General features: G+C 46.6%; 3 protein-coding genes across 6 annotated transcripts; 1 reads left to right on the top strand and 2 right to left on the bottom strand.

Moving 5' to 3' along the window:
- Positions 1-14032: 14032 nt before the first annotated feature.
- On the bottom strand, positions 14033-28877 carry LOC115933306 (TBC1 domain family member 3G-like). Of its 4 annotated transcripts, none has more exons than XM_055388322.1 (15): positions 28804-28877; positions 28316-28376; positions 23357-23429; positions 23112-23194; positions 21786-21825; positions 21223-21303; positions 20672-20779; positions 20232-20341; positions 18931-18979; positions 18285-18405; positions 17477-17571; positions 17027-17092; positions 16464-16563; positions 15941-16093; positions 14033-14959 (listed from the first exon to the last, which is right to left on the bottom strand). In XM_055388322.1, the coding sequence occupies exons 3-15, from the start codon at positions 23426-23428 to the stop codon at positions 14463-14465; spliced, it is 1575 nt and encodes a 524-aa protein (XP_055244297.1). In that variant the 5' UTR covers position 23429; positions 28316-28376; positions 28804-28877; the 3' UTR covers positions 14033-14462. The 4 variants fall into 4 exon arrangements, with proteins under 4 accessions (XP_055244297.1, XP_055244299.1, XP_055244296.1 ...); XM_055388324.1 differs by lacking the exons at positions 28316-28376; positions 28804-28877 and adding an exon at positions 24872-24996 and having other exon boundaries at positions 14033-14477; positions 14521-14959; XM_055388321.1 differs by lacking the exons at positions 28316-28376; positions 28804-28877 and adding an exon at positions 24872-24996.
- A 61000-nt stretch (positions 28878-89877) lies between these two features.
- Positions 89878-116126, top strand: MRPL45 (mitochondrial ribosomal protein L45). Its single transcript, XM_055388318.2, has 8 exons — positions 89878-90219; positions 91419-91596; positions 92319-92436; positions 99500-99598; positions 111640-111688; positions 113536-113685; positions 115041-115214; positions 115424-116126. Exons 1-8 carry the CDS (start codon positions 90085-90087, stop codon positions 115508-115510), a joined length of 990 nt encoding a protein of 329 aa, XP_055244293.1. The 5' UTR covers positions 89878-90084; the 3' UTR covers positions 115511-116126.
- A 1288-nt stretch (positions 116127-117414) lies between these two features.
- On the bottom strand, positions 117415-136873 carry GPR179 (G protein-coupled receptor 179). Its single transcript, XM_055388319.2, has 11 exons — positions 135913-136873; positions 132334-132442; positions 130549-130636; positions 129894-130129; positions 128994-129062; positions 128504-128613; positions 127939-128177; positions 127610-127748; positions 126839-126944; positions 126157-126303; positions 117415-124437 (listed from the first exon to the last, which is right to left on the bottom strand). The coding sequence occupies exons 1-11, from the start codon at positions 136704-136706 to the stop codon at positions 119371-119373; spliced, it is 7104 nt and encodes a 2367-aa protein (XP_055244294.2). The 5' UTR covers positions 136707-136873; the 3' UTR covers positions 117415-119370.
- Between the last annotated feature and the right edge of the window lie 5531 nt (positions 136874-142404).

Here is a 142404-nt window from a genome sequence, read left to right as displayed (position 1 = left end):
TCCAGTGAGCTGAGAACATACCACTGCACTCTGGCCTGGTGAAAAAGCGAGACTTCGTCTCAAAAAAAAAAAAAAAAAAAAAAAGGAGTATAAAAAAATCTTTAAAGAAGAATGACCATATAGAAAAAATACAGAGAAAATAGAAAAGTCTCCATTTTCTAATCACTATAGTAATATTTGATTTGGGCAAGAAGCAATCCAGGTGAAACCATTAAGTAAAGATTATTATGGGACAGAATATTCACACTGTTTCTATCATGCCATAGATCACTTGTTAATTACAAAAGGAAAAAGAGGCTGAGAATGGACTCTCACGTCTGTAATCCCAACGCTTTGGGAGGCCAAGGAGGGCGGATCACCTTAGTTAGGTCAGGAGTTTGAGACCAGACTGGCCAACATGGCAAAACCCCATCTCTACTATAATTACAAAAATTAGGCAGGCATGGTAGCAGGCACCTGTAATCCCAGCTACTTGGGGGGTGAGGCAGGAGAATCGCTTGAACCCAGGAGGTGGAGGTTGCAGTCAGCCAAGATTGCGCCACTGCACTCCAGCCTGGGTGACAGAGTGACACTCCTCAAAAAAAAAAAAAAAAAAAAAAAAAAAAGCCTTTATTCTTAGGAGATGTATAGAAGAAATTAGGGGTGAAGTGCTATGAAATCTGCAGTTAACTCTCAAATTTTACAGGAAGAAAATTTATTAATGTTAAAAAATGTCAATATTCATAGATACACATATATGTGGGGGCAGGTAGAAAGGGAGGGACACACAGACAAAGAAAATATGGCAAAATGGTAACAACTGGTGATCACTGAACTATTCTTGCAACTCTGAAAAGTTTAAAAAATTTCAAAGGTTTTTGAACTGCTCGGGAGGTTTAAATTTTTGAATTTTTAAAATAGGAAATCAATTGTGAGGAAGTCTGAGAAGCCACAGACTTAAGAGATAAGATGAAAAATAAGGAAAGTAGAATCACAGTAATAAGAGGAACAGAGTTTCAAAATGCTGTGGTCAGTCAGTAGCTCCAATGCAAAAGAAAGTTAAATTAAGGACCAACTCAGTAAAGACAACTGGATTCAGCAACTGGGAAGTCAGTGATGACCTAGGGTACAGGAGCTGCACTGAAGTAGTAGAGTTGGGCCACACGTGGCCCACACCTATAATCCAGCACTTTGGGAGGCCGAGGTAGGTGGACCTCTTGAGGCCAGGAATTCAAGACCAGCCTAGCCAACATGGTGAAACCCCATCTCTACTAAAAATACAAAAATTAACCCGAGACAGTAGCGCACCCCTGTAATCCCAGCTACTCAGGGGCCTGAGGCATGAGAACTGCTTGAACCTGGAAGGCAGAGGCTGCAGTGAGCTGAGATAGGGCCACTGCACTTCAGCCTGGGTGACAGGGGAAGACTCTGTCTAAAAAACAGAAAATAGGCCTGGCGTGGTGGCTCATGCCTGTAATCCCAGCACTTTGGGAGGCCGAGGCAGGTGGATCACGAGGTCAGGAGATCGAGACCATCCTGGCTAACACAGTGAAACCCCGTCTCTACTAAAAATACAAAAACTTAGCTGGGCGTGGTGGCAGGCGCCTGTGGTCCCAGCTCCTCCGGAGGCTGAGGCAGGAGAATAACATGAACCCGGGAGGTGGAGGTTGCAGTGAGCTGACATTACGCCACTGCACTCCAGCCTGGGTGACAAAGCCAGACTCCCTCTCAAAAAAAAAAAAAAAAAAAAAAAAGAAGTAAACTGGGTATGTGCCTTTAGAGGTGGTGCACATTTTTAGCATTATAAATGAATATAAATGAGTGGCAATTGTTACTTTGGTCCACAGATTTTTGGTATCTTAACTAGCTTTTGGTCTCTTTCACTAAAGGGATTGCCTGTTGAACCTTGTTAGGAATGTAAGTACTGAAGGCAAACTGCCTGGGTTTGAATTTTGTTCTGTCCCTTGCACCCTGCCTGGTTTCAAATCCTAGCTCTGCTTATTAAGTTCTTTTAAGGGGATGACCTTTGAGCAAATGTCTTAGCTTCTGTTTTCCCCAGTAAATGGACACAATAGTTGCTACTTTGTGAAAGATTCATGTAATTGACCAGCACTTACCAAGAAGCATCAGTGTTTAGTTTCGGTCATCGGTGATTCTGCAGTTGGACTGTGAGGGGGTATTGGGGTGGGGGGTGGTGTGTGTGTAGCACTTAATTGCAGGCAGGAAGGAAAAGATACTTTTGATAACCGACAGGCAGCTTTTCTCTGCTTTTGTGTCAAAAGGGAGGAAGGCAGTTTGGAGAGGGAAATGAATTCTCTGTAACACTAAGCTCTCTTCCACAAAAACAGAGGTAGATAGAATGTGTAATAATTTACAGAATTTCTAGACTTCAACGATCTGATTTTTTAAAATTTATTTTTATTTCTTCAGGTTGAGACTGAGCTAAAGTTAATCTGTGGCGACGTTCTGGATGTACTGGACAAACACCTCATTCCAGCAGCTACAACTGGCAAGTCCAAGGTTTTCTATCATGAAATGTAGGTTCTATACTAACAATTAACAAGTGTACTTCAATAAATTTAAACATTCTCAGGAATAATTGGCTTTGTTTCTTTTTTTCTTAGACATTTCATATTATTTTCCTTATTAAATATAACCAAAAATCCCACAGAAATTAACTGAGGAGCCTCTAAATATCAACAAAATTATCACTTGATAGACTAGAATTAAACAAGCAAGTGGTTCCAAGAAATGGCACGAGTCTATTAATCATAACATAAAATTTCTACATGACACATTCAGCCATTCTAGACCATTTCTGTCTGTGCAGACTCATCTTTTCCTGTTCTTTGCAAAGCCCAGCTAGAGCAAGCAAGTTCTTCCCAATAGGTTTTTCCCATCTCCGGTTGCTTGGCTGGCTGGGCTTCCTCGACAAACCCCCTTCCTTTCCCCTAAGCAGGGCCCGGTGTCCCCATCCCGCAGAGTTGAGCTCATGAGGGCATCTGACCAGGAGTAGCTATTCCTGGTGCTATTGTCATTGTCCTGTTTCATGTGTGAACATGGCTGGCTCTACAGAGATTTGGCAGGTAGCAAGGACGTTTCTTTTTGAATCTTCTTTTGGAAGTCAGACTTGGTGAGGATCTTATGCCCACTTTTTCCTAGCTCTGTGGTGTCAGGCAAAGTCTCAGTTTCTGCAAATGGGGGTTAAGAATTCCTACCTCACAGCAGTCTTTTGATAAATAAATAAGACCTTCAGTGCAAATTATTCCACTAGAAATTGCACAGTCACTTTGGTCTTCATCCTGGAGGTCCACTGACAAGCCTCATGCAAACCTGTGGCCCTGTTCATAAAGTGTTTTGATCCATACTTTCAAATGGCCTCAGGAAGACCTTTTATAAAGTAAAAATGTTAGGCAGCCACATGATATCCATTGACCCAGTGAGGCTGTTTTACTGGATATAAGAGGTTTGACCCAGCATTTTGGGGGGCCGAGACAGGCAGATCACTTGAGGCCAGGAGCTGGAGACCCGCCTGGCCAACATGGAGAAACCCCATCTCTATTAAAAATACCAAAAAAATTACCTGGGCATGGTGGCACATGCCTGTAATCCCAGCTACTTGGGAGACTGAGGCACAAGAATCGCTTGAACCCAGGAGTCAGAGGTTGCAGTGAGCCAAGCCGAGATGGCGCCACTGCGCTCCAGCCTGGGCAACAGAGTGAGACTCTGTCTCAGGGGGAAAAAAAGGGTGGGGGGAGGGTTTGAAACAATAGTAGCATGTAGTTATGTTTCTACAATATTTGATATATATATAAGGATTTACCAACTTCTTGCATTAGCTGCTATCCCCTACAGCAGTTGCTGTAGGAAAAAAACACCAAGTTCTGAGCTCCTACTGTTTGCCAGGCATATTCTGAGATGATCACGTTTAAATCTCAGAGTTACCCTGCAGAGTAGTCAGGGTATCACTGCCTGACAGGTGAAGAAGCTGAGGCTTACAGCAGTTAAATGATTTACCCCAGGCCACATAGATAATGAGTGGGAGAGCCCAGGTCTGTCTGTGAGGTATAATGAAATTAGCATCAACCCTCCACATTGGCGCCACTCGCATAAATTAACATATATTCTCTCACAGAAAGTATTTTATTGGGCATAACATTTTATATCATTTACCGTTTAACATTAGCCGTGGATCTTCCCACGCCACATGACTATGCCTCATTCTTTTTGGACAATACGATCACTATTGAATGGATTTACTATCATTCATTTAATCATTACTCCTTTTGATGGCCATTTTAATCGTCTATTTTTTCCTTTTGCACAGATTGGTGTAATAAACATGATTTTATAGTAATATTTTTGTCTGCCTGTGAAAATGTTTGCTGGACAATAAATTCCTAGGAGTCAAATAAGGTCAAAGATTATAAATACAGTACTTATTTTCATAAATATTACCAAGTCAGCCACAAATGTTTAAATTACTAATGGTTTCAGATTATTGTATTTAATGAGTAAACACTTTTATAGGGTTTACTTTTATGAACACTTTTATTTGCCAGATATCATTCTAAGTGCTCTACAAAATTAACCTTTTTAATTTTTAATATAACCCTGAGATGTATATTAGGATTATCCCCATTCTACAGATAAGAACACTGAGAAGTTAATTAACTTGCCACATATCTAGGAAGTGACAAGGCTAGTTGCACAGCCAGGCAGTCTGGCTCCTGAGTCCACATTTTAGACAACACTATACCTCCTGGTTCTTTTGAGGCATTACTGCTGGAACTATCCTAATGCTCATAAATAAACATTTCCTTTGGGGAGGGCCAAATAAAATTTCAAACAGAAAAGTTTTCACCAACTGTCAAGCTCATAAAGTTGTACGTTATACACTTTGTTCATGATGCCCACAGATAATTTATTAATGATATCATCTATTTTAAAAGACATATGTAAAACCCAACCCTTAAGAAAGGATTCCTATCACTGTTCCCCACAGGCACCCTCCTCAGTCTTATACCTTTCCATCCCCCAAAACAAATCATTCAGCATATTTATTTCATACTGCAATATAGGAAACAGCTTCTTTTTAGATTTTCTTATATTATTAACATTGATCATACAAACATGCAATAGAAATTCCTTATGTTTTATCTGGATTTAAGGTGCTACATAATAGAATATATTTCTATCAAGCCATACACATTGGAGAGAATGAAATCACTTGTGTTCTAGCTTAAACGTTATGGGAATTTCAGAACTGCAACATAACAGATAATCCTCGGACGAAAACTAAATCTCTCCTCTGGTCAGGCATCTATGTGCATCAGTGAAGAGAAGACGGGGACTGTGGAAGGGAAAACAGTGAGTCAGGAAGGACTGTGGCCACCACATCTGTTCCCCGGACCCTCAAGTAGTTAAATCCTGACCTCCTCTACCCCAGACTGTCCTGGGGAATGGCCAACACTGGCCTTTCACAACTGTGTGTTACCAGAAATGCAACAGAAACCCAGCTGAATCCCCAGGGTTTCCCTTCTGCCCTTCTCAGTGGAAAGATCTGTCCCAGGACCATTTATTCCAACATTTTCAATTATGAGAAATCTGGGAAGATAAAGTTATTTTCACATTTCTCAAGAAATACATACTTATTCATACTCATTACAGGAAAGTCAGAATCTACAGAAAACCAAGAAGATTTTTAAAAATCCATGATACCACCATCAAAAGAGCCACGCTTAGTATATTGGTCCACAGGTTTCCTAGCACCCTTTTCTGTTGGTGTATGCACAAAATACACAATCACATTCTGTCTACATTTTACAATTTGCCATTTTTTGATTAACACTATATATTGAACAATTTTTAAGACCTGCAACATATGTCGACAACATTATTTCAAAATAATATGTTCACACATAAATGCACACACAAACTGTCTGTCTTATATACAACACGTCTTACTTTCTAATTCTCCACTCTTGAAGATTTAGGTTTTCCTAACTTTTTAATATACTCACCAGGAATCAGTAAACTTTTTTTATAAAAGGCCAAAGGGTAGATATTTTAAACTCTGCAGGCCATAGGTTTCTGTTGCAACACTCAACTCTGCTGTTGCAGGGAAAGAAGCCATACACAATTTGTAAATGAATGGGCATGACTGTGTTCTGATAAACTTTACAAAAACAGGTGGTGGACTAGATGCAGCCTGCTCCTCTGGACATGGCTTACCAGCCCCTGACATATACCACTACAGAGGATGCTGTTAGAATGAAATCTCTTTACACATCTCTGATCATCTCCTTAGGACTAATTGCTAGACATGACATCATGGTAGCTGCGGGTCAAAGGGCATGCACGCTCTGGGATGTACATTGCCAGATTGCTCATGATCAGCCTTTCTCAAGTCAAAATGTTTTGTGACCACCAGAAGGCTGGTTCTGCTTTTATTATCCATTGACTGAGGAGCAGAAATGACATGGCATGTATGCAGGATATTTAACAATCGTATAGATAATCCTTGTGCACAAGTGCATTCTATATTCTTTCCCAATAAGTCTACATCTGCCAGAGTTGAAACAAAATAAAACAAAACAAACCTATTTAGCACCTTCTGTGTAGCAGGTCCATTCATGTATGTTGTTGTATTTCATTCTCAGAATTCTTATGGCCTAGGCATTTAAAAAAATTTTTAAAAAATATTGAGTTGACAAGGATTGTGTATATTTAATGCATACAATGTGATGATTTCGTATATGTATATATTGTGTACTAATTATCACAATCAAATTTATTACATCCATTACCACCTATGCCGTACATTAAATCTCTAGAATTTGTTCATCTTATAACTGAAAGTTTACACCCTTTGATTAATAGCTTCCCATTTTCCCCACCCCCAGCCCTTGGCAACCACCATTCTACTATCTGTTTTTATGAGTTTGACTCTCTTAGATCCCACCTATAAGTGAGATCATACAAAACTTGTCTTTCTGTGTCTGGCTTATTTCACTTAGCGTAATGTCCTCCAGGTTTATCCAGGACAGGAGTTTCTTCTTTTGAATGGCTAATAGTCCATTGTTTATATGTATTTTATTTATCCATTCATCTGTTGCTGGACACTTAGGCTGTTTCCGTATCTTGGGTATTGTGAATAGTGTTGTAATAAACATGGGGCGCAGATCTCTCTTCAAGGTTCTAACCTGATTGCTGAATCGTATGGTAGTTCTGCTTCTAATTTTTGGAGGAACCTCCGTACTGTTTTCTGTAAAGGTTATACCACTTTACATTCCAACCAACAGTGCACAAGGGTTCTCTTTCCTCTATGCTTTCACCAACACTTGTTATCTCTTGTCGTTTTTTTATAAGAGCCGTCCTATCCTATGAGGCAATATCTCATTGTGGTTTGGATTTGCATTTCTCTGATGATCAGTGGTGTTGAGCACCTTTTCATATGCTGGCTGGCCATTTGTATATCTTCCTTGGGGAAAAAAGTCCATTGGGGTCCTTTGCTTATTTTTAATTGAGTTATTCATGTATTTATTAATTTTTGCTATTGAGTTGTGTGAATTCCTTACATTTTTTCAAATAACCCCTTATCAAATATATGGGTTGCAAATATTTTCTTCCATTCCGTAGGTTGCCTTTTCATTTTGTCATGGTTTCCTTCGCTGTGTAAAACCTTTTAAGATTGATGTAGTCCCATTTATTTATTTTCACTTTTGTTGCCTGTGCTTTGGTGTTATATCAAAAAAAATATTGCCAATTATGACCAATGTCGAGGAGATTTTTCCCTATGTTTACTTCCAGGATTTACATGGTTTCAGATATTATATTTAAATCTTTAATCCGTTTTGAGCTAATTTTGTGTATATGATGTAAAACAGGTGTGCAATTTCATTCTTTTTCATGCACTTTCCCCAACACCATTCATTGAAGAGCGTTTCCTTTCTACATTGTGCTTTTTTTTTTTTTTTTTTACAGTACAGTGAAAGCAAGTCTATTAAGAAAGTAAAGGAATAAAAGAATCTACATTGTATATCCTTGATGGCCTTGTCAAAGATCTGTTGACCATATATGCACGGGGTTATTTCTGGGTGACCTTGGCATTTTTATCTACCTCATTCTACCGATGAGGAGGCCGAGTCTCAGGGAGTTCACAGACCTGCCTAAGGTCACTCAGCTAGAGGTGATACAACCAGGGTTTGAACTGAGATCTGCCAAGCTTCTGAGTTTATTCTTTTTCCCCCACACCAAGGATCCTCAATTCTGCCTTACTGACATCAGGATCCAGTCAATTCTTTGTGATGGGGGCTGTCCTGCACCTGGCAGGACGTTTAGCAGCTTCTCTGGCCTCCACCCCCTGGATGCCAGGGGAATGCAGAAGAGGCTTGTTCATTCTCCCATTTAATCCTCAGGACAATATCTGACATAAATGTTATGTCTTTTATTTTATAAATGAAGAAAATGAGACTCAGAAAGGTTTAAGTGAGTTACTTAAGAACACACAGACAGCAAGAGGTAGAACTGGAAACCGAACACAGGTGTCCACATGGGACAACAAAAAAGTTCACGTTCCATCTTCTTTTGAGTCTCTCATTTCAATAATTACCATTGTCTGGATATGAGCTGAAGTACAGGAAACCTGGGGCTGAACTCTCCTCCCATCAGGACTAGGAGCCCCAGACCAGAACCCCAGCCCAAGGTCTCCCAGTCAGGCCCGCTGGCGTGAGCTGGCATCTACACTAGCATGGTTTCCCAAAGCTGCAGGGATGCCAGTCTCGCCGCTGATGAAGAAAATGAAGGGCATTTGCTTCTCCTGCAGGCTCTCGGGATTTAACACAGATTCCTTTTCTTGCTGTCTTCTCCCATAGCACAAAACAGGGTGGTCCATCCCCCTCCCAGTGTCCCAAGGCTTTGTTGCATGTTCTCTCTAATTTCTCCCACTCTTGCAGTGTACCCTACCCTCGTCTCCCTGGCAACCTTTCTGCTGTATCCTCTCGACACCTGGATCACAAGAACACTTGTGAGACCCCTTAACAAGCTACATCCCAAATTATCATTCCCCTTTGTCCTCAGCCAGTGCTCAGGTCCAACTTGCTCTCCTGGGGTGACTTTCTTTCCTGCCCAATATGGTTTCATCATCTGTAAATTGGGGATAATTAAAGTCTTGATCCTGATATTTGACTCTCAAAGCAGAAGTAGCAAGCTCAGCCAAGTCGCTTAAACAAGAGGAGACGTTCCTTGTGAACCAAAAGGGCACTGGTCACAAGGGCGACTCCTTCTTCTCTCAGGCCTCTCCAGCATGCCCTTGGCTCAGCCAAAGAAGAGACTCAGGCTGTGCTTCTGCGCTGTTGGGATAACATAGGCCTCTTCCATGTGGTTCCACACCAGGAACATGGGGACAATCAGACCTCTCCCAGTGTGGGCATAAGGATACAAGATCATGTCAATATTGACATTCATAATGGCTGGGCGCAGTGGCACACGCCTGTAATGCCAGCACTTTGGGAGGCTGAGGTGGGCAGATTGCTTGAACCCCAGAGTTCAAAACCAGCCTGGGCGACTTGGCAAAACCAGTCTCTACTGAAAATACAAAAAATTGTCTGGGCTTGGTGGCGCACACCTGTAGTCTCAGCTACTTGGGAGGCTGAGGTGGGAGGATTGCTCGAACCCAGGGAGGTTGAGGCTTCAGTGAGCTATGATGGCACTGCTGTACTCCAACCTGGGCAACAGAGTGAGGCCGTGTCTCAAAACAAAAACAAAGGCAAAACAACATTCATAATAGTAGCAATAGCTACTATGTGCCAAGCCCAGGCACCTCTTCGAGTCTTTGCTGTCACCCTATCAGGTAAGCGTGCTTAGAAGTTACATGGAGCACATGGCTCAGTGTTTGGCCCATGGTAAGGGCCTAAAAAGGGATAGCCCCAGTGGTGGGGATGCTGCTGCTGCTGACCATTAACCCCAGTCTGCTCCACCTTCTTCCAGGCAGTCTGTGAGATGTTTGATGTCCGAGGCAAACAGCACATTCAGATCCCCAAGCTCTACACCTCCAGTGTGACCCGGCACCTGCACCACTTCAGGCTCATGCAGGACTCACAGCCTTTGGACCTCAGCTAAAGGACTTCCTTCTCTTCAGCACACGGGGCTTGTTTGTGTTGGGGTCTGAGCCCTGAGCCCATGGTCAAGGAGACCCCCAGGTCTTTCTGAACAGAGGCAGCTGGCCTGGGGGCCTCCCTCTCACTGCATGCAAGAGGCTGTTAGGGTGCAAGACTCAAGGCGCTGAGGGAGGCTGTTTCAGGAGGGAGCCCCAGGAGGGTGGTGGAGACAGAAGGGGGCAGCATCTGCCGAGGGCCTGCTGTGTGCCTGGCACTGTGCGGGGTTTCTGGCCCATATGGGCTAAGTGACCCTGCACACTCCTCTTAGGAGAAAGGCTCAGATGGAGAAATTGCAGTTCAGGAAGGTGAAGCAAGCTGCTAGCCTGTGGCCATGTTGGGATCCGGGCCTCAGCTTTCCAGCCACGAAGGCAGCCAAGTGTCATGAAGAAGGCATCACAGAGGCAATTCCAGGCTGTAGTGGTGAACTTTCCACTCTGCATCCCCGGGTGCTGTGCCCTGTGCCCTGTCTAAGGTAGTCCTGCGGGTTTCTATATGTTTAAGTTATCCCCAGCATCAATGATGCTCTCCTGTGGATCCCAAGCCATGGAGATGTCCTGGGACTTTTCATTTTTAGGTACCTACATTGAATTTCCCAACACATAGAAGCAAGACAGCCGCCCTAACAGACTCTTGCATGCAGTGAGAGGGAGGCCGCCAGGCCAGCTGTCTCTGTTCAGAAAGACCTGGGGGTCTCCTTGACCATGCGCTCAGGGCTCAGACCCCAACACAAACAAGCCCAGTGTGCTGAAGAGAAGCAGGTCCCTTAGCTGAGGTCCAAACGCTGTGGGTCCTGCATGAGCCTGAAGTGGTGCACGTCCCCGGTCACATTGGAGGTGGAGAGCTTGGGGATCTGAATGTGCTGTTTGCCTTGGATTTTTATTTGTGATTCAGAAACAGTGGAATAAAAGGAAAGGAAAGAAAACCCGAATGGCCACCTCAGCAGGATGCTCCAAGGGTAGTGTCCAGGTGGCACTGACTCAGACATGTGGGGGCTTCCCCCACCCATGCTCAAGAGCCACTTTGCCATTTCACCATCTCTCTGTCCTCCACACCCCTCAGCAGCAAGCACACCAAGAATGTGTTCACCATGAAGCTCAAATCTCAGCAGAATCTAGAGTCTGAAATCCAAGTAAGGGAAAGTGTAGAGCTTCTCGGATGATGCCCTGTCAATTTTATTTTAACGAATGAAAGACCAGAAGAAGTCAGTCTTGAAAGGAGAGGACAGGAGCATCTGTTGGCATTAGCAGCCATGCCATCATAGGACCGGCTCACCTGGACCTGCGGCCACCTGTGCTTTTACATCTAGTCTTGGTTAACCATGGGCCACTTTTCCAGCTTGGAAACTAAGCATATGCTCCACTTCCTCTCCTTCCTCATTGAACTCTTTCACTAAAAGAACAGTGCAAGAGAGACTTAAACTGTTTGCCTCATTCTTAAGAACTTTCAGGAAAAGTGTTGGCAGGGAAGGAAATTTCCCAGCTCTGGAAACTGTCTTGTGGATTATCTGCTGGTTTCATTGATCTGTGCTGTCCTCCCTGCATTCATTAGGAAAACTGGCCTTGGTTCAAATAAGAACAGGATTTGTCCTGGTGACAGAGGAAGGTTTCTTCTGATGTCCGTATATCTCCGAGGGGGATGCTTTCTCCAGGCAGAGGCTGTGGCCAAGTGATCGGGGGGCTCAGATGGCTGCTGGGAAGGGGTGGGCCCCTCTCCCCAGAGGGAAACTCCTGGGGACCTCTCGAGCACCCCTGCCCATCCTTTAAACATAAATTCATAAATACAAACAAGTAGGCCATTCACAGAAATATATAAAATATGTCATAGGACGGGTGGCACTCTCATATGGCAATAATTATGACAGGGGCCGGCAAATGACCTGAGTGACCCGGAGTGACCTGAGCACTGACTCCCAAATGCCCTCCATAGGATGTTCTGCATCCCCGAGACCCTTTCCTGGGTCCTCCTGGGCCCTACCACCCCCTAGACCATCCAGACCTCAGGTCATCCCCCTGTCTGTTGACAGAGTAGTCTCCGTTCCTCAATGTGCTGGTCACCAGCAACAGCAGCTGCTCCTCCTCCAGGAAGCTCAGCCTATACTTCTACATGCAGAGAACCTGGACGGCACCCAGGTGGACCTAAGCCTTCAGCTCCCAGTAGACGCTCTGGGCTTCCTACCCTGCCCAGACACTCTGGGCTTCCCCCCACACCTCCCCTCGGCCGCGGCTCCTGTGCGCATCTGTCTCTCCCAGTGCCCAGCACAGGCGTGGAATGGAAGAGGTGAATGGACAGATTTGAACACATCATCCTGGATTCTCCGTTCCCTCTCAAGCCCTGCAGCTAACCCATCGGCAAGCCCTGGAGGCTCTGCCTCCAAAATCCTGCCTATCCCATGTGCAAACGCCTCTCACCATGTCCACTGCTATTTGCAGTTCTGTGTGTGTGGAAATACTTCCACAAATTTGGAATGAACAGGTCACAGCTGTGCCTGGAGGGAATGGCCAGGGAAATGTGCCCTCGCATTGCTGTTCTATCCAGGCCCACCCAGCTGAGGATGGGGGACCTGCCACCACTCTCCTGGCAGTTCCGGACTCCTGGGAACCGGCAGGTGAGGACCCAAGAGTGTTTTCAGTGACCCGGCTGACCTGGTCATCCGTCAGTCCCACCTTGGCCTAGGCCTCTATGCAGCACAGATCACAGCTCATTCCATCCTGGCATTACACTGGCCTGTGCCCTGTCCTCAGGGTCACATCCCTCTCCCAGAAGCCGTGCAACCCTGGAAAACCCAGGTCTAACAGTCAGGTTCCTCCTCTGTGCATTCACAATGGCGTTGACGCCTGCTTTGCGGGACGCTGGGAGGGGAGAGGGAGGTGTATGCTGGAGAGCTCCCCAGGGGCAAGGCCTGGCTCTGCGTCACTCACTGTCAGATCCTGAGAGCCTGGGGCTGGCCCAGCACGTGGCCACCGTTCCCTAAGAGTTGGATTTCATCCCTCAGTGCTGAAGGCATGGGATAGAGCTTAGACAGACCCCCTGCGTCCTGTCTTCTTTATCTACAGCTTACTCATCCTTGCCCCTTTCACGTGCACCCGGCAGAGCAGGTGTTCACTGAGCTTGAGCAAAATTCAAGCTAGAGCAGCGGATGGATCTTGAGGCCTGGATTCACTGTCAAAGCGTTTCTCAAACGGTGCTCTCCAGAACACCAAGGAAAACTCATTGACTGTATAAGTTTGAAAATCCCTGCCCACCGGTCTACCTTTATGTATGACCAACCAGCTCTCCCATTCAGCCCAGGTGTGTGTTTGCTGGACCATGTGGAGGAAGCTGAAGAGACGTGAGCTGAAGGCAGAGGGTGAGTCCAAGGTGGGATCTTGGAACAGGTATGAGAAGTTAGGCAAAAATGGGATAATTCTAGCCTTCATAACGTTAGATAATAGTTCACATTATTATTGAGTTAATAGAATTGTACCCACATTAAATTTCTTAAATTTTTTTAAGAGATAAAGTCTCACTCCGTCACCCAGGCTGGAGTGCAGTGGTGCAATCATGGCTCACTGCTTCCTGGAACTCATGGGCTCCAGCAATCCTCCTGCCTCAGCCTCCTGACTAGGTGGGAGTATAGGCACACGCCACCATGCCTGGCTAATTTCTTTGACTTTTCTCTAGAGACCGGGTCCACCTAGGTTTCCCAGGCTGGTCTCAGACTTCTAGACTCAAGTGAACCTGAACCTCCCACCTCGACCTCTCAAATTGCTGGGATTACAGGTGTGAGCCACCACACCCGGCCTAAATTTCTTATGTGCCATGGGACTGCAAAACATCATTATTAGGGGCAGCTGGATGGAAGTTATAGGAGGACACTATAGTGCCTTTTCAATATTTCTGTCTAAAATCTAAAATCATTTCAACAGGAAACATTTATTTCAAAACGTGAAGGTGGTTATCCTTCCATGAGTTTAAAGTACAAAGGCAGGCTCACGGTGTCGTCAGAATTCAGAACGATGGTCGTGGGGCTGGGGGTGTTGGGAGGGGCTGGGCATGGTTGGCTTTGTGATCTGGGGTCTGGTGTGTTCCATCTCTGAATGTCTCTCGAGCTGCTCTCTGTCTTAATACACTCTCATAAGTTTAACCAAAAATAAAACGAAGATGCGAAGCTTGCTTGGGTTGTTAAGCCTAGGGAAATTATCCAGCCATGAGCCCTGGCCCAGATGCTTCTAGAAGCCTGGAGGGAACTGAGAACTTTCCAAGTGGAGGCCGCAGAGGCAAGGCCCCGAGGTGGGAGCACACTGCTGTTCGTCCCTAGCTCCGAAGGGGGCGCCCTGGTTGGAATCAGTGCTGGGTGCACTGCAGGGCCGGGAAGTCCATGCCCACGTTGTGGCTCAGTGCAGCGAAAGCCGATCTCACCCGCTCCGCAGGGTGTTCAGCCTGCCAGCAGGGGGCCAGCTGGTCCTCCTGGGATATGGCACGGACCCAGCAGCTCTGTCTGAAATCATAATGGCGGAACCAAGGGCCCTCTACGTCCAGGTCCATTGGGAGGCGGGGCATGGAGTTCCACTGCAGGAATCTCCAGGAACCCTGAGGTCCTCCCTGAGCCAGGGCCGGGCTGGGCACACCCTGAGTGCCCACAGGGTAGGTGTCTTCCTGGACAGCCCCACCAGGACAGGGTGTGGAAGAACGAGGTGCCCGTGGCGGGGAAGCTGACCAAATGGGCCGCGGGAACCGGGCTGGTGGGCCTGGAGGGGCCTGCCTGTCCCCCTTGCAGAGGGTCTTCCCGCCACGTGAAGCCGGCACAGGCCTGGATGCCGACGACCCTTGCTCGGCTTTGGCTGAAAGGAAAACAGACGCGGTCAGCATCTCCAGTGAGCCCACGCAGGCCTTTCCGGGCTGGGCCCCACCTGCCTGCGTCTCTGGAGTCCTCGGGGTCTCTGTGTGGCCCCCGTGGACTGACACTGAGGACACGCCTGTAGTCTGCTGATCCCAGAGGGAGGGGTGCGTGCTGCCTGGCGTGGGGAATCTGTCGTGGCATGGCGGGTGGCTCCTGGGACTGCCCCCAGGGTTCAGACTGGCTGGGGGCTTCCTGCCACACACCTTCGTCCCAGGGCTGTTGGGCCTGGGATACGGCCCCCAGTCAGAACTCAGGTGGGAGGGGCCTTGGATGTCACCCAGCCCCTTGTCACCTCACGTGGGGACCTGTCTCCGCAGTGGGTGATTGGGCCCGGATGCGGGTCACCCTCTGCCCTCCTGGGCTGCCCAGTCCGTGCCAGGACTCAACGTTCCCACTTCTGGCTGAACTCTTGGCTCTGGCTCTGGGGCTGGGGTCCCGCCTGTGCCCTCTCCCTGAATGCTCTGTGGCTCAGGGACACTGATTCCCTTGTCTCCCTGGCTCAAGGCTTGTTGTCCTGGCAACCTTGGAGGAGCGTGCAGGAGTGAGGGGCCTCTGCTGCTCTCTGAGGCTGTGGGTGCTTGCAGGGAGGGGCGGGGTCTCCCATAAATGGGTCTGGGCTCCTGTAGTAACTTGGAGGGCCCTGCGAGGGGGAGAGGGAGACACTGTGGAAAGTGGGAGGGGGCTCGTTGGAGGGTCTTGCCCACATCCCCCTCCTGCGTGCACAGCATGTCCAGTATACACGCACTGAGCGCCTGGCCTGAGGACCGGTGGGCCTCCTGTACTTTCTTAGAGTCCAGGAGGAAGAGGAGGAAGAAAAGGTGAAGAGGAAGGCCCAGGTAGTAGGGTTGCGGGTCCCGGGCACTCCCCTACTATTGACTACCCCAGAGGGTGACATGGGAGGGGACATGGCACTGGAGCCCACCTGGGGGTCGCAGGTCCCCCTGCTTTCTTGTTACTTTCTTCATAGAGGCCCTAAGACGCTTGAGCACGGCGTCATCATCCCTGGCCCAGGTATCAACGAACCGGTGGCAAAAACGTTCCCACAGGCCACAGCTGGACGTCTTCGTGAGGCGCTCTAGGGACAGGGTGGATATCAGGCCAGGGGCGTTACCTGGGAATGGTCACAGCTCATACCCCGTGGCCACTTCAGTCTCCTACTGGGCGGTGCCGGATCCTTTTGTGGCCACCCCAGGCGTCCAGATATACACAGGAGACTGTGGCTGGGGGGCGATCCGGACAGGGAAGTGCTCACCACACTCTCGACTTTCATCTGGGTCATGTGGGGGATGGGCTCGGTGTCACAGTGTCCTGCCCAGCCCACCTGGCCAGACCTCCCTCTGGGCCAGAACAGAGGATCATGAGGACAGTGTGAGGAAGCTGCCCTCGGGCCAGTCGGGGTCTGACCCCAGGGCTCCCCAGGCCCCGCTGGGCACACGTAGACTTACTCTGCTGAACCTTAAAGGCGATTCTTGTTATCGGCATCAACGCCTGTTCGCCTTCTACCAGATACACGTCCCACAGGCGCAGGGTGAGCCCGAGAGAGATCTGTGGGGACAGCAGGTGTGAAAGAACCTGGTCCTTCCAGGCTGGGGCTGGTGGCTCGAGCTGCGCACACTGGGGCTTCAGTCTCCGGAGTCAGTGACCTTCCCCATGAGGGTCGCCTGAGCCCTCCAGGACGCTGGGTCAGACAAGGTCTTGAAGCTCCTCATGGGGGGCACTCATTTGAGTGGGGATGTGGCTCCTGGAGAGAGGGGCTTGCCCAGGGCTTGAGGCTTCCCTGAGCCCTCTCAAGTGGGGTCCTGGCCCAGTCTGCCCATGAGGCTGGGCCTGAGCCCCAGCCATTGCCCTGGGATGACCCCTCTTGGGCAGAGGGTTTTGCTTGTGTGTCCTTTGGGGACCCGCCTGAGCCTCCTGTGGGCTGGGAGTGAGCCAGACCCCCGGGCTGGGGAAGCAGGGCACTGCAGGGCAAGGAGGGTCCCTGAGCCAGGGTCTCCCTATGCCTCCTTACCCCGTCAATCAATAGCCGGATGAGGCAGCCTAACGGGGAACGCTGCCCACGTAGATCTTTCTTGTCCTGATGGAAGCAACAGAGGTGCTCAGGCCACTGGGCTGCCCTAAAAACCTCCCTCTTCCAGGGCCTCTGAAGACCCTTCCCCTAGTGCAGAACACTGGGCGGTGTCCAGAGCTCCCCACAACACTGTCACCTTCCCACACTCCCGGTGGACACACTGCCCTTTGCCCTGCTCTGCGGGAGCTGGGCCCCCATCCCTGTGCCTCTGTCTCCTCCAGGGCAGGAAAGGAAACCAACTCCCAGCCCATGGAGAACCCGACGTCCCAGGTCAGGCCCTGGCTGGGACTCAGCCAGTCACCAGCCCCACGAGGGGCTCCAGCCCCCCTGCTCCTACAGCCCCACGGGAGGCAGGGCCTCTGGGAAGAGCTGAGGGGACCATAAGCTCACCTGATTCCCCATGGTCTTCGGTTGTGACGTGGCTACCTCATGCTCCTGTTGGTCTTGGAGCCCCTGGACGGTCCCGCCATTTGGGCTGTGAAATCCTGAGAAGCCCCCAGCCCATCATGAAATCAGAGCCTTCCCCCAAGATGTGGAGCCATCAGCTGCAAGAGCTGGGCAGCTGGAGAGGCCCCCAAACCCCAAGGCCTCCCACCCTCCCATCTGGTGACCTCAACATGCGGCCTTTACCCTGGGGAGGTGGGGCGGGAACATTCCCTGGAGCCTGGCTGGAGGTTCCCCTGGAGGCCTCCTGGGCCAGGGTGCAAAAAGGGCAAGCCTGACTTTCAGGCCACGACAGGGCGGCCGGAACTGGGTGGGCGCTTGGCTTCCCGGTCACCTCCTGGTAGTTGGGTCGGGCCAGGGAACAGGGGATGGGGAGATGCTGCCACCTGGGCTTGGTCGGCCCATTCGTGGGCACCGATGGCAGCAGGAGCCCGGGCAGCTGGAGGGCAGGAGGACTCTCAGGGAGGGGAGAGTCAGCTGCACACAATCAGAGCCGGAGGGCGTGGCTCCAGGACACAGAGGGTGGCCACGGGGAGGATGAGATGCCCTCTGCTGATGGGGATGAGAGGCGTGTGATTTGGGCTTTGGGGGTCAGCCGTGGACTCCTGTGGGACCCTCAGCAGAGACATCCTAAAGTCTCCCAACAAGCTGGCGACACAAGGAGGGTGCCTTGGCTGAAAGCTGTGATCACCTGGCCAGGGTGGCCATCCCCAGGTCTGGCTGCAGGAGGTCCCCGGGGCAGCTGTTCACTTACCCTGCAGGGAGTGCCTCTCACTGGCCAGCAGCTGCACCAGCGCCCAGAATGCATCCTCCTCAGGAAGATAGAGGAGGAACAAGGCGGCGATGTGGCTCAGGTCCCTGCAGTAGCCCACCTCCTGCAAGAGCCAGAGTCACCATGGAAGGACATCACCTCAGAGAGCTGAGGTCACCTGGGAGGACTCATGTCATTGGAGAGGGCAGAGGTGACTGGAGAGGCTTCCTCTGAAAAAGAGGCTTCCTCAGGATGCGCATTCATTTCATGACAAGAGCCAAGTCCGTCAGGCACTTCAGCACCTTGTCCAAAATGTCTGCTGATAGCACCATCCTGTGTGCGATGCTGCCAAGCTCCTGGGCTTTGGGGCAGCCCCAGGAGGAGGGCGTCATTTCTTGTTCTGAGAAGTGGTGGTCAGGCCCAGGTGACACCAGGAGTCCAGGCCCTGACTCCTTTGTGTCTCAGCTTGACCCCTTGAGACCACCCCCTTCCTTGGAGTTTTATGCCAGCGGTGAGCTGACATCCTACCTCCTATATCCTGGTGGGTCACAAATACTAACTTTAAAAGAAGCAACGACACCCCCACCAGACACCCACTCCTGTCAATATGGAAATATGGCCCGGGAACCTCACTGCCGGGAATACTCACCTGGTTATACTCCTCATACGCCAGCAGGATGTGGAGCAGTTCCCGCTGCCTAGGAAACAGAGAAAGGGGGCTTTGGTTTGTTTTGTGCAGATGTTGTTAATTTCACTTTGTCTATAAAGCCTAACAGCAAATCCCATTTCAGGTTCAGATGATTCACCAGATAAGCAGTGAGCTCTTCAGGGCCTGAGACTCTTGAAGAAATGTTTCAGTAAAATCCACATCTGTGACATGCAAATAGCCCAGTTGTACAGTGACTTGCCTGATCCTTTTCACTCTGAATGATTTTTCTTTTTTTTTCAGTTTGCACACACGCCAGTTCAGTCTGTGGGTGTACAGTTCCTCCACGGTTCCGAACCAATGTGCAGAGTCTCCCGGCCACCGCGCCAGCCCCTCCTGGGGCGACTCCTTCATCCTCCAAGTCTCCAGGGTGGCCCCTATGTACCCAGCCTCTCCCCGATCCGTCAGCCCCTGGCCACCCAGACTGCTTCTATGTCCCTGTGGTTTGGCCTTTTCCAGAATGGCCTAGGAATGGGAATCCTACTGTGGTAGCTTATTGGGTCTGGCTTCTGTCCCTCAGCAAAATGCATCTAGGATCCACCCACGTTCGTGCGGGCATCACCGGCTCGTTCCCTTTTCTCACTGGGTCTTCCGTTTGAAGGGAGGACCAGCCTTGCTCTCCCCATTCCCGTGTTGAAGGCCGTCCCCGAAGGCTCCGTGTGTGAGTGACGAGGAGTCAAGCAGTGAACCTGGCATGCAGGTTTCATGTGGATGGCAGTTTCCAAATCAGTGGGTTCAATATCTGTGACACTTTGGGGATGTGTGGTTCAAGTCCATCGAGCTTTGTGAGCCACTGCCCAACTGGCTGCCAACGTGGCTGTGCCACGTCCTGTTCCCAGCAGACCTGGATGAGAGTTTCCAGGACCCCTAATTCTCCCAGCATTTGGTGCTGTCACTGTTGCCTGGGGGGGCTCATGGGCCCTCTATCCTGCCACCCTCCCGTGGGTCCTACCATGGGTCCCCATGAGTCAGGGAGAGCACCTTTCACCATTGTGCATGATTTTGTTTGCTGCCTTCCATCTCCTCAGGACCCTCCTGGGTTCTGGCCCCACATGTTCCAGTCTGGCCCAGGGCTTGGAACCAGGGAGGTGCTCGGTTCATGGTGCCGGCTGCTCCCTGGGCCGGGAGAGCTCTTGGCAGCTGTGTCATCCCTCCTGGGTGACCCTGGCTTCTGCTCCGGGGAAGCCCCCATCCCTCTCATTCACCCCATCTCTGCTGGGACCCTGTGGCTCCCGTAGGCTTACTTGGTTCCGTATCGATCCTTGAAGAATATATGCTTCCTTAATGTCCCGCTGATGTCCCGGTCGATGCGCTGGATGTGCTCAGATGACCTCTTGCCCTTCTCCTTCATGATCTGTAGGGCAGGGCCAAGAGGAGGAAGCAGTCTCAGGACAGATGGAAGACTCCCTGCCCCCAGTGGCAGTCAGCCCACAGTCAGCACTTCGGGAAGGAAGGACAGAAGGAAGGTTTCCTTCTGCAGAAAGCTGCATTTTGGCTTGTTACTGAAGCCAGGGAGGGTCACCAGAGCTGAGTTTGTCTGTGGTGACTGTGTCACCGTCTGTGCCCAGGGTGTTCATCTGACCTTCACCCCCAGCTCCCCAGGGTGGTCTTGACGTTCCCTCCAGCTGGAGACCTGGGCCCCTGACACGGCCTGTCCTGTTTGTTGTGCTCTGGCTGAGCGTACCTGGTATCTTCCGGGGTTTTTCAACTTCATTTCCTCAATGTTCAGGAGGACTGACCACATCGGGCCCCGGATGTTCATGGGCATTCCCTTGTACGCTCGATCTATGAGCTGTCGGCAGAAAACAATCTGGTGTCACAGGCCACGGGGTGACCCCAGTGAGGACCAGAGCCCGGGGATTCTGGAAATTGTCGGTTTTGGCCCCATGATTCCTCAGTAGAGGTGAGATCAAGCTGGGACAGGGTCTCCCTTCCCAGGACTGAAAGAGTGGATGGACACTCAGAGTCGAAACTCTGATCTGAACCTTTTCCTTCCTTCAGGTCACCAGGGCATCCCTAGCCTTGAGCTCCGGGTAGTCCCAGCCCTAGATTCAGATTCCCTCCCAGCAAGGTGACGCTTGCACGAATAGGCAGGAAATCTGGCGACCAGGCCTGCAGTCCTCTGGGCGAGGACAGTGTGCCACCCACCCTCTGAGAGGCTGACGGTGCCAGGCCACAGCCATGGGTGCCTGTCCCCTGTCTCTGCAGAGAGTGCTTCCTCCCTCCACACATTACCTTCCTGCTGCTTTTGTATTTCTCCCAGTCTCCCAGCATATCCACCCACTTGCTCTTTCGGCCGATCTCCCGCCGAATTTGCTGTCAAATGAGGCATGTTGGAGTTAGCGGAGCTGCCAGGCTTCCCAGAGCCACCCACGGATGCTGGGTATTGGGCTCTGGAGCCCTGGTGGGAGCCAGCTGGAAGGAGCCAGGGAAGGGCAGACCTCAAGGGCTGAGAGCCTTTGAGCAAATGAGCACCAGTGGGCTGGCTTTGGGACCCCGGGATGTACCATCCTCAGGCCACAGACACACCAGTCTTAGGTCCCAGCCTCTAGGTGGGGTCCTGACACAAGCGCGCAGCCACCCCCAAGCCAGGACTGTGGTTCTCCTTTTGGAATTTTATCAAACTGCCAAAGTGAACAGCAACCTGGGGTCAGGTCCAGCAGGGACTGCTGCCCCTCCCAGTGACAGCGTGTTGCCCTCACCAGCCACCGCTCAGGCCAGCTGCTTCCTCTGCCTCACTGACCACCCACCCAGTCCCTACGTCCCTGGACCAGCCCCTCCATGCATCAGGCTCTTACCTTCGCCTCCCGCGCAGTCAGAGGAGGCAGCTCCGTCTCACTGTAAGGCAACCCAGGCAGAGCTGAGGAACTGCACGGGGCCTGGAGCGGCCCCAGCCTGGGTGCCGACCCCCAGAAAGGACTGGCTCTGTCCCTTTCCAGCTCAGGGCTCAGCCCAGGAGAAGGCACAGGGAAGGGAGGACAAGGGCCTTCCTGTGGGGCTGACTCCCAGTGGGGGCAGGATCTGGGAGAAGAAGGAGTGTAGGGACAGCCTGGCCGGGATTACTGGGGCCCCTGGCGTGGGGGGCGGTCAGGCTGCCCAATGGGGCTGCCCGTCCTGGACTCGAGGTGGTGCTTTCTGCTGGAGCTGAGAAAGGTTAGCCCTGAGATGGGATGGGGGCCGCCCAGGGTGGGCGACCGGGCCCTTAGAGGAGTCCCTCAGGGAGTGACCACATCACCCCGCCAGGGTCAAGGGAGCCTGCCCTGAGACCTGCCCAGTGTACTCTGGGTGCACCAGAGGCCCACCCCACTTGACAGCCCCAAGGCCCTTGCAGGTTCTGACCTCCCAGCATCCACCTGCCTCTCCCTGCACCCGAGCCACACACCCTGCGTTTCAGAAGTGGCACGGCTCATCAGCTCCCTCCCACCCTACCTCCCCAGGGATCCTCTGTCTCTCCATCCTGTGATCCCTGAGGGATGGGCTCCTGGCTGGGCTCCTCTTGCCCGGCCCCAGATCCCTTCCCAGCACCAGACCCAGGTCTTTAGCCGCAAGCCCTGCTGCCTCCCTGGCCTCACCGTGAGATGCCCAGAACGGGGCCCTGCCCATCTTCTCCCCCATTCTCCTAGGGCTACAGCCCCCATTATCACCATGCCTTTTCCCCTCACGGGACAGTGAGGGCTGTAGCTCTAGGGGAATGGGGGAGAACAGGGGCAGGTGGGCCCTCAGAGACCTGCTGGACAACAGCCCTGAAGCTGGGCCAGGCGTCCCCTCACCCTGTGGCCATAACCCTTGCATCTCACCGGGGTTGTCTCCAAGTAGACAGGGCCAGACCCTCAGGCTGCCCCGCTCCTCTTGTGCTCACTTGCCGACAGAACTGCTGAGCGCCCAGGGGCCTGACCTAGCCCAGTCTCCATTCCCACCGGCTCCCTAGATGGGTCCCACACCTCTGGCCTAACAACAACCTCGGGCTGGACCTGCAGGGGAGTCAGGGAGGAGTTCTGTCCCTGGAAAGGAGGTTGACCCGACCTGGTGAGACATGTCCTGCATCAGAAAGGCCTTTCTAAAAGCAAACCCATCCCTGAGCTGAGACAGGTGCTTTAGGGGTGAGGGGAGTGCAGAGGACTCACTGTAAAATCCCCAAATGATCGACGTTGTTGTAGCCTCCAAAAGCCTTAGGCCCGTTGTCCTCTGACAGCCCAGGTCGGTGTCCCTGTAGCCCAGAGGGAGCCTTGGTGAGGGGTCCAAGGTAAAGGGTGCAAGGGCCTGGGGGCATTGGCCACCCGTCCCTGCCCTGTGCTCCTAGGGAGCCCAGAACCCTTTGACCAGGGCACACTGGAAGAGGCCTCCCTCCAAGAAGCAGACCGACTTGTACCTTTTCGTATTCCATAATGATGTCCTCTCGCTCTTGTGCCCAGCAACTACCCGCGACCTCTACCACGTCCATCCTGTGAGACAAAATTGTCTAAAGGTTACACTGTACGCGGCGGCTTCGGAGAACACCTGAACCGCTCTCGCCGGGCTCCCAGATGCTGGCTGGCTGCGTAACCCCCATTCCACCGCCGCCCCCAGGTAAAAAGGGGCCAGACCCAGTGGCCCACAGCTGCTCGAGTCTCTGGAGTCTCAAGTCCCAAGCAGGGGTGGGCATCTTCCCAAGGACTTGAGTACAGTGGGACCTAGACAGAGAATCCTGTTGTCCCCCAATGCCATGAAATGGGGACACACCGGCCCCAGCAGGTTGAATGGTTTCCACCTGCCAAGGGTGAAGGGCCCATGATGGGCTATTCCAGGGACGTGGAGGCAGACTGGGGTCAGCGACCAGAGGTCTCTGTGCAATCGGCCTCCTGGGATGCTCAGGGCCTCAGAGATGCCCAGTTTCCTACAGGGAACAAGATCTCTCCTGACTGCTCGGTTCTACTCCGCTCATCACTTTGGCTACTGTGGCTCTTCAGTCTGAACAGTGAAGCCACTTTAGGAATAACGCCTGTTGAGCAGGAGGGTGTTCGGTTTGGGGGATGAGAAAGATCTATTGTACGCATGGAAACCACGTCTCTCGCAGAGGGACTGTGGAGTCCACCATTCTGAGCCGTCCCAACAGGAGGAGGCTTCATTTTCCTGGGTCACTGAGGAAGAACAGTGGGTCCTTGGTCCTGGAGAACACCTGGATGGACCGTCCCTCCTGGGAATACTCGAGGCAAAAGGAGGGCGAGGCCTCAAGAGGACCACACAGAGCAAGAAATACCTGGGGAGAACCCTAGTGTCCGGACCCCTTTGAACACAAGGGAAGATAGTCTCCCCTCAGCCAGCCCTCCAGGGCTCCTTCATTTTCCACAGCTGCCCAAGGGCAGCAGGCTCCCCCGGACAAGGGACCATGTGTGTTCAGTGGGGCCCACAGCGACCATCGGGACCCAGCTTAGGGCACAGAGGTGTTCTGAGGACCGTCAGTGGATCTATGCCAGTGGATCTATACCAGTGGCTCTATAGCAGTGGCTCTGCCAGGACCAAGCTCTGCCCCATCGGGATCAGAAACCTGGGCAGATTTGGGATCTAGGGCAGGGAGGTCACAGGGTTCAGGCCTGAATTCCAGCACAGCACACGGCAGGGCTGAGAGCAAAACTCAGGGTCATGTCCGGATTCCCAGGCCGGTTACTGCCTCTCTGACCCCAGACGTCTCATCTGTCGAATGGGGACATTTGGGAACAGCACCCACTCTACGAAGCCACCATGGAGACAAAAGAGCCAATCGTCTACACGGGCAGTGTAGAACGGGCGCCTGGTGAGTGCTCAGGGATGACCCTCCTCGGTAGCTGCCCCACAGAGGCCAACACTGCCCGCACCGTAGCCACTGTCCCCAAGTCCGCCTGGAGGGAAGAGAGCAGGTCACGCTCACCTGATTCTGATGAATCAGCTGGCCTGGGTCATGCCTCTCAGGGAGAAAACCTTTGAGTCCACAGAGCTGCTCACAGATACCACTGCCTGTGTGTAACTGCTGTAGAACACTGAGGCAGGCCAGAGAGCGGATAGGTGCTAAGCACCAGTGACATTCTGAGGTCATGGCACGCATCACAATGGGGCCTTGTCCGGGTCAGCAGTGCCCAGAGTCAAGGGTCCTCCGCTGCCTGAGGCATCAACATGCCTGCCTGCAATGTGTTTGTGCACGTGCGTGCACACGCGTATGTGGGTAAACACGTCTGTGCACGTGTGTGCTGCTTCTCTGGCCAGGCCCGGCTGCCCCACTCATGTGTGCACCCAGTTCCTCATCACTGTCACCCCCGAGGCCCAGGGCCAGCATCAGAGCATCCATGGCTGCTCCCTAACCTCAGCCCTCCCCGCCCAGGGTGGTCCTGGGATACATATAGGGGTGGACGGAAGTGACTGCTGCTGTTGGATCTCAGAATACAAAAGCTAATACTATTACCTAATGGTCTTTTTAGTGTCTCTAATGGTATCGCTTTTTCATTTCTGATATTTTAACTGGGTATTTCTCTCCATGACCCTTGGATATTCCAGCTAGAGGATCCTGTGGGGAAAGTGCCAGGCACACAGTAGGGGCTCACTCTTCTAGACATGTTATCTAAAACCTGGTTCATCTGTCCTTCCACGCAGGGCCTAGGGGATGCCAAATTCCAGGGGCCAGAAAGAGCTTGGGATAAAAAGAAACTTCAAGGGGACGGCTTTGACCTGGGCTGAGTCTGCCTGTGCCATCCAACTGGAGTCTCAAGTCCTGAGGCAGGACGTCCAGATGCCCCAGTGCAGGGTCTTCCTGATCAACACCTGCTCCCCTGTACTCATTAGCAACCTCACCCACCCTACTGTCAAAGCACACTTGGCTCTCATATCCAGGAGCTCTGCATCTGTAGATTCGGCAACAGCAGATGGAAAATATTCAGAAAATAAATTGGACGGTTATGTTTCCATTGAACATGTGCAGACTTTGTTCTTGTCATTATTCCCTAAAGAATCCAGTATCACGACCATTTATGTAGCATCTGCATTGTATTACACATCATGAATAATCTAGAGATGGTCTAATGTCTATGGGAGGATGTGCATAGCTGATATGTAAATACTAGGCCATGTTATGTCAGAGACTTGAGGATCCATGGATTTTGGCATCCCCAGGGACCCTAGAACTAATCCATGGATACCAAGGGATGACTGTATAAACTCACTCAGGAAGGCTTCTCATTGGAGGAAGGGCCCAGTTCAGGACACACAGGGACATCTCCCTGGACTACTGTCCATTCATCCATCCATTCATCCATTGTCTCCCCCCACCCCCCCATCTCGGACTGTCCCAATGACAGCCCTAGCAAGAAGAGACAAGAAACAAGTTCACGTTGTCCAGTTTTGAGGTATTGGAAGAAGTTGTACCAGTATTAGAATAGTGGGTCAGTTTTCTACAGGATGCAGAAAGCATATCGGGCAGTCTCGGGGTGCGGAAAGGAGCCTGGCCTCTCCAGCAGCCACACAGGCCTGCAGTAGGATGGGGCTGGGGCTGGCCATGTGGATCACTTGGGCCTCATGAGGGGAAAGGAAATACCAGGGGGGCAGAAGAGGAGCATGGGGGCAGCTGGTTGCCTAAGGAGAAGGCACCTCAGGGAAGGGGACTGTATTCATTTGTTTTCACACTGATGTAAAGAAATACCTGAGATTGGGTAATTTATAAAGGAAACAGGCTTAATTGACTTGCAGTTCCGGAAACTTACAATCATGGCAGAAGGGGAAGGGGAAGCAGGCACCTTCTTCACAAGACGGCAGGAGGGAGGGAGTGGAGAACCAGTAAGTGCCACACTTTGAAACTATGATCCTCCTACCTCAGCCTCCCAAGTAGCTGGGACTACAGGCACATGCCACCACACCCAGCTAATTTTTGTACTTTTTATAGAGACGAGGTTTTGGCATGGTGCCCAGGCTGGTCTCAAACTCCTGGACTCAAGCAGTCCACCTGCCCCAGCCTCCCAAAGTGCTGGGATTATAGGCATATCAGCCAGCTGATGGAGCATCTTTAATATCATATTTTTACTGTACCTTTTCTATATTTAGAAACGTTCAGGTATACAAATACTATTGTGTTATAATTGCCTATGGTATTCAGTACAGTAACATGCTGTACAGGTATTTTGTAGCCTAGGAGCAACAGGGTATATACCATGTAGGCTAGGTGTATATAGCCTAGGACATACTGTGTAGGTTTCTGTAAGTACATTCTATGATGTTCACATATTGATGAAATTGCCTGACAACATATTTCTCAGAACATATCCCTGTTGTTAAGCAACACATGACTATTCCCTTGATTTTTTATCTTTTCAGAGACAGGATCTTGTTCTGTTGCCCAGGCTGGAGTGCAGTGGTGCCATGATTGCTCACTGTAACCTCAAACTCCTGGGCTCAAGTGACCCTTCCCACTTCAGCCTCCTGAGTAGCTGGGACTACAGGCACATACCACCACACCCGGCTAATATTTTTGTATTTTTTGTAGAGGTGGGGTCTCACTATGTTGCAAGCTGGTCTTGAACTCCTGGGCTCAATCAGTCCTCACATCCTGGCCTCCCAAAGTGCTAGGATTACAGGCGTGAGCCACCACACCTGACCCAGACTCTTTAAGTTGGCAAAATATTCAGTTATGGAAAGCAGAATGCTGGAGGATGACCAAAGGGATAATGAGTGCTGATTCATGTTGACCCTATGACTTACTGCAGGTTGAGTATCCCTTATCCAAAATGCTTGGGACCAGAAATGTTTTGAATTTCATATTTCTTTTGGATTTTGGAATATTTGCATTATACTTACTAGCTGAGCATCTATAATTGCAATATCCAATATCTAAAATGTTCCAATGAGCATTTCCTTTGAGCATCACGTTGGCACTCAAAAAGTTTCAGATTTTGGGTGGGAATTGAACAATGAGAACACTTGAACACAGGGCGGGGAACATCACACACCAGGGCCTGTCATGGGGTAGGGGGCTGGGGGAGGGATAGCATTAGGAGAAATACCTAATGTAAATGACGAGTTAATGGGTGCAGCAAACCAGCATGGCACATGTATACTGATGTAACAAACCTGCACATTGTGCACATGCACCCTAGAACTTTAATTAAAAAAAAAGAAAGAAAGAAAAGAAAAAGTTTCAGATTCTGGAGCATTTCCAATTTCAGATTTTCAGATTAGAGATATGCAACCTGAACACACCTTCAAATAAGGCTAATTTATTTATTACATGGATCCTGACCTTGAGTTAAGTATTCAGAACAAAAATAAAATGTCCCAGCCTGGATAGAGTGACAATACTTTCTCTCCATTTCTATCTCAAGCTATTAAAGATTACCTGTGGCAGCATTCTTTTGTTGGAGCTTGGTTAAATACATATTCATTCCTTTCTTAAAGTCCTGAGAAAACACAATTTTTAAAATCCAGGGAAGTCAGATCTCAGAATTTATAGTATATTTGTATATTAGTAATCAAAAACAAATTTACTCAAATACTCAAGTATCAGATACACTGAAACACATATATCCTTCTGATGCCTACTGCCTTTTATTTAATAATGCGTACTCTATGCCTTCTATTCTTGCTCTTAAGTTTTATAACAGCCTCCCATTTCCACTCCCAAACACACCTGCACATCACTCATCTAAGAGACCACAGTAGTCAACTTCAAATAATTGAATTCTCATTCTTTTTGGTCATTAAAAAAAATGACAAGCCAGAAACTATTTGGGAACTTAATCCAAATAAAGTGAGACTTTTTTTCATGCAAAACTCTTATGATTTCACCATAAAAGAATGAAATATTTAAAGTTTTTTTTTTTTTACCTTATCCCCAATGTAGTCATGCAGCATTCGGATGACAGATGCACCTTTGCTATATGATATAGCATCAAATATCTCATCAACTTCAGATGGATGGCCCACACTGACCTGGCAGACAGTGTGATTCAGGGTTATGACAGGAAGCAGATAGCCTGTAATACTGAATTACATAAAACTCTTTCTAGGAAAACCCTTCTAACTTACATTTTTCTGCCTTTAACTCACTCATAATGTATAACGATGGTCCTCAAAAAAATGTAGTAACTAATAATAATAAAGTTGAATAGAACATGATTCCTGTCATCCCTTAGAGCCTGGGTTCCAGTCCTGGCTTTGTTCTGCTGAGAAAGAAGCCACTGTGGTTCTGTTTATTTTTGGGGTAGTTGCAGAGGAGTGATGAGGAAGACATGGAGGTGAAGAACATTAGATTTCTTGCACTAATTGTAATGAATTACAATTATATGGGAGCCTAATTAAATATGTTGAAGTAGGATTATAACTCTAGTTCTTTAGATACAAAATTTATATATATAAACTGAAGTAGGGATAGGCTAAGTCAAGAGAATTAAAGTATTCATAAAACAGACCCTGACAATAAAGTATGTCCAGAATTTTCCTTGACATAAACAATGGAACCATAGTGTTACCCAATAGGTATGATTTCTCCCATACTACTCTTTTTCTTTTTTTTGGCAGAGCTTTTTGCTCTTGTTGCCCAGGCTGGAGTGCAATGGCACGATCTCGGCTCACCGCAACCTCTGCCTCCCAGGTTCAAGTGATTCCCCTGCCTCAGCCTCCCGAGTAGCTGGGATTACAGGCATGCGCCACCGTGCCCAGCTAATTTTGTATTTTTAGTAAAGACGGGGTTTCTCCATGTTGGTCAGGCTGGTCTCAAACTCCCGACCTCAGGTGATCCACCCGCCTCAGCCTCCCAAAATGCTAGGATTACAGGCGTAAGCCACTGCGCCTGGCCAGACCAGTTTTTTTTTACTGCCTACCTTTAAAAGAAATGTTAATTAGAACTTAGACTTACTAGCTTTTCAAGACTAGAAATATGAACCAGTAAAATCACCCATGCTATTTTCTCTTCTTTTCAAAGTCCAAAGTATCTATGTAACAAATTACGTATTTCATTGTAAATGAGAGCAGTCATAGGCTAATGGTTAGAAAGTATGGCTCACTTCAATAGGATGGCTGTTATCTAAGGCGTCAAGCTCCTGGGCACGGGTGTAATCAGCAGAAACAAACTGAGTCCAAATATCATACTCTGGGAAGCAGTGGTCTACACACAGATATTCAATCCAGGATGCAAAACCTTCATTTAACCAAAGATGAGTCCACCATTCCTAAAAACAAAAGATGAAAATACTTAAAGAAATCGAAATGATTGTCATTCTACTAATCTAAAACACTCACATGTCCCTTCCACTATATTCCAAAACTCACAATTTAATGACCCAACATTTGGCAAAGAACTCACATTTCTGAAAATGAGAGAAGACTAAAAGAGATGTCAAGAAAGGCCAACTGGTGATATTAGAATTATATCTGAGGGTCATTTTCTTTTCCTTTTTTTTTTTTGAGACAAAGTCTTGTTTTGTCACCAGGCTGGAGTGTTCACCAGTAGCTGGGATTACAGGCATGTATCACTATGCCTGGCTAATTTTTGTATTTTTAGTAGAGACAGGGTTTTGCCATGTTGGCCAGGCTGGTCTCGAACTTCTGACCTCAATTGATCCACCTGCCTCAGCCTCCCAAAGTGCTGGGATTACAGGTGTGAGCCACCATGCCTGGGCCAAAGGATATTTTCAAAACATTGTAAATAACTTCTCCCCCAAACCCAGACAGGGTCTCATTCTGTTGCCCAGGCTGGAGTGGCAGGGGCACCATCGTAGCTCACTGCAGCCTTGAACGCTGGGGCTCAAGCAATCCTCCCGCCTCAGCCTGCCAAAGTGCTGGGATTACACACGTAAGCCAGTGCACTCAGTCCTAAGTAACTTTTTAAATACCAAAGGTAGAAAAGGAAGAAGAGGGGAAAAAAAAATAAGCCCATATATGGAAAAGGAAAAGACAGCAGATAAATATAGGCAATTAGAGGTGGAAAATATAATCATGTAGAATTTAGTATAGTAAAAGGATTATCTCTGAAAAACAAAAACAGAAAACTATCAGAGCCAAATAAAGAAAAATGGAAATGACTGGGGAAAACCACTCACTAATGAGTTGAATGTTCAAGAGAAACTGAGAAAGAGTACTGCTTGTATAAAAATGATGTGAAATTAAACAAAAATGTAGTTCAGTAATGAATGGTGTTTAAGCACTTATGGAATATAAAATTATCACCTGTTAAATAAGAATGCATAGTAAATGGAATGGACAAAGAATATGAGTGACAGATAAAATCAGTTTTAAAAAAATTTTAAAGATCTTAATCTAAATTTTATTAAAGTTGATTAAGCCTATTAGTAAAAGAAAGCAGGCCAGGCACAATGGCTTGCTCCTGTAATGCCAACACTCTGGGAGGTCAAGGAGGAAGATCACTTGAGCCCAGGAGTTTGAGATAAGCCTGGGTAACACAGTGAGACTCCATCTCTAAAAAAATTAAAAAGTAAAAAAAAATTAGCTGGTCATGGTGACACACACCTGTGGTCCCAGCTACTTGGGAGGCTGAGGCAAGAGGATTACATAAGCCCAGGAAGATGAAGCTGCACTGACCCATGATTGTGCCACTGCACTCCGGCTTGGGTAACAAAGTGAGATCCTATTCTCCATCCCCAACCAGTCCCCCCAGGAAAGGCCAGGTGTGGTAGCTCATGCCTGTAATCCCAGCACTTTGGGAGGCTGTGGTGGGAGGATTGCTTGAGCCCAGGAGTTTGAGACCAGTTTAGGCAACAAAGTGAAACCCTGTCTCTACAAAAGGCAATACAGTGAAACCTTGTCTCTACAAAAAGTGCAAAAATAAGCTGGGCATGGTGCCACACACCTGTAATTGCAGCTACTCAGGAGGCAGAGACAGGAGGATTGCTTGAGCCCAGAGGTTAAGACTGTAATGAACCATGATTGTGCCATTGCACTCCAGTTTAACTGACAGAGTGAGACTCTGTCTTAAAAAAAAATTATTTTGATATTAAGTGATAAGTGGCTATTTGCCTAGTAGCTTCCTAAAATAAACTAGCATAAAATGAAACTTATTTTCCAACCTATCCCTAAGCCCTTGGAATTTCAGTTCTAATAACTAGAATAGTTACATAAAGCCAGTAAAAAGTTGTTTAATAAGAACGTACACACTTCCCCTACTAAAATGTATTGCTTGTAGTTTCAAAATAAAATCATAAAGTTATCTCAAAGCCAAGCAAAAAAATTATTTGGTACAAAGTAGCAAACTCGCTGCATTAGAAGAAAAGGGCGTTTCTTCACATATTTGAATACAGGCACCAACACATAGTTCCACATGAAATTATATTTCTTTTTTTTTTTTTTTTTTGAGATGGAGTTTCGCTCTTGTTGCCCAGGCTGGAGTGCAGTGGCGTGATCTCGGCTCACTGCAACCTCTGCCTCCCAGGTTCAAGCGATTCTTCTGCCTCAACCTCCAGAGTAGCTAGGATTACAGGCGCACACCACCACGCCCAGCTAATTTTCTATTTTTTCTTAGTGGAGATGGAGTTTCGCAACATTGGTCAGGGTGGTCTCAAACACGTGACCTCAAGTGATCCACCCGCCTCGGCCTCCCAAAGTGCTGGGATTACTGGCGTGAGCTACCGTGCCCGGCCTGAAATTATATTTCAAAGAATTTTTTTCACCTGTAAAATTTTAAACATCCAAAATAAAAGGAAAAGATTTATTTTCAAGGGTTGACTTTCTGTAGAAACTCTCTGAGACACGTAATAGTTGATAAATGTCTTACATTCTTATTTATATGACGTATGGACTCAATCTACATTCAAATCAGGTTCTGCTCTTCGGCAGCCTAAAATGTCAGGGAATCTAGCTGGCTCCAGAATATCCAGTTATTTAATTGCAGAGGTACATCTAGTTCACTTATTAAATCCTGTGCTCCCAAGCTCTAACACAGTTGGCATTCATAAATAGTATTTACTTAGAGTAAGAGTGAAAAATCAGGACTGAAGGACAGAGATCATTACTGCAAACATTATAAGGATTTCAACAGAACAGCTGGAATTTTAATACAGCTTTATTCTGCAGTCACTCTGCAGTTTGTTTACTTTTATTTCATTAAATCTCAACTTAACATTTTAGGCAATGAAAAAACTGACTCCTAAAAACATTTCTCTCTAATTAAAGATCAGTTTGTTATTAATCAGGTTACTTTTCAGCTGTGAATCAGATTAACAAATAAGATTCAAGAAACTACAGTTAGCCTGGAATCTCACTGCATGATTCATTCATCTACACGGAAGAGGAATCTTTTTCTCTCACCCAAATTAGTATCTTGACTTTTCCCATTTGCAGACAAATTTTAGAACGGTTTAGGAAGTGTCTGTTGAATAAAGGCTGTCCATATGCCCTTGTTCAATGCAGAGATTCTGATAAGCCCTTTCAAAGTGGACCTTTTAAAATAATACTTTTCTATCACTCAATTATTTTTTGGCACAGTGTTGCAGCCAAACTTGAAATACTATGTAGCCAAAATAATGTGGAGTAGGATGAAGATAAATATATTTGAGCACTTAAAAATATTAAATACCATAGTAACAAGATTTCCAAACCATTGATGGGCGAGTTCATGTCCCACAACCAGAGCAACCCACTGGCGGGATGAAGAACAGGAATTTTTTGGATCAATAAGCAATGCAGTCTCCCTATGTTTAAAAAAAAAAAAAAGAAACAAATTTAAACAATAAAAGTGGGCATGCATAAGTTGGGAAGATTCAGACAGTAAGTCAGATGGACAAGTTAGGCTTTAGAGATATTAGGAAAATATTTCCTAATATGGAAAGAAAAAGTTTCACGAAGATTAAAGACTACCCCAACAGAATTAATACAACAGAATATCAAAGATGTGACACAAGTTTAATTATCAGTTTGTTGATAGAATAGCTGCCTGAAATTTTGGGAAAACATTGTCTAAGGGATTAGCGATTACTGTGCTAGATGGAGAGAGAAGAAAGTCCTTCCATTAAATGAGGGGAGTGGTGGAGGAAGATGCATTCCATAGTCCCAAAAACAGCACTGAGCCGGCTGTCCAACACTTAGCTCATCTAAGAAGGCAATTGAAAGTAGAAGGCAAAAACTTGTTTACAGACAGACTCTGCTTTTAAAAGTTATTCAACTCACATGTTTATGTTGTGGTGACAGACATGTAAAAACCTGGCTAGAAGATATGAAATTAGGGAAGGTTCTCCAAGCTGGATAAATAGCTATGAAACTACTGGCAGGAAAGAAAGGCACTGCAATGAGAAACTTAGCCAAGAATATATCTAAAAATGCTACTACCGCCAGATGCTCACTTTAAAATCTTACACCCTCAGACAGTAGCACCAAAGGGAGAGGTGTCCATCTGCATTCTTGAAATGTGCATGGAAGTGGGGGAAGGTAGAAAAATTTACACCATATCGTAAAGCAGAAGCTACTCAACTGTGATTAGGAGGGAAGCCCTTTTGAAATCAGTGATTTGAAAAGATAAGGCAGGGTAATACATCATTAACATACCTGTAAGTAACAAGGTCCCAGTTCTCCATGGCACCTTCACAAAATAAATATAAACATTTATTGAGATTTATATATATATACATATATATATATATATATATACTCTTGCATCAAAAGTCACAAAATTTTAAAAAGTTATTACAATTCAGCAATAAAATGAAATTTACTTTACCAGCTGCAAAGTCTGCAATAGCAATGAGATCAATTTTAGGTAGAGGATAAGGAACATTGAAGTAGTCCTTATAAAAAGGCAAGGTTTTAGCAGCAACCTATAAAAGTATAAACAAAATAACCATCTAATAAATATGTTATTATAATTCATATTGAAACCCACAAAGGAATCCTGTTGCAAGCCAATGTATCTTAAATTACTAGAAATGAATCCCGGGGAGCCCTACCTCCGAAGACTGCCTTAGCTCCAAACTTTGAATACAATGGCCAAACTTTAATCCATTTATAACTTGATATGAAAAATATAACTACATATTTTCCAACCCATTCCCTAGAGAAATTCCACTCTTATATTCTCTTAATTATTATTTTGTAAAATAACGAAACACCAAGGTTGGCATTTCCTAAATTCTATTAAAAATAAACCAAGTAGCACAACTTTCAGATTAAATTATAAATAACTGTACTAATAATTGACCAGAAATGTAAATTCCCCAACCTGGAGTTATGGACTGTTGGAACAATCCTCTTCAAGTACATTTACCTCTAACGCAAATTTTCCTTGCTCTGCTTTGCCAACAGGAGTGTAAACACGGACACACACACCATCTTTTGACCTTGTTTCTACAAAGTCATATTCACCCACAACAAATGCCACCAGATATGTAGACGTAACAGGTGTGCGGGCAAACTTCACTTCCACTAAATTTTCATCATCAGGGTATGGTTTCCGGTCAATTACATTCTTTAAGAAAGAAAAAAAAGAAAAATTTAAATAGGTTTACGTTAATACCATAGAGCAAATACCAGCCAAAAACTGTAGGCTTTATTGCATCTCTTTCCCCCTTTCTATTCTAGCATGGCTTATTTCTCTACCCCAATTCATCCAGTGCTTTTATGCTGTCTTTAAGAAGGAAAGTGGTCTGATAAAACACTCATACTAAGAAGCTGGAGGCTGAAGTGTAAAAACTACCAAGGACCTGTGAGAGAAAAGAGGAATGGACTTTTCTCGAATACTTATTATAAGCCAGGCATTGGGATGATTTAAGTAAGGGCTTCATAGTTTTCAACTGACATAAGTTTAGGAGAAAATGACTATTAATAAAAATAAAATAGGGGCCAGGCGCGGTGGCTCACGCCTGTAATCCCAGCACTTTGGGAGGCTTAGGCGGGCGAATCACAAGGTCAGGAGATCAAGTCCATCCTGGCTAACATGGTGAAAGCCCGTCTCTACTAAAAATACAAAACATTAGCCAGGCATGGTGGGGGGTGCCTGTAATCCCAGCTACTTGGGAGGCTGAGGCAGGAGAATGGCGTGAACCAGGGAGGCGGAGCTTGCAGTGAGCTGGGATCACACCACGGCACTCCAGCCTGGGCGACACAGCGAGACTCCTTCTCAAAAATAAATAAATAAAATATAATATAATTGTAGAATCTCCCATTTCAAAGGATACAAACTTCTAGATCGAGGGCATTCTCTACCAAAGTTGGCTCTAAGCTTATTTGTGAAGAAATTTCAACTTTACCTTTGGAGTCCCTAATTTCCTTTGGTGTTCTCCCTCTTTTTCCTATTCAGGTTCCATTTCCTCAAGCTCTCTCTATTCTTCCTTCCAAGGAAGACTTATTCAAGAACACACTGATAAATTCACTCATACTAAAGTGTGAATGAATATTTCCGTTTAATATATTAGCCTCCTCTTCTAAGAATATGTGTGAAGAGAATGACATTCTATTTATGGGATGCTCTCCCCCAATAAATACATAAAAGAGTTATTTTCAGGTGCAGCAGGTTTTTCCAAGTTCCCCACACAAGACAGTCCTAGACAACACACTTCAGGTGGGGAATGCTTACCCTGTTCATGAATGAGATCAATAACACTGGTGAAGAGAATACATTCCAAAAATACAAACAGCCAGAAACCTAAATATACTTCATTACGCAGCTACATCTTTTGAATTTTTTTAACTTCTTAAAAACATAGAGACAGGGTCTTGCTCTGTTGCAACCTTTTTTTTTTTTTTTCCCCGAGATGGAGTCTTGCTCTGTCACCCAGGCTGGAGTGGAGTGGCGCGATCTCAACTCACTGCAGCCTCCGCCTCCCAGGTTCAAGCAATTCTCCTGCCTCAGCCTCCCAAGTAGCTGGAGTTACAGGTGCCTGCCACCATATCTGGCTAATTTTTGTATTTTTAGTAGAGATGGGGTTTCACCATGTTGGCCAGGCTGGTCTCGAACTCCTGGCCTCAAATGATCCACCTGCCTCAGCCTCCTGAAGTGCTGGGATTACAGGCATGAGCCACCATGCCTGGCCTATTTTTTTTTTTAAGAGATGGGGTCTTGTTCTGTCACCCAGGCTGGAATACAGTGGCGCAATCATGGCTCCCTGTAGCCTCAAACTCCTAAGTTCGAGAGATCCTCCCACATTAGCCTCCCAAGTAGTTAGGATTACAGACACCTGCCACCATACCTGGCTAACTTTTAAGTTTTAAATCTTTTGTAGAAATGAGGTCTCACTATGTTGCCCAGACTGGTGTCAAACTCCTGGCCTCAAGCAATCCTCCTGCCTTAGCCTCCCAAAGCACTGAGATTACAAGCAAGAGTCACTGTACCTGGCTTTCTTATGACATTTAATAAGTCAAGACCTTTTTCTGTTTTTTTCTTTTTTTTTCTGAGATAGGGTCTGGCTCTGTCACCCAGGCTGGAGTGCAGTGGTGTGATCTCAGCTCACTACAACCTCCGCTTCCTGGGTTCAAGTGATCCTCCCACCTCAGCCTCCCAACTAGCTGGGACTACAGGTGTGTGCAACCACACTCAGATAATTTTTGTATTTTTAGTAAGGACAGGATTTCACCATGTTGGCCAGGCTGGTCTTCAACTCCTGACCTCAAGCGATCTGCCTACCTTGACTTCCCAAAGTGCTGGGATGACAGCTGTAAGCCACCATATCCAGCCCAAGACTTTTGCTTTTAGTTACTATAAATCTATTAAACTTGTCAATTTACCTCTCTAAATTAAAAGAAGTAGATAATCTTATAAATGTATTTAACAAGGAATTTGACAAAGAGAAAATGCTCCAAAAATAAAGCTATCAAGAAAAAGAGGTCTTGGCTGGGCATGGTGGCTCATGCCTGTCATCCCAGCACTTTGGGAAGCGGAGGCAGGAAGACAGATTGACCCCAGGAGTTTGAGACCAGCCTGGGCAACATAATGAGACCCCAACTCTACAGAAAAAAAAAAAAAAGAAAGAAAAAGAGGCTTATTGAAAATAAAGAAAACTAATATTTATGTTCCTATAATATACCAGCACTGTGGTAGGTGGTTTCATATTATCCCATCTAATCAGCAAACTAAATCTGCTAAAGCCTATTAAAATTTTAGATAAACTTATAAACACATACATACCATGTTTGATAAAGCTACTCTGTCTTTAGGAACAACCAATGAGATATCAAAAGTTGCTTTGATAACAGGCTCATCCCAGCAAGGAAAAGCCCTTCGGGCATCAGTAGCCTTAAGAAAAGAATATGAAATATAAATACCTTAGAATTAACCTAACAAGTTATTTCATAAAGCAGTCGCCATTTCCCTCTGTCATTCATTCATTCCCTTGTTCAAATATCTACTTTCTCTTCAGTGCCAGGCAACAAGCTAGGCATTAACTAGAAAGAAAAGACAACACTTGCTACCACTGCCATTCCAGCAAATATCCAGGAACAGTGTCTGCTATGGATTTTAACAATATATTATAATTATTTACAACTAAATTTTTGTTTACATTTTAACATTTCAAATTTAATGCAAATGCCTTCAAATCAATAATGTTAACGCAACACAGAGCACAGAACAGTAAAGAGTATGCTATAAGAATTCAAAGTTGGGAAAACATGGTAAGTTGCCTCTCTGGCTTTTATTTTTGAATTAAAAATAAAAATTTTCTCAATCTTTGATGTGCTTTGTTCTTTATCTGGAATGGCAGCAATGGGAATAAAGACAGATGCTCTATCAATTCAAGACAGGTCATTCATTTAATGGCACTTCCATATGCTACACATAAAACTGTCGCCACCAGAGCGAGACTCCGTCTCAAAAAAAAAAAAAAAAAAAAAAAAAAAAAAAAAAACTGTCGCCACTTGACCTACTTGAGTCCTTACTCTTTCATTAAAAATTTAAAAAAGAGCAAACTTATGAAAGCAAAATAAAACTTAGGGGTTCTGCAGGGTATCAGTTATGAAGGAAAGACACTTTAGTAAACAGAATTTTCCATTTATTTAGTAAATAAAACGGAACCAATGACAAGATTCTGTATCATAAAAAGAAACAACAGGCTGGGTGCAGTGGCTCATGCTTGTAATTCCAGCACTTTGGGAGGCCGAGGCGGGCGGATCACCTGAGGTCAGGAGTTCGAGACCAGCCTGGTCAACATGATGAAACCCCGTCTCTACTAAAAATACAAAATTAAGCCAGGCATGGTGACACGTGCCTGTAATCCCAGCTACTCGGGAGGCTGAGGCAGGAGAATGGCTCGAACCTGGGAAGCGGAGGTTGCAGTGAGCCAAGATTGCACCACTGCACTCCAGCCTGGGCGACAGAGCAAGGCTCTGACTAAAAAACAAACAAACAAACAAACAAACAAACAACAAACCAACCAAAGAGGTAGAAGAAACTTGGCTGACTACATTCTCAAAAACATTAAATAAATAATGAATTCTATCAATGAATAAAAAAGACATCTGAAAAGAAGGGAGAGTATAAGGAAAGAAATGGCAGCACAGAAGCATTTAAATTAGAAGCAGCAGCAGTAGAGAAATGAATTTATACTAAAGGAAATTAATGACATAGATAACAAGATTTAAGTTTGAAAATACCTAAAAGACAAAGTGATAAAAGCAATTAAACATAATTTGAGAGACAGATACTAGAGCTAAACTGAGTATTAACTGAGAAGGGAATGGAATGGATATCACAGTGAAGACATAACAGAAAAACTCTTTCACACTGAAAAATTACCTGAATCTAAAAATCAATAGGGTTCACCAAGTACTATGCAAAAATCAATGAAAAGTGAACACCTGGTTTAAAAAACAGTTTAATTTTCGATATCAAGGTATAATTTAACAAGCAAGCAGGAAGAAAATAAAGCAAAATGAAACAACATCTTACCTACAAAGGAAGAAGAAACATTTTAGTCTGTGACCCCTCCTCTTGAAAAAGTGAGATGTAGAAGACTTTGGAAACAATATTCACAGACTTTTGAAAGTGAAAAATTGTAAGCTGATTGTACTACTCTTACAATTGAATGAGCTGGGCCTATTACTCATGGCAAGAGAGAACTCACACCATAGGGAACCACTGGTGTCTCCATAAGAATGTAAGAAAGAACCCACTATACGATTTGGGATTTGGTTTACATGATTTGGAAGAGGGTCTAAGTAAACAGGGATTCACTCCAGATTGAGTGCTGCAGGAAGTCCTATGAGGCAATTCTATGGGTACGTGTCTCAATCAATCTTATCTATATGGAGGCCAGACTAGAGCAAATCTAAAACCGTAATTGGTAAAGAAGCAGTAGTCACTCATTTTAACTGAGAGATGGAGATGTTTGATATTTTGCGGGTAGCATAGTGATCCTGTATGTACTGTACCTAGGCAAAATTATGGATCCCTTGTTTTGTCTCACTTTATTATGGTCTCAAGTAGCCTTGTCTAAAGTTGGTATTCTGTAATATTATGTCTAATAGGGAGAATAACATGGGCTAGCTGTGAGTGCCAGACAACCTCTGGATGTCAGAAGTTGCTCTTTTTACCTTTTTTCATCAACAAATCTATATACCCAGTAAATCTGGTCATGTATAAAGGCAAATGAAAGATTTTTCAGAAAAGCAAAGGCTCAGGAATTACATTACCCACATACCTTCTCCTAAAAAAAAATTGTTCAGAGACATACATCAGCCAACCATTCCAGGATGAAGTGTTCAAAGTGGGTAGAGAAAGGCATTGGAATCATTCAAACACAGAATTAAACCTAAATATCTGCAGCAAATATTATTCTAAACAGAAGGTAACATAAAATTATTGAAAGAGAAGATACATCAGGTAAAACAAATTAGTAGTAAACTGGATAAAAAATTTTAGGTTATCCCAAACAAGCAAACAATATAGGGATATGGGCAGAAACATAAGAATGGATATCATGAATTGTTTCTTTATCCATACTGAAATTTATAGAAATAAATTTAATTAGATTTAACACTTAAAAATACGACTAGCAGATTCAAAACAATTTATATAATTTGCAAATACTTGACAAATAAAAATCATCCTGGCCTACGTAGGACAGCAAATATATATATGTGTGTATATATATATATGTATACACACACACAGACACACACACACAGAGAAAAAAAATCAAAGACAGCACAGATACTACAGTAAGATAAACAAAAGATGTCAAAGAAGGAAAGGAATTCTAGAAAACAGCTAATAATACTGTAGGAAAAGCCATAGGTGTCAAATACTAAGAGAATGATTTTAAGAAAGGTACACAGTATATAGGCAATTCAGGTATCAAAATGTGTCGTGTGTTTGAGTGTCGGTGTGTATAACTGTACATAATCATTCCCCAACCCATACCCTTAATTCCCTCCTTTCTATAGAGATAATGGCTAAATATAAAATAAAAATTCTAAAATTGTGAATACAATCATGGCCAAGGGCACCTAGCCTCAAATAATCACCCCACATAATAAAACACAGCTTTGTCAGAATGCCTAATTTAAGAATAATAATATTTTAGAGAAGAATAACCCATACCTCAAACTGTGTTACAGCAGCATAGCGCACCTCTCCAGAAGGGGTAGTATACTTACTTCTGTAGAAACCTTTCATTTTGTCATTCAGCTCTCCAACAAAATCTGTCTTTAAGGTTCCCGTACCTGTGATTGAAGATAAACAAAAAACACTTTTATGGAGATGTTAAACACAGTTACCAAAAATATGTCCTCAAGACACTATATTCAGTTAGCTATTTACAATGTTCAAATCATTCCTTCCTTTTTCAAATATTCCTCCTGGCAATGGAGAGAATACAGTACTTACTAAAGTAAAAGGCAGACTAATCCTAAAATAACTCTTGAAAGTCATGTTTAGGGTGACTGCCTAAAAAGTTATTAACTTAGTCTCAAACTACCAATATGTGAAAATAAGAACAGGAAAGGAAACAAACATTTATTCTTAAATGCCTGATATGTGCTATTGTGCACAGTGCTTTTAAAATATATATAACTATTTATAAACCTGGAAGTAGATATCGTCCTCATTTTTTCAGATGAGGAAACTGAGGCTGAGAAGCTAAATAACTTGTCCAGTGTCATACAATTAGTAAGTAGTGAGAATGGGATAAAATGTTAAGTCCAGAATTCATGCTCTCTGCCAATTATACATGTGAATTGGTCCTTTTACAAGACTTCATGCACAGAAAGAGAAATGTAGCCAATTACTCTATCAAGATAAGACACTAAATGTTTACTCCAAATGGAACACTGATTGCATAATTTTGTAAGGAGCTATAGGGAAGACCAATGATTTGATCAGCAACAGGGCATAAAACAAATTCTTACAAGTCACCTCAATCATTTGAAATCTGACAAAGAAATACATTTAATTAATAAATTATTAAATGCAAATAAAAATACAACTTAAATATGTATTCTATTGTATAAGAGCAAAAACAATTTAGACAAAAAAGTGAGCTTTTTTGAGTTTATATACTTTCTTTTTTATAACATAAAAAATTATAATTATTATCTAGTAATCATCTGCTAAATACAGATGCATGGCAAAACAGTAATCCCATTCTGTGTTTTACAAATCAAGTCACGAAAAAACGTAGAGGAATGGTGACTTTTTAGTTGACCATTTTAAAGGCCCTACGTATATCAAGATTTAAAGCATGGGAAGTCTAACAAATCGAAGATAGGGCATGACTAAAAAGTAATTAACCAATCATACCAAACTTTTATATCCTAATGTTTCAAATTGTCATTTTGGAATGCTAAAGAGCAATGACATTTGACATTGTTCAAAATGTTGTGACTTTCTCTTTCTCTCTCTCTTTTTTTTTTTTTTGAGACAGAGGCTCACTCTGTTGCCCAGGCTGGAGTACAGTGGTGTGATCTCGGCTCACTGCAGCCTCCGCCTCCTGGGTTCAAGCAATTGTGCCTCAGCCTCCTGAGTAGCTGGGACTACAGGCGGGCACCACCACGCCTGGCTAATTTTTGCATTTTTAGTAGAGACAGGGGTTTGCCATGTTGGCCAGCTGGTCTTAAACTCCTGGCCTCAAGTGATCCACCCACCTTGGCCTCCCGAAGTGCTGGGATTACAGGCATGAGCCACTGTGCCCGGCCCCTCTGACACTCTTTTGAATGATCTCAAAGTCAAATCTTCATCTTATAAAATTGAATTTGCTTTTGGAAAGGACCAAAAGCAAACTACAAACTGTCTCTAGCCTGATGCCTCAAACTGGTTCTGAAAGTAATTTAAGTGGAAATTTCAGACCTTGAGAGCAAAGTCACCACTGATGAAAGTGCTATATTCTTAATCATTCTGAGAAAAAACCAACTCAACTGAAGCTTAATTGAATAGACATTTGTGATGTTTATTTTTTAGAAATCAGATATTTGTAAATATCTAAAGAGGACAATGAATACTTTTTTCTTTAAAGAGAATGACGGGTTACTGGGACAGTATATATGGATATAGTAAAATAATTGATAATTCTAAATGATACTAAAAAATTAAACCATAAAGCAAAATTTAAATTAAAAATTTTTAATTTCTATTTTCTTTAGAAATTCACTTAATTTTTTTAAAAAAGCAAATGTATTCACATTAATAAAGTTTGCAAAGAACGTCTAACAGATTATAAAAGCCTACTACCTTTAATGGAAACTATATGATGGAATTTTATGTTACAATTCCATAAGTGGAATTGCCCAGTCTGTTTCACTAAGTCAGTCAACTGTTAAGATGTTTTTTAAATATAATTCATATTTCATGGTAAATCTACTTGCATTTTTTCCTAGTTGGAACAAAAGTGGTTGTAAAACTCATAACTAAATAAGAAAGACTGCTTACACTTTTACTCGGTTTTAAATCTCCAAGGCCATCAAACCATAACAAGATATTGACAGTGACCACTTCCAAAAAGTGGCATACTAAAACAAAATACAAAGTATTGGAAAGAGTTATTACCTGAAATTCAAACAAAACACAAGTTAAAGTATTTAAAAATCATTAATAAGTTTAATTAGTGTCACATTATATGATACCAATTACAAAGTATTTACTTACTATTCATATAGTAGAATTTTAGGGCAAGTAGGAGAAAAAATGACTTTTTAATAAATTTCATTTATCAAATTTACACCATATTAATGAACGGATTGCCAAATTGTCTAATTTTTATACCTATCAACACACATAATTTACACCACTTCCTCAAACTAGATACCTTATTTCATATCCAATGTATGAAATATTTATGTTTGGGGTTGTAAACCTTTTGAAACATACATCAAGCTCGTTTATAAAGTAAACAACTGAAAAATTGGGACTTCCATCAAAAACCTTAAATGTTTAAAGCTTAGGAGAGTATAACAATTGTAAAACCTGGAGTAAATCTTGAAATACTTTAATAATAAGAAATTTAATGAGCCTACTAAATGCTATAAAAATAAAGAGATTAATTTATACAAAAAGGGAATAAAGGTCGTTGCCTTTGTGTCACCACCTCTTTTTTTCTTTGGAAAATGGAGTCTCAGTCTGTCACCCAGGCTAAAGTGCAGTGGTGCAATCTTGGCTCACTGCAACCTTCGGCTCCCGGGCTCAAGCAATTCTCCTGCCTCAGCCTCCTGAGTAGCTGGAACTACAGGCGTGCGCCACCAGGCCTGACTAATTTTTGTTTTTAGTAGAAACAGGGTTTTGCCATGTGTCACCACTTTTTATTATCTTGTTTTTGACTCTTCAAAATGCTGACAACTACCAGTGTTTCTCCATATAAATGCCACCCTCAGGACCCTCAGCCACTAATTCTAAGGTTGTTAGACCTTACAATAATTATGGTAATTTAATCACTATCCCAGAATGGTGCCAAATTCAGAAAAGTAGGTTTTACTTAGCTGTATAATAGCTTGCATTACTGTTAAATTTGATGAGGCTAAACACAAAGGTTATTAATGTCCTCCTAAGATAAGCTCAGTATTTGCTTCATTATCAGATAGATCACTTGTGCAATCTGTCTTGAAAAAGATTAACTTCATTCTTAAAGCAAACCTTGGGAAAATGTGAAAGCCAATGATTTCAAACAGATATTCAATAATTCAATATTGTCGGCTGGGCGTGATGGCTCACACCTGTAATTCCAGCACTTTGGGAGGCCGAGGCGGGCGGATCACGAGGTCAGGAGATCAAGACCATCCTGGCTAACACAGTGAAACCCCATCTCTACTAAAAATACAAAAACAAAATTAGCCGGGCGAGGTGGTGGGCACCTGTAGTCCCAGCTACTCAGGAGGCTGAGACAGGAGAATGGCATGAACCCAGGAGGCAGAGCTTGCAGTGAGCCGAGATCGCGCCACTGCACTCCAGCCTGGATGACAGAGCGAGACTCCATCTCAAAAAAAAAAATAATAATAATGATAATAATAATTCAATATTGTCACACCTGCAAGATAATTTTTCTGTTCTAATATTTATATCAGTTGTTATATTAGCTCAAAATTGTAATATTGGCCAAAAATATCAAAAATTATGTTAAATCATACTATACTAATGGTCATAACCTTCTCTAACTTGTTTGTTATTATTTGAAATAGCTTCACCATTTAGCATGTCTGCTGTAAACAGACCTTATCAAGAATGATACATCTCTTATATACTAGTAATAAATGGCCTCCAATATTTACAGTTAAGGGGAAAAGAAGAAAGGTGCAGAACATTATGTATGGCATGGTGATTTCTGTGTTCTTAAAAGTATATATATAAATGCTTACAAAAGCAGGGTATAGTTTTGAAAGGAAAATTTCATTTCATTCTGTTGAGGAATGGAGCTGAGAAAGAAGACAGGGTAGACTGGCAAACAAAATTTCATTGCATAGCATTTGAATTTCAAATTATGTAAATGTACTATGTTTTTGAAATATTTAATTTGAAAAATAAAGATAGCACAATGTGGTAGTTAAAAGTGCAGACTTTTGAGTTAAACTGCTTGGGTTTAAATCCCAGCTATGTTACTTACTAGCTATGTTACCTTGGACAAATTATTTAAGTTATTGAAATCATTTTTCTGCCTTAGTTTATCTACAAAATAGAAGTAACAGAATCTGGCTGGCGTAGTGGCTCATGCCTGTAATCTCAACATTTGGGAGGATGGCAAGACCCTCTCTCTGAGGTAGGAGGATCACCTGAGGCCAGGCATTTGAGACCAGCCTAGGCAACATAACGAGACCCTGTCTCTACAAAAAAATTTAAAAATTAACCAGATGCAGTGTCATGTGTAGGCAGTCCTAGCTACATGGGAGGCTGAAGTGGGAGAATCACTTAAACCCAGGAGTTTGAGGCTGCAGTGAGCCGTGACTGCACCACTATACTCCAGCCTGGGTGACAGAGAGACTTTGTCACAAAACAAATCTACCTCAAAAGGTTGTTGAAAGGACTAAATAAATTAATATTTTTGAGGCACTTAAAACAGTACTTGGCACAGATTATGTCGTGTGTGTGTGTGTGTGTGTGTGTGTAATACATATCTTCTATCATGTTAGAAGTTTCTGTCTACTCTTCCCTGGTGAATTCTAGCAAATATACTGATTCCTTTTGATAAATATAGAATGTTTAACTTTTTAAATTTAATGAAAAATGGTTACCATATTTCCTAATGCTGAACAACAATTCAATCTACGCTTTTATTTTCTATACTGGCTAGGTTTATATATCTTTTGGGACTATTTTTAAATATCAGTTTTTTAATATTTCTGCCCCTCACTTCACTTATTTCATTTGTTTCTGCTCTTAAAACTTTCTTCTACTTTCTCCAAGTTACCTTTTGTTTTTATGAGTTTAATGCTTAGCTAATTAATTTTCAGTCTTTCTTCTTAACTAAATATCCTAATATTTTATCTGCATATGAAACACGTTTATCCCTAATGTTTCATATGTGGTAATTTCATTATTCAGTTCTAAATATTTTCTAATTTCCATAACAAGTCTTCTTTGACTCAATTATTCAGAGGTATAATTTTTCCAAATATATAAAAAGGGATTTTTTTCATTTCTCTTTTTCTATTGACTTCTAATTTTTTCACAGTGTAAACACAGAATATATATAGTCTGTAATGATATAGATTTAAAACTAAAATCTTTAAATTTCTATCAAAGTAATAGTTCATAGTTTAAAATACGTAAGCTCCAGGCCCTGCTCAACACTAGGCCCTACTCCCCACACCCTGCCCCTAGAAGCAATCAATTTCAAACTCTGTGACTTCTAAATGTCTTGCTTACACAGCTATTTTTTCTTTTCCTTTCTTTGAGACAGTCTTGCTCTGTCGCCCAGGCTCGAGGGCAGTGGTACAATCATGGCTCACTGCAGCCTTCAATTCCTGGGCAAGCAATCCTCCCACCTCAGCCTCCCAAAGTGTTGGGATTACAGGCATGAGCCACGACCACGGCCTATTTCTTCATTTTTCAACTTTAGACATTTTCTCTTCACTGTAGAAAGTCATGCTTTAGCTAATCCATCCCCCACTCCAATATCTTTTACAAAGAATCAAATTTTCTATGACCTTGCAAATCTGAAAATATTTTTACTCCGAAATTCAAAGTTGGGCTAAGCATGCAATCTTAGGTTGAAAATCAGATTCACTTTGTATTTTGAATGAACAGCTTCATTAGAGTCTAAGTTTCCACTGTTCCTAATGGTAAGTCTAGGACTATTCTGATTCCTAAATTTTAAAGATAGTATGCTACCTGCCTTCCCTCTTATTGCCTCCTATCCCAGACAGGAACTTTCTGGGGGTTTTACTTTATCGCAAAAGTTCTAAAATTTCAGTCAGTGTGGCAAGTTTTACGTTTTTTAAGCTAGTCTCTCTCAATGGTGTACCTTTGCAAACTGAAGGCTCCTGCTCTATCAGTTCAAGGAAATGTTCCTGTCTTTTTGAGTTTCTCTTCTGGCCGGGCACAGTGGCACACGCCTGTAATCCTAGCACTTTGAGAGGCCGAAGTGGGCAGATCACCTAAGGTCCGGAGTTCGAGACCAGCCTGGCCAACATGGTGAAACCCCAACTCTACTAAAAATACAAAAATCAGCTGGGCGTGGTGGTGTGTGCCTGTAATCTCAGCTACCCAGGAGGCTGAGGCAGGAGAATCACTGGAACCCACGAGGTGGAGGCTGTGGTGAGCCGAGATTGCACCACTGCACTCCAGCCTGGGTGACAGGGCAAGATTCTGTTGCAAAAATGAAAATTAAAAAATCCTCTTCCCATTTTCTCTGCTTTCTGTTTTACTAGATGGATGTTGGTTCTGCTGGACTGGTTCTCAAATCTATTTTTCTGTTTTCTATCTGTTTTTTCTACTGCTTAGAAGTTTCCTCAACTTCATCTTTAACACTTTTACTGGGTTTTTTATACCTATCATAATTTCCAAGTTTTCCTGCTGTAATTCTTCCTATCTGATGGCATTCTGTCCTGTCCTTGTTTAATGCACGCAATGCTTTCTCTTAACTCTCTAAGGATAGTAATTAGCTTTGGGTTTGTTTTTTTTTTTAACTTTCTTTAGATTTGTCTTTGCTTTTTCCAACTTCCTTTATTTCTATTATACTTATAATTTTGCTTTTTGCCCTATCTTTCATTAGAAACTTTTCGCAAATGCCTGTTAAATGCTACCCCAGTGACTTTGGGCTTGGTCATGCTACTTGCTTTGGTCAATGAAATGTGAGTAGACATCAAGTATACCACCATCATACAGAAATTTTATTTTTTATTTTATTTTTTATAGAGACAGGGTCTCACTACATTGCCTAGGCTGGTCTCGAACTCCTGGGCTCAAGCAATCCTCCTGCCTCAGCCTCCAAAAATGCTGGGATTACAGGTGTGAGTCACCACGCCTGGCCACGCAGAAGTTTTAAATGTGTCTTTGTGGTCTAGCTTTCTCCCCATCCCTGAGCCTCTGCCCTCTGCCATGCATGATACAGAGAGTGGCTGCTCGCTGACTACTAGTCCTGGAAAGACAGCTGGGAGCCAAGTGGAGCCAGTAGAGTTGGTGATATGGCTGCATATGATCAGCAGTCCTCATGGCCCATGTGTAAAAAAGAAAGAAATCTCAGTGGTTATAAGCCACTGAGATTTGTGATCCTATTTGTGGGTTAAATTATATACATAAATTTATATATACATAGGAATATTTCTAGACAGATTCACCAGACAATGGAAGTAGAAGAAATCAGCGAAAGAATCTCCTTCCTTTTCAAATTATATTCTTCAATAGCTTTTAATACATGTTCATGGCAAAGCATTTTTTGTTTTGTTTTGTTTTGTTTTTTGGGACGGAGTCTCACTCTGCCGCCCAGGCTGGAGTGCAGTGGTGCAATCTCGGCTCACTGCAAGCTCCACCTCCCGGGTTCACGCCATTCTCCTGCCTCAGCTTCCCGAGTAGCTGGGACTACAGGCACCTGCCACCATTCCCAGCTAATTTTTTGTATTTTTAGTAGAGACAGGGTTTCACCGTGTTAGTCAGGATGGTCTCGATCTCCTGACCTCGTGATCCGCCCGCCTCGGCCTCCCAAAGTGCTGGGATTACAGGCGTGAGCCTCCACGCCCGGCCCATTTATTTTTATAATAATTACACATAAAGGGCCTCCAAGAGCACTGAAATAAAAGACTAAACATCTCCAATTTAAATTTTTTCTAAAAATAATTTTATATTAATTCAATAGATTCTCAGTAGGAAAATTGTGAAAATCAGACAAAAGATATAAATAAGAATAAAAATCACCAATTATGTCAACACCCAGACATAATTATCATTTTATTTGTGCCATTTAGAGACATGATTCACCACCTTAAATATGTAATTTTATATTCTTCTTTTCAATTTTACATTATAATAAGCACTTTACAGGGTTAAGAATTCACAAACCTCACTTTTAATTGCTAAGTATATTTCACTATATAGATATATCATTCCTGGCTTGATCATTTCCTTAGTGTTGAACAAATATATTAATTATAATTTTTTACTACCATAAGTAATATCTCAGACACTTCTGGGCATAAAGTATTTTCTGTATTTATGACTTTTCCTTGGGATATATTCCTATTAGCAGAATTGCTGGGTCAAAGGACATGAACATATTTAGGCTCTTGATATACTGCCAGAATGCTTTTCAAAAAAATTACATGGATTTATACTCCCCCCAGCGATATCAAGGCAGCCATATCATTGGGAATTTTTAAAATTTCAGCTCACATGAGAAGCAAAAATTTCTCATTACTAGGAGGCTCAATATCTTTTCACATGTTTATTAGTCATTTACATTTTCTTCCTTTTGAATTGTCTGTTCCTTTTCATTTGTTCATTCATCAAAGTCTTAGTACTTCACCAATTGATTGGTATATAATTTCTTCCACATATACTAAGCTCAGAAAGTCTATTTCTTTGTGCTTTTATACCTAACAATAGTAACATATCAACGTATCTTTCTTTCTGTGCCCTCAATAACACAATACCTATTTGATCTCTGGTTGTCTATCAAAATCATCTGTGACCATTCACTTCAGGGATTTGGATTCAATTAATAGAAGATGGAGCTAGGTAAAGGTATTTTGTTTGTTTTAGACAGAGTCCCACTCTATCACCCAGGCTGGAGTGCAGTGGCACGATCTCGGTTCACTGCAACCTCCACTTCCTGGCTTCTGGCGATTTTCTTGCCTCAGCCTTCTGAGTAGCTGGGATTATAGGGATGAGCCACCACACTGGGTAATTTTTGTATTTTTTGGTAGAGATGGGGTTTTGCCATGTTGGCCAGGCTGGTCCCTAACTCCTGGCTTCAAGTGATCAGCCTGCCTTGGCCTCCCAAAGCGCTAGCATTGCAGGTGTGAGCCACCATGCCCGGCCTAGGTAAAGGTATTTTTAAAAAGGTAAAACTGGAAAACAATACATTACATTCTAGGATAGAATGATCTTTAGTTTTTGTCCTGTTTTTCTTGGCTTGTTTGTTTAAAGAGAATATAGAGTGACAGGAGGTGGAAACCCTGCTTTTCGTAGCCCAACTTCCGCAGAAGGAAATGCTGGTGGCCCAAAAGTTGCAACAAACCTCTTTAAAAAGCTCTTAATACGGCTGGGCGCCGTGGCTCCTGCCTGTAATCCTACCACTTTGGGAGGCCAGGGTGGGCAGATCGCTTGAGATCAGGAGTTCAAGACCAGCCTGGCCAACATGGCGAAACCTTGTCTCTACTAAAAATACAAAAAAATTAGCCGGTGTGGTGGTAGGCGCCTGTAATCCCAGCTACTCGGGAGGCCGAGGCAGGAGAATCGCTCGAACCTGGAAGGTGGAGGTTGTAGTGAGCCAAGATCACGCCACTACTCTCCAGCCTGAGCAATAGAGTAAGACTCCGTCTCAAAGGAAAAAAAAAAAAAAGCTCTTAATACTTAATCTGCTAATAACAACGAGGGAAAAAATGGCATAGGATAAATTTCTCTGGAGGAAGTCAGATGTCACTATATTCATCATGAGATTTTACAAAAGCTATGTCTCTTACCTGTTTGCAGAGTACTAGGGAAAGACAAGGTGAATTTTTCATCTTCATTCTGATAGTTAAATCCTGTAGCATGTATTTCTGGAATGAGAAAAAAAATTACTTCACAATTCTGACTGGACTGACAAGACGAAATCAAGACTGCAACATTTTCAAGAGCAAAATCTCTACAAAAACTAAATATTCTTAATTTGGTGAATTAAGTTCCTATTAGCAAGAGTTTCATTTCAAATGAGCCTATTCTAGGTTACATTAACTACATTAAATATGCTCCTTAAAAATAATTACAAATTCTTTAAAATTCACAAAACGTCAGTGATGTACAGGAAAGAAGGCTTTATAAATGTGATGCTTTTCTATCAGATTCCTGTGTGACTATGATATTGTGATATTGCAGTCTAACTCATGAACATTTGAGACTTGGCAACTTGCCAAGATTTCAGTGTTAAAGATACATCAAGGAAAGGTCTGTTCCCCCAAAGGTAAGTAGCAATTCAAACTAAGGTATAAATCATAACCACTTCTGGTAAAATTCTTTGTTGTGGCCAGGCGTGGTGGCTCACGCCTGTAATCCCAGCACTTTGGGAGGCCGAGGCAGGCGGGTCACCTGGGGTCAGGAATTCAAGACCTGACCAACACGGAGAAACCCCGTCTCTACTAAAAATACAAAACTAGCCGGCTGTGGTGGTGCATGCCTATAATCTCAGCTACTTGGGAGGCTAAGGCAGGAGAATCGCTTGAACCCGGGAGGCGGAGGTTGCAGTGAGCCAAGATCGCATCATTGCACTCCAGCCTAAACAACAACAGAGAAACTCTGTCTCAAAAAAAAAAAATTATTTGTTGTTACATGAAAACAGGTATGCAAATTGAATTAAGGCTTTGACTTACTCTCTGCCAGGAATGAGAAGAGACTGCTTATTTGACTGATACTTTAGGATGCTTGGACATGTTAGGGAAATAACCAAAGAGACCAACTTCCAACTACGTCCTATCCCCATTCCAAATGAAAAGCTGGCCAATCAGGCCGGACATGGTGGCTCACACCTATAATCCCAGCATTTTGGGAGGCCGAGGCGTGTGGATCACCTGAGGTCAAGAGTTCGAGAACAGCCTGGCCAACATGGCGAAACCCCATTTTTACTAAAAATACAAAACTTAGCCAGGCATGGTGGCAAATGCCTCTAATCCCAGCTATGCGGGAGGCTGAGGCATGATAATTTAGAATTGCTTGAACTCAGGAGGCGGAGGTTGCAGTGAGCCGAGATTGTGCCACTGTACTCCAGCCTGGGCGACAGAGCGAGACTCTGTCTCAAAAAAAGAAAAAAAAAAAAAAGTATAAGGTAGGATGTAGAGAAACTGGAGCATATATTGCTAGTGGGAATGTAAATGGTGCAGCCACTTTTGGAAAACAGTTTGGCAATTCCTCAAAAGGTTAAATACAGAGGTATCATGTGATACAGCAATCCCATTCCTAAGTATATATCCAAGAGAAATGAAAACACATGTCCACATAATGTCTGTATACAAATGTTCATAGTAGCATTATTTATAATAATCCCAAAATGAAAACAACTCAAATGTCCATCAACTGATGGAATAGATAAAATGTGGTATATCCATACAACTGAATGTTATTTGACAATAAAAAGAAATAAAATAGCTGACACATGCTACAACGTAAATAACCTTGAAAACATTATACTAAGAAACCAGCCACATATTTGTCCATAACAGGGCAATCTATGGAGGCTGAAAGTAGATTCATAGTTGCCTAGGGCTAGGTGATAGAGGGGAAATAGGCAGGGTACTTTCTTTCTGGAGTTCAGAAAGTGTTCTAAAATTGATTGTGATGATGGCTGTACAACTCTGTAAATAGACTAAAAACCGCTGAATTGTATGCTTTAAATATTAATAGATGACATGTATGGTATGTGAATTATACATCAATAAAGCTATTATTGAGGCTGGGAGAAAGGAAAGTACTACAGAAAGACAAGGGAGGAGAGGTGGGCATGAGTACCCTTATCAGTCACAGGATGCTGTGGGTAACAATGATTCAGATTACATAACATTTTACAGGCAAGATGCCCATAATTCTTCCTTTCTTTTATGAATCACCCAAATATAGGATTTCAAATGTTTCTACTGTCACTATGGTTCACACATTTTTATAAAGCCAAAATCTCCACAAAACCAATTAAGAAACTGTAATTTCAGATTTTAGAAGAACTTTAATAAATCCTCTAATCAAATCTTCCTCATTTTACAGATGAAGAAAATGAGACATATAAAGTTAATGGTTTGTCACATGTTAACTAGCTAGACTACAACTCAGTTCCCTCACTTCTATTGCCAAAATTATTTCTACAATCATAAGCTAGCTCCTAAATTTGTTTGGTTTTGTTTTGTTTTTTGAGACAGGGTCTCACTTTGTTGCCCAGGCTGGAGTACAGTGGCACTATCTCAACTCACTACTACCTTTCCCATCAGGTTCGGGAGATTCTCCCACCTCAGCCTCCGGGGTAGCTGGGGACTACAGGCGTGAGGTGCCACTAGGCCCATCTAATCTTTTGTATTTTTAGTAGAGACAGGGGTTTTCCCATGTTGTCCAGCCTGGTCTCAAACTCCTGGATTCAGGCAATCTACCCACCTCAGCCTCCTGAAGTGCTGGGATTACAGGGCTGAGCCACCGTGCCTGGCCCAGCTCCTAAATTTGAATAGAAATCAAATTTGACAAGAATCACTTCAATGCTTAAGAATGTTCCTTTCTGGGCTGGGCGCAGTGGCTCACGCCTGTAATCCCAGCACTTTGGGAGGCCGAAGTGGGTGGACCATGCGGGGTGGTACATGCCTGTTATCTCAGCTACTTGGGAGGCTGAGGCAGGAGAATCACTTGAACCTGGGAACGGAGGTTGCAGTGAGCCGAGATGTGCCACTGCACTACAGCCTGGAGACAGAGTGAGACTCTGTATCAAAAAAAAAAAAAAAAACAAAAAACCTACAGCTGTTGAATAAAAAGGTAAACAACCCAATTTAAAAATGGCAAGACTTAAACTTCACAAAGGAAAATTTATAAATGGCAAAAAAAAAAAGCACATAAAAAAGTGTTCAGCATCATTAGCCATTAAGGAAAGGCAAATTAAAATCACAATGACATATCACTACACATCCATTAGACTAGGCTATTAAATGACTGACAATAAAAATGTTGCCCAGGGCCAGGCATGGTGGCTCTTGCCTGGAATCCCAGCACTTTGGGAGGCCAAGGCAGGAGGATCACCTGAACCCAGGAGTTCAAAACCAACCTGGGCAACACAGGAAAAATAAAAACAAATTAGTCATACATGGTGACACAAACCTGTGGTCCCAGCTACTCCAAAGGCTGAGGCAAGAGCATTGCTGAAGCCTAGGAGGTTGAAGCTGGAGTGAGCCATGAACATGCCACTGCACTCCCATCTAGGTGACAGAGTGAGACCCTGTCTCGAAAAAGAAAAAAAAAGTGTGCAGGGTGTAGCACAATAACTAGAAGTCATGCTGGTGGTGCCTCTTTTACTATTCAGACTGTAAGCATTTTCCAACCCCAGGGTTTCTGCATCTGCTTGCAAAGTCTTTCTCCAGATATCTAAACACTTTATGTCATTCAGGCCTCTGCTCAAATCACTTTTTTTTTTTTTCTGAGACAGGGTCTCACTCTGTTGCCCAACCTGGGGTACAGTGCTGCCATCTTGGCTCACTGCAACCTTGACCTCTCAGGTTCAAGTGTTCCTCCCACCTCAGCCTCCCAAATAGCTGGGACTACAGGTGCCCACCACCACACCCGACTAATTTTTGTATTTTTTATAGACATGGGGTTTCACCATGTTGCCCAGGCTGGCCTCAAACTCCCGAGCTCAAGCGATCCTCCTGCCTCAGCCTCCCAAAGTGCAGGGATTACAGGCATGAACCACCACATGAAGCCTCGAATCATTTTTTTTTTTTTTTTGAGATGGAGTCTTGCCCTGTCGCCCAGGATGGCATGCAGTGGCATGATCTTGGCTCACTGCAACCTCCGCCTCCCAGGTTCAAGCACTTCTGCCTCAGCCTCCCGAGTAGCTGGGACTACAGGCACGCACCACCACGCCTGGCTAATTTTTGTATTTTTAGTAGAGACGGAGTTTCAGCACGTTGGCCAGGATGGTCTCAGTCTCTTGACCTCATGATCCACCCGCCTCGGCCTCCCAAAGTATTGGGATTACAGGCGTGAGCCACCACGCCCAGCCTCAAATCACTTCTTTAAAGATCTGTTCTATCAACTTGAAGAACAATCCTCATTCTATACCCTCTTGTGATTTTACAGCACTTATCACTACTTTACATCACATATTTGCTTGTTGCCTATCTTCTCAAATATCAGAAATGTTGATGCTTGATTTTGTTCACAGCTCCACTTCCAATGCTAGCAGTTTCTGGCACATAGTGTGTGTTCAGTAAGTATCTGTAGAATGAATGAATCACTTCAAAAGCAACAGACTAAGTAATTATGTCATGGAGATCATTAATGCTACTCATATGAAATATATTAATGAAAAATTACATTTACTAATGTTATGTGAATAGAGACATGGCTAGGGATAAAATTTCCAGTCACAACATAATATACTGATTCAAATAAGGATCTATCTCAAACCTCTTAGAAGATAATATTTGCTCTGGAACTGTTAGATTGTTCAAAGGGTAGAAACCCATAAATACTGAAGATGCATATGAGAAGTCTGAGGAGGCTTCACTGGAGAAAAAAATATTTCTAAATTAATGTTTACATTAATACTAATATATAATTAGTATATTTATATATTATAGTAATATATAATACTGATATGATAAATGAATAATTCATTCACTAATACAGTTTGCAATATATTCATAATTGGAAATGTATATATATGTAAATTAAGCATTGTACATAGACACTTCACTATATATCGTGTATCAATACAACTTAAACTTGATCGAAAACTTTTAAAAATGGAGTATGAGAGAATCTTATAAGGTATATATGATTATTCAATTCTCTAAGCCTCCGTTTCCACACCTATAAAATTAAAATCATATCATTACCTAATTCTTTCTTTTTGAAATTGAGATAAGGGTCTCACTATGTTGTCCAGGCTGGTCTCAAACTCCTGGGCTCAAGCACTGGCAATCCTCCCACCTCAGCCTCCTGAGTAGCTGAGATTATAGGAGTATACCATTGTGCCTGGCACCTGCTTCTTAATTAAAGATTGGGGGCCAGGCACGGTGGCTCACACCTGTAATCCCAGCACTTTGGGAGACCGAGGTGGGAGGATCACTTGAGGTCAGGAGTTTGAGTCCAGCCTGGCCAACATGGTAAAACTAAACATACAAAAATTAGCAGGGCATGGTGGCGTGCGCCTGTAATCCCAACTACTTGGGAGGCTGAGGCAGGAGAATCGCTTGAACCTGGGAGGTAGAGGCTGCAGTGAGCTGAGATCGCACCACTGCACTCAGTCTGGGCAACAGAGTGAGACTCCATCTCAAAGAAAAAAAAATTATATAATATACTCTTATATAAAACACACAGCACAGTTCCTAGTTATTGTTAAGAAACACTTTTCAGGGCCGGGAGCAGTGGCTCACGCCTGTAATACCAGCACTTTTGGAGGCCAAGGAGGGCGGATCACGAGGTCAAGAGATCGAGACCATCCTGGCCAACATGGTGAAACCCCGTCTCTACTAAAAATACAAAAAAAAAAAATTAGCCGGGCATGGTGGCAGGTGCCTGTAGTCCCAGCTACTTGGGAGGCTGAGGCAGGAGAATGGTGTGAACCCGGGAGGCGGAGCTTGCAGTGAGCTGAGATCGCGCCACTGCACTCCAGCCTGTGCGACAGAGCAAGACTCCGTCTCAAAAAAAAAAAAAATGTTTTTAATTAGCTGGGTGTGGTGGCCTATGCCTGTAGTCCTAGCTACCTGGGAGGCTAAAGTGGGAGGATTCCTTGAATCCAGGAGTTTGAGGCTGCAGTAAGCTATGACTGCATCACTGCAGTCCAGCCTGGGCAACAGAGTGAAATCCTGTCTCTGTTTGTTTTGGTTTGGTTTGTGCTTTTTTTTTTTTGAGACAAAGTTTTGCTCTTGTTGCCCAGGCTGGAGTATAGTGGCACAATCTTGGCTCACTGCAACCTCCGCCTCCCGGGGGTTCAAGCGATTTTCCTGCCTCAGCCTCCCAAGTAGCTGGGATTACAGGTGCCTGCCACCACGCCCAGCTAATTTTTTGTATTTTTAGTAGAGAGGGGGTTTCACCATGTTGACCAGGCTGGTCTCGAACTCCTAACCTCGGGTGATCCACCCGCCTCAGCCTCCCAAAGTGCAGGGATTACAGGCATGAGCCACTGCGCCCGGCCGAAATCCTGTCTCTTAAAAAAAAAAAAAAGTTTAAGAAAGGAAAAAAAACAATCAGTCATTCTAGCCAGAGCCACTATTGTTTTCAGTTTTCAAGTACTAGCCTGACAAATATGAGGACACAAAAAGAAATAGTTTCAATATCATCACTGACTTTATGACCTAAAACAAGTCCTATCAATTCTCTGCCTCAGTTTCCCCATCTGTAAAGCAGATATGGGCATAATGCACGCTTATCTCAAAGAAAAGTATGATTTCTCCAGTGGTTTGAGAATTTCTTAAAAAGCCTATTATTGGGCCAGGCATGGTGGTTCACGCTTGTAATCCCAGCACTTTGGGAGGCCGAGGCAGGCAGATCACTTGAGGTCAGGAGTTCAAGACTAGCCTGGCGAACATGGTGAAACCCCATTTCTACTAGAAATGCAAAAAAATTAGCCAGGTGTGGTGGTGGGTGCCTGTAATCACAGCTACTTGGGAGGCTGAGGCAGGATAATTGCTTGAACCCAGGAGGTGGAGTTTGCAGTGAGTCAAGATCACGCCATTGCACTCCAGCCTGGGTGACAAAACAAGACCCCGTCTCAAAAAAAACAAAAAAAAAGCCTATTATTTTCTTAATGTGAGAATGGTCTTTGTAGCAGGACTAGTAAAAAGTTGAAGTAAAATTATAGAAAGCAAATGTAAGTCATCGAAAGAAGTATTTCAGAGCAAAGATAATGTAAAGGAATTGGATTAGGGAGGCAAAATATTCAGGCAGGAAGGAGAGAAACCCCAGCTATGGAACACAGAAAGAGAAAGATGTGGAGCGTTTGAGAGAACCATTACAAAACCACCAAGTTAGATCAAAACAAAGCATTACAGTTACTGTTTAGCCTCTCTGACTTACCAATTATGGCCTTCAATGTCAATTTCAAGCATACAAATTATAACTCGAATTCCACTAATATGTGTCTTACCTGCGGAATATGATGAAGGGGTTCCAAAGGCCAGGAACACAAAAACTTGGAGAGCAATCCATGGAAAATGATGCCACGAGGTCCCAGCCTTGACTCTTCCGTAACTTAAAATGGCTGTTGAAATGACAGTTGGAAATGTGAGTAGATGGAATGCTGCCTACCCATCCTGTGTTCTTCATGAAAGGAAAGTAGATTAATTTCACATGCTTTAAAATGTTTGCTATACTGATGGATAACTTAATTTGTCATAATAATATGTGAGCTATAGATTGGATAGATTGATGGATAGATACATAGTTTTATTTATTTGGGGATAGCAATATGACATTATGCACATAAAAATGTGGCCAAAGGAAGGTTCTATCTGGTCATAGTTTTATTTCTCTTGGTATCTTTCCATCAGGAAGTTGAAAAAGTCATACATCTCCACCTTTCTCACTTCCTTTCTAGCCCTCCTTTTTTTTTTTTTTTTTTCAGTACTTCTGCTTCCCTTTTCACAACTACTTCTGCAGGTCTGTTTACCAATCCCAAGGGAGTGACAACTACAAGAGCAAACCTAACCCCTTTGTTGATGATCTTCAAACTGAGATGACCTGTTTGGCTGTGACCTGTTTGGTTGTAAAGGATTAGCCACCAGGGCTTTGCAGAATATAAGTTAGGGAGCCAACTTATATGATAGGGTGAAGCCAATACCCTCTGCTGCAAAGAGTGCATATGTCTGTGTCTGATGCGTGGGCCTCTGGAATGCTACTATAACATTTCTCCTGAAATCCCAAGTCTTTTTCTTTCTTTTTTTGAGACGGAGTCTCTCTCTGTCGCAGTGGTGCGATCTTGGCTCGCTGCAACCTCCACCTCCCGGGTTCCAGCAATTCTCCTGCCACAGCCTCCCGAGTTGCTGGGACTACAGGCGCATGCCACTATGCCCGGCTTTTTTTTTATTATTAGTAGAGACGGGGTTTCACCATGTTGTGCAGGCTGATCTCAAATTCCTGACCTCAGGTGATCCACCCGCCTCGGCCTCCCGAAGTGCTGGGATTACAAGTGTGAGCCACCGCGCCCGGCGAAATCCCAAGTTTTTAAAGGTTACAGTGCTCTGGAGCTGGCATGCTGGAATTGAGTTTGCAGTGATGTTTGCCTTAACGTCAAATCCAAAAAAGTCAGTGCGAGCTCAGGTTGAACCAGACCAGTGGGGTAGCCAAGAGGATTAGAAGTTGCAGCTTGGCAAGTCAGGGGGCCTCAGTTTCTCCACCCTTGGCTCTATTTCTGTTTGCTTCTTAAATCCTTGACAAGAAGAATTGACATCAGAATAGTCCCCACCCAATGTGCTATCCAAGGCCTAGCAAAGAGAATAAGCTTAACCCAGGTTAAGAGTTGGGTGAAGAGAAGAGACCCAAGACATTAAGGCCTACTAATCTGGCAGAATCACATCTCATGGGGTGTGATTTTATGGGAGCAATTTGCCTTGGAGTCTTAGCCACATAAATAACTAAGGATAAGAATCTTCTGCTGCCAGCCTCCCTACAGTTTGCATAGGAGTCAAGATTAATAAATACTTAAAAAGTGTAAGGGGAGCTAAAAATTGGCTTGTGACCTGCTTATTCATAGGACTGAACCAAAAGTCATAGTGTCCCCAGTAAACAAATAATGCTAGAGCTAAAGAGAAACCATAAGGTAAGCATCTAAGATCCTTTCATTTTCAGATATACATGCTTTAGAAAAATTGTCTTGGCATGGAGACTAGCCTTTGGGATCTAGTGCCTTTAAAAAAAATCTGATGGTAACATCTCTATTTTGGTAAATTGATTCAAGAAAAAGGCAAAGAGACAAAAAGCAATTCAAACTGCTCATACTCTTTAGCCCTGGGAAGCCTGCACCGGCAGGTTTCTGGATATGGTCTATTTTAGTTCAAAGTGCAATCACACTGTATAAAATATAAAGTCACTAAGAATGAGGCATAGCACAAATACCCTAGGGACCTGACATCAGGAATTAGGGCAGGTCACAAAAGAAAAAGAACAAAACTCAGAGCTTCACTCTTGTTGCCCAGGCTGGAGTGCAATGGTGCAATCTCGGCTCACTGCAAACTCTGCCTCCTGGGTTCAAGCAATTCTCCTGCCTCAGCCTCCCAAGTAGCTGAGATTACAGGCATGCGCCACCACGCCTGGCTAATTTTGTATTTTTAGTAGAGACGAGGTTTCTCCATGTTGGTCAGACTGGTCTCGAACTCCCATCCTCAGGTGATCCGCGCCCCCTCGGTCTCCCAAAGTGCAGAGATTATAGGCGTGAGCCACTGTGCCTGGCCAAGACAAAATTCTTTAGGCAAAAAGGCACAGTTTAAACCATTCAAGAGAGATTTATATTCCTGTTGCCCCAAACCTACATTAGCTGTTAAGTGGAGGCCACAGTTTTAGCAACTCTACATCAGGAAACCCTGAACTCTTGTTGTGCCCTATCCCAATGTGTCTCAGTGCCAAGAGATGCCAAACGATGTCATCTTTGTTTAGCTCTATGTACTTTTGCTAAAGTGATTCATTACTGTCTTATCTCAATGTAAGAGGATATCAGTAGATGCAGGAGAGGGTGACAGAATCAAAGGAGCGGAGGAGGTGGAAGAAGAGAAAAAGGCGTCACTATTTTACAGAAAAAGTGCCATTATTGGTGTCTGACAAGGTAAATCGTTTTCTTTAGTTTATAAGCCCTACCTCCTTTTATTTTTTCCAGAAATTAGAACACTACTTCTATCCAGGTTTGGTTCAGACTTGAATTGTACAAGTTGCAGTTCTTAGAGCTGATACCGGGGTCCCATTCTGTCACCCAGGCTGGAGTGTGGCGATGTGATCTCAGCTCACTGCAACATCTGCCTCCCAGGCTCAATGATCCTTTACCTCAGCTTCCCAGGTAGCTGGGACTACAGGCATGCACCACTAGGTCCATCTAGTTTGTGTGGAGTTTTTTGGTAGAGATGGGATTTCACCATATTGCCCAGGCTGGTCTCAAACTCCTGGTTCGAGCGATCCTCCCGCCTCCCCAAAGTACTGGGATTATAGATGTGAGCCACTGTGTCTGCCCTAAAATGGTAAAATCTTTAAGGCCCTTGTTTTCCCTAATTTTTCCTCCCCTTCATGGTAAAGAAGTCCAGTGTGCTATGTTACTAATGCTAGGATTCATAACTTATATTTTAAGGATAGCCAAAGTAAGTTGAAAATTACTTCCTATTGTTTCATTCTTTATAATTGTTTTAGGGGGCTTCAAATACAAGGGGTCAAAAACTGACGTAGGACAAAGATAGATGCAGTCATTGCCCAGAGTTAACTGCAAAGCAATGACTAAAAGCCATGATGAGAAGAATTTCTGACTCCCAGGCCTCTCTTCTTTCTGGATATCCTAGCAGTCCTAGATAACTGTCAGAGGACAAGTGTTGAAATGTGTTGACAAGTGTTGACAAGGAGGACCACACACACCCTAGATTTTCCAGGACAGTCCTGATGGCAAATATTCTCCACTGTCATCAGAACCCATGTAAATAAATGTCCTAGAAATTCCAATATTCTAGCATTTTGGGTTAAAGAAAATGGAAGAAGAACTGCATGCCTTGGAGTCAAGGCAAAAAGGGCACATGATAGTTGGTGTTAAGGCCAGGTAACAGGAAGGAGACAGAAGGATCTGATTGCTAGAATAACCAGGCAGCTCAAATGAGGGTAATAGAATCTTGTGCAGCACAGCATCATGATGGTAAAAAAAATGCTCTTTCCATGAGTGCTTAAAGCAGACTCAGAGAAAAGTTGCTGTTTTCAACCCACCTCTGGAGTACTAGTACTCCAGCCTCCATTAGTCAGGCTTCCACCCTGGAGATCTGACATAGTATGACAAGTCCTACAAAGCCAAACAATGAGGTCATCCTTTGTAGGTTACTTCATTGTGGGTGATAACTTCATCAGGAAAAAAGATGTTCATTCAGCATTTTTCAAGTCCTCAAACTGCTTTATGAAATCAAGTCTGTTCATTCCTCTCTAGGAAGAGCAAACCTAGCAAGAGAAACAAGTTCTCTAGGTTTATACATCTATATGGTTAATCCTAGGCTCTTAGCCCCTACTTAAACAAATCCTAACCCTAGAGATCTAAATGAAATATTCTCTTTATTTAGTACGATTAATCTATTACCACTCTGAATAATTGGAAATATATTTAAATGCTTTTCATAGTGTGAGAGACAGAATGGAAATCCATGGAGCAGAAGAAAGGCTCAGTTCTTCTCCTTTTACCATGATCATGATAACTTTATAATTCCATGTAGTAAACCCTAAGGGCACGTTCTCATCAGCCAGGTTAGAGCCCCTTGTTCTACAGAATAATGAAGGAGTTAGACCAAGTATCTTTCCCCAGTAATAGGGTGGCCAGATAAAAAAACAGGACACCTAGTTAAATTAGAATTGCAGATAAAATGAATAGTTTTTTAGTGTAAATAGTCTCAACTGTTTCATGGGACATGCTTAGACACATGCTTAGACTAAAAATATGCAATAGTTTGCCAGGCACAGTGGCTCACGCCTGTAATCCCAGCACTCTGAGAGGTCGAGGCGGGCAGATCACGAGGTCAAGGAGATGGAGGCCATCCTGGCTAACACGGTGAAACCCCGTCTCTACTAAAAATACAAAAAATTAGCCGGGCATGGTGGCGGGTGCCTGTAGTTCCAGCTACTCGGGAGGCTGAGGCAGGAGAATGGCGTGAACCCAGGAAGCAGAGCTTGCAGTGAGCCGAGGTTGCGCCACTGCACTCCAGCCTGGGCAACAGAGTGAGACTCTGTCTCAGAAAAAAAAAAAAAAAAAAAAAGCAATAATTACAAGTTAGGTTACTAAATACTAAAAACTATTCATTGTTTATCTGAAATTCAATTATTATTATTATTTTTTGAGACAGAGTTTCACTCTTGTTGCCCAGGCTGGAGTGCAATGGCACGATCTCAGCTCACCACAACCTCCACCTCCGCCTCCCGGGTTCAAGTGATTCTTCTGCCTCAGCCTCCCGAGTAGCTGGGATTACAGGCATGCGCCATCACGCCTGGCTAATTTTGTATTTTTAGTAGAGACAGGGCTTCTCCATGTTGGTCAAGCTGGTCTCGAACTCCCGACCTCCAGTGATCCACCCGCCTCGGCCTCCTAAAGTGCTGGGTTGTTTTTTTGTTTTGTTTTGTTTTTTGTATTTTTTAGTGGAGACGGGGTTTCACCATGTTAGCCAGGATGGTCTCGATCTCCTGACCTTGTGATCCGCCCACCTCGGCTTCCCAAAGTGCTGAGATTACAAGTTTTCTTTTTTCTTTCTTTCTTTTTTTTTTTTTTTTTGAGATAAGGCCTCACTCTGTGGTCCAGACTGGAGTGCAGTGGCATGATTACAGCTCACTGAAGCCTTGATCACCTGGACTCAGGTGATCCTTCCACCTCAGCCTCCCAAATAGCTGGTACTATAGGGATGCACCACAACATTTGGCTAATTTTTTTTTTTTTTTTTTTTTTTTTTTGAGACAGAGTCTCGCTCAGCTGCCCAGGCTGGAGTGCAATGGCGCAATCTCGGCTCACTGCAACCACCCTCTCCCGGATTCAAGCGATTCTCCCGTCTCAGCCTCCCGAGTAGCTGGGATTAGAGGCACCCATCATCATGCCCAGCTAATTTTTGTATTTTAGTAGAGACAGGGTTCCACCAGGTTGGCCAGCCTGGTCTTGAACTCCTGACCTCAGGTGATCCACCTGCCTCAGCCTCCCTAAATGCTAGGATTACAGCTGTGAGCCACCACACCCAGCCTTTTGGCTAATTTTTGTATCTTCTCTTTTTTAGAGAAGGGACTTTGCCATGTTGGCCAGACTTGTCTCAAACTCTGGGCTCAAATGATCTGCCTAACTCGGCCTCTCAAAGTGCTGGAATTACAAGTGTAAGCCACTGAGCCTGGTCTGAAATTCAAATGCAATTGGGCATGCTGTATTTTTATTTGCTAAATATAGTAACCCTACCAGTACTATGCTTTCAGATTTTTTTTTTTTTTTTGAGATGGAGTTTTGCTCTTGTTTCCCAGGCTGGATTGCAACGGCATGATCTCGGCTCACTGCAACCTCCACCTCCTGGGTTCAAGTGACTCTCCTGCCTCAGCCTCCTGAGTAGCTGAGAGTACAGGCGCCCGCCACCACGCCCAGCTTTTTTTTTTTTTTTTTTTTTTTTTGAGACAGCGTCTCACTCTTGTCGCCCAGGCTGGAGTGCAGTGGTGCGATCTCGGCTCACTGCAACCTCCACCTCCCAGGTTCAAGCGATTCTCCTGCCTCAGCCTCCCGAGTAGCTGGGATTACAGGCGTCTGTCACCACGCCTGGCTAATTTTTGTATTTTTAGTAGAGACGGGGTTTCACCATATTGGCCAGGCTGGTATTGAACTCCTGACCTCAGGCAATCCACCCACCTCAGCCTCCCAAAGTGCTGGGATTACAGGCGTGAGCCACTGCGCCCGGCTTTTTTTTTTGTATTTTTAGTAGAGACGGGGTTTCACCATGTTGTCCAGGCTGGTCGCAAACTCCTAACCTCAGGTGATCCACCCACCTCAGCCTCCCAAAGTGCTGAGATTACAGGCGTGAGCTACCTTCGCCCGGCCTGCTTTCAGGGCTTTTGGGTTTTTTTTTTTTTTTGAGACGGAGTCTCACTCTTGTTGCCCAGGCTGGAGTGCAGTGGTGCGATCTCGGCTCACTGCAACCTCCACCTCCCAGGTTCACGCCATTCTCCTGCCTCAGCCTCCTGAGTAGCTGGGATTACAGGCACGTGCCACCATACCTGGCTAGTTTTTTTTTTTTTTTTTTTTTTTTTGGAGATGGAGTCTCGCTCTGTCGCCCAGGCTGGAGTGGAGTGGCGCAATCTTGGCTCACCGCAAGCTCCGCCTCCTGGGTTCCCGCCATTCTCCCGCCTCAGCCTCCCGAGTAGTTGGGACTGCAGGTACCGGCCACCACTCGCGGCTAATTTTGTGGGGTTTTTTTCTTTTTTGTATTTTTAGTAGAGATGCGGTTTCACTATGTTAGCCAGGATGGTCTCGATCTCCTGACCTCGTGATCTGCCCAGGTCGGCCTCCCAAAGTGCTGGGATTACAGGCGTAAGCCACCGCACCAGGCCCATATCTGGCTAGTTTTTGTATTTTTAGTAGAGATGGGGTTTCACCATGTTGTCTAGGCTGGTCTCGAACTCCTAACCTCAGGTGATCCACCCTCCTTGGCCTCCCAAAATGCTGGGATTACAGGCATGAGCCGTCACACCCGGGGTAAATAGGGATTTTAAAATAGCTTTGTGTGCTGGCAAATATCTTTTTCTGGAGAGTGGAATGACATTCTGTCATGTTTAATTTTTTAGGCTACGAGACCGCTAAAAGGGTTATCTAACTCTCTTCTCCTTTTCTTATTCCCTAGGGTATTCACTTTACTGGAAAACAGCATAGGTTAATATCAACTGGCTCCATAAAAATCAACTTGTCCCTTTAAATATATCAAATACTTTAAATAGTTTTTCCAATATTAAATATCCATGTTCAGAATATGGTGGTGATTATGCTGTATTTAATAAGAGAAATTACTTTGAGAGTGATATTGGCAAGATTATGTCAAGTAGCAGCCAAGGGCTGATATACCACACTGTCAAACCAATGATTTTTTTTTTCTTTCTTTTGCCACTGTTACTATATTAATATACTTTTAGTATTTCCACTCACCTGAAAATGATGCAGGCAGATATTATAAACCTGATTCTGCCACTCCTGCAAATATCAAAGCTTAAACATTTTAATGGGGAGGAAAAAAAAACACTGTGAAGAATAAATATTCATAGGATTTTAATCCAGAAGTATCCCAACAGGCGCAGTGGCTCACGCCTGTAATCCCAGCACTTTGGGAGGCCGAGGCAGGCAGATCACCTGAGGTCAGGAGTTTTAGACCACCTGGCCAACATGGTAAAAACCCCGCCTCTACTAAAAATATGAAAATTAGCTAGGCATTGGCCGGACACGGTGGCTCATGCCTGTAATCCCAGCACTTTGGGAGGCCGAGGCGGGCACATCACGAGGTCAGGAGATGGAGACCATCCTGGCTAACACAGTGAAACCCCGCCTCTACTAAAAATACAAAAATTAGCCTGGCGTGGTGGCAGGCACCTGTAATCCCAGCTATTTGGGAGGCTGAGGCAAGAGAATGACAAACCTGGAAGGTGGAGTTTGCAGTGAGCTGAGATTGTGCCACTGCACTCCAGCCTGGGTGACAGAGCAAGACACCATCTCAAAAAAAAAAAAAAAAATTAGCCGGACGTGGTGGCAGGTGCCTATAATCTCAGCTACTGGGGAGGCTGAGGCAGGAGAATCTCTTGAACCCAGGAGGTAGAGGTTGCAGTGAGCCAAGATTGCGCCACAGCACTCTATCCTGGGTGACAGAGTAAAACTCCGTCTCAAAAAAAAAAAAAAAAGTATCCCAGCCAGGTGCAGTGGCTCATGCTTGTAATCCCAGCACTTTGGGAGGCCAACGCGGGCGGATCACGAGGTCAGGAGTTCAAGACCAGCCTGACCAACATGGTGAAACCCTGTCTCTACTAAAAATACAAAAATTAGCCAGGCATGGTGGCGCGTGCCTATAATCCCGGCTACTCAGGAGGCTGAGGCTGAGGCAGGAGAATGGCTTGAAACTGCAAGGCAGAGGTTGCAGTGAGCCGAGATTGCACTGAGCCGAGATTGCACCGTTGCACTGCACTCCAGCCTGCGCGACAGAGTGAGACTCTGTCTCAAAAAAAAGGTATCCCAACAGAGTTTCACATTTTACCATAACCCACAGGAGAGAAATCTTTTCCATAATCATTAAAAATTTAGTTCTTTAGAAAAATCATTTCCTCTTCATGTGATTTTTCTTGTTTTAGACGTGGTCTCATGATGTTGGCCAGGCTGGCCTCAAACTCCTGGACTCAAGTGATCCTCCTGCCTCAGCCTCCTGAGTAGTTGGGACTACAGGGATGTGCCATGACTTGTTTATCAAGCAGTTATTGAGTACCTAGTGTGTGCCACTCAGTGGCTTGTAAGTGGCAGAGCCAGTGGCAGAAGCCAGGTTACCTTGACTCAGAACAGGCACTCTTCCCTAATACTTGGTCTTCCCATGATCTCTTTCTGGAACTCCCAGGGCTGATGTAATAAAACCCAAAGAATAAACTGGAATAAGACAAAGAGAAATAAAGCTTGAGTTTCCATTTAGCTCTTCCCTGACAGGTGGTACATAACTTAGCCCATTCAAGAGCAGATGAGTTTCCATCACCTGTTTGGTTTAAATATTAAGAACTATTAAAAGACATTATTTTCCCTTGATGGCTATCAGAATCTTCTGGCTTTCCAACAGTGCCAGCCAAATCCTTTATCTGTCTAGAACCCCTTGCTGTTTCAGTTTCTTCATCTGTAAAATTAGGTAATGGATTAGATCATCTTCAAAGTTCTTTGTAGCTCTTAAATTATTTTATTCTACTAATTTTCTGTGGAAAAAAATTACTATGCTCAGATCCATCAGCTTTGGCTAATGAGGGCTGCACTCCACAGTTTGAAAAGTTTAGGAAATTCCCGGCCTGGTGTGGTGGCTCATGCTTGTAATCCCCGTACTTCCAGAGGGCAAGGCAGGCAGATTACTTTTGCCCCCAAGTTTGAGACCAGCCTGGGCAACGTGGCAAGACCCTGTTTCTAATAAAAAGGTAAAAATGGCATATCATCCATTGCCTTTTTACTTTTCCAACACAGCCTGGGAAATTATTAATAACGATAAAATCTCTACAGAGTACTCTTTCCTAATTACTTTGAATATTTTCCTTTCTCACAATGTCATTGAGACACAAGAAGGTATTATTCATCCACCAAAAATGAGAAACCGGACATACAGATAGGTCGTGCACTTTTTTTTTTTTAAATGGAGTGTTGCTCTGTCACCTAGGCTGCAGTACAATGGCGCGGATGTCCATTCACTGCAACCTCTGCCTCCTGGGTTCAAGCGATTCTCCTGCCTCAGTCTCCTGAGTAGCTGGGACTACAGGCGCATGCCACCACACCGGCTAATTTTTTGTATTTTTAGTAGAGACGGGGTTTCACATGTTGGCCAGGCTGGTCTCAAACTCCTGACCTTGTGATCCACCCACCTCGGCCTCCCAAAGTGCTGCGATTACAGGTGTGAGCCACCACGCCCTGCCTAGGTCGTGCACTTCTAAAACTCACAGTAAGTGGGAGTAGATCTAAAATGAGAAAGTGGATCTCTCTGCTGACTGGGTCTCTTGTCCAGGCTTTTTATCCACAGTAAGCTTTCTGGTTAATGTAGAGAATGTGGAATGCTCATTAATTGCTCTTGGAAAATGAACCTGTCTCTTCCTCCCTTCCTACTTCAAAAAAAAAACACACACACAAAAACACAGAAAAACAACAATACCCTCACTTTACTAAATGAGCAAGAGGAAAAAAAAGGAATCTGGCCAGGTGCGGTGGCTCATGCCTGTAATCCCAGTACTCTGGAGGCTGAGGCAGGCGGATCACTTGAGGTCAGGGGTTCAAGACAAGCCTGGCCAACATGGTGAAACCCTGTCTCTACTAAAAATGCAAAAATTAGCTGGGCGTGGTGGCACACACCTGTAATCCCAGCTATTCGGGAGGCTGAGGCAGGAGAATCACTTGAACTTGGGAGGCGGAGGCTGCAGTGATCCGAGATTGCACCACTGCACTCCAGCCTGGGCAACAGAGCGAGACCGTTTCAAAAAAGAAAAGAAAAGAAAAGAAAATCCACAGTAGGCGCCATCTGGAATGGCTCAGGTGATAGCCAGTCACCTGGAGCAGAGAAAAAGCTGTGGTCACTAGTAATTTCAGTATTTCAGTGATGTTTCCCACCACCAGCTGTCATCACAATTTCCAGAAAAGCTGCCAAGAAAAAGCAGGAATTCGCATTTCACACAACCCTAAACACACACACACACACACACACACACACACACACACACACACACACACACACACACACACACACACACAATGGATCTCCCTGACTGCTCTTTGCCCTCATATCTTCCTTCCCTCAAGCATTCCAGATAAACAGGTAAGGTAATTGACTCACCTGCAGCTGAATAACTCAGTACTCTTGAAGGCGCCTCCCTTCTGCCAGCAATCCTTACTCAGTTATTCTTTCCTTACCTAATCTGGATTGTTTCCTTGAAACCAAAAACCCCAGTAATAGGCGCCTTATCCCTACTTCCCCTTTTTCCTTTCTCCTCTTGCCATCCCTCATTCCAAACAATACACTCAGGTCTGTAGCGATCCAGGCTCTTATCACACTTAGGAGGTAACTGGCCATTGAAGTGCTTATCTTTATTTTTACAATATGTGACATGTTTATGTTCTATTCCAATCCAGCACAGTGTCTGCCCCATTGTTGGGACTCAGCAAATGTTTGTTGAATAGAACTTGCCTAAATTGGCCTCAGGCACCTCCTAAATTTCACAGTATGCTGAGTTCCAGGGAAAACTAGACCGACTAAGCCAAATGCTCCCTTCCTGTCTGGGAGGACCCACCCATAGAGCAGAAAGGGGAAGCTGCACCTCTGCAGACAGAGAGGGTTTGACTGATGTCCCTCCTCCGCCTGTGATCCCACCCCATTCTTCTTCCTCTGTCACAGGCTAAGGCAGTCCTGGAATGCCTCCCCCCCACCCCAACCCCCCAGAATGATCCAGGCCATTTTATGTGGCAGAGCTGCTAATAGAACAGGCTGTGTATTAGATAGGGTTCAGGGTAGAGATCAGAGCCTGAATTTTATTGTAGGGATCACTAAGAAAGTTAGATTAGTTTGTGTTGGTTTTTTTTTTTTTTTGAGGCGGAATCTCGCTCTGTCCCCAGGCTGGAGTGCAGTGGCGCGATCTCGGCTCACTGCAACCTCCACCTCCCAGGTTCAAGTGATTCTCCTGCCTCAGCCTCCCAAATAGCTGAGACTACAGGTGTGTGCCACCACAGCTGGCTAATTTTTGTATTTTTAGTAGAGGCGGGGTTTCACCATGTTGACCAGGCTGGTCTTGGACTCCTGACCTCAGGTGATCCGCTCACCTCAGCCTCCCAAAGTGTTGGGATAACAGGCATGAGCTACTGTGCCTGGCGTTAGATTAGAATTTGATATGAACCTAAGTAGACTAGTCTGAGACGTGTCTGTAGGGATTGAGAGTGTGAAGCTCTAGAGACCTAATGTCTAGGTTCACATAGTGTCAGTGCAACTTTTTAACCATTTGTTACACATTTAACCATAAGTTACACAAGTTACTTAACTGCCCTATACCTCAGTTTCTTCACTCATGAAATAGGGATAATAGGCCGGACGCGGTGGCTCACACCTGTAATCCCAACACTTTGGGAGGCCAAGGTGGGTGGATCACCTGAGGTCAGGAGTTCAAGACCAGCCCGGCCAACATGGTGAAACCCCGTCTCTACTAAAAATACAAAAATTATCTGGGCATGATCGGGGTGTGGGGGCGCCTGTAATCGCAGCTACTTGAGAGGCTGAGGCAGGAGAATAGCATGACCCTGGGAGGCGGAGGTTGCAGTGAGCCAAGATCACACCATTACACTCCAGCCTGGGCAACAAGAGCGAAACTCCATCTCAAAAAAAAGAAAAAGAAATAGGGATAATAACAGTACCTGTATCACAAGATTGTCCAAAAGATTAAATGAGTTAAAACATGTTAGTGCTAGGGCTGGGTATTGTGACTCACACCTACAATCCCAGCGATTTGGGAGGCTGAGGCAGGAGGTTTCCTTGAGGCCAGGAGTTCCAGACCAGTCTGGGCAACATGGTGAGACCCTGTATCCACAAAAGTTTTGACAAAATTAACTGGTCATGGTGGCATGGGTCTGTAGTCCCAGCTACTCAGGGGGTTGAAGTGGGAGGATTCCCTGGGCCCAGGTGGTCAAGGCTGCAGTGAGCCATGATCGCACCACTAGACGTCAGCCTGGATGACAAAGTAAGACTTTGTTGGCTGGGCGCGGTGGCTCACACCTGTAATGCCAGTACTTTGGGAGGCCAAGGAGGGCGGATCACGAGGTCAGGAGATCGAGACCATCCTGGCTAACACGGTGGAACCCCATCTCTACTAAAAACACAAAAAATTAGCCAGGCGTGGTGGTAGGAGCTTGTAGTCCCAGCTGCTTAGGAGGCTGAGGCTGGAGAATGGCGTGAACCTGGGAGGCGGAGCTTGCAGTGAGCTGGGATGGCGCCACTGCACTCCAGCCTAGGCGACAGAGCGAGACTCCATCTCAACAACAACAACAACAACAACAACAACAAAAGGCTTTGTCTCAAAAATAAAATACACTAAAAATAATTTAATTTAAAAATAAGGATAAAACCATGTTAGTGCTCAATATTATTACTGAGGAGAATGGCTCTTGAATAGCAGCAAGTTTACTATGTTGAGGTTTGTATTTCTTTTCTTTTATTTTTTTTTTAGAGACAGTCTCACTCTGTCACCCAGGCTGGAGTGCAGTGGCGGGGTCTCGGCTCACTGCAAACTCCGCCTCCCAGATTCAACTGATTCTCCTGCCTCAGCCTCCAAGTAGCTGGGATTACAGGCGAATGCCACCACGCCCAGCTAATTTTTTTGTGTTTTTAGTAGAGATGGGGTTTCACCATGTTGACCAGGATGGTCTCTATCTCTTAACCTTGTGATCCACCCACCTCAGTGTCCCAAAGTGCTGAAATTACAGACATGAGCCACCGTGTCTGGCTCTTTTATTTTATTTTATTATTATTATTATTTTTTTTTTTTTTGAGACAGAGTCTTGCTCTGTTGCCAGGCTGGAGCGCAGTGGCACGATCTCGGCTCACTGCAACCTCTGCCTCCTGGGTTCAAGCAATTCTCCTGCCTCAGCCTCCCAAGTAGCTGGGATTACAGGCTCCTCCCCCTACCATGCCCAGCTAATTTTTTATTTTTAGTAGAGATGGGGTTTCACCATGTTGGCCGGGCTGGTCTCAAACTCCTGACCTAAGGTGATCCACCCACCTTGGCCTCCCAAAGTGCTGGGATTACAGGCGTGAGTCACCGCCCCAGCCTCTTATTTTATTTTTTGAGATGCAGTCTTGCTCTATCACCCAGGCTGGAGTGCAGTGGCGTGATCTTGGCTCACTGCAACCTCTGCCCCTCGGGTTCAAGCAATTCTCCTGCCTCTGCCTCCTGAGTAGCTGGGATTACAGGCACATACCACCATGCCCAGCTACTTTTTTTGTGTTTTTAGTAGAGATGGGGTTTCACCATGTTGGCCAGGATGGTCTCTATCTATTGACCTTGGGATCAGCCCGCCTCGGTGTCCCAAAGTGCTGAAATTACAGACGTGAGCCACCGTGCCCAGCTCTTTCTTTTTTTTTTTTTTTTTCCGAGATGGACTCTTGCTCTGTCGCCCAGGCTGAAGTGCAGTGGTGTGATCTTGGCTCACTGCAACCTCCACCTCTGGGGTTGAAGCGATTCTCCTGCCTCAGCCTTCCCGAGTAGCTGGGATTACAGGCACCTGCCACCACGCCTAGCTAATTTTTGTATTTTTTCAGTGGAGACAGGGTTTTGCCATGTTGGCCAGGCTGGTCTTGAACTCCTGACTTCAGGTGATCCACCCACCTCAGCCTCCCAAAGTGCTGGGATTACAAGTGTGAGCCACCACACCTGGCCTAATTTTTGTGTTTCTAGTAGAGATGTGGTTTCCCCATGTTGGCCAGGCTGGTCTTGAACTCCGGACCTCAGGTGATGCACCTGCCTCGGCCTCTCAAAGTAGTGGGATTACAGACGTAAACCACTGTACCTGGCTGAGGTTTGTATTTCTTTTTCTTTTCTTTTCTCTCTTTTTTTTTTTTTTGAGACAGAGTCTTGCTCTGTCGCCCAGGCTGGAATGCAGTGGCACGATCTCAGCTCACTGCAACCTCCACCTCCTGGGTTCAAGCGATTCTCCTGCCTCAGCCTCCTAAGTAGCTGGGATTACAGGCGGGCGCCACCACACCCAGCTGCTTTTTGTATTTTTAGTAGAGACCAGTTTTCGCCATGTTGGTCAGGCGGGTCTCAAACTCCCAACCTCAGGTGATCTGCCCACCTCGGCCTCCCAAAGTGCTGGGATTACAGGTGTGAGTCACTGCGCCCGGCGCAGTTGATTTAAAAAAAAAAAAAAAACTAAATGGGCTGGGCATGGTGGCTCACGCCTGTAATCCCAGCACTTTGGGAGGCCGAGGTGGGCACACTTGAGGTCGGGAGTTCGAGACCAGCCTGACCAACATGGAGAAACCCCATCTCTACTAAAAAAAAAAAAAAAAAAAAAAATTAATTGCACAGGTAGGAGTAGGACTGATTTGACAGTATCTTGTGTGAAAAAGGTTCAGGTCTCACGAAACCCAATGCAGTCAGAGTTTCATGAAAAGACACACTGTCAGATCCAGAGAGAGAATAGTCTCCCTGCATTTTAAACTGACTGGTTCTGACTGTCCCATATTAAGAAAGATATTGAGGGCTGAGTGTGGTGGCTCACGCCTATAATCCCAGCACTTTGAGAGGTTGAGGTGGGCGGATCACCTGAGGTCAGGAGTTGGAGACAAGCCTAGCCAACATGGCGAAACCCCATCTCTACTAAAACTACAAAATTTAGCTGGGCACGGTGGCACACACCTGTAATCCGAGCTACTCGAGAGGCTGAGGCACAAGAATCGCTTGAACCCAAAAAGCGGAGATTGCAGTAAGCCGAGATTGCGCCACTCCAGGCTGGGTGACATAACGAGACACCATCTAAAAAAAAAAAAACAGGCCAGGTGTGGTGGCTCACACCTGTAATCCCAGCACTTTGGGAGGTTAAGGCAGGTGGATCGCTTGGGGTCAGGAGTTCGAGACCAGCCTGACCAGCGTGCTGAAACCTCGTCTCTACTAAAAGTACAAAAATTAGCTGGGTCTGGCGCCTGTAATCTCAGCTATTCGAGAGGCTGAAGCAGGAGAATCACTTGAATCCAAGAGGCAGAGGTTGCAGTGAGCTGAGATTGCACCAGTGCACTCCAGCCTGGGCGACAGAGTGAGACTCCCTATCTCAAAACAAACAAACAAAAATCAAACATTAAAAAGAAAGAAAAATATTGAGGAACTAGAATATGCCTAAATATGAGATCATATTTGAAAAAGATCTCATAACTTTACCAGGTGAGAAAGAATTTGATGGAGTTTGGAGATATTATTGATGGGGAAGAGAAGACTAATGTCCTCAAACAGGTATAATAAGGCTGACAATATAAAACTGTCAATGTTCAACTGGTTTGATCTATAAAAATAGCAATTTCATTTGGTTCAACCTAATAGAAGAGGATGTAGACTTATTTTTTAATGCTGCAGAGGGCAAACCAGAATCATTGGGTGAAAGAAGGAAGCAAATGTTACATGAATATAGGAAGGAATTTGTCACAATCAGATGCTCAGAAACAGAATTAAGTACCTTACAAAGATCTAGGTTCTTTGTCTGAGAGAGCCCAGGCAGAGCTGGGTGACAGTGTGTTGGGGATATTTAAAATATTCTGCATTCAGTGGGAGACTCTCCATGATCCAGCCTGCATATGCACCCTGGCCAACTGGACCCCACAGTACAGGGACAACATACCAGACCACTTAGGGCACCCTGGGCATCCCAAGTTCCCAAGTTGTTTTACACTGCTGTGTCTTCATGCATGTCAATCCCTTTGCCTAGAATATTTATTTATTTATTTTTATATGTTTTTTATTTTTTTTGAGACGGAATCTCGCTGTGTCACTAGGCTGGAGTGCAGTGGCGTGATCTCGGCTCCCTGCAACCTCTGCCTCCAGGGTTCAAGAGATGCTCCTGCCTTAGCCTCGTGAGTAGCTGGGACTACAGGTGCATGCCACCACGCCCCACTAATTTTTGTATTTTTAGTAGAGACGAGGTTTCACCACGTTGGCCAGGATGGTCTCGATCTCTTGACCCCGTGATCCGCCCACCTTGGCCTCCCAAAGTGCTGGGATTACAGGAGTGAGCCACCGCACCTGGCCAAATTTTTATTTTTATTTATTTAATTAATTAATTTATTTATTTTTTGAGACAGAGTCTCACCCTGTTGCTCAGGCTGGAGTGCAATGGCGCGATCTCTGCTCACTGCAACCTCCACCTCCCGGGTTCAAGCAATTCTCCTGACTCAGCCTCCCAAGTAGCTGGGATTACACGCACATACCACCATGCCCTGCTAATTTTTCTATTTTTAGTAGAGATGAGGTTTCACATGTTGGCCAGGGTGGTCTTGATCTCTTGACCTCGTGGTCTGCCCACCTCGGCCTCCCAAAGTGCTGGGATTACAGGCGCGAGCCACCATGCCCAGCCCCTTGGCTAGAATTTTATGTCTCCCTGCAAATTCCTGCTCATTTCAAGTGTGACTCAACTCCAGTGTGGCCCCACCTGAATTCTCAAAATGGTCTTTCATGCTCTCCTCTGCACCACCTTGTACCTTGTGCTTACTTCTGTAGTGGCTGTTATGGTTCTTTTGTTATTTTTGGTGTATTTTTCTCTTTCCTACCAAATATAAGCTGCTTGTGGACCAGAAACATTTCTCTTTCATTTTTATATTCCCCAGTGATTTCAGCAATATCTGCTACGTGGCAAATACTCAATAAAAAATTCATTAAATGAATGAGGTTCGATATTTTGATTTTATATATATATATAACATCAGAAAGTTATAAATATGAATTTTGAATCAAATATTATTAGTTAATAAAAAATTAATGTCTTTACTATGTGTGATGCACGATTATATTTTCTATTCTATATTATTCATCTTTTTAAATGTAAGTCATGACCTAGATTCCAAAATTAACTTGGGTTCCCAGCCTTATTCTGAAAAACACTGAACTGTATGGTCCACAGCAGGGATTTGAATGGAAGGTATCATCATGGAACCCTTTGAGAACCCAATGGAAGCTATGGGCCTTCTTGCCAGAAAGATGCATATGTGTACTAAAATTGACATTCAATCTCAGGGGCTCCTTGGACCCACCAAACTCCTTCTGAGAATCACAGGTTATGAGAAAGTTCCTTCTAACTCTATGATCCTGTTTTTCTGAGAAGTATTAAAAAGTAGTTGGGCCTGCCTGGACAACCTGGTGAGACCCTGCCTCTACAAAAAATAAAAGATTAGCTGCGCATGGTGGCATGTGCCTGGGGTTCCAGCTACTTGGGAGGATGAGGCAGGAGAATTGCTTGAGCTCGAGGTCAAGGCTGCAGTGAGACTGTGCTACGATTGTGCCACTGCACTTCAGCCTGGGAAACAGAGCAAGACCCTGTCTCAAAAAAAACAAAAAAAAAAAATTAGGTAGCTGGGAGCTGGGCATGGTGGTGAGTACCTGTAGTTCCAGCTACTCAGGAGGCTGAGGTAGGAAGATCTTTTGAACGCCAGGAATATGAGACCAGCCTGGGCAATATAGCAAGAATCTCTCTAAAACAAAACAAAACAAAAAGTATTAAGAAGTAGTCTTGGGGCTGGGTGCGGCGGTTCACACCTGTAATCCCAGCACTATGGGAGGCCAAGGTGGGTGGATCACTTGAGGTCAGGAGTTTGAGAGCAGCCTGACCAATGGGCTGAAACCCCGCCTCTATTAAAAATATACAATTACCTCTATTAAAAATACAAAAATTAGCTGGGCATGGTAACGCGTCTGTAATCCCAGCTACTCGGGGGGCTGAGGCAGGAGAATTGCATGAACCCAGGAGGCGGAGGTTGCAGTGAGCCAAGATCACACCACTGCACTCCAGCCTGGGCGACGGAGCGAAAGTCCATCTCAAAAAAACCCCAAAAAAGACCTAGTCTTGGAACCTCAAACCTCTATTAATCATCTATAGGGAGAGCACAAATTTGGAGGGGAGCTACATAAAGAACAAAGAATGGAAAGAAAATTTTGAGGTGAGACAGGTAGGATAGATACGTACATGTGAAAAATCAAAGAGTGAAGAACAAAAGAAATCCCGACTAAGGGTTAGGTAGAGGGGAGAGGTGTGGCAATGCTGACTCAGGTTTTCAGGCCTGCAGTATCTGATTTTCTTTTCAGACTATTAGGCTTGGGATTGCAGCCCTGTAACGTTCTTCTTCCCTCCCTATGGCTCCCTCTCTCTTCCTCCCCTTTAGGCAGCCCTTATGGAAACTCTGAAACTCTTCCTCTTTTCTTCCAGATGGGGAGCTCTGGCAGAAAGAATGTCCTGGCCTGTGTGCAATGACTGTTTTCTCTGCCAACGGATAAAGCTAAAATCTGCTTTCTTGGAAACCAGCTAATGTCTTTAGAAGCATGACCCTAGTTAAGGAGAGACTGGGACCTTTTTTTTTTTTTTTCTGAGATGGAGTCTCGCTCTGTCGCCCAGGCTGGAGTGCAGTGGCGCGATCTCGGTTCACTGCAACCTCCGCCTCTCATGTTCAAGCAATTCACCTGCCTCAGCCTCCCGTGTAGCTGGGACTACAGGTGCCGGCCACCAAACACGGCTAATTTTTGTACTTTTAGTAGAGACTGGGTTTCACCATGTTGGTCAGGCTGGTCTCAAACTCCCGACCTTAGGTGATCTGCCCACCTCAGACTCCCAAAGTGCTGGGATCATAGGCATGAGCCACCGTGCCCAGCTGAGACTGGGATCTTTTTTTTTTGAGACAGAGTCTCTGTTACACAGAGTGTAGTGGCACAATCTCGGTTTACTGCAACCTCCAACTCCCAAATTCAAGTGATTCTCATGCTTCAGCTTCCCAAGTAGCTGGAATTACAGGCGTTTGCCACCATGCCTGGCTAATTTTTGTATTTTTAGTAAAGACAGGGTTTCACCATGTTGGCCAGGCTGGTCTCGAACTCCTGGCCTCAAGCAATCCACCTGCCTTGGCCTCCCAAAGCCCTGGGATTACAGGTGCGAGCCACCACACCCAGCCCAGATGGGGACCTCTGAATAAAGGGAGGGTAAGAAAATAATTTTCAGCATCTGCTGGTACAGTGACTCATAAAGATATGAGGATCTTGAACAGCAACAAATGATTTAAAAATGGAATATTCTGTCTCTGAGATCTAACCTTAGGATCACATTGGTCTTCTTTGAATCTAAGAATAACATCTAAAGTGTTTTTGGCAACCTGTCCAGGAGGCAACAAATATATATCTCACGTTTTCTACAGGACAAACTGTGAAAGAGATACATGTGAAGCCCAGAAGCATCACAGAATCAGCTTCCTATCCAACCCTCAGGAATTTGACAATTATAAGAACTTTGGTAAAGTCCAGAAAGCCCAGGACATTACTGTAGTCCATAAGTAACTAAGCTGAGGGAAAGAATGGAATTTGGGGTGGGGTTAGGAAACCTGAGTTATGTCCCTAGTTAGGCCCCTGATTCAATGTGTGATAATCACCAGTCACTTCCTGGTTCAGTGTTTCAGTCCCTTCCCCTGCCCAAGTAAAATAAAATAATGATTTTATTCTTTTTTCTGAGAAAGTTAAGCATGATTGTTTCTATAGAGAAATGTGGAAAGTAGCCAATCTCTTAGTGTAGCTCTATGGGATGATTTTGGTCATTTTATAAGCAATGGAACCTGTAAACCTCCTGGTTGTTGTTGGGACCCTCAGAAGGGAATGAGATAAATAGGTAGTCTGCTTTCCTCCTGCGTCTTCTGTCTAGGATGATACTGTTGTGTTGCTAACAGAGGGCCCTGGAGAGAGATTTAGGAGATAACTGGGTAATACCCAGCTAGGTCAGGGAATGAGTCAGGGCTCAAGGACTCGATACCAACCTCTCCCACTCCTGCCAGGAAACCTCTGGGTGAGACAAATGAGAGAGAAGCCGAGGGGCGGGCCTCACGGCTGCCTGCCCTGGGTCCTCTGGCTTGTGGTTTCACCCTGGTTTGCCCTGCAGCAGCTGTAACGTGTCTGCTGACACGCAAGCCCTGGACACGGCTGTCCCTCCCCCTTTCCCAAACTTCTGCTCAGTTTCAGAAACAGATGGCACATTCCACCCCAGAAGTGACTGTTGGAGAGATGAGAGGAAAAGGGCAGAGCAGAGCTAGGTGGAGATGTGACACTTCAGAAAGCACAGGGCAAAACACCGTACATGAGACTTTTCATCCAGGAGGCCAGTAGGAAGTAGAAACTAAACTCACCTCCAGAGAAATCAGGATGGGAAAAGGGCAGAACGACATGGCTGGGCTGTTGCAGATGATAGAACACAGCTGAAGGATAAGGCTGGGGCATGCCCTGCAGCGCTAGCCTGGAAACCTGCAAGCCTTAAGAGCAAAATGACAAAAGGTCACGTCTCTTGTTTGGAGGTACTCAGTGCCTGCAAATCCATCTTTCTCTCCTCAACATCTCAATTCCCAGTTTATAATAGGCCAGTGCAAAAACGGTTTTAGGCACCTACAATCTACCGAGTTACCTGTTTCCATATATTATTTTACTTACGTTCACAACCCCTCTATGAGGTAAGTTCTCTGCATTTCAGTGTACCCATCTGCGAAAGTATCTCCATTCCACAGATGGGTTTGCACTGAAATGCAGATGACTTAAGTAATTGGCTAATAAAGTTTGGAAATAGTGGAGCAAGATCTACATCAGTTGCCAGAGCCCCCACGAATTTCATTATGCCAAGTTTTCTTTGATTTGAAGTAATCAAAATGAAGAAAGCAAAATGATGTCCAAATAGTAGAGACTTCTTAAAAGCTTTTCAAGGGGCCGGGCGCGGTGGCTCACGCCTGTAATCCCAGAACTTTGGGAGGTTGAGGCAGACGGATCACCTGAGGTCAGGAGTTCGAGACCAGCCTCAACATGGGGAAACCCCGTCTCTACTAAAAATACAAAATTAGCCGGGCGTAGTGGTGCATGCCTGTAATCTCAGCTACTCGGGAGGCTGAGGCAGGAGAATTGCTTGAACCTGGGAGGCCGAGGTTGCGGTGAGCCGAGATCGAGCCATTGCACACTAGCCTGGGCAACAAGAGTGAAACTCCGTTCTCAAAAAAAAAAAAAAAAGCCTTTTTTGAGACGGAGTCTCGCTCTGTCGCCCAGGCTGGAGTGCAGCGGCGCGATTTCGGCTCACTGCAAGCTCCGCCTCCTGGGTTCACGCCATTCTCTCGCCTCAGCCTCCCGAGTAGCTGGGACTACAGGCGCCCGCGACCATGCCCGGCTAATTTTTTGTTTTTGTATTTTTAGTAGAGACGGGGATTCACCACGTTAGCCAGGATGGTCTCAATCTCCTGACCTCGTGATCCGCCCGCCTTGGCCTCCCAAAGTGCTGGGATTACAGGCGTGAGCCACCGCGCCCGGCTGAGCAATTTTTTTAAATAAATTTTTTTTATTTCAATAGCTTTTGGGGTACAAGTGGTTTTGCTTACATGGATGATTTGTGTATAGTGGTAAAGTCTGCGATTTTAATACACCAGCCACTCAAGTAGTGTACACTGTACCCAATATGTAGTTTTTTTAATCTCTCGCCCACCTCCCACCGGTAGTGAGGAATTAATGGAGATCCGTGAATCTCTCAACATAGGTATTTAAATATCCAGGAATTGGGTTTACATAGGCCTCCCTGAAGTCTGAGATCCGGTGCAGCCTTGGTACCCTCTAGTGGAAGTTTTCTGCATTCGCACAGCTTCCCTGTTTCCAATCCCAAAGAGCTGAGAAGGAAGCCTTCACCCAGCCACAGGAGAGCATCCCAAAAGAATGGTCAGCTGGAAGATAGACTTTTTTTGTTGTTGTTGTTGTTTTGAGATGGAGTCTTGCTCTGTTGCCCAGGCTGGAGTGCAATGGCACCATCTTGGCTCACTGCTACCTCCGCCTCCTGGGTTCAAGCAATTCTCCTGCCTCAACCTTCCAAATAGCTGGGACTACAGATGCACGCCGCCATGCCCGGCTAATTTTTTGTATTTTAGTAGAGATACGGTTTCATCATGTTGCCCAGGCTGGTCTTGAACTCCTGAGCTCAGGCAATCCACCTGCCTCGGCCTCCCAAAGTGCTGGGATTACAGACGTGAGCCACCGTGCCCGCCCGGAAGGTAGATTTTTGCATAGCAGGGTCATGCAGGGTAGAGGAAGGAACACAGACTAGAGAAAATGTGTGCCAAGCACTTGGTTCACAAGGGACCCCCAAAATGAGTCACTGTCAGTATATAAATGAGCTTAGGACTTTGTACATTATTAATAGGGGCTCAATATACATAACACACGACTGTAGGCCTTTAGGGCTCTAGAGGGAGACTTTTTTTGAGACGGAGTATCGCTCTGTCGCCCAGGTTGGAGTGCAGTGGCATGATCTCGGTTCACTGCAACCTCCACCTCCCGGGTTCAAGTGATTCTCCTGCCTCAGCCTCCTGAGTAGCTGGGACTATAGGCACATGCCACCACACCCAGCTGTATTTTTAGTAGAGACGGGGTTTCACCATCTTTACCAGGCTGGTCTCAAACTCCTGACCTCGTGATCCACCCGCCTTGGCCTCCCAAAGTGCTGGGATTACAGGTGTGAGCCACTGTGCCCGGCTGAGACTTTTTTTTTTTTAATGGAGAAAATTAGTGATCAGAGAACAAACTGACTTTGGGCAAAGCAATTTGCCAAAGGCCAAAGGGCAAATCAATGTCGGCAATGGTGGTACTAGAATCCATATCTCCTGTCTCCCAATCCAGAGGTGTTTCCACTCTATCGCACTTCCTTATTTGTTGGTTGATTGATTTTAGCCATAAATTGGTGTGCATACAAGGACATAAAGGTTGTAGGTATAACAAGGAAATTGTTTCTGCCTTCATCTGCCCACAGTCCATACATTTTTCATTCTTTCATCCAATGGGCACATTTATAGAGTGCCTATTCTTGCCACACTAGGCATTGCTTTTCAAGTTTGTGGACCCTTTTACAGGGTACTCCAGCATATGAGAAGAAGTTCCCAGGCTACTGGAACCCCATGCCTACAGCCCTCCAAGGCACTCCTGGAGCTTCTTTCCCAAGTTTCTAGCACTAAATTGTTAGGTTTATTTCTGTCTCCCTCCCCCTGGAGAGGTAATCCCTGGGAATGGAAGTGGGTTAGAAACAGATTACTCTGATCCAAGGGCTTTGCTCTCTCCTCCCTAAACATGGTGTGGGAGGTGGGGGATGTGGGGAGTTGAAAATAGCCTGAAATTCCCTTTTAGGATTATTGCTTGATTTAGCCATCTGGGGTGAAAGTGGAGCAAGAAGAGGTGAGGGATTAATTCTAGACCTAGCTTGAGCAATGGGATGCATGGGCTTCTTTTCTGGCTCAGCCAAGATGAGCAAGCAACATCTCTTCCGAAACCTGTCTTTAGAATAAGGAATCAAGGGCAAGCAAGCAGAAAGAGGTAAAGGAAAAGGATTTGTCCCCAGCAGCAGGGGTGAGTGGAAGGATAGATGGGAAAGAACAGCAGCTAAGAGAAGAAAGACCTTCAGCACAGGAATAAGGAATGACTTCTGGGCTTGGAAGCTACCTGCATTTCAGTGGTCTTAGCTTCAACAAAGGCGAGAACTGCTCTCTAGGGGAAGAGAGCTAACGCTCACGGCTTCCTGTGGACTTCCTGTTCATCCATCCAACAGGAACTCTCTTGCTTTAGGCACACTGCACTGGGGTGGACTCTGGGGGCAGGGATGTTATCTATGTCCAGCACAAAGAGCAGTTACATTTACCAGGTTTCTGCTAGGCTCCTTATATCCCTTTCAGGGCTATGATGGGGCTTGCAAGCAGTAATTATAACTAACCAGAGTGGGACCATATATGAATTCACTTTGTGAGTTAATAACAATTCTACATAAATTCTACTTAATAACCCCCTTCCTTTCTTACTTTTTTTTTCTTTGATACAGAGTCTTGCTCGGTCGCCCAGACTGGAGTGCAATGGTGCGATCTCGGCTCACTGCAATCTCTGCCTCCTGGGTTCAAGGGATTCTCCTGCCTCAACCTCCCGAGTAGCTGGGACTACAGGCACGTGCCACCACAGCTGGCTAATTTTTGTATTCTTAGTAGAGATGGGGTTTCACCATGTTGGCCAGGCTGTTCTTGAACTCTTGACCTCATGACCCACCCGCCTCAGCCTCCCAAAGTGCTGGGATTACAGGTGTGAGCCACCGTGCCCAGCCCCCCACTTTTTCTTTTTTTTCTGAGATGGAGTCTCACTCTGTCGCCCAGGCTGGAGTGCAGTGGCACGATCTCAGCTCACTGCAACCTCCAACTCCCAGGTTCAAGCGATTCTCCTGCCTCAGCCTCCTGAGTAGCTGGGGCTACAGGCATGCACCACCACACCCAGCTAATTTTTGTATTTTTAGTAGAGACAGGGTTTCACCATGTTGTCCAGGATAGTCTCAATCTCTTGACCTCGTGATCTGCCCGCCTTGGCCTCCCAAAGTGCTGGGATTACAGGCGTGAGCCACTGCGCCCGGCCAATAACCCCCTTTCTATAGGTGAGGAAAAAAGGTGAAGCTAAGATGTAAACTCAGGCACTAAAGCATTCTTAACCACTTTCACTATGTGAAAGCCATATACAGTCAACTCGAGTGACAAACAAGCTCTACTAATATTGCTAGCTAAAGATCAGCTGAAGCCGAGCGTGGTGGCTCACGCCTGTAATCCCAACACTTTGGGATACTGAGAGGGGAGGATTGCTTGAGCCCAGGAGTTTGAGACCAGCCTGGGCAAAATGGCAAGACCTTGTCTCTACGAAAAAAAAAAAAAAAAAAAATGCTGGATATGGTGGCATGCTCTTGTAGTCCCAGCTACTAGGGAGACTGAAGCAAGAGGATCCCTTGAGCCCAGGAATTTGAGGCAGCAGTGAGCTGTGATGGTACCACTGCACCCCAGCCTGGTGCCAAAGCGAGACCCCATCTCTAAGTAACTAACTAATTAACTAAAGCTCAGTTGAGAATATTTCTTAGAAAGTCAGGATCCTTGTTTCTTCTACAGCACCTTATTTTGGACAATTCACTTATTTTGCTCTCCATAGTCTCACTTTAGGGAAGGGAAGTACAATATAAATACATGGCAAGCCTAGTACTTGCTTCAATTCTAGTATCATATTGTTTAGAATTGGATTCTTCCCAGTTCTCCAGAAGAATCTTCCTGGTTCAAATCAGCTGTGCTTCTCCTAGAAAGTAGGTCACTACGCAGAATTTCAGAAGTTTCCATCTCTGATGTCATCTGCCACTGGGAGGGGAAAAAATGTAAGTGTGTGCTCCACTGCTTACATAGGAAGAGTCTCATTCTCTTTGGTCTCCATTTATTTTATTTATTTATTTTTTGAGACAGAGTCTCACTCTGTCACCCAGGCTGGAATGCAGTGGCACAATCTTGGCTCACTGCAGCCTCTGCCTCCCAGGTTCAAATGATTCTCATGCCTCAGCCTCCCAAGAAGCTGGGACTACAGGCTCATGCCACCACGCCCAGCTGATTTTCGTAATTTTAGTAGAGATGGGGTTTCACCATGTTGGCTAGGCTGGTCTCGAACTCCTGGCCTCAAGCAATCCGCCTGCCTCAGCCTCCAAAAGTGCTGGGATTAGAGGCATGAGCCACCACACCCAGCCCTCTTCGGGCTCCATTTAGAAATTTCAATACGACAACAAGGGATTCCAGTAACCCACTTCACTGGGAAAAACAGGAAATCAATTTTTCCTTCTGCCTCATTATATTTCTTTTTCTTTTCTTTCCTTTTTTTTTTTTTTTTTGAGATGGAGTGTCGCTTTTTCGCCCAGGCTGGAGTGCAGTGGCCAGATCTCCACTCACTTCAAGCTCCGCCTCCTGGGTTCATGCCATTCTCCTGCCTCAGCCTCCCGAGTAGCTGGGACTACAGGCGCCTGCCACCGCGCCCGACTAATTTTTTGTATTTTCAGTAGAGATGGGGTTTCCATGTTAGCCAGGATGGTCTCGATCTCCTGACCTCGTGATTCACCCACCTCGGCCTCCCAAAGTGCTGGGATTACAGGCGTGAGCCACCGTGCCCGGCCTGCCCCATCATATTTCAACTGGAATTCTTCACATCTGCTTATTGTATAAATAAATATTGGAGTGTCTACTATGTGCAAGAGTGTTCTTTGCCAAGACTGAGCCCCTAACAATCGATTCCTTCCTCTACTTGCACAATGAGTTCTCTTCTCTTGCTCCCATCATCGTGACAAGATCTTTTTATCTTGCTTTTTCTGAAATGTGAATTACTAAGATTGTAGGATTAAGAAATACCCTTTTTGGCTGGGCACGGTGGCTCATGCCTGTAATCCCAGCACTTTAGGAAGACGAGGCAGGTGGATCACCTGAGGTCAGGAGTTCGACACCAGCCTGATCAACACGGTGAAACCCCATCTTTACTAAAAATAGAAAAAATTAGCCAGGCTTGGTGGCGGGCACCTGTAATCCCAGCTACTTCGGAGGCTGAGGTAGGAGAATCACTTGAACCTGGAGGCCGACGTTGCAGTGAGCCGAGATCGTCCCACTGTACGCCAGCCTGGGCAACAAAGTGAAACTTCATCTCAAAAAAAAAAAAAAGAAAGAAAAGAATATCCTTTTGGTGTTACTTCTCTAGCAGACAGCTCCCAATTTTCTTCTCTTTTTTTTTTTTTTTTGGGACTGAGTTTTGCTCTTGTTGCCCAGGCTAGAGTGCAATGGCATGATCTTGGCTCACCGCAACCTCCACCTCCCGGGTTCAAGCAATTCTCCTGCCTCAGCCTTCCGAGGAGCTGGGATTACAGGCGCCCGCTACCACGCCCGGCTAATTTTTTGTATTTTTAGTAGAGACGGGGTTTCTCCATGTTGGTCAGGCTGGTCTTGAGCTCCTGACCTCAGGTGATCTGCCTGCCTCAGCCTCCCAAAGTGCTGGGATTACACGCGTGAGCCACTGTGCCTGGCCAGCTCCCAATTTTCCATGAAGCTGATGAGGTAGGAAGATATGAATTTTCCAAAACAGTAGCTCATCAAACAACAACAAAACTCACTTATAGCTCATCTCTAAGCAATTAAATGATATTGACTCCCCTATCATTATTTCATCCAGGCTGATATGGAACAAGTTTGTGTTAACTGAGAAACTGATCAGAGGGTGGGCAGAGATGATCTGGGATGTGTTGGCCACTGTGTGAGGCTAACATAAAACTCAATGGTGGAGGAAGTAATCTAAGATAAATTATATTAATGTTCTGCATTAATCAATAATCTTGGCCAGGCGCGGTGGCTCACGCCTGTAATCCCAGAACTCTGGGAGGCCGAGGCAGATGGATCACCTGAGGTCAGGAATTAGAGATCAGCCTGGCGATGTGGTGAAACCCTATCTCTACTAAAAATACAAAAATTAGCCAGGCATAGTGGCAGGCACCTGTAATCCCAGCTACTCGGGAGACTGAGGCAGGAGAATCACTTGAACCCAGGGGGCAGAGGTCGCAGTGAGCCGAGATCGAGCTATTGCACTCCAGCCTGGATGACAGAGTGAAACTGCATCTGAAAAAACAACAACAAAAAAACACCTCTCATCCATGGAGTAAACTTTCCTCACTTTGGTTGGGAATACCAGTAAAAATAATTCATGTTTTGGCCAGGCACGGTGGCTCACCCCTGTAATCCCAGCAATTTGAGAGGCCGAGGTGGGTGGATCACCTGAGGTCAGGAGTTTGAGACCATCCCGGCCAACATGGTGAAACCCCATCTCTACTAAAAATAGAAAAAATTAGCTGGGCTTGGTGGTGGGCACCTGTAATCCCAGTTACTTGGGAGGCTGAGGCAGGAGAATCACTTGAACCCGAGAGATGGAGGTTGCAGCGAGCCAAGATTGCGCTATTGCATTCCATCCTGGCTGACGAGTGAAACTGTCTCAAGAGAAAAAAAAATCATGTTTTATTTTCTAGGGATTAGAGTAGATGGACAGGAGTCTGTTAAATAATCAGATATAGCTTATTTAAATGCTTAATAACATATATTCTATTTTTTTCTTTTTTCTTGTTTCCCTATGCTTCTATAGGCACTGAATAGCTCTGTTGCCCAGGCTGGAGTGCAGTGGTGGGATCTTGGCTTACTGCAACCTCTGCCTCCTGGACTTAAGCCATCCTCCCACCTCAGCCTCCCCAGTAGCTGGGGCCACCATGCCCAGCTTTTTTTTTTTTTTTTTGAGACGGAGTCTTGCTCTGTCGCTCAGGCTGGAGTTCAGTGGCACAGTCTCGGCTCACTGCAAGCTCCGCCTCCCAGGTTCACTCCATTCTCCTGTCTCAGCCTCTGGAGTAGCTGGGACTACAGGCGTCTGCCACCATGCCCGGCTAATTTTTTTTGTATTTTTAGTAGAGACAGGGTTTCACCATGTTAGTCAGGATGGTCTCAATCTCCTGACCTCGTGATTCGCCTGCCTCGGCCTCCCAAAGTGCAGGGATTACAGGTGTGAGCCACCGCACCCGGCCTAATTTTTTAATTTTTTGTAGAGATAGGGTTTTGCCATATTGGGCAGGCTGGTCTTGAACTCCTGGGCTCAAGGGATCTAACCCACTTCCGCCTCTCAAAGTGCTGGGATTACAAGTGTGAGCCACCCCACACGACCCCACATACTCTTCAACACATACATACAGCACTAATTTCATGTCACTATTAATGTGTCGTGCTATAGGTTCAATACTGTGGCTGGAACTTGTAGGGAAATACTTACCACAGAAAAATGTACGATATAGCTGCGAAGTCAAGCTTTAAAAAACGCCTGTAATCCCTGCACTTTGGGAGGCCGAGGTGGGCGGATTGCCGGAGCTCAGGAGTTGGAGACCAGCCTGGGCAACACGGTGAAACCTCGTCTCTACTAAACTAGAAAAAATTAGCCGGGCATGGCAGCGTGCACCTGTAATCCCAGTTACTCTGGAGGCTGAGGCAGGAGAATCGCTTGAACCTGGGAGGCAGAGGTTGCAGTGAGACGAGATTGTGCCACCGCACTCCAGCCTGGATGACAAAGACTCCTTCTCCAAAAACAACAACATGTGATCTCCAAACCCAAAAGTAATCTTTCAGTTCTTCTGATAGTCCCCAGCACTTTGCTTCGACCTTTGTAGCAATTCTATTTCAGCCTGAAATTTCTTGTATGTACAGCCTGTAGCTCCTAACTTATTGCAAAATATTGTAGATAAGAACTCTGTAAGCTGTAATTGGCAGAATAATAACCAACGGCTAAGTGTGGAAAGTGTCTGCCTTTCAGCAACGTTTACACTACTGAATTTACCAGGGTGATCCCAACATCACGAATCCTTTAACAACTTAACATGAAGCAGCACGTAGCAGTTACCTGCATGGGTTCTGGAATTAGACTGCTTAGATTCGAATCTCGGTTCTGCCAGTTATCATCTATCTAACCTTAAGTAAATTACGTAATTGCTCTGTGACTCTTTTCTGAAATGACAAATCACAAATGTTTTTGTCAATTCATGTGTCTTCTGCTTTAGTAAACATAGTAGAAGATAGTAGTCAATCTTTTTTTTTTTTTTTTTGAGACAAAGTCTTTCTCTGTCACCGAGGCTGGAGTGCAGTGGCGGGATCTCGGATCACTGCAGCCTCCGCCTCCTGTGTTCGAGGGATTCTCCTGCCTTAGCCTCCCAAGTAGCTCAGACTACAGCCGCCTGCCACCAAGCCCAGCGCTCTCTTGCTGGCGCATGACAACCGTGCGTTCCACCCTACGACTAATTTTTTTTTTTTTTTTTTAGACGGAGTCTAGCTCTGACTGGAGTCAGTGGCGCGATCTCGGCTCACTGCAACCTCTGCCTCCTGGGTTCAAGCGATTCTCCTGCCTCAGCCTTACAAGCAGCTGGGACTACAGGCGCGTGCCACCACGCCCGGCTAATTTTTGTATTTTTAGTAGAGACGGGGTTTTCGTCATTTTGGCCAGGCTGGTCTCGAACTCCTGACTTCAGGTGATCCACCGGTCTCGGCCTCCCAAAGTGCTGGGATTACAGGCGTGAGCCACCGCGCCCGGCCTCCTTTTCCTTTTTTAACTAATGGAATAAACGGCAATGTGCCAAGCATACAGCAATGCCCATTCCCCGGCCTTCAGAAAGCCTCGGGCGCAGGCGCAGCTCGGGTTCAAGCGCTCTCTCGCTGGCGGGTGACAACAGTTCGTTACACCCTACGCCCAACGTTGTCTCCCTGCGCACGCGCGGCCGTACTCCGCCCTCCTTACTCCACCCTCCCCCACTCCCGCGAGCACGTGCGCGTCCTCGCTGCTCACATTTCGGCGGAGGGCGCGCTCCCTGGAAAATTCCACTCCTGTGCTAGCTCCACCCTATGCGGCTTTTCTCCTACCCGACGCTCTTCACTCTCAGCTCCCTTCCCGGCGGCCTTTGCGGAAACAAGATGGCAGCCCCCATACCTCAAGGGTTCTCTTGTTTATCGAGGGTTTTGGGCTGGTGGTCTCGGCAGGTGGGTAGGGACGGGGCCGATAGGACCCTAGGGGCTACAGGAGGAGGACAGAGTCGAGGGAAATACTCTCTGTGCAATTGTCCTTGGTGAGCTGGGACAATACGAGTCATACCTAGGCCGGGGAAGAGGCTTAGGTGGACAGGACCTAGCTGCGGAGCTCAGTGGTCGAATGGGGATAGCCTAGACAGGGCCATGAGAGCGAGTGAATTAACGGGTATTAAGTTTTTCCGGATTGGTTTGGGTCTGTCTGGCGAGGAGATATTAAAGGAGAGACAAGTAATGGGTTGGAAGGTGGACTCCCTAATCTTCGATTCTTATAAGTGAACTACGTTGAAGAGTAGCCGAAAATGAGGGCGTCCCATATTGTCACTGCCCCGTCTGAGCAAACCTCATGATCAGAGAGAAAAGGTCTCCTGGTCTTTTGAGGGTTTATTGGTCAGTTGGGTGCTAAAACGACAGAATAAAGTTTACAGCGAGACTCCCGATAGGATGAGCAAAATATCACGAGTACATATGGAGCAGATGCCTACAAGAGGACTTTGCTTATGCTTTAAGAATAGCATTCAGGGCCAGGCGCGGTGGTTCACACTTGTAATCCCAGCACTTTGAAAGTCCGAGGCGGAAGGATGGCTTGAGCCCAGGAGTTCGAAATGAGCCTGGGCAACATATAAGACCTGGTCTTTACAAAAAAATTTTAAAATTAGCCGGATGTGATGGAGCACTCCTTAGTCCCAGCTACTTGGGAGGCTGCGGTGGGAGGATAGCTAGAGCCCAGGAGGTCAAGGCTGCAGTGAACCGTGATCGTGCCACTGCACTCCAGGCTAGCGATCTGCCTCAAAAAATAATAAAGAATAGTATTCTGCCCATTTCAGTATTGAGTTGGTGTTTCCCCATCACCGTCAGTTTTTGAAACTTGCTTTAATCAACTCAGTATGCGTAGGAGTTAGCATAGTCCTGTACTGTGGGAAGTTCTGAAGGAAGCCTTTAGTAAATGTGATGTTAATAAAGGTTGCTAACTGTCTTCTGTTTAGAGACACCCATAAGTATTAAGGTCCTAATGCATTTTTTCCCTGTGATATTGTTTTATAATTGTTCCTGAAGCATTCTTTGGATATTCCCTCTCTATAGTGCTTTGCTTAGAGTTTGTAAAAGATAGTAGATCTTTTTTCTAGGTTCCTAACCTTTCCTTTACCTTCCAGCCAGTTCTGGTGACTCAGTCCGCAGCTATAGTTCCAGTAAGAACTAAAAAACGTTTCACACCTCCTATTTATCAACCTAAATTTAAAACAGAAAAGGAGTTTATGCAACATGCCCGGAAAGCAGGATTGGTTATTCCTCCAGAAAAATCGGACCGTTCCATACATCTAGCCTGTACAGGTGAGGTATTTCTGGGACCCTGACCTGGGATCTTTCTGTCAGAGATCTTCTGGAACTTGGGATGACTTGGACTATGATTGATAATATTTAATTAAGCACGAAGTCAGTTCAACCTCAATAATGATTAACCTTATATACACTATATATCATGAAGTTGTTCTTTGAACTTACTTTCACACTGTCCCTAGAAGGCAAGAGTGAAATTTCTCCATTTTGTGGAAGTAGAAACTGAGGCTGTGAGAGAAGACTTAAATCTTTCTGGCTTTTTTTGTTTTGTTTTGTTTTGTTTTTTGAGAGAGTCTCGTTCTGTCGCCCAGTGGCACAATCTGGGCTCACTGCAACCTCTGCCCCCCTGGGTTCAAGTGATTCTCCTACCTCAGCCTTCCAAGTAGCTGGGATTACAGGCACCTGCCACCATGCCCGGCTAATTTTTGTATTTTCAGTAGAGATGGGGTTTCACCATCTTGGCCAGGCTGGTCTTGAATTCCTGACTTTGTGATCCGCCCACCTCGGCCTCCCAAAGTGCTGGGATTACAGGTGTGAGCCACTGTGCCTGGCCTTGTTTTGTTTTTTTCTAGTGTAACATAGTTCTCGCTACATGGAAGTCTGTTTCATTAGTCTACTTCATATCCACAATCCTTCTCAATTTTACATTACTTCAATTTTATGAGTTTTTCTCAATCTTTCAACACTTTCTTAATTTTTTTCTTCCCTTATTACAGCTGGTATATTTGATGCCTATGTTCCTCCTGAGGGTGATGCACGCATATCATCTCTTTCAAAGGAGGGACTGATAGAGAGAACTGAACGAATGAAGAAGACTATGGCATCACAAGTGTCGTAGGTGTCTGAGACAATTGGGTATTGGTATTAGAATAACAATTTTTTGTTGCTACTTTATCCCAAAGAGACCTTTTTGGGTTAATTGGGTTGGGTGTCATTCTCTTAATAACATGATGGTATTTTCTCCTTTGTACTAGAGTCTGTATTTAATGCAGAATAATGTGGGCTTCCTGATTCTCAGCATCCCTGCCTTTATTGGTAATTTTTGTCATATCAGTTAGGGAGTTGACTTTGGAGTGTATAGGATCCTTTTTTAATCATATATTTAATTTTTTTTTTTTTTTTTTTGAGATGGAGTTTCACTCTTGTTGCCCAGACTAGGGTGCAATGGCACGATCTTGGCTCACCGCAACCTCCGCCTCCCGGGTTCAAATGATGCTCCTGCCTCAGCCTCCTGAGTAGCTGGGATTACAGGCATGTGCCACCATGCCTGGCTAATTTTGTATTTTTAGTAGAGATGTGGTTTCTCCATGTTGGTCTGTTGGTCAGGCTGGTCTTGAACTCCTGACCTCAGGAGGCCCGCCTTGGCCTCCCAAAGTGCTGGGATTACAGGCGAGAGCCACCACGCCCAGCCCTTTCTTTCTTTCTTTCTTTCTTTCTTTCTTTATTTATTTATTTATTTATTTATTTTGAGACGGAGTTTCACTCTTAACTCACCGCAACCTCTGCCTCCCAGGTTCAAGAGATTCTCCTGCCTCAGCCTCCCGAGTAGCTGGACTACAGACGCATGCCACCACGCCCAGCTAATTTTTGTATTTTTAGTAAAGACGGGGTTTCACCATGTTGGCCAAGATGGTCTCGATCTCTTGACCTCGTGATCCACCCACCTCGGCCTCCTGAAATGCTGGGATTACAGGTGTGAGCCACTGCACCCAGCCGACCTGGCTAATTTTTAAAAGAAATTTTTGTAGAGACGGGGTATCACTATGTTGCCCAGGCTGGTCTCGAACTCCTGGGCTCAAGCAGTCCTCCCACCTCAGCCTCCCAAAATTCTGGGATTACAGGTGTGACCTGTCACACCCAGCCAGTCTAGCTCTGACTGTATCTATCTTTTTTTTTAAATTTGTACTGTTCATTGCAGAGCAGGGCTACCCCATAGGCCAGTGTGCCCAGAGTAGCCGCTGTCACTATATGTAAATCATGTATAGGTTTATGTGCATAAGTATATTGAGTCAGTATTAATTCTTCACATGGCCATGACTTATTTCTCTACATATAGATTTTATTGGCTGGGTGCAGTGGCTCACGTCTGTAATCCCAGCACTTTGGGAGGCTGAGGTGGGCGGATCACCTGAGGTCAGGAATTGAAAACCAGCCTGACCAACATGGAGAAACCTCGTCTCTACTAAAAATGCAAAATTAGCCGAGCGTGGTGGCACATGCCTGTAATCCCAGCTACTCAGGAGGCTGAGGCAGGAGAATTGCTTGAACCCGGGAGGCGGAGGTTGCGGTGAGCCGAGATCGTGCCATTGCACTCCAGCCTGGGCAACAAGGGTGAAACTCTGTCTCAAAAAATAATAATAAAGATTTTATCATATCACCTCCCTGCTTAGAACTCTTTTATGGCTTCCTGTTAACCAAAGAATAAAATCCAGATATCTTCAGTGGTATACAAAGCTTTTATAATCTGGTCCTTGCCTTTTTCTCCACCATCATTCTTTGTCCTTATTCCATTTTTCTCATCCTAAATTTTAGCATTTCCAAACTAATTGCCAATTCCTTGCCAGTACTGTACCATTCCTCTTTGTCTTTGCACATCCTTTCCTTTGCCTGAAATGTCTTTTTCCCCTCCTTTTTTTTTCTTCTTTTTTTGAGATGGAGTTTTACTCTTGTTGCTCAGGCTGGAGTGCAATGGTGCAATCTCGGCTCACCACAACCTCTGCCTTCTGGGTTCAAGCGATTCTCCTGCCTCAGCTCCCGAGTAGCTGGGATTACAGGCATGTGCCACCACGTCCGGCTAATTTTGTATTTTTAATAGAGATGGGGTTTCTCCATGTTGGTCAGGCTGGTCTTGAACTCCCGACCTCAGGTGATCCGCCAGCCTCAGGCCTCCCAAAGTGCTGGGATTACAGGCATGAACCACCACGCCGGGCTATCATGTTTGTTTCTAAGGCCTCCATGACTATTTTTGGTGCTGCCTTTGCTGTGATTGTAATTGCACACTTGTATTTATTTCTCCTAATACTCTGTACTGCAATGTTTCCTCTCATGTATTTCTCTCCTGGACTGTGAGCAGGGTCCATGGTGATGATGAACAAAGCACATACGGTTTTACCATGCAGTTCTCTTCTAGGGGAGGAAAACAGTCATTAAATACTGATCGCACACAAATAATTATAGGTGTAGTGAAGTAGGAGTGCCGTGGGAGCATATGACAGGGAAAGATAATGGCCGGGCGCGGTGGCTCACGCCTGTAATCCCAGCGCTTTGGGATGACGAGGCGGGTGGATCACGAGGTCAGGAGATCGAGACCATCCTGGCTAACACAGGGAAACCCCGTCTCTACTAAAAATACAAAAAATTAGCCAGGCGCGGTGGCGGGCACCTGTAGTCCCAGCTACTCAGGAGGCTGAGGCCGGAGAATGGTGTGAACTCAGGAGGCAGAGCTTGCAGTGAGCCGAGATTGCACCACTGCACTCCAGCCTGGGCGACAGAGCAAGACTCCGTCTCAAAAAAAAAAAAAAGATAACTTGGTCTGGGAGATCAGAGAAGACTTGCCTGAGGAAATGATATTTTAAGTTGGGATTGTGGCTGGATGAGGTGGCTCACAACTGTAATCCCAGCACTTTGGGAAGCCAAGGCTGGCGGATCACCTGAGGTCGGGAGTTCGAGACCAGCCTGGCCAACATGGTGAGATCCCATCTCTACTAAAGATACAAAATTTAGCCAAGCATGCTGGCACATACCTGTAATCTCAGCTACTCGGAAGGCTGAGGCAGGAGAATCGCTTGAACCCAGGAGGTGGAGGTTGCAGTGAGCCCAGGTTGCACCACTGCATTCCAGCCTGGGCAACAGAGTGAGACTCCATCTCAAAAAAAAAAAAAAAAAAAAGTTTTTTTTTTTTTTTTTTTGAGTTAGCCAGGTGGAGAAGTGTGATGAGGAATAGCATTCTAGGGAAACAGAACAGTACAAGCAAGGCTTTGAGGTTAAAAGAGTATAAAGGGGTGTCAGATTTTGTCAAATGCTTTTTTGTGTCTATTGAGATGATCATGTGATATTTGTTCTTTATTCTGTTGATATGATGACATATTAATTGATTTTCTTTTCTTTTCTTCTTTTTTTTTGAGATGGAGTCTTGCTCTGTTACCCAGGCTGGAGTGCAGTGGCTCCATCTCGGCCCACTGCAGCCTCTGCCTCCCAGGTTCAAGTGATTCTCCTGCCTCAGCCTCCCAAGTAGCTGAGACTACAGGTGTGCGCCACCATGCCCCACTGATTTTTGTATTTTTAGTAGAGACAGGGTTTCACCATGTTAGCCAGCCTGGACTCCCGACCTCAGGTGATCCACCTTCCTGACCTCCCAAAGTGCTGGCATTACAGGCGTGAGGCACCGTGCCCAGCCTTATTAATTGATTTTCAAATATTAAACCAACCTCACATCCCTGGGATAAATTCCTTTAACACACTTAAATTAATACTTTGATTAAATCAAATTCTCTATATTGTTATAACTTGGAAAATGCTGTTGACAGCTGAGTTGTATAGTACATTATGAACACTTTTTCTTTCCTGCATAATATATTTTTTTTTTCTGAAGTGTAGTGTCTTAATTTGCTCATTTGCTTATGGAACTATGGGTTATGTAATTTCCTCTCTGTGCATTCAAAACATTAATTTTTTTTTTTGAGAGGGAGTCTCACTCTGTTGCCCAGGCTGGAGTGCAATGGTGTGATCTTGGCTCACTGCAACCTCTGCCTCCCGGGTTCAAGCAATTCTTCTGTGTTAGCCTCCCCAGTAGGTGGGACTACAGGTGTGTGCCACCACACCTGACTGTTTTGTATTTTTAGTACAGACGGGGTTTCACCATATTGGCCAGGCTGGTCTCGAACTCCTGACCTCATTATCTACCTGCCTCAGCCTCCCAAAGTGCTAGGATTACAGGTGTGAGCCACCACGCCCTGCAACATTAAATATTTTATTAATTTCATCTTTTTCAAGAAATCCCTCCTGGAGTCTTCTACCTGTTTTAATCTGGACTAGTTGCTCTTAAGGCCAACTGTACGTCTTAGGATCTAAGATTCCTCTTGCCTCCGTCTTCTTTTCTTTTTTTTTTTGAGACTGAGTCTTGCTCTGTTGCCCAGGCTGGAGTGCAGTGGCGCGATCTCAGCTCACTGCAACTTCCGCCTCCCGGGTTCAAGCGATTCTCCTGCCTCAGCCTCCTGAGTAGCTGGGATTACAGGCGTGCGCCACCATGCCCAGCTAATTTTTGTATTTTTAGTAGAAATGGGGTTTCACCATGTTGGTCAGGCTGATTGCCTCCCTCTTACATTGTATTCCCTGTTGCTTGGATCCTATGTCTTTATGTTTTCATAGTCTATTTCATTACTTTGGTGGAGCACATTTTCTAGCAGCTGCCTGAGAAGGGCTGCATGGTGGATAAATAAGATCTTGCAAGTCTAAAAAGAAATCTTTTATTCTCCCACTTCATTTATAATTTGCCCAGGTATTTAATTCTGTGATAGAAATAATTTTTTCCTCAATTAAAAGTACTGCTCAAAGTCTGGGCATGGTGGGTCATGCCTGTAATCTCAACACTTTGGGAGGCTGAGGCAGGAGGATCACTTGAGCAGGAGTTGAATACCAGCTGGGCAACACAGTGAGACCTTGTCTCTACAAAAACTAACAAAAAGTGAAAATTAGCCAAGCGTGGTAGTGCACACCTGCAGTTCCAGTTACTTAGGAGTCTGAAGTGGGAGGATTGCATGAGTCCCAGAGGTCAAGGCTGCAGTGAGCCCTGATGGCGTCACTGTACTCTAGCCTGGGTGACAGAGTGAGACCCTGTCTCAGTGAATGAATGAATGAATGAGTGAATGAATAATAAAAGCACTGCTCTGTTGTCTTTGTAATTACTTTTTATTTTATTTTTTTTTTTGAGACGGAGTCTCACTCTTTTGCCCAGGCTGGATTGCAGTGGCACAATCTTGACTTACTACAACCTCTGCCTCTTGGGTTCAAACAATTCTCCTGCCTCAGTCTCCTGAGTAGCTGGGACTACGGGCGCCCGCCACCATGCCCAGCTAATTTTTGTATTTTTAGTAAAGACAGGGTTTCACCATATTGGCCAGGCCGGTCTCGAACTCCTGACCTTGTGATCCGCCCACCTTGGCTTCCCAAAGTGCTGGGATTACAGACCTGAGTCACTGTGCCCGGCCGTAACTTCTTTTTTTTTTTTTGAGACGAAGTCTCGCTCTGTCACCCAGGCTGGAGTGCAGTGGCAGGATCTCAGCTCACTGCAACCTCTGCCTCCTGGGTTCAAGTGATTCTTCTGCCTCAGTCTCCCGAGTAGCTGGAACTACAGGCACGTGCCATCACGCTTGGCTAATTTTTTGTATTTTAGTGGAGACGGGGTTTCACCATGTTGGCGAGGATGGTCTTGATCTCCTGACCTCATGATCTGCCTGCTTCGGCCTCCCAAAGTGCTGGGATTACAGGCGTGAGCCACTGCACCCGGCCTGTCTTTGTAACTTCTAATGTTGCTGTTAGGAAGCCCAGTGTTGCCAGGTGCCATGGCTCAGGCCTGTAATCCCAGCACTTTGGGAGGCCGAGGCAGGCAGATCACAAGGTCAGGAGTTCGAGACCAGCCTGGTCAGCATGGTGAAACCCCATCTCTACTAAAAATACAAAAATTAGGCGGGTGGGGTGATGTGTGCCTATAGTTCCAGCTACTCGGGAGGCTGAGGCAGGAGAATTGCTTGAACCCAGGAGGCAGAGGTTGCAGTGAGCCGAGATTGCGCCACTGTACTCCAGCCTGTGCGACGGAGTGCGAGACTCTGTCTCAAAAAAAAAAAAGAAGCCCAGTGTTATTCTGACTCTTTTTTTTGAGATGGAGTCTCGCTCTGTTTCCCAGGCTGGAGTGCAGTGGCGCAATCACTACCTCTGCCTCCTAAGTTCAAGTATTCTCCTGCCTCAGCCTCCCAAGTAGCTGGGATTACAGACAGCACCACCATGCCCAGCTTTTTTTTTTTTTTTTTGAGATGGAGTCTCGCTCTGTGACCCAGGCTGGAATGCAGTGGTGCGATCTCTGCTCACTGCAACCTCCGCCTCCTGGGTTCAAGCGATTGTTGTGCCTCAGCCTCCAGAGTAGCTGGGATTACAGGTGCGCACCACCATGCCCAGCTTATTTTTGGATTTTTAGTATAGATGGGGTTTCACCCTGTTGGCTAGGCTGGTCTCAAACTCCTGACCTCAAGTGATCTACCTGCCTCGGCCTCCCAAAGTGCTGGGATTACAGACGTGAGCCACCGCGCCTGGCCTATTTTGACTCTTGAGCATTTGTAAGAAACCCGTTTTTTCTGTTTTTAGTGCATATAAGATGTTATCTTTGATTCTAGAATTCTGAAATTTCACTATGAGAAGTCTTAGTCTTTCTTTAGAGTGCTTAATTTAAGAGGGAGAAGGTTGAATTTCCAGGACTTGACACATTAAAAAATCAATTATTGGCTGGGCGTGGTAGCTCACACCTGTAATCCCAGGACTTTGGGAGGCCGAGGCGGGCGGATCCTGAGGTCAGGAGATCGAGACCATCCTGGCTAACACGGTGAAACCCCGTCTCTACTAAAAATACAAAAATTTAGCCGCGTGTGGTCGCGGGCGCCTGTAGTACCAGCTACTCAGAAGGCTGAGGCAGGAGAATGGCGTGAACCTGGGAGGCAGAGCTTGCAGTGAGCCGAGATCATGCCACTGCACTCCAGCCTGGGTGACAGAGCGAGACTCAAAAAAAGAAAAAAAAAAAAAAGCTAAACAATTATTGAGTAAGTGGATGGACATGAATGGAGGTCAGTGTAGGCTGTGAATTATGGAATTGTAAGACCTTTAGAAGTAATACTCAGGCTTAATTTTACAGAATCCGGAGGATAAAAGACTATGATGCCAACTTTAAAATAAAGGACTTCCCTGAAAAAGCTAAGGATATCTTTATTGAAGCTCACCTTTGTCTAAATAAGTAAGTGAACTCCCTATCTTTACCCATTCTGTTCTCAGCAGTTAGCTATTATTTTAGGCACAGTTTTTTTGTTTGTTTGTTTGTTTTTGTTTTGCACAAATTTGTTTTCTGCCTTCAGGTAAGAGATCTAGAGTGAGAGAACTTCCTATATTGGAAGTAATTAGTAACTGAAGCTGTCTTTCACTCCCCTCTCTGCTTCTGGGAATTTCTACCATTTGGTCTGTCTCAGTTCCACCTGCAAGTGTTGGGACCTTGTGCCAGAATAGCTGCCTTTTTCACCCCATCTGATCCCTGAATTCATCCTGATCTTTTTTGTGTGTTTGTCTTACGTATCTTCATTTCCCTTTCCTTGGTTATTTTGAATATATTTCTTGTGAAAATTTCCAGCTCTCCCTCCACTTTTATTTTATTTTTTTATTTTTTATTTTGAGATGGAGTCTCGCTCTGTCGCCCAGGCTGGAGTGCAATGGCGCAATCTTGGCTCTCTGCAACCTCCACCTCCCTGGTTCAAGCAATTCCCCTGCCTCAGCCTCCCAAGTAGCTGGGATTACAGGTGCATGCCACCACATCCAGCTAATTTTTTTGCATTTTTAGTAGAGATGGGGTTTCATCATGTTGGCCAGACTGGTCCCGAACTCCTGACCTCAGGCAATCTGCCCGCCTCGGCCTCCCAAAGTGCTAGGATTACAGGTGTGAGCCACCATGCCCGGCCCCCTTTTTTTTTTTGAGATGGAGTCTCACTGTTGCACAGTCTGGAATGCAGTGGCATGATCATGGCTCACTGCAGCCTTGACCTCCTGGACCCAAGTGGTTCTCTCAAGGAATCTACTTAGTCCGTCAAGTAGAGCTGGGACCACCAGCATCTGCCACCACACCCAGCTAATTAAAATAAACTTTTTTTTTTGTAGAGACAAGGTTTTGCTGTGTTGCCTAGACTGGTCTCAAATTCCTGGGCTCAAGCAATCCTCCTGCCTTGGCCTCCCAAAGTGAAGAAATTATAGGCATGAGCCACCATACCTGGCCACCCAGCTTTTTCTTGATTCATCCAAGTTAGGGCTGCTAGGAAGATGAAGAATCAACATTAGGAGGCTGGAATATCTTAAGTACTAGCCGTGGACTGTTGCTGGCATTCTTTGATCTGTGGCTGCTGTGGCTAGGCTTCAGGTGGGACCCAAAACCTGTAGGCTAAAATCCATTAATTATTTAATTTTACTTTTATTTCTTTAAAAAAAATTTATTTATTTTGAATAGAGATGGGATGTTGCGATGTTGCCCAGGCTGTTCTTGTTTTTGTTTTTTGTTTTGAGATGGTCTTGTTCTGTTGCCCAGGCTGGAGGGCAGTGGTGCAATCACAGCTCATTGCAGCCTCAGCTCCGGGGCTCAAGCGATCCTCCCATCTCAGCCCCCTGAGTAGCTGGAACCTCTAGGGGTATACCACCACACCCTGCTAGTTTTCATATTTTTTGTAGGGATGGGATTTCACCATGTTGCCCAGGCTATGCAAGCCAGTCATTTTTTTTTTTCCCCCTTTTTGAGACGGAGTCTAGCTCTGTCGTCCAGGCTGGAGTGCAGTGGTGCAGCCTGTGCCTCCTGGGTTCAAGCAATTCTCCTGCCTTAGCCTCCCAAGTAACTGCATGCCACCACACCCAGCTAATTTTTGTATGTTTAGTACAGATGGGTTTTTACCATGTTGGCCAGGTGGTCTAAAACTCCTGACCTCAGGTGATCTGCCTACCTCAGCCTCCCAAAGTGCTGGGATTACAGATGTGAGCCACTATGCTCAGCCTTGTTTTATTTCTCAAAACATTGTTTTTTGTTTGTTTGTTTGTTTGTTTTGAGATAGACTCTTGCTCTGTTGCCCAGGCTGGAGTGCAGTGATGTGATCTTGGCTCACTGCAACCTCTGCCTCCCAGATTCAAGCAATTCTCCTGCCTTAACCTCCCAAGTAACTGGGATTACAGGCACGCACCACCACACCTGACTATTTTCTGTATTTTTAATAGAGACGCATTTCACTATGTTGGCCAGGCTGGTCTTGAACTCCTGACCTCAAGTGATCTGCCCACCTCGGCCTCCCAAAGTGCTGGGATTACAGGCGTGAGCCAACGCGCCCGGCCTAATTTTTGTATTTTTAGTAGAGATGGGGTTTTGCCATGTTGGCTAGGCTGGTCTCAAACTCCTGACCTCAGGTGATCCGCCCTCCTCAGCGTTACTGTTGTTTCTGTTGAGAAATTAACTTTTTTTTTTCATTTTGTTAAAGTTTATTTTTACTTTGTGTGCTTTTATTTATCTTTTTTTTTTGAGACAGAGTCTCGCTCTGTCGCCAGGCTGGAGTGCAGTAGCGCAATCTCGACTTACTGCAACTTCCGCCTCCCAGTTTGAAACGATTCTGCTGCCTCAGCCTCTTGAGTAGCTGGAACTACAGGTGCCTGCCACCACGCCCAGCTAATTTTTGTATTTTTAGTAGAGACAGGGTTTCACCATATTGGCCAGGCTGGTCTCGAACTCCTGACCTTGTGATCTGCCCACCTTGGCCTCCCAAAGTGCTGGGATTACAGGTGTGAGCCACTGTGCCCAGCTGACTTTGTGTGCTTTGAAGATTTTCTCTCAGGCTGGGTGTGGTGGCTCTCGCTTGTAATCCCAGCGCTTTGGGAGGCCAAGACTGGTGGATCACAAGGTCAGGAGTTCGAAACCAGCCTGGCCAATGTGGTGAAACCCTGTCTCTACTAAAAATACAAAAAAAAATTAGCCAGGTGTGGTGGTGCATGCGTGTAATCTCTGCTACTCGGGAGAGGCTGAAGCAGGAGAATCGCTTGAACCCAGGGGTCAGAGGTTGCTTTGAGCCGAGATCGTGCAGCTGCACTCAAGCCACGACAACAGAGCAAAACTCCGTCTCAGAAAAAAAAAAAAAAAGATTTTTTTTCTTTCTTTTTAGTATTCAGCAATTTACTATGATTTATCTATGGGTATCTGTCTTCTTAAATTTTTATTTTTTTTTTAGTTTTTTTTGTAGAGACAGGGTCTGGCCTTGTTGCCCAGGCTGGTCTTGAATCCCTGGCTTCAAGCAATCCTTCCACCTCAGACTCCCAAAATGCTGGGATTATAGGCATGTGCCACCACACTGGGCCATGTGTGTGTCTTTTATCCTGCTCTGGGTTCATATTGCTTCTTAAATCTTTAGGTGCTTTTTTTGTCAGTGTTGGAAAATTCTCAGTCAGAACTCATCTCTTCAGATGTTGCTTCTGCTCCACTTTCTCGTCTCCTTGTGTAGTTCTGAATACACATATGTTAGATCTTTCACTGTGTGCCAAATGTGTCTTCAGCTCTTTTCTATATTTTTCCAACCTTTTTTTTCCCCCTCCAGCTTTAGTCTGGATATTCTCTGATCTATCTTCCTGTCCTCTTTTCAGTTGTAGCTAATCTGCTGTTAACCTACCTATCGAGTTCTTAATTTTATATTTATTTTATTTATTTTCTGTTTTTCGCTTTTAGAATTTTCTTTTTTTTTTTTTTTTTTTTTTAGTGTGTCCAGATCTCTGGTAAAATTCTCCATTCTGTCATCTAATTTCTTGAACATGCTAATCACAGTTATTTTAAAACCTGTGTCTGATAACTTCAAAATCTATGTCTTCAATAGGTCCATTTTCTCTTGTCTTATTTGTTTCTTTTGGGTTTTGGTTAGTTCTTGTCATTTTTGTTTTTGTTTTTTTTTTTTTTGAGATGGAGTCTTGCTCTGTCACCCTGGCTGGAGTGCAGTGGTGTGATCTCCGCTCACTGCATCCTCTGCCTCCCGGATTCAAGGAATTCTCCCTTCTCAGTCCCTGGAGTAGCTGAGACTACAGGTGCACACCATGATGCCCAGCTAATTTTTGTATTTTTAGTAGAAATGGCATTTCACCATATTGATCAGGCTGGTCTCGAACTCCTGACTTCAGGTGATTCACCTGCCTCAGCCTCCCAAAGTGCTGGGATTACAGGCATGAGCCACTGCACCTGGCCTTCTTTTTGGTTTTTGAGACAGGCTCTTGCGCTGTCACTCAGGCTAGAGTACAGTGGCTCGATCACGGCTCACTGCTGCCTTGACCTCCCAAGCTCAAGTGATCCTCCCACTTCAGCCTCCAAAGTAGCTGGGACTTAGTACATGCCACCATACCTGGCTAATTTTTAAATTTTTTGTAGAGACAGGGTCTTGCTATGTTGCCCAGGCTGGTCTCGAACTCTGGCCTCAAGCAGTCCTCTCACCTCAGCCTCCCAAAGTGTTGGTACAGTTTTCTTGCCATTTTGTATTCCTGCATTTTTTTTTAAACAAATAGATATTTTAGAAAAATCTAAGACAATCATTTATTTTAAAAATTATAAGATTAATAATAGCTTTTATATATTTATGGTAAAATACACATAATATACAATTTACCATTTTAATCATTTTGCAGTATATAATTCAGTGGCATTAAGTACATTCACAATGTTGTACAATTCTTAACACTATCCATTTCCAGATTTTGTTCATCTCAGACAGGAATTTTATACCCATTAAGCAGTAATTCCCCATTGCCCTCTTCCCTTATCACCTGGTAACCTCCGTTCTACTTTATTTGTCTATGAATTTACCCATCCTGATGCTATGGTCTGAATGTTAGTGTCTCCTGAAAATTCATTTGTCAAAATCCTAACCCCCAAGGTGATGGTATAGGCTGTGGGGGGCCCTCTGGGAGGTGATGAGGTCCTGAGAGTAGAGCCCTCATGAATGGGAATAGTGCCCTTATAAAAGAGACCCGGGGATCCAGGTGTGGTGGTTCACGCCTATAATCCCAGCACTTTGGGAGGCTGAGGCAGGCAGATCACGAGGTCAAGAGATCGAGACCATCCTGGCCAACATGGTGAAACCCCATCTCTACTAAAAATACAAAAATTAGCTGGGCGTGGTGGCGTGTACCTGTAGTCCCGGTTACTTGGGAGGCTGAGGCAAGAGAATTGCTTGAACCCAGGAGGTGGAGGTTGCAGTGAGCCGAGATCGCGCCACTGCACTCCAGCCTGGCGACAGAGCGAGACTCCATCTCAAAAAAAAAAAAAAGAGACCTGAGGGAGCTTGTGCACCCCTTCCACCCACTGACGACACAGCAAGAAGTCAACATCTATGAGGAACAGGCTCTCACCAGACACCAAATTTGCCAGTGTCTTGATCTTGGACTTCCCAGCCTCTAGAACTGTGAGAAATAAATGTTGTTTATAAGCCACCTGGTTTATGATATTTTTGTTATAGCATCCTGAACAGATGAAGGCATCTAGGTACCTCACATAAGTGGAATCTTACAGTTTTTGACCTTTTGTGATTGGCTTAGTTCACTTAGCATGATGTCTTCAATGTTCATATATATTGTAGCATGTGTCTCCTTAATTTTATTTTTATTTTTTTATCTTTTTTTTTTTTTGAGATGGAGTTTCGCTCTTGTCACCCAGGCTGGAGTGTAATGGCTTGATCTCCAGTCACTGCAACCTTTGCCTCCTGGGTTCAAGCGATTCTCCAGCCTCAGCCTCCCAAGTAGCTGGGATTACAGACGCCTGCCATCACACCTGGCTAATTTTTGTATTTTTAGTAGAGAGACAGGGTTCACCATGTTGGCCAGGCTGGTCTCGAACTCCTGACCTCAGGTGATCCGCCTGCCTCAGCCTCCGTAAGTGCGGGGATTACAGGTGTGAGCCACCGTGCCCAGCCACATATGTCTCCTTATTAAGGCTGAATAATATTTCATTGTATGTATATACACCACATTTTGTTTATCCATTCATCTAGTGATGAACATTCAGGTTGTTTCCACCTTTTATTGTGGCATAATGTTCCTGTGATTGTTGGTGTACAAGTATCTGTTTGAGCTCGTGCTTTCAATTCATTTGGGTATATACTCAGAACTGAAGTTGTTGGATCACGTGATAACTCTATGTTTAACTTTTTGAAGGTCTGGGTGGTGGCTCATACCCGTAATCCAGCACTTTTGGAGGCCGAAGTGGGAGGATTGTTTCTGGGCAGCAGAGTAAGACCCCATCTCTATAAAAAATTTAAAAAATCATCCGGGCATGGTGGTGCATGCCTGTAGTCCCAGCTATTTGAGGTGCTAAGGCAGAAGGATTGCTTGAGCTCAGGGATTTTTGAGGCTGTGGTGAGCTATGATTGTGTCACTACACTCCAGCCTCAATGACAGAGTGAGACTGTCTCAAAAAAAAAACCCTAACTTTTTGAGGAACCACCATATGGTTTTCCTTAGCAGCTACACTGTTTTACATTCCTATGACCAATGCACAAGGATTCCAGTTTCTCTACATCCTCACTGATACCTATTACTTTCCTTTTTATTGTTTTTTTTTTTTTTTTTTTTTGAGATGGAGTCTCGCTCTGTTGCCCAGGCTGGAGTGCAGTGGCACAATCTCGGCTCACTGCAAGCTCCGCCTGCCGGGTTCAAGCCATTCTCCTGCCTCAGCCTCCCGGGTAGCTGGAACTACAGGCGCCTGCCACCACGCCCGGCTAATTTTTTGTATTTTTAGTAGAGATGGGGTTTCATGTGTTAGCCAGGATGGTCTCGATCTCCTGACCTCGTGATCCACCCGCCTTGGCCTCCCAAAGTGCTGGGATTACAGGCGTGAGCTATCGCCCCCAGCCACTTTCCTTTCTATTTAAAAAAAAATATATATATATATATATGTATATATATGTATGTATACGTATATATGTGTATATATGTATATATATGTGTGTGTATATATATATATGTATATATATGTATATATATATATGAGAGATGGGGTCTCACTGTATTGCCCAAGCTGGTCTCAAACTCCTGGGCTTAAGCAATCCTCTTGCCTCGGCCTCCCAAAATGCTAGGACTACAGGTGTGAGCCACCATGCCCAGCCTTTTTCTTTTTATAATAGGCATCCTCATGGGTGTGAAGTGTAGTATCTCATTATGGTTTTGCTTTGTATTTCCCTAATAGCTAGTGACATTGAGCATCTTTTCATGTGCTGTTGGCCTTTTGTACGTCTTCTTTGAAGAAAGGTCTTTTTTTTTTTTTTTTGAGTTGAAGTCTTGCTCTGTTGCCCAGACAGGACTGCAGTGGCACGATCTCGGCTCATAGCAACCTCTGCCTCCTGGGTTCAAGCGATTCTCCTGCCTCAGCCTCCCGAGTAGCTGGGATTACAGGCATGCACCACCATGCCCAGCTAATTTTTGTAGTTTTAGTAGAGACGGGGTTTCACCATGTTGCCCAGGCTGGTCTCGAACTCCTGACCTCAGATGATCCACCCACCTCAGCCTTCCAAAGTGGTGGGATTACAGGCGTGAGCCACTGCACCCAGCCCAGAAAGGTCTATTTTTAAATTAGGCGGTTATTTTGTTGTTGAGTTGTAGGAGTTCTTTATATATTTTGGATATTAATCCTTTATCAGATATATGCTGTGCTAATATTTCCCCCCATTTTATGGTTTGTCTTTTCACTCTTTTATTATTATTATTTTTTGAGATGGAGTTTTGCTCTTGAAGCCCAGGCTGGAGTGCAATGGCGTGATCTCGGCTCACCGCAACCTCTGCCTCCTGGGTTCAAGCAATTCTCCTGCCTCAGCCTCCTGAGTAGCTCGGATTACAGGCATGTGCCACCATGCCTGGCTAATTTTGTATTTTTAGTAGAGACAGGGTTTCACCATGTTGGCCAGGCTGGTCTTGAATTCCCGACCTCGGGTGATTCACCTGCCTCGGCCTCCCAAAGTGCTGGGATTACAGGCGTGAGCCACTGCGCCTGCCGTCTTTTCACTCTTGATAGTATCCTTTGATGCAAAAAAGTTTTAAATTTTGATGAAATCCAGTTTTTCAAGTTTTTTTCTTTTGTTACCATATCGAGTTTTTTCTTTTGGTGTCATATTCAAGAAATCGTTGCCAAATCCAGTGTCATGAAGTATTTCCCCTTCCTTTTTCTCTAAGATTTTTATAGTTTTAGCTCTCACATTTAGGTCTTTGCTCCATTTTGAGTTAGTTTTTGTATATAGTGAAAACTATGTGATGTTTTTGCTTTTTTTTGCATGAGAATATTCATTTTTCTAGCACCATTTATTGAAGAGACTGTGCTTTCCCATTAAGTGGCCAGGCTGGTCTCAAACTCCTGACCTCAGATGATCCACCCTCCTCGACCTCCCAAAGCGTTGGGATTACAGGCATGAGCCACCACCTGTCCTCAACAGTGGTTTTTGCAGAAATAGAGAAACACAGCCAGGCGTGGTGGCTAGTTCAACCTAGTTTGAATAATATCAACTTAGTTTCAATAATATACAAACACTCTGCTCCTATATGTCTCTCCCTCCCTCTTCATTATGTCTCTCCTGCTTCATTATCACAGATTACAGTTTTATACCTTAGGTGCCCATTACATCAATTCATAATTATTGTTTTATGCATTTGCCTTTTAAATCATACAGGATAAAAAATGAGGAATTATAAACCAAAAGTACAGTAATACAGGCTTTTATATTTATCTATGTAGTTACTTTTCCTACATAGTAGTAAAACATACATGTTTTTTGTTTTTTTCTTGTGGTTTTGAGTTACTTTCTGGTGTCCTTTCATTTTAGCCTGAAGGATCCCCTTTAGCCTTTGTTTGTTTCTTTTTTTTTTGTAAAGTCAGGGTCTCACTTTTTCAGCCAGGCTGGAGTGAGCACAGTGGTGCAATGATAGCTGCACTGCAGCCTCAACCTGCTGGGCTCAAGCGATCTTCCCACCTCAGCCCCTGAGTAGCTGGGACTACAGGTGTGTGCCACAGCACCTGGCTAATTTTTTTTTTTTTTCTAATTTTTTTGTAGAGACAGGGGTCTCGCTTTGTTGCCCAGGCTGGTCTCGAACTCCTGGCCTCAAGTGATCCTCTTGGCCTCTGCCTCCCAATGTGTTGGGATTATAGGCATGAGCTGCTGTGCCCAGCCTGTTGCCACTTTCAAGATTCATTCTTTGTGTTTGGGTTTTGACACTTTGGTTTTAATGTTTCTTGGTATGAATTTCTTTCAGTTTATCTTGCTAGGAGGTTTTTGAGCTTCCTGGATGTACATATGAATGTCTTTCATCAGATTTGGGATGTCTGCAGCCATTATTTCTTTTTCTTTCTTTTTTTTTTTGCATGTTATTTTTATTTTATTTTGTTTTTTGAGATGGAGCTTTACTCTTGTTGCCCAGGCTGGAGTGCAGTGGCCCGATCTCGGCTCATTGCAGCCTCCGCCTCCCAGGTTCAAGTGATTCTCCTGCCTCAGTCTCCCAAGTAGCTGGGATTACAGGTGCTTGCCACCCACACCTGGCTAATTTTTGTATTTTTTAGTAAAGATAGGGTTTCACCCTGTTGACCAGGCTGGTCTCGAACTCCTGACCTTAGGTGATCCACCCACCTTGGCCTCCCAAAGTGCTGGGATTACAGGTATGAGCCACTGTGCCTGGCCGCATTATTTCTTCAAATTTTTTTTCTATCCATTTCTTTCTTCTTTTTCTGGGACTCCTATGATGTGTATTTGGTATACTTGATGATGTCCCACAGCTCCCTCAAGGTTTTGTTCATTTTTTTCATTATTTTTTCTCTTTGCATTTTAGACTATGTAATTTTAATTACCTTATCCTCAAGTTCACTGATCCTTTGCCTGCTCAAACCTGCTGTTGAACCCCTCTAGTGAATTTTAAAATTTATTGTACTTCTTAGCTCCAGAATTTCTGTTTGGTTCCCTTGTATAATTTCTGTCTCCAATGCGTTCACACATTGTTTTTCTGATTTCATTACTTCTTTGTCCATGGTTTCCTTTAGCTCATTGGACATATTTAGGACAATTGATTTGTGTCTTTACTAATAATTACAATGTCTGGGTTTCCTTAGGGGTGGTTTCTGTCAAATTATTTTTTGGTCAGGTGTGGTGGCTCATGCCTATAATCCAGTACTTTGGGAGGCCGAGGCGGGCAGATCACTTGAGTCCAGGAGTTCGACACCAGCCTGGCCAACATGGTGAAACCCCAACTCTACTAAAAGTACAAAAAAAGCTGGGTGTGGTGGCGTGCACCTGTAGTCCCAGAGTCTCACTCTGTAGCCCAGGCTGGAGGGCAGTGGTGCAATCCAAAAAAAAAAAAAGCAAAAGTATATTTGTCTGTTTTACATTTTATCCAACATTTCCTTTTTTTTTGAGACGGAGTCTCGCTCTGTTGCCAGGCTGGAGTGCAGTGGCGCGATCTTGGCCCACTGCAACCTCCACCTCCCAGGTTCAAGCGATTCTCCTGCCTCAGCCTCCTGAATAGCTGAGACTCCAGGTGTGTGCCACTGTACCTGGCTAATTTTTGTATTTTTAGTAGGGACAGGGTTTCACCATGTTGGCCAGGATGGTCTTGATCTCCTGACCTCGTGATCTGCCCGCCTTGGCCTCCCAAAGTGCTGGGATTACAGGCATGAGCCACCGCACCCGGCCCATTTTATCCACCATTTCTAAATGTTTATAGTAGAAGTAGTATTACATTATTGCAAAATAGTAAGTGAACTCATGGAAAATGGAGTTTATTTCCACTGAAGACTTCTATGCCAGGATAGTGGGGAGGAAGAGTTCACTCAGAGGTGCCAGTGATGGTCATCATGGTAGTTGTCACCACAGCTCAGTCTAGTCTGGTCTGTTCCTACAGTAGAGGAAATGACTTGGAATCTTTCCTATTAGGAATAGAGATGAAAGGGAAGCAGATAGACATGTTAGAACTAATCCCTTACCCATTCTGGGCTTAGAGAGCAAGATTTTTCAAAGGGGACAAAGAGTTAAACTGCTCATAGTAAACTGGGGAAAAGTCGTGTGTATCTGAAAGAAGCTAATCTATGGCCTTAGGTTTGAGACTCATCAGCTAGGAACCCTCCTAAAATCTTGTATCTATAGGAGCTAGGGTTTGTTGTCTGTTTTGTGTTTTTTTTGTTTTGTTTTGTTTTTTTTGAGACGGAATCTCGCTCTGTCACCCAGGCTAGAGTGCAGTGGCGTGATCTCAGCTCACCGCAACCTCTGCCTCCCGGGTTCATGCCATTCTCCTGCCTCAGCCTCCTGAGTAGCTGGGACTACAGGCGCCTGCTACTACTCTCGGCTAATTTTTTTTGTATTTTTAGTAGAGATGGGGTTTCACCTTGTTAGCCATGACGGTCTCGATCTCCTGACCTCATGATCCGCCCACGTCGGCCTCCCAAAATGCTGGGATTACAGGCATGAGCCACCATGCCCGGCTGTTTTGTGTTTTTTTAACCATTACTATATAGAGTCAGCATGACTCGGCCACTCTGGCAGCAACAAGATAAAGGAGAGAAAATAGACCAGGAAAGACATGATTATCTTTGACTAGGTTCAAAGATGAGCGTGTAAGATATAAGGCTAAAAACATGGTGAAACCCCATCTCTACTAAAAATACAAAAATTAGGTGGGCGTCATGACGTGCACTTGTAGTCCCAGCTACTCAGGAGGCTGAGGCAGGAGAACCGCTTGAACCTGGGAGGTGGAGGTTGCAGTGAGCCGAGATCGCGCCACTGCACTCCAGCCTGGCGACAGAGCGAGACTCTGTCTCAAAAAAAAAAAAAAAAAAAGATATAAGGCCAAGCCAGATGGTACTGATGCTGGCTCAGAGGCAAGAGGAGATAAAACAAGCTTTTGATTGTTACTTGTGTTGAACTTTGTTGCTCATACCAGCTTAGAGCAAAAATCAGGTCCTATGTCCCAGTGAGGGTACCCATCTTAAGGATATATGGTAATTTTAGAGAAATTGCCTCCTACTCGTTTGATTTAATTTTTTTAAAATTTATTTTTTATTTGTAATATAATTTTATTCTGCTACTAGATCTTAGGGTTTTCTGGTAAATCACATTGTTCGTCTTTGTGCCCCTAGAATTTAGCATATTTTATACCTGGCTTATACTAGATGTGCCGAAAACATTTGTAAAAATGAATTGTTTTCCATTTTCAGTCTTCATACGGGGTATTATAAGAGCAGTAGTCAATGATATTTATTTCTTTCTTTTCTAGCTCAGACCATGACCGACTTCATACCTTGGTAACTGAACACTGTTTTCCAGTAAGTTCTCATCCTCCTTAGAACTGTGGGGTGACTGAGTGGGCAGATTCTAGATGTCGTCTCTGGTTTTTCTTTTCTTTTTTTTTTTTTTTTTTTTTTGAGACACAGTTTCACTCTTGTTGCCCAGGCTGGAGTGCAATGGTGCGATCTTGGCTCACCGCAACCTCCACCTCCCAGGTTCAAGCGATTCTCCTGCCTCATCCTCCCAAGTAGCTGGGATTACAGGCATGCGCCACCATGCCCAGCTATTTATTTATTTATTTATTTATTTATTTATTTATTTAGAGATGGAGTCTCGCTCTGTCGCCCAGGATGGAGTGCAGTGGCGCTATCTCGGCTCACTGCAAGCTCCGCCTCCTGGGTTCACGCCATTCTCCTGCCTCAGCCTCTTGAGTAGCTGGGACTACAGGCACCCGCCAGCACACCCGGCTAATGTTTTGTATTTTTAGTAGAGACGGGGTTTCACCGTGTTAGCCAGGATGGTCTCGATCTTCTGACCTCGTGATCCGGCCACTTCTGCTTCCCAGAGTGCTGGGATTACAGGTGTGAGCTACCGCACCTGGCCTAATTTTGTATTTTTAGTAGAGACGGGGTTTCTCCCGTTGGTCAGGCTGGTCTCCAACTCCCGACCTCAGGTGATCCACCCACCTCGGCCTCCCAAAGTGCTGGGATTACAGGCATGAACCCCACTGTGCCCTGCCTGGTTTTTCTTAAGAAGGATCAGTTTTGAGAGTGTAGGAAGTTTAAGGCACAGGCTGAAGGTTCATTGCTTGTAGCTGAATGACAATGTCTTGACACAGACTCTGGTAAGGGCCCTGGCAAATGAAAGGAGTCCCTCAACAAGCAGTAATGACACTGCAGGAGCATAGGTCCTGAGGCTTGGATATGGGCCATACTAGGCCACATCTCCACACGCCTGCACTATCATGAGGGATTTAACAAGAGTTCATGAGGCTTATATTGAGTGGTAACAGGAGTGTGAGGCACTTGGAGGGATCCCCAAGGATAAGAACTCTGTGGTTCAGTTAGAGATCCAAGAATAAGAACTTGGGGCCGGGTGCGGTGGCTCACGCCTGTAACCCCAGCACTTTGGGAGGCCGAGGCGGGCGGATCACGAGGTCAGGAGATCAAGACCATCCTGGCTAACATGGTGAAACCCCGTCTCTACTGAAAATACAGAAAAATTAGCCGGGCGTGGTGGCGGGCGCCAGTAGTCCCAGCTACTCAGGAAGCTGAGGCAAGAGAATGGCGTGAACCTGGGAGGCGGAGCTTGCAGTGAGCCGAGACCGCGCCACTGTGCTCTAGCCTGGGCAACAGAGCAAGATTGCCGTCTCAAAAATAAAAATAAATAAAAAAAGAACTTGGGTTTCTATCAGTAGAACTTCAGTTTCTATCAGTCTTCCCCAGTCCTAGCAGTTTAGCCCTTATAGCCCTGTAAAATTCCCACTTTTCATTGTTAATATGTGAGTGGGAAAAAATATATATATGCAGTCAACACAAGTACATGCAATAATTGCCACATTATGAAAGTGTATGGGAGGGATGTTGGTGTATTGGGCATGCTGGCAGTTTGGAATGTGGTTTTTGTTGATTTAGAGAAGGGTCCTCAAAGAGGAAGGTGGGTCTGAAGTTGTGATACAGATGCAGAGAGAGTTGTCAGGTGAGCTTGGCCAATAGCTTAATCAAAACTTGGGAAGGTGCAAGAGAAAATAGACACAAGAGAGCATGTGGTGGGAAACGTGCTGCCTGTTGGCTGTAGTCTTGCAGGAAGTGAGAGCAGTGTGGCAGCACCAGCTTCCTTACAGGGAGGGAAAAATGCAGTTGAACTTGTTCTCCTTTGCCCTTAGGACATGACCTGGGACATCAAATATAAGACCGTCCGCTGGAGCTTTGTGGAATCTTTAGAGCCCTCCCATGTTGTTCAAGTTCGCTGTTCAAGTATGATGAACCAGGGCAACGTGTACGGCCAGATCACCGTACGCATGCACACCCGGCAGGTAGAGGCACTCGTCTGCCTTCCTCCCAGCTTTTTTTCACTCTGAGCTTGGGCACCTCCCTCTGGAGTGCTGGGTATGGTTGCCCAGGACTGTAGACAGTAATAAAAGGTACACTGTGATCTGTCTTCCTTGCTGTGCCGCTGTCCCCTTCCCACTGTTACATGTTGGCTCTACTAAGATGTGTGAGGATATTCTCTCCCACTCTTCCTGATTTTTTTTTCCCCCAAGACAGGGTCTCATTCTGTCACCCAGGCTGGAGTGCAGTGATGTGATTGTGGCTCACTGCAGCTTCAACCTCCTGGGCTCAAGCAATCCTCCCACCTCAGCCTCCAAGTAGCTGGGACTACAGGGGCACACAACCATGCCTGGCTAATTTTAGTATTTTTTGTAGAGACCAGTCTTGTCATTTTGCCCAAACTGGTCTCAGACTCCTGAGCTCAAGTGACCCACCCACCTCAGCCTCCCAAAGTGCTGGGACTATAGGCATGAGCCATTGTGCCCCACTCCTTCTTGGTCTTGACTTCCCCGTCTCTCTGCCCCCTGTCAAAGAACTTGTAAGAATAAAGTGTCAGTAGTTGATCAGATAGTCCTAGATTCAGAATTCCGAGATAACTTTTTTTCTACCCATTAAGATTTTTTCTGGCTGGGCACAGTAACTCATGCCTGTAATCCCAGCACTTTGGGAGGCCACGGCAGGCAGATCACAAGGTCAGGAGTTCAAGACCAGCCTGGCCAACATGGCAAAACACTGTGTACACTACAAATAGAAAAATTGGCCGGGCATGATGGTGTGTGCCTGTAGTCCCACCTACTCAGGAGGCTGAGGCAGGAGAATCGCTTGAACCTGGAAGGCGGAGGTTGCAGTGAGACGATACCGTACCACTGCACTCCAGCCTGGGCAACAGCAAGACTCCGTCTCCAAAAAAAAAATTCAAAAAGATTTTTCTTATGGTGGTTTCAAAAATGGTTGTGTGGCAGGCTGGGTGCAGTGGCTCACGCCTGTAATCCCAGCACTTTGAGAGGCCGAAGCGGGTGGATCACCTGAGGTCAGGAGTTGGACAGCTGGGTCAACATGGTGACACCCCATCTCTACTAAAAAAGACAAAAAAAATCATCCAGGAGTGGTGGCACGTGCCTGTAATCCCAGCTACTTGGGAGGCTGAGGCAGGAGAATTGCTTGAACCCAGGAGGTAGAGGTTGCAGTGAGCTGAGATCATGCCACTGCACTCCAGCCAGGGCAACAGAGTGAGACTCTGTCTCAAAAAAAAAAAAAAAGGTTGTATGGCAATAAAACAAACAACTCACACTCACACACCAAAAAAACTAAGAGGCCAGATTTGCTTTTATCCTTGCAGACTCTGGCCATCTATGACCGGTTTGGCCGGTTGATGTATGGACAGGAAGATGTACCCAAGGATGTCCTGGAGTATGTTGTATTCGAAAAGCAGTTGACAAACCCCTATGGAAGCTGGAGAATGCATACCAAGATCGTTCCCCCATGGGCACCCCCTAAGCAGCCCATCCTTAAGGTAAGGTGGCTTGCATGGTTTAAGAGAGCTGAGGCACTACTCGTGGTCTCCTAAGCCACTCTGTCGGGCTCCACCTAGTGGCGAGAGGGGGTGATGCACCACCCAGGAAGGGAAGGCTGGGTGGGTGGGTGGGTGGGAGCAAGGGATGAAGCTCTTCTGGGTTAGCCATGGGCTTGGTTGGTGGGTAACTTGGCGTCCTACTCTTTCAGACGGTGATGATCCCTGGCCCTCAGCTGAAACCAGAAGAAGAATATGAAGAGGCACAAGGAGAGGCCCAGAAGCCTCAGCTAGCCTGATGACAAAAATGACTTCTAGGGTGAAGCCTGGGTGATGAGGCTGCTGGAAGCTTTGAAGTCTCCCATTCCCCTCATGCTATAAAAAGAACTACCTTTGTTCTCTCCCATCCTGCTCAGGTCTTTTCAGCAGTCTCATCATCAGCAACCATGACTGATGACTGGGCCCTAGCAGGTGGCAGGTATAACATGGCCATGGACACTCTTCTTTTTTAAATTTTATGTCTAGCCTCTGAGTCTAGATGAAAGACAGTATGTTTCAGAGAACATTGGATATCAGTTTCTCCCACAGCAGGGACGGTGAGAGACAACCAGCAGCATCCTCTTTGTAATCACAGGGCAGGGATCAGAGTTTGAAATAAAATGCTGTCAGGGTGTTGGAAAAATTTTGGTGAGTTCTGCACATTTCCCCTGGTTCAGGCTGGGCATGGACCAGCCTTCAGATGGCAGAAGTGGAAGATGAGCCTACCTGTGAGCGATGTGACTTTAAGGAAATGAAGACTGGGGAAGAATAATTAGTGTTTATAAGACATTTAAGAGGCCCTTTTTCATATACTGACTCACTGATGAATCAGCATTTGCATTTTATGGAAAAATATAAATCCAAAGAAATAATTTATCCCTTAGCCTTTGATTGTGTTCTTAATTATTAGCTGTATCAGGAAGTGTTAGGGGAGGCAGGGGCCATGGAGAGGTTGTTACATTTGGAAAATTCATCTGCAGTACTTGGTTCCCTGATTTCTAGCACCATTTGGAGATGGGGACTGTTCTTTCCAGCCCAGTATTGAAGGTGAGTGTACAAAAGTATGAACCTGTGCAGAGGAAAATAGGCCAGCCCCTCCTTGTTCCTTAGCTCCAGATGGGCTGTTAAAAGGGTGTGGGACCTCACATGCCCATGTGTCCTAGGCCATCTGAGTGTGACAAATCACTTTGTTTTTGTTTTATTTTGTTTTTTAGAGATGGAGTCTTGCTCTGTCAGGCCCAGGCTGGAGTGCAGTGGCACGATCTCGGCTCACTGCAAGCTCCACCTCCTGGATTCAAGCTATTCTCCTGCCTCAGCTTCCCATGTAGCTGGGACTACAGGCATGCGCCACCATGCCTGGCTAATTTTTAAATTTTTTTTTTAGTAGAGATGGGGTTTCACTATGTGTTGGCCAGGCTGGTCTCGAACTCCTGTCCTCAGGTGATCTGCCTGCCTCATCCTCCCAAAGTGCTGGGATTACAGGTGTGAGTCACCATGCCTGGCCTGTTAAGTGTTAACTATGGAAACAAAGATATGTATATTTAGGGAAGAGACAGCCCTGGTGTCTCTCATCAACCACTCTCATCATGCTGCTTAGTCCCAACCTTTTTGGCTTAAAGTGTACATCACTTTAATTACTGCCCAAGTGAGGTTTGGTCACATCCTATTTGCCTGAGCCCTGGATTAAGGCAAAATGAGAAGGGAAGTGCTTTTGAGCAGGACCCACTGCCAGGGAGTATGGAGGAAGGGGAAATAATCCTTGCAGGGTAAGGAAGCAAAGAAATGAAAAAAAAAAAAAAAGCACACTTAGTGGGTAAATGATACATTGATTCCTTTGAATATGTAAAAATAGTGCTTCAAATAAGCTGTTTCATCCCACTCCCCTGGATATCTCAGGGTTCTCTAGATAATCCTAAATAGGAGCTAAGCAGTAGCTGCCACCAGAGAGCCAGAGGATAAGTGCAATTTCCATTTCCCCTTGGGATTAAATCCAGCTGAGCAAATGGCCTCCAGATGTGAGGGGCTGGCTAGAAGGACCAGGCAGAGACCATCTGCAGTGTCAGCACTGACCTGGGCACTAGCAGAGCATTAGGCAGATAACCCAAAGTCCCAAGACTGCAGTGCACCTTGAGCTTTGGAGCAAGCATTGTTCTTTCCTTATCTATCTTCTGTTACTGTTTAAAAATGTTAAAAAAAGATAATCATCATGAATAAGCTAGAGCCAACTGCAATGTCAAGAAAAAGCATTCTTTATTTCCGCCCCGCCCCCCCCACCCCATGGTTTATTTCACAAGAGTGTGTTTGGCAGCAACTTTGCTGTTTCCAGCTAGACCAGACCCAATGGGATTGTTGTGGGGTGCACAGCAAAATCCACTTTAGCTCAGAAGCTGTAAGGCTAACTAGCCAGAGCCCAGAACAACAACACACTTCAATTACTGCTCCAAAAGCCCAGAATAAGGGCCCTAGGTAAGAGAATGAGGACGTGGTCCCCAAAGGAGAGTAGGTTACTCCATTCCTCTTCCCTTTTGGAAATGGAGTACTTTTTTACTTTCTCTGTGAAGTCCCATAACCGCCCAGCATATTTACATGCAGACTAGATGTTAATGGCTCTTTTTCCCTTTGGGTATTTGGTCTCCCTGTTTGTCTTTTTCTCCCCATGAATGACATCAATGTCTGTACTGTTGTACTGTTAGAGGGTGTGACTTACTGCCATCTTTAGTGCCCCTGTGCAGCTCTGCCTTCTCTAGCTGCCCCTTCCCCCCTCTCCCACCTCCCTTTGCCAATCTTGGGACTTCTTTGTATGTTTTTCTCCTTCTTCCTTTCCCTCTGGTATTATCATCTAATCCCAGCAATTTGTAATCTAGTACTGCTTAAGCAAGTGTAGCCTGAACTGACGAGAGAAGGGAGCCAAGAAAGAGCTCCCTAAGAAAGAAGGCTTTGTCCTCACACAGTGCCCTTTTCCCGGCTCTCAGGCTTCTAACCTGCCCTGTAGCACTCCTCTTTTAGAGGGCAGAAGAAGTAGAGTGCTGGCTGTGTACAGGACTGCCTTTCTTGAGCTCCTCTGGAAGGAGATTGATGTGGCCTCTTGTTACTGAGCAAGTGATTCTTGGGCGGGGAGGGGTGGGGGAGGGTGGATGGGTCTTGCATCAGAACCAGAGATTCCCCTTGACTCCAGTTGCCTTGACAAAAGAGAGAGGTCCTGTTGATGGCAGCGCTGAAAAGCTAGGGGAAAGGAAATGAGCCAGTGAGACGAGCTCTGGAGACTGGTGAGAGCTAGGGCAGGAAGAGGGGGAGACCCCCTAAAAAACTAGCAAGAGGCACACAAGGATGTCTGGAAGGAAGAGCTCCCTTGACTGTGGGGAGGACCTGGGGCAATTGCTTTTCTTCTGTGTTCTCTCTCTCTGATGTTGCTTTGGATGCCAGATGCTGATAAGGGTGTCAGCGTGCCTGATTGTTTCTGCTTCAGCAGTCAAGCAGGGCAGGTATGAGAAGCAATAAAGCAGAAACAGGAGATTCAAAGTCAAAATGACAAGGTCCTTAAAGCATTTTCAGGCCCCTATTTTGAGTCATTTTAGCTTTTCCCCCAATTTATCTTTCAGCTTCAATTAAATGGCTCTTCAGCTTTCTATGGTGGCCTTTATAGCCTTCTGTGGTCCACCATCCCTACGTTGCCAACACTTTGTATGGTTTAGCTTCTTCTCAAAAAATGCTCCATCGTAGACTTCAGAGAATTGGGTCTCCCTGTGAGAGAAGGTAGGCTGGGCACAACTGACTTTTTTCATCCCTAACAGCAGCTTTGTGGGTGAGTGTCCAGACTTGGGTGGTTTGTGTTGTGAGTACTGTAGGTGGATGGGAGGCGTCCTTAGAAGTAGAGTGTCCAGTCTTTGTTTCCTCAAACAGGAAGAAAAGTTAGAAGTAAAGAAAGGGTGGGCCTTCCCATTGGGGTCTAAGCTGTACCCTTTTCATGCAATTTGTCTTTGGGATGAGTTGACTTCTGGTCTTCTCAAGGAGGGGAAGTGGCCAAGCTGTCTTTGATTCAGCTCTTTGGGAACACTTGGACTTGGAAAGGGCCTTGGCTCCTGAAAGCTAGCTCTGTGTTTGACCTCACCTAATAAGGCTGTTACTCCCAATCCCAAGGATAGACAGTGGGAGGGGTGAATTCTTCATACTGAGCTTCAAAAGCCACTTGGCCTGAGTCTTCAGTTAAGGACGAAGACTGAGACTCAGCTTCCTGGAGACTTGGCTCTGGGGCTAAGCTGGTCCTTGGCTCAAGCCCTGAAGGTCCTTGTAGTTCTCTGACACCTTCTAGAGTGAAAGTACTGGCTGGCCTGCTTACCTTGGGGCAGGGGATTTTGCTTTCTGGAAAGAAGTGATCCAGAGGCCCATGGACTAAAAGGCATAGTGGTTTTTCAGGAGCTGTGGGGAAAAATTCTCTCCGAGTTGCTGTTAAAGCCAGGAGGCCAGATTCCTCAGATGAGACTCCAGTTTCCTCCCCAGGACAGATGTCTGCCATGGTACCCTTTATTTTATTTCCTTCTGGATCTGTGATTTCCCATTGGCACAGCTCTGCCATCCTGCTTCCCATGCTGCCTGCTTCCTTGGGGCTGACTTTGAGTTCTGGGTCCAGGGCACCTGACTGGGGCAAGAGCCCTCCTGAGCCTGTGCCTTCCCCAGGGCAGACTGCCTCCTGCTCTCTGGGCTTTGCTGCTGCTTTTGAGAAGTGTTCTTCCGTCTCTCCAGGTCCTGCCTTCTGAAGGAACATCTCTCCTTGCCCTTGTGATTCTCTTTCCTGTTCCCCTTCCTCTGCTGCTCCTCCACCCGCCTCCCAAGGGCAGATCTCTGCTTTCTTGGCAGAGGGAGCCTCTAGCACTTCCCACAGACACACTTCCGCTACCCTGGTCTCCACACTGCCTGCTGCCTCAGAACTGCCTCTGATTCTGTCAGAAGCATCTGGGGCTGGCTGTGGGGACAGACCCTTGCCATCTTGACTCTCCCAGGGACACACAGCCTCCTGCTGCCTGAAGTCTGCCATCTCTGGCTTTTTCTGAACTGGCACACCTTTGGGCTCTGATTTTTCTGGGGCTCTGCCTTTCTCTTCTTGAGAGTCCCCTTTTCCATCCTGCCTTGACACCCCTTTGACAGGGATTCTTTCAGTCACTTCCCAGGGACAGGTCTCAGCCTTGGCACTGCTGTCAGATTTATACACACCTGCATCAGGAACATCCCATGGGCACACGTCAGCAGCCCTGCCCCCAGTGCTGACCAGTCTCTGGGAGCTACCTTTAGGTTGGTCAGGGCGCTGTCTGTCTAGGTGAGAGACGGAACCTGCTGGGGCAGTGGTCTCCCATGGAGAGACGGATTGTAGCTCATGGCTTGTTTTTTCCCCATCTTCAGTAGTGAATTCTTCTGTGTCTGCAGCTGGAGCTTTTTCTTGGGTTATGTGTTCTGGGAAGGAACCTGTCTTTGGGTCTTGTCTCAGGTCCCCCTTCTCTGTTGCTTCCAAGGAATGTCCCTCTGCCACTTCACTACTCATGCTGCTGGGCAAGTCTGAGATCTTGGGGGCCTGAGCAGGGGATTCCCTCAAGTCCTTGTTCTCCCAAATACAAATAGTTTCCTGTTCTTGACACAGTTTTGCCATCCCTTTTGATACGTCTTCTCCCAGGGAAGTGAGTCTCCCCTTTTCTAGAGCTTTCTCCCTCTGCTCTGCTGATTCACTCCCTGCCTTTTGGTCCAATCCCTTCCCAGTAGTTCCTTCATTTACCTCCCAGGGACAGATCTTGGCTTTTTCACTGGTAGCAGCTTCCTGTGCTTCCCAGGGACACACTTCACCTGGCCTGCAGCCCATATGATCCAGTTCCTGGAACCCAGCTTTTGGTCCATCAGCATCTAGAGTACCTGGATGCTGAGAACAGGCCCCTGGACCCACACTCCCCCAGGGACAAGCCACCTCCCACTCTGGGGTTGGCTTCTGTGGCTTCTCTGGAGCAGTAACAGCTCTCTCCCTGGGTCCAAGATCTGCAGAAACCTTTCCTGTATCATTTGGAGATTTCCTAATGGCCTCAGCTCCCAAAGCCCTTTCCTCCCCTGCTCCAGCACCCACCTCCCAGGGACAGATTTCTGCCTTCCTAGCAGTCAAGTTTTCCTCCATATCCAAAGGGCAAATGTCAGCAGCTTTGCTTCCCACACTGCCTGACATCTGGAGAAGGGTTTGGGGTCTCTCTGTGTCTTGAGGACGTGGTTGTGGGGAGAAGCTGCCAGGGTCCACACTCTCCCAGGGGCCGACTGCTTCTTGCTTTTGGATCTGCCCCTCAGGCTTTTCCCAAGCTGTGACATCTTCGATTTCTGATTTTCCAGGCATTTTCTCCTTGTCCTTTTGAGATTCTCCTCCTCTTGGCACCTGTGCTGATGTCCATTCCTCTCTTGTTCTTTCATTTACCTCCCAGGGACAGATTTCCGTTTTGGCAGGTGTTGCTTCCTGTGCCTCCGGCCTGAGATCTTCCTGTGGACACACCTGCGTTGCTCTGCTTCCTCCATTGCATAGGAATTGGCTACCAGCTTTGGATGAGGAATTGTCTAGACATGGGCTGGAGTGCCCAGGGACCGTGCTCTCCCTGGGACAAACTGACTCCTGCTGTTGACTTAATTTCTGCACTGCTTTCACAGTTTGTTCCCCCATCTCTCCAAATCTTCCTTTTCTGGAGGCTTTTTCCTTTTCTTGAGGCGATTCTCTACCTGTCCCCAGACTCAGCATTTCCTGCCCCATCACGTTATCATCCAGCTCCCAGGGACAGATCTCTGCTTTCTGGATAGCAGGAGCATCTCCTGCTTCCCACGGACACACTTCAGCAATGCCACTGCCCAAACTCCCTGAATACTTTGAGCTTCCTGGGGCCTGAATTGAGACTGCTGAGGGGCCCCGGAAATCTGTACTCTCCCATGGACAAAGAGACTCCAAGTCTCCTCCCGGTTTCTGTTCTTTCCAAAAGGTTGCTTTCCTGGTTTTCTGCTTTTCCTGAGGGAGATCCTTCACTGCCTCTTGGGCTGGTTTCCCATCCTCGCCTCCTTCACTTGCCTCCCAGGGACACGGCTCTGCCTTGGTGATGTCAGGGGTATGAGCTTCTGGGCCAGCAGCTTCCCACCCAGGCTTCTCCACCTTCCTGGCCTCCACACTGTCCCCCGCCTCAGATTTGTCTCTGATTCTGCCAGGGTCCTGAGGAGCTGACCCAGGGGACAGACCTCCTCGATCGGCACTCTCCCAGGGACACACTGCTTCCTGCTCCCTCACCAGCCTCTCTGGCTTTTTCCGCATCATGGGAACCACATCTATGGGCTCTGATTTTCCCCGGGCCTCCCCTCTCTTTTTTTGGGAGTCACCTGGGTCTTGTCTTAGTGCCCTCGACTCAGGGGCTCCTTCACTCGTCTCCCAGGGGCAGATTTCGGCCTTGTTGCCACTGTCTGGCTGACGCGTTTCTGATTCAGTGACCTCCCAGGGGCATACCTCTGCCACCCTGTGGTCAGCGCTGCCCAGGGACTGGAGGCCAGCTTTGGGCAGTTCCTGCCACCCGACAGGGGTTTCTTTTGATTGCTCGATATTTTTGTCCCTGGAAACTTGCCTCAGCACGGCAAGCCCTGTTTTACCTGCTCTCTCAGCTTTCCGTTCCCCTAGACCCTGGATCATCCTCCTGCCTCTGTCTTCTTGTTCCCTGCTGCCCTCCCGTTGACAGACTTGGAGCATCCTGCTGGTGTGAGCGTTCTGTTGGTTCTGGAGGGACTCCTCGTCATCGGAGGGGATAAGAGCGGCCTGCTTACTCACCGCCTTGGGCCGGCCTAGCCTGGGCGATCGGGAGGGTGCCCCCATACTCTCTCCCGCAGTCCCACTGTTCTGCCCCTCGGGACTCTCCTCCACACTCTCCTTCTCTCTGTAGGTGCTCCGAGAACGGGTCAGAGCTTTAATCGCCAGCCCCAGGCTGCACATGGAACCCTGCTGAACAGGGGCCTTGAGGCTGTGGGATTTAGGGAAGATCTTGGGCCTGTCTTCGTCCACATCATTAGCTTCCCTCTGGTGATGTGCATCCTCTGCGTCCATCTCATTCTCCCCAGCCCTGCTTTTCTCTACTGCAACAGAGAGGGCCCTCCAGAGCCTGGCTCGAGCTGGGGCAGGGGAGTGGTGGCCTCGCTCTGGCCCTGAGGGGCCTTCCTGGGGCACATTTTCTTGCTTGGCTGGCAGTTCTGCGTTCTCCCAGGGGCAGATGTAGGTGAGTAAGTTGGGGCTTTGTGGGGATACTGGGACTGGTGCCAGGGCAGGGGCTGGGGTTGGAGCTAGAGCTGGCAGCAGAGCTGGAGCCAAGGTGGAGGTGGGAGATAGCATCCTTGGCTCTCCCAGGCCCCCAGACAGGGCCAAGATGGGGGTAGAAACCTGGTGCCTGATGGGTGGATGAGGCAGCCTTCTCCCAGCCTCCTCATGAAGCCTCCCAGAGGTGTGAGAGCTGTCCATGCTGCTGCTCTTGGCAGGGGAAGGTGGAGCTGACAGGGGGGCCCCTTGAGGCCGCTCCAGCCTCCTGGCTGATGGCCTCCGCGCCAGGCTGGCCATGGCCGCCTTGGCCTTCTTCCGCTCCTCCCGCTCCTTTGCTTGCCGGTAGGTCTCCTCCAGGTAGGCCTGGCTGGCCATGAGCAAGGCCTTTTCCCTGGAGCCGGCCACACTGAGCGACTTCTGCAGAGAGGCGGGCCGGGTTCTGGGTAGCCTCTCTCCCACCGTCAGGTTGTGGGCGCTGGCTGACCTGAAGCCCAGGGCAGGGGGCCCCTCCACCGACTCCCGGCTGTCTGTTCGAGAGGCCTTCTTGGCCAGCTTCCTCCTCAGCAGTGAGTCAAGAAGAGGCGGGTCCTGCTCCCTGCGCTGGTCATAGGTGCTGCGGGACTTGCGCAGAGCTGGTGTCCCCTCGGGTTCCTGGAGGCTGGAGCTGAGGAGCCGGCGGCGGGAGGAGCCGGGCAGGCTGCCGTGGCCTGGGGATCCTGAGTCCCGGGAGTGCTGCCTGGCCAGGGCCTCGGGGAATTCCGCCAGGTACCTCATGAAGGAGCGGCCCAGTCCCTGGCATGAGCTGCCTCGCTTCTTGGGCAGGTGGGGGTTGTTTGCAGCCATTTCCTTGGTTTTGTGGACCTCTAGCTGGGCATAGAGCTTCTTCAGCTCGTCCTGTGGGGCAGCAGGAAGGAAAGCAGGGCTGCAGGTGAGCTCTCTCCATCCCCTGGCTGTCTGTTCCTCCACCCTTGCTTAGACCTTTTTCCCTTAGGGATCTCTTTCCATCAAGCTGTATCTCTTCCCTGCTTCTAAAACTCTCATAATTCACCTCTTTGTTCCTGTGAGACCAGTTGCCAACCTGAGTCCCAGCCAGATCCAGTCAGCTCAGAGGACTCATGTGTACGCCCTTCTCTGGGGCATTGTGGTCTAGTGGGAAGTTAGTAGCTTGGGGACACTCAGTATGCTGTGTCCCTGGAGGCTGTTTTCATGACCCCTCCCTTTGAGCCTCTGGATCTTCTGTAAAGCAATGTTACCTGGGTGACCAGTGTTAACTTCCTTAAGAGCATTATATGAGATTGACGAGACTAGTGGGTATGAGATGTGCAGTGTTCAGGTGTAAATGATGGAACGGGGCTTTAGAAGTCTTCTGTTCTGGGTTTCTCCCCAGACCCAGCATAGGGGCCGCAGATTGGCTTGTGTTCCAGAAAGTGGAGGGTCAGGGGTGGAGCTGCCCCTCCATACTCCCTGGCCCTTCAGCTGGATTGGGGTCTCAGGAGGCAGGGCAGGCAGAGCTCAGAGGGTGAGGACACAAGGGGGAAACAGGCAGAGGCACTGGAACAAGGAAGGACTCAGGAGATGCGGAGGACTCTGCTTTGTGGGCCTGTAAACAAGTCAGGTGTGAAGACGGCCCCAGTAGAGGTGGAGGGGGTAGACAGAATGGCTTCCCATGATGGTTCCTAGACTCTGGATTGTATAAAACAATGGGCTTAGATTATCAGCTCTCCTTGTATCTTACCCACTGAGCCTCTTGTTAGGGTTCTGGTGACTATAATGATACCCTTGAGCACAGAAATGAGAATAAGCATGCTTTTCCAGTGTAGACCCAGGAAGAACTTCCTCTAAGACCTGCCAGGTCCAGGGAAAGGGGATCCTGGTGGCTACTCACTGCCTGAACTACCCAGCCCCACAGCTGGCCCTAGGCTGGCCCTAGGTGCCCTAGGCACCAACCATCCTGCTTTGCTGGGGGCTGAGGTTTTTTTGTGTGTGTGTGTCAGAATCTTACTCTTTCACCCAGGCTGGAGTGCAGTGGTGCGATCTCAGCTCACTGCAACCTCAACTTACCAGGCTCCAGTGATCCTCCTCCCACCTCAGCTTCCTGAGTAGCTGGGACCACAGACATGTACCACCATGTCTGGCTAATTTTTGTATTTCTAGTAGAGACGAGATTTCGCCATTTGGCCAGGCTGGTCAAACTCCTGGCCTCAAGTGATCCGCCTGCCTTGGCCTCCCAAAATGCTGGGATTACAGGCATGAACCACTGTGCCCAGCCAGCTGAGGGGTTTCTTAGTCTGCCCCCGACCTGATGCCCCTGCTGAGTGAGAGTGGAGGATGCGAAGGAGTAGGGCTCCACTCTCGGCCCTGCCTCTAGCTTGCCACATGGCCTGAGCCTCCGGGATCTGGTTCTGGGGCTTTGGGGTCTTCCCACTTGGGTGTGTGTGGCCTCCTTTGAATAGAGTCAGGGGAATCAGTTTAGGCCAGTGGAGAAGGGAGAAGGCAGGTCTTGGAGGGAAGAGGACCTGCAGTGGCACATAGCCCAGGTGGCAGGGCCCAGTCCTCCCTCTGCCCAGTTCCTAAAAGCTAGCATTGAAAGGAGGCAGGGAGGGTGGCACATACCCGAATGTCTCCAGGGTCCAGGCTGTGCTCACTCCAGGCTGAGGCGATGCTGCTGCCGAGGTAGGAGCCTGAGTGCTGCAGGTCCAGCTCGTCCTCACACACCTCATCCACCATCTCCTCCCGGGGAGGAGCCCCCAGCTTCCAGAACTGGCAGGGGCGCATAAGAGTGGGAAAAAGACTCGCCCTGGCTCCTTGTCCACTCCTGCACTCACCTGCCCTGTGGAATGCGTCCTTACTTTGTGACGCTTCACCCCCTTCTCTGACTTGGAATTCTGGGGATCTTTAGAGTTTTACTCCCCTCATCCTCCCTGACCTTCTCTAGCTCAGAGAGCAGGGTGGTTCTAAGCCCCTGACCCTGCAATTCCTAGCCGGGTCCTTCAGCTCTCCCACCTCTCCCTGTATACCTGCTTCTGAGTAGATTTTCAGAGTGTGCCAACCTTCCAGCTGCAGGAGGGAGCCCCTCCAGCCCTGGCTTTTCTTTCCCTTGCCCAGGAACTGGAAGCAGAGAGTGTCCCCACTCAAGTCAGCTCCTAGCTTAGGGCCCCTGGCACTGTGCTCACTCACCCAGCACCTTCTGTCGTCCTCACCCTGGCCTGCAGAGGGCGCTGCGGGACAACCGCTCCACAGTGCCCCTGACAGAGGGGCTGGGGTCCACCTCACAGGCAGGAGGGGAGGGCCTCACCTTAGGGATGAAGATCAGAGCCAGCGTGGTGGTGGCTGTGCTGTGGGTGTGGAAGAAGAAGAGGAGGAGGGTCCAGTCCGGGTGCAGGGAGGGAACCAGCACAAACCTGGGGCGGGATAGGGGCGCAGGTCATTACTGCAGGCAGGAGTTGCCTCTTCTGCTTTGCCTTCTCACTGGCGTTTCACCTCAGCCCCAACCCTGATACGCTTAGGACGAGGGGGCATTCTGCCCTCTCCTGCCCTCACCAGGATTTAGGTCCCACTTCAATCCTGTTAATCCCAACCTCCAAGAAGCCCTCCCAGACTACTCCAGCTCACTTTCTTTGGCTGTGTATAGCACAGACCTGTGCTCCAGACTCTTAGGCCCACTCTGTGGGTTAACTCTGCCTCCACCACAGGGCCTGGTCATTATGGACAAACAGCAGCCTGCTGCTCTTATGGCTGAGGAGTGAGGGGAGAAGGCAGGGAGGACTGAGCATGTGTGGAAAGGGGTATGTTGGGGTGCTGGAGAGGTGCTTTGGGAGGGGTGAGGAGTTAGGAGGAAGGTCCTCTTCCTCCTCTTCTGTGTTGGGGGCCTCCTCACCTGGGCCAGGCATGGAGTACAGAAGGGGCATCTGGGGGGTAGGGAGAGAGCCAGAAGTGGGGGCCTTCCTCAACGTGCTGAGGCGTAGCAGTGTTGCCAGGATGGCATGGGATGGGGGCACCTCACCTGGGAGAGGTGAGGAGTACAGTTAGAGTGGAAGGGGGTGTGGGGAGGTGAGTCCGTCCTCACCTGGCTGTGTGGAAGGCAGCGGAAAGCAGTAGCTCATTGTGCAGGGCGATGCCCATGTAGCGTGGCTCATGGAAGGCCGAGAGCACAGCCCGTGTGGCGTAGCAGAGGAAGCTGCCCCAGCACAGCAGCAGCAGCTCAGCTGTGGGGAGGCAGGGAGGGAGAGAGCCGGCACCACCTCAGCAGCTGTCCCACCCCTTTCTCTGAAAGATGTGCTGGGGGGAGCCTGGGCTCGGGGTCTGGGGACAAGTCAGGAGAACCAGAACAAGAGGAACCCTGGAGGCACAGAGGCAGGGACCAGCGTAAGGCTGGGCTCAGCAGAAGCTGCTCACCCACAACCATGATGTAGTCCCAGCGGTCGTGGTGACAGAGGTAGAAATGGCGGCCACTGGGAGTGTGGCCTCGGATCACCAGAGGTGCGTGCTGGATGCCTCGCTCCAGGGCGCCCACGGTCCACACAGCCAGGAAGCCCAGCACAGGTAGCAGGAGCAGCCCCAGGCGCCGCAGCAGCCGCCCGCTGCTCAGAAGGGCACTCCGCTGGGCCGTTCGAGACAGAAACAGCTGCAGCACTCTGCGAGGGTTAGAATACACAGGGTGGATGGCAGGGACCTGGGTGGATCACGAAGAGGGTGCCAGCGCCCTGGTCTCTGTCCATTGCTGCCCTCTCCTCCACACAGGTACTTGTCCTTCCATCCTTTTTGTGATTTGCTGCCTTTTGCTACCGCCCCCCCCCCCACAAAGTAACATGGAGGACAAGGCTATGGTGATGGGGGTTGGCCTTGGGGGTACAGGGGAGTGGGGCTGGCAAGGGTCTGGCTTTGAAAAACACCATTCCATGAGTGAGCTGGGGTGGTCTGGGATGAGCAGCATGAGAGCAAAGTCTGCCCCAGGCCGTACCTGTAAAGCTTGAGTATGATGGTGCCGTAGACGATGGCAAAACCCAGCAGCCGCACCCAGCGAAGAGCGATGCAGCGGAATACACTGGGCTTGAAGTATAGGATGAAGACCTGGTGGGAAGGGGCAAAAATCTCTGCTCTCTACTATGCTTCTGCTGTGGGCCAGGCCTGTGCTAAGCACACTGTGGATCCTCCCAACAGCCCTGCAACAGAGCCATCACCACCTTCATTCTGCAGAGGAGCAGCTGAAGTGTCAAAGAGGTTAGGTAACTTGCCCTAAATCACACTGCAAGTCACAGAGCTCCTTTAAGCCTGAGGCTCCAGAGCTCATAGACCAGCTTGCCATTTGTGGGTAAGAGTAGGGGAAATCTGTGGTCTCTGAATCCCTTCCAGAGGGCAGAGAAGAAGAAGGGTTCTGGGGCTTGGAGGGTGCCAGGTTTTGGCTGTGGGGGATGCTGGAAGGTGGGGCCAGCCTGTGGCCACAGACTCACAGGAAAGTAAAGCAGCAGGAATCCAAAAAGGACAGTTTCCAGCAGGACCACTCCAGATGCCCAGATCCTCTGTGAAGCAAGGAGAGAGGCATGTGAGCAGAGTCTGGACGATGGTTCTAGAGGCTCTCAGGCCTATGTGAACGGTCACTCAGTGACCCTGAGCCAAGGCTTCACCCTGTAACACTGGCTCTGCCCTCTCTGCCCACAGCCATGTCCCTTGTTACCCCAGGCTCAACTCCACTGCCACTAAACATGGCTAAGGCCAAGGTTTTACATCATTCCCACACACACATCCCTGTGTTCCTCCCAGTCTCGCTCAGGGCCTTGCTGCAGACCTAGGCTCAAATCAGAGGCTGCTGGAGCTGGAAGGGATCTCATGCATTCTTCAAGCGTTGGGTCAGGCTGCTCCCTTGTCTAGAATAGGGTACCCCTTCTTGGCCCAGTAAGTATCCAGTTAACCTTCAAGCCTGGCTCATGTCACATCCAGAAAGTCTTTCCCATGCCATCTCAGGCAGGATGACTTTCTGTAAGCTCCCACAGCAGCTGACAGACACCTCCATCCTTGCCCCCATCTCACTGTGCTGTCATTTTATTTACGTCTGCTTCCTCCATTAGACTGGGAACTCCATGCAGGCCCAGATCACTTCCACTTGAGCCTAGGCAGTGTTTTGCTTAGAGTAGATACTCAACTAGCATTTATTGAATCAAGTTCAATGCCCTTATTTTACAGATGAGGAAGCAGGTCCAAGGCAGAGAAATCACTTGCATCATGCTACACAGTGAGTTAGATTTAGACTCAAGATTAGAACCAATTTCTCCTAAATTCTGGTCTTAGGTAGTCTCAGGCCTCCAGTTGAGATGGGTCGGACATGTGTGTAGGAGGTGTGGGGCCTTCCTTGCCTTGTTCTGGCGGCAGCGGTAGGAGACCAGCATGCTCAGGAAGATGGCCAGCATGCAGCAGGCCTGGCAGGCCAGCACAGCGGCCCGCAGCGCCGCGGCCTCTTCCACCAGGCACGGTGTGGCATCCATGCAGCTGGTGCAGCCCTCAGGACATGGCAGACACTGCAGCAGTCTCCCAGATCTGCCTTCTGGGAACCCAAATTGCCCGGTAGTCTGGAAGTCACTCTCCTCTAACCCTATAAAGAACAAGATGAGTGCAGGGAGAGGGGCCCAGCTAGAGCATCCTGACATCCCAGCCTTTTCCCTGATAGTCACCACAGCCCTCTCCCTGTTCTCCTGTGATCTGGGGCTCCAGGGACAAGTGGGAATGGGTGCTTCCTTGGGAGGGCAAAGTACCAGGAAGAGGTGACACCAGGCTAGGGCTCCTTGAGAGGCCAACTTGCATCATATTTGCATGTTATAGGCTCATACTCAGAAGGTGTAGACACCCCCACACTGCAACCTGCTTGCCTCTCCTGCCTCTCTCAACCTTCTGCCCTTGCCCCACAAGTTCCCTCCCAGTGTCTCACCCCAATCTGGCTTTCTTCCCCAGATGTACCCTCCCAACCATCCTCTCATGTAAAACGTATGCCTGGCCCCCACCACACTTACATACCCCCAGAGGGGCTTGCCCCGTAGAATCCAGGTCGGCAGCGGCAGAGGTAGCGGCCAAGAACAAAGCCCTGACTCTCCAGGGGGACACACTATGGGGACAACAAACACAGTATGTGTTTATGTGGGGCTTTCTCTGGAAGAGCTTTCCCTCCTGGGAGAGATGGAGGGTCCATCTACCTCCCTATCCATGGGACTTGGGTCCACACTAGGGAATCCCTCCAGAAGCCCTCTCTAGTCCTTGGGAAGCCTTCCCTCTGTGGAAACCCTACCTGACCCCTGCTGTTGCCTCTCTTCCCAAAGAGACCCTAAGCAAAGAGTACAGGGAGAAATCACCCTTTTGTTCAGACTGGCAGTGACAGGAGCCTCATAGGACCCATTTCCTAGTGGCCAGCTCTTGCTAGGGCAAGGTACTGGGGGAGATGGAAGTAGGGAAAGCTCTGAGCTCAGCCATACCTTGTGTGCCTACATCCTACTTCAAAGGGTCCCCATCAGCTTCCATCTTTGGCACACAAATGGACTGGAAAGGCCCCCCACGGAGGAGCAGCTTCCTTCATCAGGGACCATCTGGCTTTAGCACAGGACTGTTTTTCCCAGCCTTAATGCCAGGCTAATGCCAGGCTGGTGGGATGCCAAGGCCAGCCTTTATTCCACCTCCTCCTATTGATGTTTGCCCGGCAGGGGACAGAGCAGACCTCAGAGCCAGGCAGGGAATATGAACAAATGAGGTCAGATCTATTGTGGGGAGTGGCTGGGAACAGACATCAGTGACGCAAATGAAAGGGTTAACCTTGGAAGATTCTATATCGAACCCCTGACCTCACTTAGTAGGGTTAGTGTGTGGTGCTTGTGAAGCTGTGGCCCAACTTCCCCTCTTGCTTGGACCACTGGACTACACAGTCTGCACAATTAGACAAACATGCACCCAGAGAAGTGAATGTGTCTGGGTTAAACAGTGAACTGGATGGTGAGAGCCCTTTTCCATCCCTCCACCTCTAGCTGCAGACACATGTGCCCTGAAGAGCAGTAGAACCACCTGTGCACACAGAACAATATGCCCACCAGCCCCAGCAGGCCACAGGGCTCGCCCTGGCTTTGGCTCAGCTCGGGAACAAGCATGCAGTGATTGTAACCATGGAGCGGGTGAATTCACTGGCCTCCCAGTTTCCCAGTACTGGGTTTGCATGATTACCAGCCAGTGCTCTCCATCATTGTGAGTCACCTGCACCCGTAGCTTTGAATCCACCTGCATCTGGCCCAGGTTCCATCACATTCACTGGTCCCAGGCCTCTTCAAGCTCCTTGGTTGGTTAGATTCCTCCCATACTCCAACCAGCAATTCCATTTATTCCAGCAATATGGAACACCCTTTTGTAGACAGACCAATGGAACATCCTTTGTGGGCCAAGAGGAGCCCAGAGCTGTGTTACGTGAAGAATGTGTTCCCGGGGGAAGGAAAGGAGATAAGTAACTGAGGCTCAGGAAGTCACCCTGGGGAGGGGTCCTGGAGCACTGAGTACCAGAAAGGAGAGGAGACAGGAAGAACACTGAACTTTCAAAGGAATGAGGGCAGGAGTAGGAGGAATAGGGGGTGGGAGGGCAGGCTGTAGGTGACCTGACTTTTTAAAAGCCTGGTATCTCACCTCTGCCAATCACTAGGAACTCCCCTGAAGCCCTGAGATGCTGGGGTAGCTTTGTCTGCTGCTCCTGGGAGCTGCATGGTGGCAGTGATGGGAAAAGGGGAGGGAGGCAGGACTCTAGTAGCGCCCCCCCATCCTCCTCATCCTTACCTGGGTGCTGTTGAGATCACACAGGTGTGTGTTAGAGTACCAGCCTGGGCCACTTGCACACTGATTGATGTCCACACTCTGGAGATCTACGTCCATCTGCACCTGCCCCCTACGGCAGTGAATTGGCAATTAGGGGCACAGTGATTGATGCCAAAGTGGACGTGTGTCCCTGGGCGTTGTTGGGGCCCAGAAAACGATGCTCCGAATTATGGCACTTTGGCATGCTGAGGACTTTGAACTAAAGGAGATTAGAAGGGTTCAGGAGTAAGGTCTCTCCGACCTTCTCCTTCTCTCTTGTCTCCTGCCCCTCTTTCTCCCCGCTGAAGTGAGTTCTAGAAACCAGAATTCCCCTTCCCCAAAGCAGGTCATAGAAACTAGAATCCCCCTCCCCCAGAGCAAGATATAAAACCAAGAACTATTACTCTCATCTTCCCCTGCCTTTCTGTGTAGGAGCTGGTCATAAAGAAATTCTCTGGCCTGCCTTGACTGATAGTAAGTAGGTCATATGACCCTCATTCCAGAGGGATCCTGCCCTGTACCTGGGAGGAAGGATGCTACATAGACAGGCCAAGAGGAAGCTGAACAGAGGCCTGGCTGAGTTTCCCTATTTGGTCTACTACCATTAGATCATAGACTTTTTTGTCCAATCACAGTTCTACAGGGCTGACCATGCTTCATGGAATCTAAGCATAACAATGAACACTTTTCCCTGAGTCTATTCTTTCTTTTTTTTTCTTAGACACACTGTCTTGCTCTGTTGCCCAGGCTGGAGTGCAGTGGCATGATCATAGCTCACTGCCACCTCCACCTCTTTGGCTCAAGTGATTCTCTCACCTCAGTCTCCAAAGTAGCTGGGACTACAGGCATGTGCCACCATGCCTGGCTAGTTTTTAAAAATTATTTTTAGTGGAGACAAGTTCTGGCTATATTGCTCAGGCTGGTCTTGAACTCCTGGGCCCAAGCAATCCTCCCATCTCAGCCTCCCAAGTAGCTGGGACTACAAACATATGCCACCATGCCTGGCTAATTTTTAAAAATTATTTTTAGTGGAGACGAGCTTTGGTTATATTGTTCAGGCTGGTCTTGAACTCCTGGACTCAAGCCATCCTCCCACCTGGGCGTCCCAAAGTGCTGGGATTATATGTGTAAGCCACTGAGCCTCTGCCACTGGGTCTTCATTTCTGAAGGCTCCTGTGTCATGTAAAACTTTAGCTAAATAGTCGGGGTGCAGTGGCTCATGCCTGTAATCCCAGCACTTTGGGAGGCCGAGGCAGGTGCGTAATCTGAGACCAGGAGTTTGAGACCAGCCTGGCCAACATGGAGAAACCTTGTCTCTACTAAAAATACAAAAATTAGCCGGGCATGGTGGCTCATGCCTGTAATCCCAGATACTCAGGAGGCTGAGGCAGGAGAATCGCTTGAACCCAGGAGGCGGAGGTTGCAGTGAGCCAAGATGGCGCCGCTGCACTTCAGCCTAGTGACAGAGCGAGAGTCCATCTCAAAAACACACAAACAAACAAACAAACAAAAAACTTTGATTAAATAAATTTGTTATGCCTTTCTCTTGTTAATCTGTCTTTTGTTATAGGAGTATTGTGACCCTTATGATGAGTGAGGAAAGGGATCACACTTTTCTGCCCCTACAGACACTAGATCTGGGGACAATGCAGTCTTTGCAAACTTTAGCCCAGCACCTGCAGTGTGTGCGAAGGGCATGCGTGCGTTCCATTTCTCCAGTATTATGAATGTTCACTGTCTCTGTGGACAACAGTCTTCTTTCTACTAGGTTGTTCTCTCCACCCCTCAGCTTTTTGATATCCTATCATTTCCTGGTTTCTGTCAAGGAGGAGAGACAGGGCGCATGTCGAGACATGGCAGGAGTCAGGGCTCTGATGATCTCTGAAGAGGATTTTCACACTTCCTCATGCATGTACACACGCACACACACAGAGATCAGCTCAGCTATTAACCATCTCCTCTCTCTGCCCAAGCCAGGTCTGAATTGATCACAGCAAAGGAGATATGAAATGGAGGAGCCCTGACCTGGCACTGCCTGGACCAGCAGCTCCCCAGCCTTTGCTCTGGGCTGAGCTGGCAAGGAGCCAGGCTGCCTGCTGGCAGGAGGAGAACCCTGCTGGGAACAATGAATGGGGACACAGAGCTGGAGAAGCAGTGTTGATTGTTGAATGCCCTGCAGTCCTAGGCTCAGTCGCTGCTCCCTTCCCAATAGGACCCTCAATCCTTCTTTCCTGTGGTTGAGGGAGGAGGTAGTTTACTGGAGGAGAATCACAAGCTTCTGTGTCAGGACAGGCAGGATAGTGGGGCCTGCTTGGTTTAAGAAGATGGCCCTGGGGACTCAGCCAGCTCCTTGGCAGAAAGAGCATTGATTCCAAGCCCCCTCAAGAGTTTTCCTTCCGCTGGGTGTGGTGGCTAACACCTGTAATCCCAGCAATTTAGGAGGCCGAGGCGGGCAGATCACTTGAGGTCAGGAGTTCGAGACCAGCCTGGCCAACATAGTGAAACCCCATCTCTACTAAAATACAAAAAGTAGCCAGGTATGATGATGCGCACCTGTAATCCCAGCTACTCAGGAGGCTGAGGCAGGAGAATCATCTGAACTTGGGAGGCTGCAGCTGCCGTGAGCCGAGGTTGCACCACTGCAATATAGCCTGGGCGACAGAGCGAGACTCTGTCTCAAAAAAAAAAAAGTTTTCCTTCTCCGGGGAAGCCTCATTTTACAGCTCTCAGTTGCTAGAGAGCAGCAGGTTGAATGCCTGGAGTGCCCACCCAGCTCTCCACTGACAAGCCTGGTGCATAGATTGTCACTGTCATCCACACCAAGACCTCTCCTGCCTCTTGCACTCCCTTCTCAGGCCTGGGGGCCAAGACCTCTGCCTGTCTATACTGACACATCTTTTTTTTTTTTTTTTTTTTGAGACAGGGTTTTGCTCTTATTGCCCAGGCTGGAGTGCAATGGCGTGATCTCGGGTCACCGCAACGTCTGCCTCTGGGGTTCAGGTTCAAGTGATTCTCCTGCCTCAGCCTCCTGAGTAGCTGGGTTTACAGGTACGCGCTACCACACCCAGCTAATTTTGTATTTTTAGTAGAGACGGGGTTTCTCCATGTTGGTCAGTCTGGTCTTGAACTCCTGACCTCAGGTGATCCACCCGCCTCGGCCTCCCAAAGTGTTGGGATTACAGGCGTGAGCCACTGCACCCGGCTATACTGACATATCTCTACACACATGTGTATACCTGCATATAGATGTATGCTACATATGTATACCTATTTGTATATGCACAGGCTCACAGACATTCCTGCATGTGCTCAAGCACATAAACCCAGATAAATATGGATTGATTTATACACATGTACACTCACACCTGTATGTGTTAACAGATAGTTGCAGATTCCCAGAGCCGACTGTAAGTACACACAGCTGAGTACAAATACCCACATCTGTGTGCCCCCCAGGCATGCACATGTTCGTGCCAAATGGCCCAGGCACAGCTGAGGGGACCTGTACTTCCTTCCCCTACATCCCCACACACGCATCAAATCCTGCACAAACCCACTTACCTGACTTCTGGGCTGAGGTCTGGCTTGAGTCCATAGAAGGTGGCAGAGAGTGTGATCAGCCATCCAGGTCGGAGCCGTCCCTCCTGGCATTCCAGGAAAGGAGGAGACAGCCTCACCTGCTGCGTGTCCCCCACATATCCATCTGCCTGCGGCCACTTGGGGCTGCCGAGGCTCCCTAGGTCATTGGTCAACACTCGCTTCTTCAGGGCAGGGGTGTCCAGGTCCCCAGGAGGGTTCTCCTCCTGCACCCAGTTCCCAGACAAGTCCTGCAGGATGGTTTCCTCCCCAGTCCGGGTGGCCTGCAGGGCCAGCTGTAGGTGGCTGGCCCCTGGTGGAGGGTTAAAGGTCAGCAAAGCCCTGTACACTCTTGGGTCCCCCTCGGCCACGCTGCGGACCAGTGCCTGGTACCATTCCACATCCTCCTCCACACTGGACTCACGGATGTCGTTGGCTTGCAGCAGCATGTTGAGAAAATTGGCGGCCTGGGCAAGGGTGCCCGCTGCCTCCTGTAGGCTTGGGGGGAGCCCTGGCATGGCTCCTGCCCCACGTGCTTCATAGCGCTCACTGCAATTCACCTGTGATAGCTGCTGGGCATCTCCAGAGTAGAGATAAGCGAGGGCGGCCTCGGCCCCCTCTAGGGGCACCTGCATGGGTACAGATCCTGGCTTGACTTGGGAAGACAGAGGGGGCAGAGAGCGGATGGGCCGTGGACCCCCCAGAGCCCAGCCACAGACAAAACAGCAGCCCAGCAGCCCCCACATAGGAGGGAGCATGACCGCTCCCCTGGTGCCCATCCTTGGGGCAGCTCTCAGGACCCTGGGGTCCAAGCTCAGGAGAGCCCAGGCAGAGGCTGGCTGCAGCCTGGGGGCTGTCTGCCTCCACGCCTCCTATGCTGGCGATCCTTCTTCCTCTCTCCCTCTCCCTCTCATGCTGGTGCCAGTTCGCCTGCTTTTTTCTTCTCTCTAACGTCACCAGCTGGCTTCTGGATGTAGGTATGAGGGCCCTGCCCCCTACTCTCTCAGTGCGGCCCCCTATCTCAAGCCTCTTAATCCCAGCACCCCACTCTTTCCTCCCCTCCTATCCAGTATTCAGGCTCCCTCCATCCCCCACCCACATCTGCTCCCGAGGGAGAGAGATGGGAGGGAAGGGGAGACGAAGGCACCAGTTGTGCTCTTTCTCCCTCCCTTCCTCTGCCTGCCCTTTGCTCCATTAGGAGAGATGGGCAAATCCAGGATGAGGCACCATAGCAACCGCAGATGAGCTTGTGCCCCTCTCTCCACCCCTCTGCTCCACTCAGGCTCCTGGCAGCAATTGCAACAGGCACACTAAGGGGCCAAGCTGCATCTCCTGGCAGTCTGCGCTGGCTGCCTGCACCCCCCTGACCCTGTGCTGCTGAGCTGGGATTTGAGAATGGGGATGTCGAGGGCAGGAAAGATAGCCTAATAGTACTGTAATCAGTCTTTGTACAGACTGAGGCAGCTTATAAAGTGCTTTTCATGTGCCTTATCTGAATGAGTCTTCCCCACAGCCATGTATGGTGAATGTTCTTATCCCCATTTCACAGATGCAGACACTGAGACTCACCCAAGGTCACAAAGCAGCTCACTCAGAGACTTACATCCAGAACTCTGACTCCCCTACATTGCCCATCCAAACCACCACCATCACCGTTACTCAGCCTCAGGGACTATAACAAAGCCTCCTCGCAGAGGCGTCAAGGGACTTCCCTAGAACCACAGTGTTGTTTGTGACAGAGCCGCAGCCTCCACCCAGGTGTCCATCCCTACAACCCAGGCCTCCTTCTGAACCAAAGTCGACAAGCACAGCAGCAACGGTGGCGGGAGAGAGGTGGGCAAGGAGAAGACAGTGAACACCGTTTTGCCTCCACTTCTTACACCTTCATTTTGTCATCCTAAGTTCTACCTTCTTCTTTTTTTTTTTTTTGAGATAGATTCTTTCTTTGTCCACCCAGCTGGAGTGCACCAGCGTGATCTCGGCTCACTGCAACCTCTGCCTCCTGGGTTTAAGCGATTCTCCTGCTTCAGCTTCCTGAGTAGCTGGGACTACAGGCATGTGCCACCATGCTTGGCAAATTTTATTTTTTTATTTTTTTTAATTTTTTAGTAGAGACGGGGGTTTCACCATGTTGGCCAGGCTGGTCTCGAACTCCTGACAAGTAGTCTACCTGCCTCAGCCTCCCAAAGTGCTGGGATTACAGGTGTGAGCCACTGCACCTGGCCTCTTCTCCTTTTCTTCATGAAAACTGTGGCTACTCTCTCTCGCTTTTCCCCATTTTCTTACCCCTCACCTCCTTCCTGCTGCTAGGCACAGTAACTGGGGGGCCCTGAGTCAGTGCTGTCTGAGCCGGCCTCCTTGGATCCGGAAGGGCATGGATTCTTGGGGAAGCCACAGAACAAAGCTCCTGCCTGCCCACCCATCACTTTTCCCTTGATGATGGGCTTCCTGCTTCACCAGGCAATCTGGCCCCGCAGGCGCAGGCTGTCTCTTGGCTTCTTCCCTTCAAACCCCCTCCAAACCCCCAATGTCTGGAATCTTTGATGTCCAAGATCATTGAGTGTATGTAGGTAGGGATGGGTGGTGGTTGCCAAACATGTCCCTTGCTTTCCAGTTGACCTCTGCAAACAACAATTCTTTTTTTTTTAGACAGAGTCTTGTTCTGTTGCCCAGGCTGGAGTGCAGTGGCACAATCTCGGCTCACTGAAACCTCTGCCTCCCGGGTTCAAGTGATTCTCCTGCCTCAGCCTCCCAAGTAGCTGGGAGTACAGGCGTGTGCCACCACGCCTAGCTAATTTTTGTATTTTTGGTAGAGATGGTGTTTCACCATGTTGGCTAGGCTGATCTTGAAACCCTGACCTCAGGTGATCTGCCTGCCTTGACTTCCCAAAGTGCGGGGATTACAGGCGTGAGCCACCGTGCCCGGCCTTGCAAAGAACAATTGTGCTATGCAACCTAAGTGGGAGTGCCCAGGCTGTGGGGATAGCGGGGCTAGAGGACAAGCCCCCAGGAGAATCTCTATGATGGCAAAATTAGCAGGGCCCATAGCCCAGACTTTTTTTTTTTTTTTTAAACAAATTAGGAAACTAAAACACTGAAAGGAAAGTGACATTCACGAGGTCACCCAGCCAGTTAGTGGTACTGCTGGGAGCAGAAATCTGTATTGCACATCCATAGCTCTTTCCTTGGCCTTTCTGAGTGACTTACTCAATTTCTTGGTATTTATTACTGGTTACTGTTAGTTGAGGGTCAACAAAACATACTGGGTGAAGACAATAGTAACTTATCATGAAAAGCTTCTTGGGAAAAAATGTATTAAGTTATTATCATGAAAAGCTTCTTGGGAAAAAATGTGTTAACTAACATTTGTATAGCACTGTAGAATTTATTAAGTACCTTTACATGTAAGTTTTCATTTAATTCCCCACAATAGCCATGTCAAGGGGGGATTATTACTGACCCATTTTTACAAATGAAACACAGGTTCGGAGATGTGTAATTATTTGCGTTTGCTCATATATTCAGAAAGTGGCATGATTAAGACTAACTAGACCAACCACAAAGTCCAGAGGGACAGGGATTGTGCCTGTCTCATTTATCACTGCATCCCCAAACCTAGCCCATTGTTGAATGACCAAATGAATCTCAGAACTTCTTTAGATTCTTTATCATTTTTTTGTTTTGAGGCAGGGTCTCGCTCTATTACCAGCCTAGAGTGCAGTGGTGAGATCATGGCTTCCTACAGCCTCGGCCTCCCAGGCTCAAGTGAGCCTCCCACCTCAGCCTCCTGAGTAGCTGGGACTACAGGCATGTGCCACCACACCTGGCTAATTAAAAAAAAAAAAAAAAAAAAAAAAAAAGGCCGAGCACGGTGGCTCACGCCTGTAATCCCAGCACTTTGGGAGGCCGAGGTGGGTGGATCACGAGGTCAGGAGTTCAAGATCAGCCTGGCTGGCCAGGCGCAGTGGCTCACGCCTGTAATCCCAGCACTTTGGGAGGCCGAGGTGGGCGGATCACGAGGTCAGGAGATGGGGACCATCCTGGCTAACACGGTGAAATCTCATCTCTACTAAAAATACAAAAAAATTAGCCGGGTATGGTGGCAGGCACCTGTAGTCCCAGCGACTCAGGAGGCTGAGGCAGGAGAATGGCGTGAACCCAGCAGGCAGAGCTTGCAGTGAGCCGACATCGCGCCACCGCACTCCAGCCTGGGCGACACAGCGAGACTCTGACTCAAAAAAAAAAAAAAAAAAATCAGCCTGGCCAAGATGGTGAAAACCGGCCCCTACTAAAAAATACAAAAGAATTAGCCAGGCGTGGTGTTGGGCACTTGTAATCCCAGCTACTCGGGAGGCTGAGGCAGAGAACTGCTTGAACCCAGGAGGCAGAGGTTGCAGTGAGCCGAGATCGCACCACTGCACTCCAGTCTGGGCAACAGAGAGAGACAATGTCCCCCCGCCCAAAAAAAAATTGTGGAGATGAGGTCTCACTATGTTGTCTAGGGTGGTCTCAAACTCCTGGGCTCAAGTGATCCTTCTACCTTGGTCTCCCAAAGTGCGAGGATTACAGGCGTGAGCCACTGTGCCAGACCTTAAATTCTTTAAGTCATCCTTCATAAAAGTTTTTAAAACTAGGACTCTATCTCTGTAGGGACCTTTTTTTTTTTTTTTTTTGAGACAGGGTCTCGCTCAGTCACCCAAGCTGGAGTGTCTATCACCCAGACTAAAGTGCAGTGGCACAATCACGGCTCACTGCAGCCTCCACCGCCAGGGCTTGCTTAATGGATCCTCCCACCTCAGCCTCCCAAGTAGCTGAGACTACAGGTGCGTGCCATCATGCCCAGGTATATATATATATATATATATATATATATATATATATATATATATATATATTTTTGGCGGTGGGAATAGAGATGGGGTTTTGCCTTACTGCCCTGGCTGGTCTCAAACTCCTGGGCTCAAGTGATCCGCCCAGTTCAACCTCCCAAAGTGTTGTGATTATAGGCGTGAGCCACTGTGCCCACCTTATTTTCTGTTTTACTTTTTTGAGACAGGGTCTCTCACTCTGTCACCCAGGCAGGGGTGCAGTGGCATGAACACAGCTCACTCCACTTGTGACCCCTGGGCTCAAGTGATTCTCCTGCCTCAGCCTCCTGAGTAGCTGGGATTACAGGTGCACGCCACCATGCCCAACTATTTTTTTTTATTTTTTGTAGAGACGAGGTCTCACGACATCCTCACAACATTGGGTCTCTTTGTTGCCCAACCTGGTCACAAACTCCCAGGCTCAAGTGATCCGCCTACCTTGGCCTCCCAAAGTGCTGGGATTATAGGCTTGAGCCACCACGCTCGGCTGAGGATCACTTTTATAGTGCTCAGTGAAAGAGGTATATTTAGACATAAAATCAGCTCAATAAACATAAATTTGGCAGGGCGCAGTGGCTCACGCCTGTAATCCCAACACTTTGGGAAGCTGAGGCAGGTGGATCAATTGAGGTCAGGAGTTTGAGACCAGCCTGGCCAACATGGCGGAACCCTGTCTCTACTAAAAACAAAAAAATTAGCTGGGCCTGGTGGCATGCGCCTGTAATCTCAGCTACTCAGGAGGCTGAGGCAGGAGAATTGCTTGAACCCAGGAGGCAGAGGTTGCAGTGAGCCGAGATCATACCTACGCACTCCAGCCTGGGAAACAAGAATGAAACTCTGAGGCCGGGCGCCGTGGCTCATGCCTGTAATCCCAGCACTTCGGGAGGCTGAGGCAGGCGGATCAATGAGGTTGGGAGTTCGAGATGAGCCTGACCAACATGGAGAAACTCTGTCTCTACAAAAAATACAAAATTAGCTAGGCGTGGTGGCGCATGCCTGTAATCCCAGCTACTTGGGAGGCTGAGGCAGGAGAATTGCTTGAACCTGGCAGGCAGAGGTTGCAGTGAGCCAAGATAGCGCCATTGCACTCCAGCCTGGGCAACAAGAGCAAAATTCTGTCTAAAAAAAAAAACAAAACAAACAAACAAACAAAAAAAAAAAACAAAAGAACGAAACGCTGTCTCAAAACAAACAAACAACCCCCAACACAAATTCAAGTCCTACAAATGCAAAGATACACCCTCTTTGCTTGGAATTTAACTTTCAATGTTTTTTCCAGGATCTGGGCTACGGAAATGGACAATTATGGAAATGGGAAAAGTCTACCCCATGGCTTGCCCTGCCTTAGAAAGAGTTCGCGTGTGTTCCTCTGTACCTCTGTGCACTCCGTGCAAGTAGAGATACTCCAGATAACCCACACAGTCCTCTTCTCCCACGGCCAGGAAAGCAGCTGGACAGCAGAGGGCGATGAAGAGCCAGGGACCTTGCCTGTAATCAGCTTGTAATGGGCTCTGAGGCCAGAGAGTTTCTCAGAGAGAAAGCTGGGGATCTTGGGTAGTCTTCTTAGGCCTCAGGTGTTGTGTGACTCTATAGCAATTTCTCTTCTTTT

The sequence above is a fragment of the Gorilla gorilla genome, chromosome 4 (genome assembly GCF_029281585.2).
Source record: "Gorilla gorilla gorilla isolate KB3781 chromosome 4, NHGRI_mGorGor1-v2.1_pri, whole genome shotgun sequence".
In the NCBI taxonomy this organism is placed as follows: Eukaryota; Metazoa; Chordata; class Mammalia; order Primates; family Hominidae; genus Gorilla; species Gorilla gorilla.
The sequence above is the reverse complement of the archived record's forward strand: the minus strand, read 5'-3'. Positions and strand labels throughout refer to the sequence as shown.

What these genes read in the sequence shown, in the direction of transcription:
- GPR179 (XM_055388319.2), bottom strand. Translation starts at nt 136,706, where the DNA reads ATGGGCACCAGGGGAGCGGTCATGCTCCCTCCTATGTGGGGGCTGCTG. An exon ending in GACCTCAGCCCAGAAGTCAG is followed by an intron (nt 132,443 to 135,912) that starts GTAAGTGGGTTT and finishes TCACTGCCGTAG; the next exon opens with GGGGCAGGTGCAGATGGACG. An exon ending in ATCATACTCAAGCTTTACAG is followed by an intron (nt 128,178 to 128,503) that starts GTACGGCCTGGG and finishes TAACCCTCGCAG; the next exon opens with AGTGCTGCAGCTGTTTCTGT.
- MRPL45 (XM_055388318.2), top strand. Translation starts at nt 90,085, where the DNA reads ATGCGGCTTTTCTCCTACCCGACGCTCTTCACTCTCAGCTCCCTTCCC. An exon ending in ACTATGGCATCACAAGTGTC is followed by an intron (nt 92,437 to 99,499) that starts GTAGGTGTCTGA and finishes TTAATTTTACAG; the next exon opens with AATCCGGAGGATAAAAGACT. An exon ending in TAACTGAACACTGTTTTCCA is followed by an intron (nt 111,689 to 113,535) that starts GTAAGTTCTCAT and finishes CTTTGCCCTTAG; the next exon opens with GACATGACCTGGGACATCAA.
- LOC115933306 (XM_055388324.1), bottom strand. Translation starts at nt 23,428, where the DNA reads ATGGACGTGGTAGAGGTCGCGGGTAGTTGCTGGGCACAAGAGCGAGAG. An exon ending in AAAACCCCGGAAGATACCAG is followed by an intron (nt 20,342 to 20,671) that starts GTACGCTCAGCC and finishes CCTGCCCTACAG; the next exon opens with ATCATGAAGGAGAAGGGCAA. An exon ending in CGAAGACCATGGGGAATCAG is followed by an intron (nt 17,093 to 17,476) that starts GTGAGCTTATGG and finishes TGCTTCCATCAG; the next exon opens with GACAAGAAAGATCTACGTGG.